Source organism: Lupinus angustifolius, chromosome LG01 (assembly GCF_001865875.1).
Source record: "Lupinus angustifolius cultivar Tanjil chromosome LG01, LupAngTanjil_v1.0, whole genome shotgun sequence".
Classification (NCBI taxonomy): Eukaryota; Viridiplantae; Streptophyta; class Magnoliopsida; order Fabales; family Fabaceae; genus Lupinus; species Lupinus angustifolius.
In genome coordinates, this window is record NC_032009.1 from 24,608,483 (window position 1) to 24,739,599 (window position 131,117).

Sequence of the window (131,117 nt, forward strand, 5' to 3'; positions counted from 1 at the left end):
AGAGATAAGATTCATAAGAGATCTTCATTTCTCCCACTCTACCGCTTTTATACGTTGCATTGTAAACCATAGGAGTGTTCACATTTTCATATCAAAATAAATGCAAAACAAACTCACAGGAATCTAAACGTGTTCATACTGTAACACCCTTGAGTTCTTGGTTCTATCACCAAATTCTCTTGTCATGTGAGTTTCTTAATATACAAATTATTAAATCGTTTATTTAGGAAAATAGTAAATGGTAACAACTTAATTCTCACAATTAATAATATACTATTAATTTAAAATTAAATATTTTTAATCTTCTATATTTATATCTATATTATACTATTAATAAGCCAAAGCAAATAGAAACAACTATCACATAATTTTTATATTCCAAATCTATCATTAATTACTTTATTAATAAAAAAAATATAATTGATATCATTCATCTAAAATTTGAAAAGTTGAAAATGGAAGAGAGAGAGAGAAAAAAATAACAGTACAAAATGTCCCCATAAAATTATATACAGTTCACAAAGCCACAGCAACAACATAAAGGACACTCTTTTCTCCTTTTTCCTTCACCTTTTTCTTCACATTCCTTCCATTTTTTCTTTGCTGATTCCCCGTGTCAAAAAAACAACAACCTTTTTCACTCTTTTCCGTGTGTTACTTTTCTTTTTCTATAAAACCCATTTTTCCATTACTAGGGTTTGAAATGTGGAGGGAGAATGGAACACTCTGAATCCGATTCTGCTCTTGTTTCCAATGGTTCTTCTGTCACTGACCCTCAATTTGATTCTCAATTAGCACCATCTTCCCTTCATTCCCATCACGATCGCGATCCTGAACCCTCAGATCTCAGTCATGTGACCCAGGTTGAAGAAGATGCACTTGGTGCAGAGCTTGAGACCAAGTTGGATTTGAAGGGTGAGGGTGAAGTGGGTGCTGAAACTGTGGATAAAGTTTCGAACTTTGGTGATGGGGAACATGTATGTGATGAGGGTGAGGGTGGTCGTGGTGATGATGATGGTGTTGTTGAAGTTGAAGAATCTGTTAAGGTTAATGTGAATGATGGGTTTGGTGGAAATATTAGGGGTTGGGATTGTAATAGTTGGGATGAGGATGTGAATGAGGGTGTGAATGTGAATGAGGGTTTTAATGAGTATGAGGTTGGTGGAGATGATTATGTTGTGAATGATGGTGATTGGGCACAGGTAGAAGAGAAAATCAGGGGTAGAACTCAACATTACCCTTTAAGACCTGATGCTGAGGATTGTGCATATTATATGAAGACCGGGAGTTGTAAATTTGGTTTCAATTGCAAGTTTAACCATCCGATCCGAACGAGAAACCAGGTATTTCTGTCTTTCTTCCTTTATGTGTTATTGAGATAGTAGTAGTACCGTAGTTACTCATATTCTGTGCCTAAATGAATGATATCGCGTATCAGGACATCAATAGTGGTGCATTCATTTAGATAGTACATTGTTGAGAGTTAAGCATGAAATACACTCTTGCGAAGGTTATCAATCTTTTGATCAAAGATTTGTTTTGTGTATGGTAACATTGTATTATCATTGGAAGGAATAAGAAAAATGACATTTTGCTGAAGATAGTACTTCTAATTGGTACTCGGGTGACTCATAAAAACTGTTCAAATCTTATTAGTGCATTGTAACTTTTGGAGGAATTACTACCTTGATCTTTCTTTATTTTGTAGCATTGCGTAATCACTTTTGCGAGCTAAAAGACTCTGGTCGTCTCCGATATGACATTTATGTAATAACTCCAATAGGGTAAAAATAAAATAAGAAGAAAAAGTAGCACTTTCAAAGGGATAAGATGCATATGTTGATTGAGCATCTATTACTTTCTTTTTTGGATTGTGTTAATAGAAGCATGTTATACATGTTCAGTTCTTAAAAGGTTTTTTTGTTTTGATGTTTTAACATTAAATGAAGTCTTTTAAGGATAAGGCCGCAGAAAGAGAAGACTCAACAGAAAGATCGGGCCAGACAGAGTGCAAGGTATGGCCTAAACAAATTTGTTCCAAGCTTTTGTTTTCATGTTGTGTTATTGCAACATATATCCTTTGCCTTTTATGTTGATGCTTATAGTACATATTCCGCTGGTTATTTGATTTGCCATGGAAGATTGTGTGTAATGTTAATTTGAAGGAAGTTCAACACTTCAACCTCACATTATTTTTACTTCCTTCCGTGACAGGGAGATAATTTATATTTTATGTGCTCAGTTGACCATAGTGTCATGACAATACTAATGACTTAAGCGCCACCAGGATTTAACTTCCTGATGCAGGACTGACAAAGTAATATAAATACAATGTATTATGTATTTGAATTCCTTGATCACTATATAGTTAGTAGTGCCTGAGAATTAAGAGATATCACTGTTGGTTATTCATGTATGGATTGTTGTTAGTATACTTGTGCATTAGCCATTGACAGGGAAAACAAAGAAGTAAATGTCATGGCGGGTTGGTTTTGACATAGCATAGTAGTTGGCAAAGTTCTTGGAAACAATATCTTCACTTGTGAGGGTAAAATTGCTTACATCTACCCTCCCAGTGCCAACTAGGTAGGAGTCTCGTACACTAGGCCACCCTTTTTATATTAGTTGGCAGAGTTCTTTCAGCCTTCTTGACGCTAGGATAATGATGACAATGATAATAATTTTCATATAAAGATATATGATAGCAATAGTAATATAGTATAGCAGTAAGTATATAAACATGGATGAAAAGTTTATAAATAAATGTTTTTTAAACTACATTACTGCCAAGTTGAAAAATGATTGGACCTCTGAAACAACTCATAACAAAAAGCATGATTGTCTATGACATTTGCATTTATTGTTTCCCTAAACTTTATCTTCAAAGTATGGAATTATTCGTGATATGTTGATAACAAATTTTTTCCTGATGTTTATTGCAGTATTATCTAAGGTCTGGAGGTTGTAAGTTTGGAAAGGCTTGTAAATATAACCACACAAGAGGAAAATATTCAGCAGCCCCAGTTTCAGAACTTAACTTTCTCGGCCTACCTATTCGTCTGGTATGTGACCTTATTGTCTCTTTCTACAGTTCTAAAATAGTTGTCTATGAAATTTAACAAGGTTATTTTTATGACAGGGAGAGAGAGAGTGCCCATATTACATGCGAACTGGCTCTTGTAAGTATGGAGCAACCTGCAAGTTTAATCATCCTGACCCTACAACTATCGGAGGACCAGATTCTCCTTCTGGGTATGGTAATGAAGGGTCTATTTCATTACAAGGTGTATCAAAACCATCTGTATCCTCTTGGTCTCCTCCAAGAACCTTAAATGAAACACCTTTTGTGCCAATGCTTTCACCTTCTCAAGGGGTTTCTCCCCGAAGTTCTGATTGGAATGGATATCAGGTAAATCCATAGATTCAATTATATTAACCATCTAGGAAGGGGTGTTTTATCATATAGTACTAGACAAAGCTTTGTCTACCAGTTTTCGGTGATTCAATGTTATGCTCTCTGCTGCTGCATATGATACTTTTGAAGTGCCCTGTCCATTTCTTTTTATGAGTGTACATTGCCATGCCATTTGTTCCCTGATTTCTTTTGCAATGATTTAGTCTGAGATATTTGACCTGTTTGTTGGTGCATGCATGTCAAGAATCCTGTGTTTTTTAATTTATTTCTTTGTATAGTGGATACTGAACAGTGATGTGAGTTTGAAGCTATTTGACATTTGAGCTTTGTATACTTAACATCGAATACTTGAAAGCTAGAAGTTAGAATTTTTTTTCTTTAGGCCCTATTTTGTAGGTCTGGTGTGTAATACATTGTTACATAGGCACACATATTGCAGATTAGGTATGGACCTTTGGCTTTGTTTGTTTTGATTCTTATGGTGCAATATTTGATTGGTATGCAGCACAGGAGAGGATATTCTTTTATTTATTTTGTATGCATTTGCCATCTGCCCATTGAATTCTAACAAGTTATAATTTTCTCATCAATTTGACCTGTTCGTTGTTTGTAAAGGCACCTATGTATCTATCTGATTGGAGTATGCATCCACCTTCTGCATATGTCATGAGCAATCCAGCAATTGAAACAAATGTTTATATGCAACATCAAAAGCAGATGCCGGTTGATGACTTCCCAGAGAGGCCTGGTGAACCTGAATGCAGCTACTTCTTAAAAACTGGGGATTGCAAGTTTAAATCTAATTGCAAATTTCACCATCCAAAGAATCGGACTGCAAGATTACCCCCATGCATCCTCAGTGACAAGGGTCTGCCTTTAAGGCCTGTAAGTTATTATAGGCTAGTTTTTTCTTCTTTCTTTCTTTCTGGTTTTATGGAAAGTTTAAAAGCTTGAAATTTTAATTCTCAAAAAAGATGTTGTGAAAATAATGTCATTAGTTTGATTTGTAATGTGAGACTAGATGCTAGATTGACTACTTTATCTGATTTTATGTATCATTTACCATGAAATCCAGGACCAGAATATCTGTTCACATTACAGTCGCTATGGAATTTGCAAATTTGGACCAGCTTGTAGGTTTGATCACCCGATAGACTTGCAGTCCACGGTGATTCCAGCATTTGATGAGCAGTCCTATACAAACTCACCTAATGTTGAGGTGGCTGGGATGGGTGGAAGTGCAGATGCAAGTGATGTGACAATTCAGCAATATGTGTAAAGTTCTTTGTCAAGGATCTTCTAGCTTTTTGAGGACTCATCACTCAGAATTTTAGTTTTCTTCTTAAACTTGATAAATCTATTTAACTTTCTCTAGCTCTGCCTTATGCAACTCAAGCTTTGCAGATAATAGCAATATATATGTCAAACAGAAGTTTTATGTATTTATTACAAGTAACAACAGCACCTGTAGGCTAATGTGTGTGAAGTGGATTTTCTTGATTCACTAGTGCCAATGGAGTTATGAACCTTGGCTATGTCTAAAGGGGTAGCTATTACAGGTGAGCAGAGGCCCAGCAAAACAAAGCGCCAATGAGTCACGGGTTGCTTGAATATTCTCTTGATTCTCCTCATTGTGATTGTTTTGCTTCTCTGACATGATTTTTGGTGTTACTTTCCCCCGATCTCGTTAAGTGAGAGTCTCGTGCACCAAGCTGCATTTTTTCCTTAATCTTGTATTGTAGTTGTGGCCTCTTAGATAAAAGACCATTGAGCTACAACACGAACAAAAGAGACTCCCTTAACAGCATGGAACAGAAGTCACCACGATGGTTGATGACCCTCTGGTGGGTTGTTCAATCTACTGATTGCACAAAGTTAGCCAGAAAATCTGACTAAGTTGCCCTCATTCATATCATGACTGATGTGAACTTGTGAAGCTACTAAGGTTGAGATTTAATCAGTAATGGCAATGATACAAGTGTATGGTTGGGTGTGAGATCACCCTTTCAACAGAAGGCCAACCACAACTGTAGAAACACTCTTAAGCCAAGGTGAGAGGCGTAGGAATCCCCCATGCTTAGTCATTAACACACTTTAGGAGCCAGAATTCTGAACAAACCTTGCTCCTTCACAAGTAGCCGAACCCATCATCATTCACTTTTACTCACTGGCCACTGGTCTGGCAAGCTGAACTTGTACCGAGGAACCATTGTCATCACCCTATTGCACCGGACTGTGCAATCACGGAGTGACATATGAACTGAGATAACATATTTGATCACTTTTCATGTTAGCACACTACAACTCCAGCAAGCACATGCTATTCATGATTGGCTCTGCATGTAACTCCATCCTCAAATTCTCATGGAGTCAATCACATGTTATAGCAGCAAAAAAACTCATCTCGTCTTCTAACCTCAACCCATGAACTCACAACGTTTTATATAGTATTGAAAAAGTTTATCTGATAATGTGTGTGGTTATGTATTACTTGGTACATTTTATTGGAACGGTACATGTGTTACATACACTTTAATAAGAGTGGTGCAATGCCTTTTGAGTACACAAGGTCCTTTAGAAAGAGTTACTATAGGTCAACATCTTACTTTCAATGTCAAGTATTAGTATTGTTATTATTACTATTTTAAATGTTTATTTGCTTGTTGGTAATAATAACAATTTTAATTCTTGATGTTGCAAGTAAGCGATTAGTTCCTTACTCATAAGGCTGAAGTCTGAAGGAATACATTTGGTAGTACTAAAAAAAAGTTAAAAAAATTTAGTTATGTACACTTGTATTATTTCAAGTACATATAATTTGTCCTCATACTGTCTGGTAGGTGATTAAATCTACTAGTTTCATCTTCATTCCAACACATGTATATCACTTTATAATCTAAGGTTAAGTTGTTGATATTCTAACATATCCCTATATAAGCTAGCAATCAAATATTTTTCTCCCTAATCAACGTTGTCAAATGGGAGAAGGAGCATTGGCCACAATCATCATCATTATCATGTATTTCAGTTAATCTTGAGTCCTTTCATTGATATTTATTACAGGCAACTATGTCCAAAGAACAAAACACGAAAGAAAAAGTCAATTAAACAGCACTTATACTCTCACATCACTGCATATACATTGACATAGAGTCAAAGTGTTGGTGGGTAGAAAATGATATAGACCCAACTGTAATTTAGTTGGTCAAATCTGTGCAAATGTTGGTAATATGTGTAATAGGTATAAACATTACAGAAAATGAAAAGAGAAAGATATAAGTATAGAATTACTAATCACATTAATAGGGGAATATTTTTTTGTACAATCTTTTCTCCAACACCACAGTTCACAGTACCTTTTTGCACAAGTAATTGATTCCTTACAGTAAAGAACTAAACCATTATAGATCAATCCATGCCCAATAAAATGGTACCCAATTTTCAATTATATCAGGTTGTTGTGACTTGTGATCACACTTTGTTTCAATATATAGTATTATAAATACATTATCACGCAAATGTAAAGAATGTAAAAAAGTGATAAAAATGTAGAAATGTAAACCATTCCCTGATCCACCAGAGTTGCAAGAACATGGTGCACATAACCATTGGGGATGTTTCTACAGGGTTTCCCTTATCTAAACCTTATGAGCACATTTCATGCCACTGCTTAAAGCACTCTAGATTCAACCGCAGCAGAACCACAAACTCTGCATTTAAATAGCATTTCAGAAATTAAGTAAAGTTCACCAAATGGATATTCAAAAGTTGAAGTACCTAGCCCAGTACCTAGACATTGAATAAGAACACTAGCATCAAGTATGTAAATTTATTACCTTTCTAGGATATTCGGGGTAATTCTCAGTATTAGGCTTGAACACAGGATCAGATCTTTGCGGGGTTGTTGTGCTCGCCTCCAAACTTGTAGTCTTCTTCTCATCTCTAGCCTTATTGAATATGACAGTAAACCCTTCAGCTGATGCAGGATTGTTCACATCCCACTCGCCGAATTTAGGCAATGGTCGCCCTTTATCCTGCTGCATATGAACAAAATGTTGAACTGTTAGTTAGTACAGGATGAGTGTAATGTCCTCAAAACATGTTCTTTTCAATTACTAGAAGTTCACATTAATGAAAATGATGTATATTCTCTAATCTTATGGTTGGCCCATTTATGCATAATGTTATTTTCATCAATGAAAAACAACATTTGGTTATAAGGATTGAAAGTCTAACCGTATCAATAAGATCTATTGTTGGATTGGACTAAAAATGAAACATTTTTTTACCCATTCTCCCAAAAGTAAAGAAAAATTACAACTAGCCAATGCATAAGGTAACAACAGAATGGTTTGAGTACTGGTTTTCACTGAAGCAAACCAGGTTAAACTAGCTAGCTTCAGTTTTCATTGTATGATGATAGCAAAATAACAGGGTAGAAACTTGAGATTCATATATGAATCTAGAGGTTTTTGTAAACAATGTGCATTTGATACAATTCAGAAGAGAGGTGTAAGAATTCAAGCAGGAATTCAATGAGTAAAAGGGGTAAACCAAATTTGAATAATTCTTCTGAAATTGTTGCTTATCAATCAAGAAACAGAATCTGTCTGGTATCACTGTATCAGTAATTCTTCCTTGCTAATTTTGCTAAATCATTCATCAATCATTACACAATCCATGATAAAGTGGAAAAAAATAGAGACATTGTTTCTCAAGAGTAGCCTTAGATACCAGTTATATTAATACAATCATCAGTTTTCCAATGATTAAGAAACACATGCAAAGAAATTAACATGAACTTGTTATGAATGAAATGCAACTCAACTAATGAATGATCCATTGGCAACATATATAGTATATATCAAACACAAAAGTTTCATAACAAATGATACATTATTCAATTTAATTTCTAGTGGTAGAAGAAAAATGAAGAATCATACAGAAGCCATGGATGAGAATCACTAGAGATTGCAATGTGATAAAGATATGGATCGGATATATAACTTAGATGGGTATATATTGAGAGATAAAAGACCAATATTGAGTTGAGGGACAACACGTTTATATAGAATAAGAGAATAAAATATTGTACAAGGAGACAAGTTATCTCTTTCGCCACTAAAATCATGACATATGTTTTATTTAATCATTTTTTATAAAAATATTTCTAAAATTAAATAAAATAGTACACATATCATACTTTTACTACCTGAAGAACATAATTTATATACTGATACGAGTAGATATTTTATTCTTATATAATAATAATTTTAAATATAAGAAGGGTGGTTTTATTTGTTATGTGTTGAGGAACACAACACTTTTAATAATAACGTTGATAGTTGAGGGACGCAACACTTTCATATAATATTACTACTAATAATAACGGAAATTGAAACGGCGTCAACATGCATGCGCCATGTCTCACCGCCGGCCGTAACCGTTTGTTGTTTCCCGTTAACTTAACGGCAAGACCAGAAATAAGCAATTGTGTCGTTAGTACGTGCGCACCTCATTCTCAATTTTAGCTTTTTTTCATTCCTCCCATACTCTTTTCTTTTACAGGAACTCATGGAAATTATACCATTATTTGGAAAATTAATTAATTAATTCATATAAATGAAGAATATCATATAAAATTAGTTGTTAATCTCAAATTTATTTAAAAATTGTCTCAACCTTTTAAAATTATTCAAATGTCAAATTTTATCAAACTCCATTTATTTTTTCCGATAATCTTAATTATAAGAAAAACAATAGCAACTATTTTTGTTTCAAATATAAACAAATTTGATTATTTTCACAGTTTTCAAGTATCATTTTAATTGGAATAATCTCTCATGTATAATGTATCACATACGGAATATTAATTGTAATTATCTATACTAGTGTGTACAAGCACTTCATGTCTGCCAGCGAATATTGTGTGATACTACATATTCAATTTTTATATATTTCATTTTTTGAATTAGAATGTATTTGTTGTGTTTGGTGTATTTTATATTATATTTTTTGTGTTTATAATAATATTTAATTTAATGTGAGATGTGTGGTTAATTAATGTATTGGTGGTAGTTACTTAGGATTATATAATTTTTTTGTAAAAATTAAATAATGTGAAGGGCAAAATTGGAAATGAAAATTACACCATGAGGAAAATTATTTCAAGTTTTGGTATAGATATTTTTTATTAAACCAAAATAATTAAGTAGTTAGAAAAAACGAATATCACTTATTTTATGAGCACAAAACAATTTATCAAGTGGAAATCTATATTATTAATAAAGGGAAAACATAAAATAACTATTCCTTGGTGTAATTTGTGTTTTCCTATTTTGCCTTCAATATCTTTTTATTTCTACCAAAAAAACCATATAATATTATTTTCTTATTTTATTCTTATTATCTTATTATTTTAAATGTGTATTTAAAAAATTGAATATTATACCAATTGAATAAATTCAACCGTAAATTTAGCGCAAAAAATTATATTTGAATTTATAAAATACAAACTATACATTACAAACGATAGAAAAGCGAGTTAAGAGACACGAGAGTGCATGTCAACACACTAATATGAATAATGTGAATAATATATCATTGGAATTAGAGAGATACATGCATCATTAAAAATTATATTTCTCTTTCTTTTGAGAGAGTTGACACTCTCCACAAAACCATATTAACAAGACTATCATGTTTTATTGCATCAGGATCCAGAAATTGTCTGGTGTGATTGATCTATAAATCTGTAGGTGAATTTGACCTTTATTATTTCAAAGACGTTCTGTACTTCTAAATCAATGAACATTCAAGCTTGCTGAATCCAAGTGTCTCAATCAGTTTTCTATTATTTTTTTGCCATGAATACATTTCTGTTTGAATGCTTCAATTTATCTACAGACACATCATCAGCGACAGTTTCAGTTTGACCAAGCAATTTCGTGTATTCTCTTCTTTCTTTTTATTATGGTTTTGGTACTTGAGAATTTAGCAATGCTCAAATATTTTGACAGTCTTGTTGTGAACGTCACAAATAGAAGGTCCAGAGGGTAAACCACCATGTTCTGATTAAATAATATAAGACACATAGTATATCATAAAATAATATTTTGTTTTGCTTATTAATAATTGATTTAAGATAATATTACTTATAGTAATATCTCAAGTTTATAGCAACATTTTGGCATCATCAATCTCGGTCCTTGTGGTTAGGAGTGTTCGCAGTTTATTTAGATCAGTTTTTAGGCAAAAAAATGGTCTGATCTAAATACTAATTAATATGTAGTTTGGTCTGGTCTGATCTATTTATATTAAGATGTCCAACTCAATCTGATCTAAATATTATATGCGGTTTTGGTTCGGTTTGAATCGGTTCTTTTATTTATAAAATAATGAAATTGTACCCATATTCAAAACTCATAAAAATGACTAAATATTAAGTATAAAACAACAATGAAAATAGTGTTCAACAACATTAAAACAACGTTAAAATGTGTACAATAATAATATAGGTAAACAACATCATAAAATAGTAATAAACTGTAAGACAATAATAATAAAAGCAAAAAATGGTAACAACAACAACAAGACATCAATAATAACAAGACAACAAAACAACAAGATATCAACAACAACAATATGAGCACCTACAACGTAATTTTAACAGTTAGAGTATTTCACCGATGGTTAACAACAATAATACTTTCACAACAATAAAATTGATGATAAAACACTTAATGAGAATCAACACTTGAATCATTTTCATTTGGTTGTGAGATTTGTTTAAGTTCTAAAAGAGTGTAATATATATATGTGTTATAGAATATAACAATTAAAATATAGGTACAATTTTAGAGTTGTGACTTAAGATTAAGCTTGAAATGCACTTAAAAGTATTACACACTTAAACTTTATATACTATTTTGGATCGGTCTGGGTTCAAGAGGTAAAACCAAAATCCAGACCTGATCAATCGGTCTTTAAAAGTAAATCCAATACGATCCAAACACATTCAATTTTTATGATTTCGGTATTTTTGGATCAGTTTTCAATTTTATTTTTTGACCAGTCTAAATTTGAATACCCGTACTTGTGGATTATGAGTCAGGATCTCCATCCCACGATAGCAGAATCTTCGGCTCCACGAGTTGTCCTTATCTTTGTGGTCCTTGAAAGAAAGGGACTGCATAGAAACCAATGAGCCTAAACTAATTTGGGCCGGTCATAGACGATGGTTTGCTACCTTATTTTTGGAGTCCATTTTTATAATAGATTGTTTTGCTTATTTTTTGTGTTTATAACTTTTTTCAGAAAATTATAAAATAATTTATAAACCGATAAAAAGTAATATTTTCACATCTTCAAAAGGTTGAGTTCATGTTTTATATAATCATAAATAAATATAAATATAATCATAAAATCACATTAAATACCAAACATGTGTACTATTACATTGAGGAAGTTGTTAATCTTTTTTATTTTATCGTGTCCATCTTAAATGAAATATTTTTTTAACACAAATAAATGTTACTTGAAAGAATAAAACAAAGAAATGAATAATTCAAGATAAAGAAGCAAATTTTACATCCTCAAAAAGTTAGGTTAGATTATAAGTTGAGCTCACAAGAAGTTATCTTTATTGAGGTTAGAAAGTTATCTATAATACATCTAAATTCAAGAAAATTAATTTCACCCAAATTTATTAACTATAACCAATGAATTTAAATGGAATATTGGAAAGAATAATTTTACTAATGAATAAATTTGAATTTATCCCTTATATTCCATATATATACCCATTTAGATGATATCCAATTCATCCAAAAAAATAAAATTCATAAACATTTTTCTTTGTTTTTAATTTCATTTATTAATTTAACTATCAACTTCTTGTAATACTTCTCACTAAAATAGATTCATGGATAGATTATCTCACTAAAGTGCAAATAGATTGGATATTCATCCGTCAAATCCATTAAAATTGATTCATAGATAGATTAAAATTCATTCATTAAGTTTGAATATAGATGAATTAGATACATTAAAATATAATTTAAATGAATTTATATGGTTTGATGAACTTTTCATCCATTCATTAGCATCCAAATCCATCTATTTATTACTCATGCTAAAAATGATCTAATTTGATTTTTTTGCTTATTCTGATTTACAGGGTTTTTATAAACTAAACTTCACTACATAAAACTTATAAATCAGAAAAAATAAGCAAATTTCAGGTCTTAAAAAAAAAATTGGGTTTGTTTTTTCTTCACTTTAGGCACTTCATGTCTGTCAGCGAATATTATGTGATACTACATATTCAATTTTTATATATTTCATTTTTTTGAATTAAAATGTATTTGCTGTGTTCGGTGTACTTTATATTATATATTTTTTGTTTATGATAATGTTTAATTTAAGGTGAGATATGTGGTTAATTAATGTATCGGTAGTTGCTTAGGATTATATAGTTTTTTTTGTAAAAATTAATTAATGTTAAGGGCAATATAGGAAATGGAAATTACACCATGAGAGAAGTTATTTCAAGTTTTAGCTTTATATATAGGATACGTAATCAAATATTAATACAATTGTCAGTTATAAACACAAAAATGTTAATATAAAGATTTATATAATGTGAATATATTATTTATTATTTATTTTTATTTTTTTAAAAGTCAATAATAATTAGTAGATAATTGATTAACAATAATAAAACTTTTACATTATCAAGTATCAACACATATTTTTTATTATTTAAACACAACTTTTAACATACATATCCTAATAAGCATTTTAGATTAGATTTAGGGAGTTGTTGGTCTTTTCTTTTTTTAGCCCATCTTAAATGAAATACTTTTTTTAGGAAAAATCTAAAAATGAAATATTCATTGAAACATTAAAGAAATGAATAATTTGGTAAGAACCATTTTGTGTGTAAGCCATGAATATCCATATAGCTTCTGAATCACAAAAGCAAGCCTTGCCGTTCCAACCAAAGAATATATCACGAGTTAAACGCACTCACTCTTACAACTTACTATACACCATACACTCTCATTTTTTAAGTACAATATTCTATTACTATATCATATTACAACATCCTCAGATACTAAACTAATAACCAATATTATTATTATTATCACCATGTTGCATTCTCTTCCTATTGTAGACATGAAGGGTATAAAAGACAAGTTCTCTTCTCAATTGCGTCCTTTGCAACGTTCTTTTCAGTTCTGGGTTCGTGCCGTTGATATCTACACTGGTTATAAGGTACTTTTATTCTCTCTCTCACTTCAATTATTATGCATTTTTAGTTTCAACTACCAAATTGTTATTTATTTATTTATTAATTCATTTATTCATAGGTGTTTCAAGTGAGAGTGAATTTCGAGAAAAATGTGCAGAAGAGGGAAGCAATGTGGGAAATGCAGCACGAACTTGCTGCTGATAAAATTTACTCTATGTGTTCTGACCTTGGAGGTTTCTTCCTCAAGGTGAAACATTCTTTGTTCATTTTCGTTTCTTAATTTCATTGTTTGTGTTTATTCTTCTATTTTATTCAACTTGTGTTATTTGGCTTAGGTTTCAATTCTAGGTTTTGGTGTTATTGACAAAATTACAGATTAGTACCAGCTTTGGAGGATTTTATTTACCACTACATTTTTGTTCCTCAGTGGTTGTCGTTGAGTGGGTGAGCTTGATGCAACGGTAAAGTTGTTACTTACTGACCATGAGGCCACGAGGCTTGAATCCCGAAAAAAGCCTCTTCCTCCCCTGCGGGGGTAAGGCTACGTACATTTAGCCTCCTCATACTCCACTAAGTAGGAACATCCGTCTAGTGAGCTGCTCTTTTAACTACATTTTTGTTCCCCTCATGTTGCTGTTCATTTTAGGTATGATTTTTTTTGTATAAATGTTTCTTTTTTATTCATTTTAATGGTAAAATAATTAAAAAAATAATTATGACAGTCCTAATTTATAACACAATTCTTAATTATTATTTTTTACTAATGAGTTGGGAAAGATGGCAGTATCCAATCCTCAATATACCTGGACTGAGGATGTTATTGATCTTTGAATTTCTGAGTCCATCTTAAAATTAAATATTTATTCAACATTAAAAAATGCAATAACAATAAATAAATGAAGAATGTTGAGGTAACGAAGCAAGAGATTGTTAGCTTGTCCAAAGAATGTTACTTCATTTTTGTTCCCTTGCTGCTCATTTTACTCATGATTTTTTTATTCTTGTATAACTGTTTTTTTTCCTTGGGAAATCTCTTATAACTTTTTCCTTCTTCTCATCTTATTTATTCCAATATCTTTGATGTGATATAAATTATGAAACAGATTGCTCAAATTATAGGGAAGCCCGACTTGGCCCCAGCTGCATGGGTGAGAAGGCTCGTTACGCTATGTGATCAGGCTCCTGCTACCCCATTTGAAACCGTGAAATTAGTGCTGGAGAATGAGTTAGGTCAGGGTATCGACGATGTGTTTGAGAGGTTCGATATGGAACCCCTCGGCTCTGCTTCAATTGCTCAGGTCAACATGATTTTTTTTACCACTAACCTGGATAACGGTCATTATTTAAATCACAGCAATATTCTTTTCTATCAAGAAGACACGTTTCTGCATGCTTGCACTGATATGTTAGGAGTTAGGATACTACCACTAGTTATAAAATTTTGGCTCATCAAATATTCATTGATGCAATGGGTTTTAGTTTGTTTTACTATATTTGTATTTAAGTGCATTAAAAGAAGTATATTTTAAAGTCATAATTCATAAATTCTTATGAAGATTTAGTACCATGTAACTGACACGTGTCTTGGGGTTGTATTAGGTCCATAAAGCAAGACTGAGAGGTGATAAAGGTGATGTTGTCGTCAAGGTATATTACCAACTTTGTTAAGACTTCTGAGCTTCTGATGCCAGTAAACATCTGATTCTGGTTTATTCTGCATGTAATAGGTTCAGCATCCTGGAGTTCAGGATCTGATGATGACAGATCTCCATAACCTGCAAGCTTTTGCTTTGTACATACAAAAGACAGATGTCAAATTTGATCTATATTCAGTGACAAAGGAAATGGAAAAACAGGTGAGCACATTGCTAATAATAGCATCCCAACTAAAGGACACACATCATTGATTGTTTTTTTCAGTTACCAATTAACAAGTTCTTATTAAGAACAAAGTGTAGCTTACCTTCATTGCACGTAAAATGTATCATTGCTGGGTTTGGGTTGAAATTCATACTAGAACCATGCTGTGAATTAAAATGAATAACATGCAATCAAGTGGTAAGGAATTTTAAAACCTATGTATAATGTGAACCTTACATCTGATTTAACTTAATGATAATATTTGTCATGTTTCCTTTCCTTTCCTAAATTGTGTTATAAGGTTCTTTGAGGGAAATCGATTTATTCTTTAGCAGGATTTCATGTCCTTGCTACATATTTTTTGAATAAAAACTACCCATTACTTCTCTAAACAAATCTGAGCTACCTTCTAATAATTCAGTATTTTTTTCATGCTTATAGACTATAGTTACACATTCATGTTAATATTGAGGTTCTTCCTGCAATCAGAACTAGTTCTAAACTTCTACATGATAATTTATGAAATTGTAGATTGGATATGAGTTTGATTTCATGAGGGAGGCTGGTGCAATGGAACGGATTAGAAAGTTCTTATATGAAAATAATAAAAGGGCTCCTGTTTTGGTCCCACGAGTAATACGGAATATGGTTGCTAGGTATGTCATGCAGCACAGTGCCTTTCATGATATGGATGCTAATTTATTAATGACGTAGAATGCTCAATGTTAACATTACATGTTATAGAAATTATGTTTTGTAAAACATTTTGGAGTGTGGCTCTTATAGAAATTATTAATGTTTTCTCCAGCATAATTTTTGTCTCCAAAATTACATGTGAAATGCTAGTTTGGTGCTATATCAAATTTCTCTATGTTATCACATGAGTTTTTTATGACAAACTAATTTTGCTGGTTAATTTAGGTAATATTACTCTTTTTCGGACAAAATAGTCACAGTAAAATAATTGTAAAGCTTTAATGACAGTGCACTGTTAAGTTTGTGCACATAATTGTTATCAGGACCTATATTTCTGTGTTGTGAATATCATGCATGTCATCACTGCCATTACTTTTTAGCTCGCGATATCAACCATAATATCATATTAAAGCTCCTTCATTGATAAAAACAAGGGTGACCTGAAAACAATGAAGTAAATAATCCGGCATGAGAAAAAAGTGATTTCTCTTTTCCACACTCGATCTTGGTTAAAATGGCCAAGAAAGATATTATATTTGTAGATATTCTCTTGCTCAAAGTTTTACTCTAGATATATTACTTCATAATGTATTTCATTTGTGATAAGTTGTTTTAGTAACCATGTGATTCTATGGTTGGACAGGAGGGTCCTAGTTATGGAATATATGGATGGGATTCCAATAATGAACCTTGGTAACGAAATAGCAAAGAGAGGGATAGATCCACATAGTAAGGTTGCAGCAGCAGCAAAGCAGTAAGCTCCTGATCTATCATGGAAAATTGGAAATAGTCCTCTACACCTTGATTTTAATAACTTACACCTAAGTTTTTATTTTCAACATTTACCTTCAGTTTTCTTGTCCATTTTGTTTCTTAACTATCTATCCGTAATTTGACTTCCACTGCCCAATTCCTATTATTCTCTTACTCGCTTGGCTATTTCTCATGACATCATATTTAACTTCCTTCCCTTATTTGTAAAAATTCTTTCATTGTGAGTTCCATTCCCCTTCTCCTCACTAGCAAGCTAGCCAGTTTTAATGATGTTATGGAGAATTTTGTACTAGTAAAGCACAATCCGCTACTGTGGCCTATGTAACCCCATTTTATCACAGGGTATGGAATCGTGAACATATATTGGGGAGATTGGAGGATGGGATGACTCTTTCACTTCTTTGGCAATTCTACCCCTCCTTTCTCTAAAACTTGATGATCTCTAATGGAAACTTTTGTGACTATGCTAGTTGATTACTCACAGTAGTTATAAGATGATGATACCATACAAAATGTTTGTTGATACCTAATACCAATCAAATTGGTGTACCCTTTTTATGTAGAAAAATAAATTTAATGATAAGGAAAGTACAACTAAGGGGTGCATAGCATATCCTCCAAAAGAGGACATGACAAACATTAAACAAGAATACAATCTTCAATACGGCCAAGCAGAAATCACACTGTCAGAAAGAGCCATTTTCTCAAACAACCCATGGGCTGAACATCATAGACAAGATATAATCCTATATCCCAGATAGACCAAAGAATTGTGTGAATTGTACATTGTCATAGTAATCTAGCTTCCTTGTTTTTGTTGAGGCCGACCCAGTGAATGAGAATCTCACCTAGTGGGGCTTGGGAAGGGTAAACATATGCAACCTTATCCCTGTAGTGGAGAAGGTTGTTTCTAGGAAACGAACTTGTGACCTCTAGGTCACAAAGCAACTTGTGCCAAGGGTCACCCTCTTTAGCAACATAACCTTAACAAATCAAGGAGTATTCATTTCTCCTATAATGACTCAATTAAGACATTTCAATATTCTGTCCATAATTATTTTTCAATTCTAACGACGAGAGAAGGGAGTATGATAGAATTTGGAACAGCAGCATTGATTTTTTCCCAAGATTAGTGGGATTGAAGAATAAAAAATCTGGTAAAGTTTTAGTTCTGCAGATGGACCTCAAACCAAAATATGTAGACCAAGAAAAAGAATCAATAAATCTTGGTGGTTGTTCAACTTTGCCTGTATAATGTGTATGTTAGAATTAGATTATATAGAGGGGACGATGAAGTTTTAATTCATTAATCTGAAAGATGCATCACATGGATGAGTCTTCATACTTAAGTATGTAGTTTTAAGCATATTACTACACTATTAACTTGTCTTATAAAAATTCAGGAAAATTCTTCAAAGCTTGACTCTAGCATATGGTCAAATGATTTTGAAAAGTGGATACTTCCATGCAGATCCTCATCCAGGAAATATCCTGATTTGTAAAGGATCAGAGGCAAGTCATCAGCTATATCTTATTCCCAATATCTCTTAAAATGGAATTTCATCTCTCTTCGACGTGTGTCTACTGTTATTATAAAAGTATTTTAATCAAGGTGAACTACATCTGGAAATGAGCTGCATGTAGAATATTGAAAATTAATTGTAGATCTTGATGCCTAATATATGGCTTTAACTATTAACCTCCCTAATGTTAGCATCGTCCCTGTATCCAGGTAGCCTTGCTTGATTATGGGCAGGTGAAGGATCTACCTGAACAGTTAAGACTTGGTTATGCTAATCTAGTTCTTGCAATTGCTGACGGTGACCCCGTAAGAGCTTCAAAGAGCTATAGGTACTGATGTTTGCCTTTAAGTGTCAACTATACAATGTTTTTTCTCATTTGTTGAAAATAAAAATAGAAAATAGTTAGCTTAGATAATTCTGAGATGCAAACTGCGCTAATAGCCTGTTGGGAAGAGATAATGAAAGCAAGGAATGATTGATGTTGCGGATAATGGGTTCTGTTTCCACAACTGTGAGAAATAAGGAGAGAGAGTTATACAATGCAAGAGGAGAGAAATAAAAGGGGAAGGTTGGACAAATATGAAAAATATAAATTACTTAATTCTTCATTAGTATAATCATGTTTGATGGCCCTGAACAATCCTTTTATTGATTCTGAATTACACTGATTATACCAAGATGGAGAAACCATGACTTGAATCTCACTTTAGATTCACTATAACTGAATGTACAAACCCTGGATTGATATGAAATCCTGATCGGGTCAAACTGTAGTAAATATTAATCACAAAATTTATATGCCCTAGTACACAAGCCTCCTTTCCTAAAGTTAGAATTTTCTTTTTAAGTGTTACCACTACCATAGATATTAGACTGTTTCACCAGAGTGGCTTTCTGTTAAAATCGATTAGATTATGTGAAATATATACTTTATTGGAGTGAAGTGGACTTGTTGAGCTTCATAATTTTGAATTGAAAACTATAGTCGATTGGTGGTTAATTGGTTACGTTCAGCTCCGACTATCTAACTAAATGTTTTACTCTTTTTTATAGGGAGCTTGGTATAGATACCTTGAGTAAATGTGAAAATGAGCAGCAAGAGATGCTTAAACTGGCACAAACAATGTTTGATACAAAATTGCCTCCTGGGGTGGTAATGCTGCAACCTTTCTCAGAGGAATCTTCAATAAAAAAAATTGCTGTTGAGGTATGTTCTAGAACCCAAGTTTACAGTACCTCATTGTTCGCAAAGATCATACATCCATGATGTGACATGGCTATTTATTGGTACAAATTTTACTAGTTCTATTGTTTTTGTGGTGAATAACTTGTCCTTGTTCAGATCGTGTTGTGTGTGCGTGCATCATAGGCCCTGCCTAAACAGGAACAAAGCTAGGGTGGATAACTCCTGTCATAACCCTGAAAAATATCACAATTAAAATATGATATTTTGATTTTTTTTAATTTTTATTTTGGTGACTACGTGTTCCTCTGTACTGATAATGTTTTGAATGTTAGACTAACTAAGATATGAAACATGGTAGCCTCTTATGTCCAAGGTTGTTTGAGACTTTTTTTAAGGTCTCGTTAGTAAATTTGGTGAAAATATGCTTGAAATGAATCAAATTATTAAATAATGGATTTACTATCAGTACATACGTGTCAGATATATTTATGATAATGGAACAAGTAATAACTTGTTAATATTTTGATATTGCTACTTTTTTCCTAATTTTTCTAGTTTTTCCTTGTGCCTGGTTATGGTAGGCTTTCCCAGAAGAACTGTTTTCTGTACTTCGGACAGTGCATCTACTGAGGGGACTTAGTGTTGGACTTGGAATCAATTATTCTTGTGCAGAACAGTGGAGACCCATCGCAGAAGAAGCTTTGATCCAAGCTGGAAAACATAAAGGTGACATTATAACTCTCATAGGTTCATTGCTTCCGGCCCAGAATACTATTAATCCTGCATAAGCCACATGAGCCCCTAGCAGTTTACTAGATAAATTGATAAGTCGGGCATTCCGGCCCACCAAGCGAAACTGGTAGTTTCTTGGTTACGACCAGTTAAAGCTAAAGTTCCATTAAAGAGCATTTCCACGTGCTAGAACCTCAAAGAATATAAGGTTTGATTAAGACATACATTTAGGAATAGAAGGAAACAAAGATAAAGCTTAATATTGATTTGGCTTTCGCTCATTTATATATTGGCATTCCTGAACAACATGCCAGACATGTTTACTAGTCTTTTCATTCGGCAATTTTTAGCGATCGCAGTAAATGTAACATAATCCCGACCTTAATTTATAACCATGGTCGGTTGTTCCTGATGTCGATGTTTCATATTATGATAACACCCCGTCCTACTAAACTGGCTGTACATAATTCTGAGCTCACTTAACTTTTTCACAGGTGAGGTTGTTAAACGTGGAGGGAGCAAACGCAGTTTAGTAAGAAGATTATTTAGGAGAGACTAAATAGATAGGTCTGGATCAATGTACTGGTTAATTCTTTGTGTGACATTGAAGAAATGTAAATTGGAATCCTTTCTTCAATATGGTATTTGAGTTGATATTGGTGCCTCAGCAGGTAGTTTTTGGAATTTTAGTATTGTTGTAGGGTTGTTGTGCTTGACAATGTTTTTTGGACAAGCTTAACTGTATTACCATTGTTTGTATTTTTGGGAAGAAAATGTCACATTAATTAATTTTTTTAGTTTAATATGTATCACTTTCGCCATAGTCAATATATTATTCATCATTCATTTGTATTACTTTTATTGAAGAGCCAAAGATAATTAACACATGAATGATGAATAGTGTGTTGAAAGTGTAAAAATATTTACAATGTCAATACATGCATTCATTATACATGTGTATTATTTTTGTTTTAAGAGTCAGTTATTAACATATGAATGATAAATATTATAGTAAAAGTGTAAATGTACATATAAAGTCCTAATTTTTTGTGTTAACAAGATCCAAGTGTATAACTTAACCTAATGATAAGAAATTAATTATTTTGGGTATAAAGTTGTACATTCTAATAAGTTTGGGTCTTAGTAATATAATATTTCTTTTGACCTTATATCCAATACATGGTGATCAAATAAGAATTTATGTCTTGCAACTAACTCATTATTGATATGCCATATTGATATTATATTGTGTATGTATTAATTTGCACATGACAAAAAATTGTCATTATTACAAGAGCGTAAAATATATATATTATTGATATAAAGATTTATACATAGATACTATATTATTTATCTTTCATTTGAATTATTTTTTTTAAAAGTCAACATTGATTAAATATCAACGATAGATAACAATTGAAAAAATATAAAACTTATATAATGTTAATGCATATTTTTTATCTATTATTAGAGTGTATTGAAGCATAATACTAATAGTACTATAATAGCAACAAGGAAGCTCTTTTTTATTTGTGTATGTATCTTTATTTATGTACGAAATAAAATGCCTTTCAACCATTTTTTCAAGGAAGAAGAAAGTAGTTTTTCATACATGATCAGGATCAAACCTTTAATATTATGCAGAAGTGGAATATCTAGGATATGATATTATTTATCTCTTTCTACAGTTTTTTTAAGATCACAAATTATTTTTTCATATACACTATAAGAACTAAAATCTGAGCTTTTTTGTGCATCACTAGATTTTTTGTGCATACTAGATTTTTTGTGCAAACCTTGTGAAGAATGTTTGAGTAGTATAGCACTATAAATCTGAGCTTGTGTTGGAGCATAACAAATATCAGAGTTAATTCGTAACTAATTTCAAGTTAATATGAAAAGCATAACTGGATTGGTATGTTGTTTAATCAATAAAATTATCATGAATTCCATCCATTTTGATGCAGAGACTACTCTCTTGAAACTAAAACTTGGTGCTCAACTTGATAAAAGTGCATCCTCCACAGAAATGAATGAAATTATAAATTATTCTTCAGTAAGGGTAGCACCAAGTTCTTCAACCAATAACCATTGAGGGGATAATGACCATGGACACAGATTGTACTGGAGAAGATCCCGGAGTTCCTGTAAGCATGGAAATGGGCAAATATGCCAGGTTATACCCTCCACAGCACCAATTAAAGTTCATGCAAACTATCATTTCTTGTATTGTATGATTGTATCTCATTCTTAGCTTACAGCATTAGTTAATGCTCATCAATTTCTTTTGTTGCTAGTTCCTGTTGCAGTGACACTTTGGTAAGTAATACATACATCATGCTTTGTTGGAATCTGATCAAATAGAGAGAATGGTATGGACTTGAAATTGAGTCAAAATTCAGAACAAAATTTATATAAAATTAATGAGGGAGGTAGAAGGGAAAACTTAAACCAAGTAACAAGGGCAAATTTTAACAAAAAAATCTCTTCCAGTAATTGCTTTATCTGTGATGTTAATGTGGTGCCACATTGACAACTAATGACAATTGTTCAGGTTGTTGAACTTAGAAAATGCAGATATCACTGTAATTTGTCATCAATGACCCACTATTTATTCTCTAAGCCATGCTGCTTGGGCAGGTGTCCATTGGACTATTTCGGCTTCGTTGAACCATAGACCTGCAACAGATTGAAATAACAAGTTAATCAACAATCATGTTATTATGGGTAACACTTGCAATGAAGCACAAATTATACTTCCAAATTTATGTCAAGTTCAATTGTATCCCATTTACTATCTTCCCACATGCCAAATTATTTGGTTTGCAAAACATTGACAAGATTAGGATTTAGGAATATAACTTTGTATGTGATTACAATACCAATAGCTTGTGCAAGTTGTCACCCTGGTTTTATGATGAGTCTACAAGATGGTAGTTCAAGGCGGCTATTTAGAATTGAAGGATAGCAGTTTTTATTGCAAATTTGATTATAGCAGTTCTGAACAAAATGGATCAGATTATTCTACAGATCTTGATGAAATAATGAAGTTAGTATTCAATATATATACAATGGCCTGTACTTAAGTTAAGCAAGGAATCATAGTGATGGATAATACCACAAGTGTTCCTACAATCCCAACTCTAAAAAGTTTTTTCCCACATGTGGTCCTTAATGTTAAATGGTGGTAACTTTATTGTTATACTTGGCTTCAAACACATTTACCTTTCTTTCCTATAATATTTTTTCTCTCCATTTTCAAACTGGTTTCATGATCACCTTGTTGCACCCTAGTTCCACTCTAGTGCTCAACCTTTTTGTGGACCTTTTATTCATGTAACTAAAATTTTCTGACATTCCATACTTGATGTTCATCAAACTCCATATGAAACTCTAGCATGAGATATCCATATACCCTCCCCACCCCCCAGCTCCTAAGATGGGTAACTATCTTGGAAGTTCAAACTTCATAAAAGCAAAATATGGACAGGCTAAAAACAACAGCATACAAAATTTAACATTGAAGCTTGTATTTTTTGTTCATAACACTTCTGAAACCTGCTAATGTCTAAAATAAAGGCAAGCCTTTCTATTCTCTTTTCACAATTCACGTGTTTTTTGTTGCATATTTATGGATTAAACTGCACGGCACAAGAGGCCTTACCTATCTCACGCTTGCCATTCTCAGGGCTGTCACTGCCATGAACAACATTCCTGCCAGAAATTCATCATAAGATCTTGTCATTCCTTAGACTCAGATAAAAAACTTTGATTCTATGCAGCCTATCTTGATGGAGTTCAGGAACACAAAAGACACAAGTCAGACACAATGCAGAAGCAAATGCAATACCTTCCGGTTTGAACAGCAAGATCTCCTCTTATTGTGCCCGGTTCAGCTTTAAGAGGATCTGTAGAGCCTATAAGCTTACGTGCTGATGCCACAACTCCAACACCCTCCCAAGCCTTGCAAATATAGAATCATATCAAAACGAGAAAACACACTCAGCAGGTTCATTGCATAAAAAATGTCGGAGAAAATGAAACACTAGGGAGAGAGTTATACCATACACACAACAGGACCTGAAGTAACATAGTCAATCAACTTAGGGAAGAATGACTTTCCTTTCAAGTCCTTGTAATGCTCCTGGAACCATAGACATTTACAATAAGCCTTATATAAATGCAAATAGCATAGTAAAAATTGAAGAAAAGACAAACATCATAAAATAGAATCAACAATAACAATAACACAAAGGTAAGTTTATATCATATGATTACACAATCAATCATGAACAGATGAACATGGTGAGATTTGTAATTGGATGGTTGGATTCAGTTACTGGAACACTCCATCTTCTTACATTCCACTCAACTACAGTAAAAAATTCAATTGTATATCTTAATTACAACTAGATAAAAAAAAGGCGGACTAGTTCACCAGACTCCCACTTAGTAGGGTCTAGGCCTCTGGGGATGGTAGATGTGCACAGCCTTACCCCTGCAAGTGGAAAGGTTGTTTCCACTTTCCAGGATTTAAACCTCGTCATCTCATGATTATTAAATAAAAACCTTACCATTGCGTCAAGCTCGTGCTCTAAATACAATTAGATAACAGTAAAAAAAATTATTTCTCATTGGGAAGATATACTCTAATATATCTTCTAGATGATATAACAAAAAAACATTTATATTTAAAACATGGTATAATACATAGAAACATTGAAGCAAGTATTGCAGTGAGAGTGAGTACAAACCTCAGCTAAATCTTTAGAACACTGAAAGAGCTTCAAGCCAGTTAACTTAAACCCCTTCTTCTCAAACCTAGTAATAATTTCTCCCACCTATACCAGTTTAAACACAATTCAAGGTTAAACTCAAAATTCCATTATTCGTCAAAAGCAGAATATATTAAAATATACTTACAAGGCCACGTTGCACACCATCAGGTTTCACCATTATATAAGTTTGGTCAACTTGTTCCTACACATAAAGAGAAACCAAAGATTCAGTGACAAAAACATAGTGAAAGTTTCAAATTTTGAAGTGAGAGGAAAAGAGAGAGAGATGAAACTAACCAGAGAAGCAATTACGTGGGGAAGGAAGGTGCCATTGGTGGATTGATTGGTGCATCGGGTTTTAGGGAATGGACGAGAGGTAGAAGAATAGAAAAGATGGGATTTTGAAGGGAACGCTGTTAAGGGTTGTTGGTGGTGGCGCGTGGCGCGTATGATGGTAGTTGTGGTCTTAGATGGTGGTGAACGAAGAAAAAGAGAAGATGAGACATTTCCACCTAACACTGCCACGCCTTCCATTTATCTCTTCCTCTTTCTGCTGCGCTGCTTCTTGGTAAGAAACAAAATTATTTATTAGTGTTAACTCCATATTTTTTTGTTGAGTGTCTATACATAGACGAAAAGATATGGATTTAATACGCACATCATCCACCATTAACACTACACTCCACTATGTGCATTGATTTATAGATGATATACTAACAGTGTAAAAAACATTTAACTATCAGCAGTACACAAATTTTAAATCAAAAGATATATACTCAATCAGTGCATTATCTAACCTCCAATATTTATTTATATTACTTTTATTTCAGAGTTAGTGATATTAAAATATGAATGTTGGATGATGTGATGATACTATGAAAATCTCTTAAATCGTAAGTGTATACATTTTTTTTATTTTGTTTGGTACAACTAACTTATGTTTTTACTCTCTCCTAACAAATATTATTCTCACCGATCAAACTCTTTATCTTTACCAACGGGTATTGTTTCAAGTGGTGGTGTAGTTTGACTACAATATCCCACGTTTTGGGTACGTTTTGAATTAATTACGAGTATGGTGTATTTTTGTGTGGATCTTGTGGATGGCATCCACGATTTCACCAAAGTCGTGGATGGGAAATACGATTTCCCATCAATGTTGTGGACCCCATCCACGATTTCCTTACACGGTGTCAGACTTCTATAAGTCGTGCAAAAGGGACACGAGTTTTATGGCAATCTCGTGGACCCCGTACACGAGTTCCATGCTATTCTCGTGGACCCGTACACGAGATCCAGTCGTGTCTTGGATCCACGACATCCAAACAATATATAAGCCCCCATCCCGACTCAAACCACACAGAAGGAAGAAAACATATGAGAAATATTTAGGGTAATTTGTAATCGAAGAACTGTGATTATTGAAGGTAACTAAAAATTCTTTATATTTTTTCAGTTCATTTACTTTTGTTAATTTTATTTAATGTTACTGTATGTTTAAATGTAAATATCGTATGTTTATATTTACTGTATGTTTATATGTAGATGGAAATTATTAGAGATATTGTTAGTAATTTTAGTGATGAGGAGAATATTGAGCTATGTGATGATGATGACGACGACGATGATGATGACAATGATGATGTTGATATTCAGATTACCACTAGTGAACCAGTTAACATAACATATGATACTCCTTCGTCTTTTTTTGTTAGCATTGATTATCAGTCTGGACAAGATTTTCTATATAGAAGTACTCACATAAGTACTGATGTGGATAATGATCTCTTTGTTGGTATGCAATTTGAATCAAATGAAACAACAATAAATGTTGTAAAACAATTTCATATTAGGAATTATGTTGATTACCATGTGGATGAGTCTAGGGCAGATAAATATGTTGCAAAATGTCAATATTATGGTGATGGGTGTGAATGGAGACTTCGGGCATCGAAAAGTGTGAAGCGTGATATTTGGGAGATTAGAAAAATTAGTGAAAGACACACTTATGTATCCACTAATATTTCTCAAGATCACACGAAAATGAACTCATCTTTCATCGCAAACTGCATTGTTCAACTAGTATCAGAAGATCCCGATATACCAATTAAAGCATTAGTTAAAGAAGTAGTCACTCGTTTTGGTTATATAGTGACATATAGGAAGGCTTGTACTGCTAAACAAATAGCAATGTCCCAAATTTATGGTGATTGGGAGGGATCGTACAAGGAGTTACCTCGTTGGTTGAATGCTGTCCAATATTACCTCGTTGGTTGGATGGCACATTTTTTTACTGGAAAATATACTGAAACATTGCTAATAGCTAGTTCACAAGATGGTAATAGACGTATATTTCCAGTAACATTTGTCATTGTGGAAGGAGAGACCAAAGAAGCATGAGAATGATTTTTCTACAATCTTCGGACATATGTTACCCCACAACCAAATATTTGTATAATATCAGATAGAGGTATAGGTTTGTTGGGTGCACTTTGTACTAAGCTCCCACAATGGTGTGATGCTCAATCTGTATATTGCATTTGTCATGCTGCTAGCAATTTCAACAAAGAGTTCCGAGATTGGAGGATGCTTGCATCTGCTACAGTCATGGGCATATGACCGCATCCCAATGCTAGCTCCAAGACTACACAATGGTGATATACAAATATTCTATTTAGTCCAACGGTAAATCTTTTTTCCAGTTTTTTTCCTAATTTGTTCAAATTATAATAGTTTATATTTCAAACTATTTATATAATACTAACTTCATATAACATTACATTTTAAGTGGTCGCAATATCTAATCACCACTAATATTCCTGGTCATGCAACCAACATAATACAGTCAATGTTATTAGGTAATTTCTGTAATTTGTTATTATTTCTAAATTTTTTATACAAATCTATTACTAATTTTTTATATATATTAGTTTGTGTGGACCCCATATAAGAACATTACCTATGTGAGCCTCATACCTGATGTAGCCCGAGCACGTGTACCACTCATCTACTTTGCACTTGTTGAGTGGCATGCTGTTGATCGGGTGATGAGGCAGTTTGGTCTACAACAATCTATCCCAGAAGATCCAATTAATCTGGAGAAACAACACAAGATGGATCTACGTGGGAAAAATGACTACAACTGGCCACAAAAACATAACCAGTAGATTCAAATTTGGAATAACTGGGAAAGCTATGTGGTAAATGATTTTCCCGATGACCACCCTTTGTATCAGTACTCTTAGTACTCTTAGTATATGTCGTGGTACTTACAAAGGATAAAGAAATACATGTCTCCAGATAGAGCATATTCGGCCGAATCGGTAATAATAACAAAATTTCTATTTATATTTTATTTTAAATTGTATTGACATATTCTAACATTCTAATTTTTTCCACTTTTTTCAGTACAATTTTATTAAAATGATTCGGGATAGGTGTGCTTCTACAAATGTGTTTCCAAATCCATTGCCGTCACTGAATGACGTCTACCTAAACTGCAATGAGATGATGGAAGCGTTTGCTCAACTACTTCCAACCGCCTTCTCTTCAAGTACTTCTCAAGCTCCTCATACACAACAGTTTCAAATGCCTATTGCACCTGACTTTCAGCAACATTATAAGAGTCAAACTCAGACGGATACTTATCTGCAGGCATACACTCAAAACTCCTCCTGCTCCTCAACAATAACAACAACAACCCTTTGGGTTTGAAGGTTTCGGAGCAATGGGTGACTACTCATTCTCTCACTTAAAAATCACTCCTGCTCCTCAACAATCACTTGGGTGCTAGTATTTTGAATAACATAAGATGCCGTGAAATTGAATAAGTTGGCACAATTAGTAAGAAACAATCACCCCTTTAATAATTTTAGCAGAATAAATAAAATAAAATAATTTTAGTATGAAAGATCCTATTCCACCATGTATAAAATAAAAATCAATAAATCATCAATAGTTAAATACTTATACGTTGTCTTTCTCTCCATCTTCCAAAATCTCCCGTTCTAGTACATGCTAATGGTTCTGTTTTCTTTAATGTAATCATTTTCTAATTCCTAAAACAATTATCAATATCATTTTTATGAAATTTTCTTATTATTTCAATTTATGCATTTAAAATAAGTGTTAAAAAATATCAAAAACATTAACCAAATTCCATAAAACTAACACTACTAAAATTATCATATTTAATTAAACTTTACAATTTTAATTTAAAGATATTATTTTTATACACTAAAAAATCATAAAACAAACTTCTAAAATAATAAATAACAATATCAATTTCGTGTAAAGGGGAATTTCAAAAATCACCATATCCCATCCAATCTCGTGTATGGGGTACATGACTATGAAAGTCATGCATGCCATACACGACTTCTCTTTAGGAGAGAGAGTCTGTAAGGAAATCGTGGATGGGGTCCATGGCATTGGTGGGAAATCGCATTTCCCATCCACAACTTTGGTGAAATCGTGGATGTCATCCACGAGATCCACAAAAATACCTCATTCCCGTAATTAATTCAAAAGGTATCCCAGAAGTGGGATAGTATAGTCAAATTACACTAGCCACGTAAATTTTTCGATTTAATAAGTATATACTTTTTACATTATCGACAAATCATCCACCATTAATTTATTAATCATCTTTGACTCTTAATTTATTAGTCATGGATGATATGCTGATAGTGTAAAAAACACTTCACTATCAGTGCACAGATTTTAAACTCAAAAGATATAACTCATTCAATGCATTATCCAACATCCAATATTTATTTATATTACTTTTATTTCATAGTTAGTGATATTAAAATATGAATGTTGGATGATGTGATGATACTGTGAAAATCTCTTAAATCGTAAGCCTATACATTTTTTCTTTATTTTGTTTGGTACAACTAACTTATGTTTTTACTCTCTCCTAACAAATATTATTCTCATTGATCAAACTCTTTATCTTTACCAACGAGTATTGTTTCAAGTGGTACATGTTTAATTCCCCTTAAGCAATGTCTTGAGTTTGAGTATTGTGAATGAAAAAATGTCTGCTGGAAGAGTTAGTTCTACATACCTATGATATTTCCAGCTCGGACAGAATTGTCTTTAATATATCTTACATTAATAACTTAATATCATATTATTTTAAGAGTTTAATATCTACATACTAGTTATTATTTATCATTAATGTGTTGTTAATATCCTTAAATAAAAATAATATGATTAAATATTAGATATATTGATATGTAAACATTCTTATATTAACTATGTATAATCATTAAAATATCGTTTTAAATCATAGGATCTAGTTAAAATTATGCTTATAATCAGATTTATTGGAACACTAGTAAATTGGACTCCATCTTCTTTCAACGGATCCAAAATATGATAAATCCGACTCTATACACCTAAATATGATATAAAAGGATGGAATACAACACCACCACTTTTATTTGTATTATCTACTATTAGGACAAACTATTTGTTTTTTAAATGGTGTAAATAAAAATAGATTGTAATATAAATATATTATTAGTGTAAAAGTTTATAAACATCCAATATATATCTATCATTTTTTGGTATTACTTTTTTCTGAAGAGTAATGATAATTAAATATAAATAGTGAATGATACAATGATAATGTATAAAACTTATATTGTTAGTGGATACATTTTTCTTATAAAAATATTAATTATTTTATTTATATTAAATTTTCAATATTAATTTATACATACATAATATTTAATCTCATCATTATACAATTTAATTAATAAATCACTAATAAAATTGTTGTATCAATATATCAATCCTCTCAATGATTTAGTGTATCATACTATAGTGTAAGACTTTACTTTTTTTATTCTATTTTCTTTTTAATGTACAGCACACAAGTTAATAAAGTTGGAATTGTTCTTCACAATTTGGAATGTGTATATAGTTATTTAAAAACATTCCACGGGTCAATCAGGCAAATAGGATTATTTATAGAGAATATTATTTAGAATAGTTAGGAATATCCTTATGAGTTAACTCATTATGAGTTTATGATTATCTCCTTACAATAATTATTGAGAATTAAACTTTTAACTTTTTAACCTATTACAATATTTCGTTTCCATGACTTTTTCTTTTAGTTTATTAATTATTTTATAATATTAGAAATTAGAAATAAAACAATTTTCTTTTATTTGAGGTCATGACCACATATCAAGCATAAGATCTAGCTCATGCAGTAGTTGATCACACTTAGAGATGGTCAACCTAACTAAATAAAGGATGACAGTGAGAAGATATAACTCAATCAACATCTACAGAACCACAAATCTCCGTTACAAGACTATCATGCTTCTAAACAACAAGACTATAATGTTGTCTGAATAATGCATATCTTTGCTATAAAGATGAACAACGCTTGACATGGATAAAACAACACATGTTTGTCTAGGAGAGATCCGACAGGACAAAACAACTTGTCATAATTACAACATCTACCAAAGAATATAGTATGTTTCAACCATCTATAAACAGAGGAAACCCTTCATAACAAAGTTATCTTTCAACAACTTTATATATTGATATAATATATTTAATTTTTAAAACTATATATGGATAGATGTTTTTGTATATCAAATTAAAATAGTTTACATATCGTACAACCCATAGAGAATCAACTTAGTAAAACAATATACATTGATCCGTTTTATTTAAAAATAGAACATGAAGAGTTTAATTTTATTTGCATTTTTGTGTTCGTTTATATATATGCATCTGATTGTTTTTCCTTTAAGAATACTAGTGTGTATAGGTACTTCGTGTCTGCCAATTAATATTGTATGATATTATGTATTTAATTTTATATATTTACTTTTTAGAATTAGAATGTATTAATTTGTTGTGTTCGGTGTACTTTATATTATAATTTTGTGTTTATTATAATGTTCAATTTAAGGTAAAAAAAAATGTGATTAATTAATATGTTGGAAGTGATTATTTAGAATTATATAGTTTTTTTGTAAAAATCAAATAATGTTAAGGATAAAATAGGAAGTGGAAATTAGACAATGATAAAAGTTACACCATATTTTTTATTTATACATAGTATATATAGTATAAATATATTCAAGTTTAATGTATATGTATTAGTAGTTTAAACTTTACATTGTCCATATCATCACATAAATGATGGATGTATACATAATATGAAAAGAAAAATTAATTGTCAATATGCACAAACTATTTTTCCTACAACAGTTCTATATAGAAAAATAATATATTTTCTTACAAAAATTCATACATCATAAAAAATAAAATAATATGTAAGAAAATAATATTTTGTTTAACAATAATTAATCCATTTTTTTAATTTGAGTTCCGTGCTGCTCGCCACTCCCTGAGGCCAAGGACGGGGTCGAACCGTCATTCCAGGATTTGCAGTCCGATACATTTCCATTATGTTACCCAGCCAAACAAATAACACCTCATGTGCCAAAGTCAAACAGTTGTTCTTCCTTCCACGCTCCCTCTTTTTCTACGTATGCGGTGACGGGCGAAGCACTCTATATGACCGGCGGCGGGTTACCAGAGAAGAGGGGATAACTTCTTTCTCCCTTGCCTTGCTCCATTTTCCTTTTCTGATTGAAAGTTGCAAGCCACTCCACTTCACTTTATTATGGTATAAGATGACTGATAGGATAACTTATAGAATGATATATCATTATTCTTCTATATAATGGTAATAAAGCTTCTCTTTTTTGTAATCTTTCATATATTAATTATTACAAAATATATAAATATATACTTAAACTTGAAAATTAGTTTAAAACCCGTAAATACCAGCTACTTGTATGAATACCCATGAATAGGTATGGGTATGAGAACGGGTAAAAGCCAGATTGTCATCGCTGAAGCAATATTTACACCATCCATCTTTTATGTAGTAAACCACACAGCCAGTTTAAATCAAATGAAATCTGGTGAAGAAACCAGCAAAGGTAAATGGATAGAATTCATGAAGAAGTAACACATAACAAAGTCCAAATTCATTTGACTTATTATTTCATCCAAATAACTCAATAAATCTGAGTTTCAGAACAGCCCGTATTTTCAGTGAAGTTCAGAGTCAGATTTCAATATTAGAAGTACAATTTATCAAACTAAGTTTTCAATTCTAAAAAAAATGGCAGTTCATGGCTTCCAGCACAAGTAACCAAAGGCAACCCTATGAAGACAGCACCTTCTCCACTTCAGCTGACACTTCTTTGGGAGGTTTCTCAGCATGAAGATTCGCAACAATGTTCTTCTTCGCATAGTAATTAATAACCTGCATGCCAATTGCACAGTTTTTAATTAAGCACCATCAAACAAAGTTCAAAAAAATTTACAAAACCAGATGAACAAGGAAGGTTGTCTTCAAATAACTAGAATAAACATTATTGACGATTCAATCAAGCATAACCAACAAAATTTGCATCACATTATGGACGTTTCGGAATTATACCGGTTCAGTTTGCTTGTGAAATGCCTCCAGTCTTGACTTAAGAACAGCTGCAGTGTCATCCTTGCGCTGGATAAGAGGTTCACCAGTAACCTGAGGTAAAGTAAAAGATTTTAATAAAAACCAGCAGTGCCCTCAAAACCAAAAAGTGTTCAGCTTTGTTATAAATAGGTTTCAAAAGACTCATAAATGATACAATCCCTCTAGGTATAAACCATGCTTAAGTTATTAACATATTGCAGGGTCAAACAGAAAAGAACTAATAAATAAAGATGAAAACTTACATCATCAGTCCCAGGAACCTTTGGGGGAGCAAATTTTGTATGGTAGCTTCTGCCACTGGATGGGTGCATCCAGCGACCAGTGATTCGCTCTTCAAGGATTGCATCATCAACTGCGAAATTGAGCACCTTATCAATTTTGACTCCCTGCTTTTGCAGCATCTCATCCAGCTGTAAAGAAAGAAAAGGTACTTCATTGTATGCAAAAGAACAGCAGATAAAAAAAATGCTGATTATCCAGTGATTCTGTTTTTACACACACAGTTCAATCTTTCAAACAAAAGAAACTCACTGAGTAGCTTATTTGTCAGATAACGTAATACCTTCTGTGCTTGGACCACAGTTCTGGGAAAACCATCAAGAATGAAACCTTTCTGACATGATGGTTTTTTCACAGCTTCATCTATAATGCCAACAACCAAGTCATCAGAAACAAGTTCTCCCTGAAAAATCATAATATAAGGTCAGGTTAGCAAACCCTAGGGAAGTAAACTAGAGTAAAACAGCAAAGCCAAGACTCTGTACAAAACTCTTACATTCTCCATAGCTTCTTTAGCCTTAATACCAAGAGGGGTTTTAGCAGCCACCGCTGCTCTTAACATATCGCCAGTAGCTAAGTGGCATAAGCAGTACTCATCCTTTATGAGTGGTGATTGGGTGCCTTTTCCAGATCCAGGTGGGCCTGCATTAACAAATTTTCAATTTAATACTCCACTTCGACATCTAAATCTATTTCAAATGACAAATATATAATATAAATTAGACATTGTTGCAAGATACTTAGTGCAATACAAAGGAATAACATAATACAAATCTAAGAGCTACTGACCATTTTAACAGGAGCTATCACAACACAAAATACAGGTTCAATTTGAAAGTTTTGGTGTTGTGCTTTGCTGATTCTATTTTGAAAACATAAAGCATCATAACTTGTGTGATGCTTTATGTTAGGAAAGAACCATACTGGAAGAGAGTTCTCATTTAAATTAGGAATACATGCATTAAATTTTCCACCCTAACTCGTGTGACATAAAGAGGATCAACTTGAAATTTAAATGAAGCAATTTAATTCGTGCTTACATTCTTGTCTTGCAAATGGAAAGGGTGGCACACAAAAAAGTGATTGTAGGATGCATTCAGTCACAAAGCATGTACTCTAACCTAGAGTATTCCAAGTGATAACCAAACAAATATAAAGTCATTGGGAAGTAATCAACAGCACTCAGTTGAAACCAAATATAAAAGAAATCACCCCAGACAGATGTATTTATATGGACTAATTTCATCATACCAAGTATCCTTCCAACACAGTTCACAGACAAATCTGCAAACTAGAATTGCTATAGGAAGTTGAAAACAGTTAACTAGTTTATCTGACCAAACAATAATAAATTATTCATGACCAATGCACAAAATTAGCCAATAATAATTTACCAGAAGAGTAAACTTAGACAAGTGAAGTCAGGTATGTTATATTTGCTATAAAAATATAAAGCCTATAATGTAAATAGTTACATATGAATAATGACAAGTAAAATATGAGAACGACACAAGAAAAAAAGGTGAAAATATTACATATTGTGCTACCTGTACCATGACAATTACTATATAAAAAGATAATAGCACGAACTACTTTGAACAGAGAATGAACCTCTAAGAAATGGATATGCACAGATTCACCATTATTCAAAACAGTTCAGAGGCAACACAAATGACAGCTTGATGAGAGGTCATGTGGGCTTCAAGTCAAGGAATGACTCTAAAGCATGAAACGAACAATTACAACAACCAAGAACACGCTTTTTCCCACCAGGTGGGGGTCATGAGGTCGACTATATAGATCAAATGACATCAGATTGTTCTATCGTAATCATGTCTATAGACAAACGATTGATCTGTTGCCATCTAAATCCATAAGACCAACAACTACATGCTCCTAATATCACTCATCTGAAAATCATTTCATCCATTAAAAAAATAAAAGAAATGTGAAAAAAGAAACATAACGAAATATTCATAAACCAGTGCCCGACTCTAAAGACTGGGTACCCTTTACCCGATCCACTGTCCTTAGTGTCACTCCTAGAGATCTTCGCATATGCCTCACAGACCTACAACAAAATACTACATTCTTTTCTAAAATGAGCGTAACACCAACTTTCTCTTTAATGCATTAATTTCTAATCTCATAATTTTCTAGTTTGTCTACTCATATTCATCCATTGAACACAAAACATAACAAACGATTCATAAAGCAGCAAAGGATAATGTAATTCATTTTCTTCTTCTTCTCCAGAACTGTATCTCCATCCTCAGTTATAGAACTAAAATTATTCAATTAAACATTTTTTTCACAATTGGACACATCGTGGAATCACAAAGGAAACCCTAATAACCTAAACAACATTGCAAAGCACAAAACATCATAAAAATGGTGTTAGAATTTACGGATCTGAAGTATGAGTGAGGATAAGAAAATGAAAAAGTGGATACCAATAAGAATGAGACGCTTGTCAGGTTTGGAGGAACACTTGAAACGACGAAGAAGCTCAGACAAGAGATCCAGAGAGGTAACATCTTCCAAGTTAGGTGATGTTGCAGCCATTGTTACTCTTCAAAGAGGGTTATGGTTTTTGTGGAAGAGAAAGAATGAGGTGTGAGAAAGAATGAATGAATAAATGGATGAATTTATTGGGACGGTAATGTGGTATTGGTCGCAATTGGTAATCTCGATTTTCCTTTTTGGGATCTGCAACGCTTCAAACTCAACTCAGTCGCCTCTCCGCACGTTCCTTTCACTTTCTTACCCTTCTAGATACCAAACCACCATCACTCCTTTTTTACTTTCGTTCTATACAACAAACAACTTCATAAAATATAGGAGAAAAACATGTATTCACATGTAGAATAAAGATTTTTTTATAGAGTAAATTACATTATACCATTGAGTTTTAGCAAAATTATACAAACTATCTCTCAATTAAAATACATCTCCTGAGTTTTAACGAAATGACGTAAAAGAAATACTAATAGATATTAATTTTTAAAATATATGTGCATATTATTAAAATAAAAAAATTAAGAAACTTAGACTTTATTATTCTTAGTCATTATAGCCATCAAAGAAAGGAAAATAAAGTGAGAGAGTGAAAAAACAAAAAATTGTATAAACTTCGTCACATCTCAAAAAGATATTTTAAACTAATTAAAATCTATTCACTTTAAGAATGGCAAAATAACATAAAATAATGTTTGTACCACATCTTATTTCAAATATTTTTTTTTCTAAAATAAAATTTTGGATTGAAATGGCATAAAAGAAATATTAAATTAATGTTTTTTAATTATATTTATTATTTTTAATTAAGTATGATTATCTTTTGTTATATTTTAAAACAAAAATATTAATTATTAAAATATATATGCATATACTTAAAATAAAAAAGTAATTAAGAAATTTGGCTTTATTATTCTTGGTCATCCTAGCCATTAAAGAAAGGAAGATAAAGTGAGAGAGTGAAAAAACAAAAAACTTGTCTAAATTTTATCACATCTCACAAAGATATTTTAAAATAATTAAAATTTATTCATTTTAAGAAGAATAAAATAATATAAACTAATGTTTATACCACATCCAATTTCAAATAATTTTTTCTAGAATAAAAATTGGATTGTAATGCCATAAAAGAAATATTAAACTAATAAACTTTTTAATTGTATTTATTCTTTTTAATAAAGTATGATTATCTTTTGTTATATTTTAAAACAAAGATATTAAATATTAAAATATATATGCATATATTTACAATAAAAAAGGAGTAAAACTTGACTTTATTGCTATTGGTCATCAAGGCCATCAAAGAAATGAAGATGAAGTGCCATAGTGAAAAAACATAAATTTGTCTAAACTTCGTCCCATCCAAAATGATATTTTAGAATAATTAAAATCTATTTACTTTAAGAAGGGTAAGCAACATAAACTAATGTTTACTATGTCCAATTTTAAATATATACTTTTTTTCTAAAATAAAAAATTGGATTGAAATGACATCAAATAAATATTAAATTAATAACAACATAAACTAATGTTTAGTATGTCCAATTTCAAATATATACTTTAATATGAAAGAGGAGAAAGATGTAGAATTGATATCAAGAATTTTATGTGATTTCTCATTAATTATTGATAGAAGCAATAAGCCCCTTTATAATAGCAATACACACGTGCCTTGTAAAGTAAGTAACAGAAAAGGCAGGCCCAACTACTTCTAACTGATCTAATTCAACATGTGCTTAATTAGTGAAAGAGCTTTGCTGCAAAACAGAATTAATCATTCTTGATGCAATGGACCATTTATCAGTTTGGCAATATGCATAAGTTGCAGAATCTTGAAGCTTTAACAGGACTGCTGAGTCTTGAAGCTTTAATAATATTTCAGCCTTAGCATTAGCTTAATACCTATCTGCAATAATAAACATTCAACTCTACATGAAATTCATTAGCCCCCCTTAAGCTGGAGAGTGAATATTTTTCACTCCCAGCTTGGGAAGAAGATAGTTAAAAACAGATGGATCTAGTGGTTTAGTCAATATATCAGTAGTTTGTTGTGTGGATGTGATAGGGAGTAAATGATAGAGCTTGCTTTGTAAACGTTCCCGTACCACATGCCAATCAATTTCTATGTGTTTGGTACGTTCATGGAACATGGGGTTAGCTGTTATATATCGAGCTGAGTTGTTATCACAGTAAAGTAAAGTTGGTTCTTTGTAAGGAACTTTGAAATCAATTAATAAGTATGTGAGCCATTGCACTTCACAAGATGCTATGGCTAAAGCACGGTATTCAACTTCAGAGGATGAGCGTGAAACTGTATTTTGTTTCTTGGATTTCCAAGATAGAAGAGAATTTCCCAGAAAGATACAAAAACCAGAGATGGATTTTCTGGTGTCAGGGTATGCTGTCCAATCCAAGTCAGTGAAACCCTTTAATTTTAAAATTGAATTGCAAGGATAGAACAAACCTTGGCCAGGAGTACCTTTAATGTATCGCAAGACTCTTGTCATGGCCTTGTAGTGATTCATGGTAGGATTAGCCATGAATTGGCTTAACTATTGGATGGAGAAGCTTAAATCAGGGCGAGTGTTGGTTAGGTACAAGAGTCTACCAACCAATTGCCTATATAAAGCAGGATCAGTGTAGGAGCTGCTGTCATTTTGAGAGAGGCGAGTAGACTTCACCATTAGTGTAGGCACTGGTTTTGAGTGAAGAAATCATGTATCTGAAAGTAAATCCAGTGCATACTTACTTTGGCACAAGGTGATGCCATCTGAATGTTGGTTGACTTTGAGACCAAGGAAGTATTTCAAGTTTCCAAGGTCTTTAATTTGGAAGTGTTGATGTAGGTGTGTTTTTACAAGGTTAATTTCATGAATATCATTGCCAACAAGTATTAAGTCATCCACATATATTAACAAAACAGTAAACAAGGTATCATGTGTCTTGGTAAAAAGTGAGTGATCATGATGAGATTGTGTGTAACCCACAGAAATCAAAGCATTAGATAGTTTGGCAAACTATTGTCTACTAGCTTGTTTTAAACCATATAGTGATTTGTTTAATTTGCAAATGAGATTAGGTGTAGAGCTTTGAATTCCTTGAGGTAATGTCATATAGACTTCCTCATCCAAATCACCATGTAAAAAGACATTGTTAATGTCAAGTTGGTGTAAGAACCATCCTTTACAAGCTGCAATTGCCAATAGCAGCCTTACTGTGGTTCATTTAATAACAGGAGCAAAAGTATCATAAAAATCTAGGCCCTCTGTTTGAGTATATCCCTTGGCCACAAGTCTGGCCTTGTACCTTTCGATGGTGCCATAAGAATTAAATTTTAGCTTATAGACCCACTTTGACCCAATGGCTTGCTTATTGGGTGGTAGAGGCATACGAGTCCAAGTTTAGTTCTGTTCTAGTGCTGCAAGTTCGACTTTCATGGCTTTAATCCAATTTTCAGATTGAATGGCCTATTTATAAGTCTTTGGTTCAATGTTGGTTGAGATGGATAAGGTATAATGGAGGTTAGTGGTGGATAGGGAATGGTAAGATAGAACCTTGTGCATGGGGTTTTTGATGGAAGAGTTAGTGGTGTGGTTGTGTTTAGTTAAGAGATTGCAGTCGTAATCTCTAAGGTAGGTAGGTGGTTGGGTGGATCTATGTGATCTTCTAGTAGGTTGAATGGGTGGATCTATGTGGTTCGATGAATCTATAGTGAAAGGGGATGTTGGTATTTCAGGTGTAGGGTTAGTAGAGGTAGTAGGCATTTCTGGTGAGGTATGTTGAGATGGAATGGTGGGCTGATGAATAGGATGATTAAGGATTGAAAAATGGTTTAAGCTTAGTTAATTATTCAGTATTTGAGGTTCATGATGTTGCATATAAGGGAACACATGCTCATAAAAAACAACATTCCTAGAGATGGAAATGTTTCTAGTGAGTAAGTCATAAATGATAAAGCCTTTTGTTCCTCGTTTGTAGCCAAGAAATATACATTTCTTGGCCCTAGGTTCCAGCTTGGTTCTATTGGAGGTTAAGGTAGAGGCAAAACATAGGCTGCTAAAGACCTTCAAGTGATTGATGTCTGGTTGTTTGTTAAAAAGTAATTGGAATGGTGATCTGAAGTTTAATGTTTGGCTAGGTAACCTATTAATAATGTGAACAACAAGCATTGCTGCATAACCCCAAAATAAATTAGGCAAATTAGATTGAAACAAGAGAGATCTAGTGGTATTTAAGATATGCATATGCTTTCTCTCAACAATGGCATTTTGTTGGGGTGTTTCCACACAAGTGGTTTGGTGAAGAATACCTAATTGAGCATAAAATTCAGGCATAGCAAATTCAAGCCCATTATCAGTCCTAATGATTTTAATTTTGCAATTGAATTGAACAAATATCATTTTTGTAAAATCCTTGACAAGCTGCTTAGTCTGACTTTTAGCTAACATAAGAAATATCCAAGTGTGTCTTGTGAAGCCAACTATTATGGTGAGAAAGTACTTATGACCATGAATGGTAGGGACACTAAGAGGTCCCCAAATATCCATATGGATTACCTCAAAGGGGTGAGTAGTGTGTGTAAGGCTGTGAGGGAAGGGGAGCTTGGTTTGTTTGGCCAAGTGACAGTATTCACAAACTTTATTTGAATCAAAATGCATATAAGGAAAAGATTTACACATGTTTTTGAGGACATTATGTGAGGGATGCCCCAACCTAAAATGCCAAAGATCAAAACAAGATATGTTATGTTTTTCTATAGAACTAATGGTGTGTGAGGTTCTGTCTGATTGTTGATCATGTTGTCTCAATATGTAGAGATTGTTGTGGACAAGTATGACCAATCATCCTCAAGGAAATTGTATCCTGGATAAGACAAGAAACCTTATCAAAGACTAACTTGCATTGAAGGGAACAAGCAAGTCTATGAATGGATATTAGATTGTATTTTAAACCAGGTATATACAAAACATTAAAAGGAGTAATGTTCTTGTTAAGTTTAATGGTTCCTGATTGTGTAACAATGATAGTTGTGTTATTAGGCAATTTCACATGTATTGATTTTATAGTCTTGTGTTCAGTGAAGTTATTAAAATTGTTTGTCACATGGTCGGTAGCCCCACTATCTAAAATCCAAGACTGTTTGTTAAGGGAATTACCTGAGATAACATCATCTTCTTGATCACTACAGTCATGGCTGAATTGATTTATCATGTGTTCAGGGTTGAAACTTAGCTGAGCTTGCTGAGATTGATCTCTCTCAATAGATTCCTTAGACTCCTTGTTGCTCTGCCCATTATCAACAATTTGGTTTGATTGAATGTTGCTAATCATGTCAGTCCCCTTTGACTTGAATTTGAAATTTGGGGGAAACTCATGCTTGAAATAACATGTCTCTATAGTGTGTCCTTCTTTACCATAGAAGGTGCAAATCTTGTTGTTTGATGATGCATACCCTTTTCCAAAATTGCTAGTTCCAGTTCCTTGAAACTTTCTTGGTCCTTTATTGTTGAAATTCATGTTTTTCTTTCCATTGGTTTTGTTGAATTGTGGCTTCCAAGGCTGATTTGAGTTGAAATTGTTAATTGCAACCTTGTTTTCTCCATAGCTTGTTCCCTCTGGTGGCCTTTCTTGCTGGATGACCAATGAGAATACCTTATTAATCGATGGTAGTGACTCCATTAAAAGAATATGTGCCTTAACATTATCATATTGATCATTAAGGCCCTTTAACAGGCATGTCAGATATTCTGACTCCATATAGTTCATGATTATCTTCAAGAACTTGCAACTACACTTAATGCTGCAAATGCAGGTGGGCATAGGTCTTAGGGATTCAAGTTCATCCCAAAGTGTTTTAAGATCAGTGAAGTAAGCAGATACACTCTTGTCCCCTTGTTTTATGGAGTGTATTTCTTGAAGGAGGTCAGAAAATCTAGAATGGTCACCCTTTGAGAACCTTTCTCTAAGTTCATGCCAAAGGTCTTTGGCACTATCTATGTTGATGGTGCTTTGAGCTATTTGTTGTGTCAAGTATCTTATGATCCATGATACAACCATATTGTTACAGCTTTCCCAAGCATCATATATTGGATCACTTTTTTGTGGTGTTGTAAGTGTGCTAGTCACGAACTTGAACTTATTTTTTGAGATTAGTGCCCTCCTCATGGCTTTGCTCAAAGAGTGGTAGTTATTTCCATCAAGGGGGTGAGAAACAAGAATGAAACCTGAATTTTCTCTAGGGTGAAGATAGTAGGGGCTGGATGGATTTTGTATGATGTCCATGTTGAGTTGTGATTGTTGACTCTCTCCTGATTCTGCATCCATTGTTTCTGATGTACAATGAAGTGGTTTTGATGCAGAATTTGTGAGATTTTGGAAGGTTGGTATACAAGAATGATTCTTGCAGTAGAGCTCTCAGATTGAGAGCTCTGATACCATAATATGAAAGAGGAGAAAGATGTAGAATTAATGTGAAGAATTTTATGTGATTTTTCATTAATTATTGATAGAAGTAATAAGCCCCTTTATAGTAGCAGTACACACGTGCCTTGTAAAGTAAGTAACAGAAAAGGCAGGCCCAACTACTTCTAACTGATCTAATTCAACATGTGCTTAATTGGTGAAAGAGTTTTGGTGCAAAACAAAATCAGATGCAATGGACCATTTACCAGTTTGTGCAATATGCATAAGTTGCGGAGTCTTGAAGCTTTAGCAGGACAATTGAGTCTTGAAGCTTTAATAATATTTCAGCCTTAACATTAGCTTAATACCTATCTGCAATAACGAACATTCAAATCTACATGAAATTCATTATACTTTTTTTCTAAAATAAAAAATTGGATTGAAATGACATCAAATAAATATTAAATTAATAAACTTTATAATTAATTGTACTCTTTTTAATTAAGTCTAATTATCTTTAATTATATTTTAAAGCTATATATATATATAAATTAAAGAAGGAGTTGTGGATGGAAAAAATGATACATGCTTGATTTCCCTTAAGCAAAGTCTCGGGTTCGAATCTTGTGGATGGAAAAAATATCAGCTGGGAGAGTTAGCTCTACATACCTATGGATGTTCACGGCTCAGATAGAATTGCCTCTAGTACGAGGATACCTGTAGTAAACCAAAAAAAAAATTAAAGAAGGAGTTAAGAAACTATCAATCACCCTATTATTCTTAGTCATCACACTCATCAAAGAAAGGAAGATGAAGTGAGAGAGTGAAATATCAAAAACTCCTAAATTCACATTGTGTGAGCTCCTTCTTTTTTCTCGTGTCTTTGACTTCTATATTTTTCTTAGTGTCCTTTTTCAATGAGTTAAAAATAAAGTTTGGACCTAAAAATATTAATGGCAACTCTATGAAATACTAAAAATATTCATGTCAACACTAGGAAATCACAAAAATTATTTATGGTCACTCTACGAAATGATTTTTTATTTAAAATCAAATAAAAATCACACATATTTTTTTAAAATGAAATATCTTTGTTATTAGATTAATAAATATCATTAAGTTACTTAAAAGAATTATTGAGTCAATTAAGTACAATTTTTATTTTTAAAGGAAAATGAAAATTATGAAGATAATTGAATTTGAGGTGATATGTGACCATTATTAAAATGTTCATTAAGTCATTTAAAATCTTTTTAATATGAGTGAGAAGTCCGAAATTATTTTTTACTCAAATGGTTAGGGGTGTCAGGAGTTGTGGTTTAAGGAATCATTTATGTTCAGTTCGGTTTGTGGTTTAAATTTTTTGGAATCGTTGGAACTGAACCAAATTGCATATTAAAAAAGAAGAATAAAATATCTCATAGTATAATGAGATAAGTTGTCTCTTCTAGCCACTAAATCATGAGATGTTTCATATTTAATTATTTTCTATCAAAATATTTTTAAAACTAAACGAAATAGTACATATGCAACACACCCGTGATTTTCTATACACGATTTACTAAATATTTAATTGACTAGCGATTAATTTTAGAAATTAATCGGTATTGATTTAGGCTAAACCTATGAAGCATGGATTCGTCAAACACCCTCACGTGTCAGTGTTCGACACGTATCCGACACGGATACACTCGGATTCGTGAAAGATACGTATCCATAGAGTATCCAAAAATTAAAAAAATAAAATTAAACAAATAAATATTAAGACACGTATCCGATTCGTTTACAATAAAACATATGATATATGGATTCGTTTTTAGTAAAGTATAGGATATATAGATTCGTTTCCAATAAAACAGGATAAGATAGATTTGTTTCTAATAAAACATGATAACATAGATTCGTTTTCATTAAAATATGATAAAATATAATTGTTATGGAGGGCAATGATTTGAGGATAGATTCATTTTTATTAAAATAGAATAAGATAGATTTGTTATGGAGGGCAGTGATTTTAAATTTCCATTATATTTTTTACTTTGGATATTTTGATTTAAACTTATAATTTTATCATATTTTATGTGTTTTTATTATTTTATACGCGTATCCCTGAACGTATCGTATCCTGTATTTTGGAAAAAATACGTGTCGACGTATCGGATACATATCGTACCCGATACACGTATCAATATCTGTGCTTCATAGGGCTAAACCTCAGTTGAGTTTTAGCCTTGTATTTGTTTTACTAATTTATGGTAAATGTTCATAATTTTATGAGGCGGAAAGTCTTCAAGTCTCTTCCGGCCCAAATTCACCCTAAATTCGGCCCAAAATGTGATTTTTGAGTTCCGTAACTCGGAATCGAAGTCTGGTTTCGCCATTGGCTTCAAAATATTATTTCGAGTCAAAATAGACACCAAGTTTGTCCACAACTTATCTCTAGATATTGTTTACTCCGAAATCCAAGTTTCGACGTTCTAAACGTAACCCTAAATCGGGAGATTTTTAATCTTCGGCCAAGTTTTAGCCGACAATACTCGAGCAAGATTTTAATCACAATGTTTTCATCACATAAGTCACATCACCATTCATGAGTTAAGTTTGCTTGTTAAGTAAGCAAAAGTACAATCTTTTGCACAATCCCCAAAATCACTCATCAACTCCTTACATCATCATGATTTTGGGAATCTACCTTGATCTTTACCCCCAAAATTTGATTTCTCCCTCTATAAAAGCAACCCCTTGACCTTGAGGGAGAATATTTTCTCTCCTCACTTTCTCACTTTATATTCTAAGCATTTCTAAGAGATTTTAAGGTATTTCTCTTCTTGTTTTCTCAATCTCTCCAACATACATCACTAGATAGTTATCATCTTTTGTTATATTTTTCATGGGGCTGTTTTGTTTAATGTTTTGGATCTAAGTATTTTGTTGATTTTAGTTAAAGGGGATGATTATGTAATCAAATGAACCTTTAAGGAGTTTTTAAACCATGTAAAACTTGAATTTTTTCCACTTGTTTTTTGCTTGAAAAACAGTAGCCTTGGACAAGTTTATAATAGTTTAGTTTCTGTTTTTAATGCTAGAAAATTTAATGTTGGTGTTTGAATGTGTTTAAAGGTGATGATTTGTACATCAAAGGAACCTTTAATGTGTTTAATGACAAGTTGAAAAGCCAAAACTTTTTCCTTGCCATTTGGCCTAAAAATTGTGGCCCATATGTATCTACGAAAAGTTTATTTTCTATTTTTGAAATCCAAATTTTTTATGAGTTTAAGTGTATTTTAAAGTGTAAAAGTAGTGTTGTTAGTGTGTTTAATGGATGTGTTGTCAACACTAAAAAGTCATGTGGTTACTTAGAATGAAATGTTGTTGGATGACACCCCTTGAGAACATTAGTGAAGTTGTGAACCATATTAAGGAAAATTGTGATTTTTTGTTGAAAAAGTGTTGTTTTAAAGTATTATGTGTTAAGGGTTTAATTAGTAAAGGTTATCCTTTCATTTCCAAATCCAAGTAATGATTTGGGGATAAAAAATGACTTAGTAAAATCTTGACTTTATAAATTTAAAGTGTTTTGAAGTCTTGGATAGTAAATTAGTTAAAGTGTGAATGTTGTTAAGATAAACTTACTTTAAAGTAGTGAGTTTCATTTAAGAAACCTCGATTTAAAATTTTAACTTTTTATATGTCGTTCTTGGTTATGTGATCAACACTATCAATCCTTGTGGTTACTATAGAATGAAATGTATTGAGATGACCATAGAGTTTTATTGAATCTACTTTAGTTAGCTTACTTTAAAGTGGTGAGTTTAACTTAAGAAATCTTGATTTAAAATGTTAACTTTTGATATGTTGTTCTTGGTTATGTGATCAACACTATCCACCCTTGTGGTTACTATAGAATGAAATGTGTTGAGATAACCATATAGTTTTATTGAATCTACTTTAGTTCGCTTACTTTAAAGTGGTGAGTTTAACTTAAGAAATCTTGATTTAAAATGTTAACTTTTGATATGTTGTTCTTGGTTATGTGATCAACACTATCCACCCTTGTGGTTACTATAGAATGAAATGTGTTGAGATAACCATATAGTTTTATTGAATCTACTTTAGTTCGCTTACTTTAAAGTGGTGAGTTTAACTTAAGAAATCTTGATTTAAAATGTTAACTTTTGATATGTTGTTCTTGGTTATGTGATCAACACTATCAACCCTTGTGGTTACTATAGAATGAAATGTGTTGAGATGACCATAAATTTTTATTGAATCTACTTTAGTTAGCTTACTTTATAGTGGTGAGTTTAACTTAAGAAATCTTGATTTAAAATATTAACTTTTGATATGTTGTTTTTGGTTATGTAATCAACCCTTATGGTTACTATAGAATGAAATGTGTTGCGATGACCATAGAGTTTTATTGAATTCCCTTGAGTTAGCTTACTTTAAAGTGGTAAGTTTAACTTAAGAGATCTTGATTTAAAGTGTTGATTTTGGTTAAGATACTTACCCTAAAGTGTTGAATATGCTTTTAAAAAGTCTTCATGAAAGTATTAATTTGTGTTAAAGTTAAAAGTACAAATTTTATTAAAATCTTAGTTTAAAAAGAATTATTTTCTTAAACAAGACTTTCGATGATAGGGATGGTTCAAGGATATGTAATCTTGAACCAGATGGATGAAAGTGATTGAGTATATGATATATTAAAATATGTCTTTACCTTAGGGTTAGCATGCAAGAATTTTAACTCGCAAACCTACTGATTTGTTCTTGTGTTTATTTTTGAAGCTTCTAAGGTTGGACAACATACCTGTTTCACACTTAACACCAAGAGAACCATTCACTCGATAATCTAAGGTGAGGGAGAATACATCATTACATAGTGATGTCAAAATATGACATCCAGACCTCCTAAACTACCTCAAAAGTTTGGAGTTGTCTCGTGTATTAAGAAATCATGTACTTAATCAATTGGTTGTTTGTCTGGATTAAGTATGTATAGTTTATTAAGCCTTATCGTTTAAGTTATGTCTATGTGTAGAGTAATGTTGTGGTCATCCATGGATGCACATTACTCATATAACTTTAACTAGAGATAATCGATTAACATTCGGTATAATCGATTATCAGAGCCCTCGCTTGAGCACCAGTTCTTGCTTGGGCGAGAGGTCTCTAAAAAGTTTGGTGTGCTTGTGTCGCTTGAGCGACAGGTCTCACTTGAGCGACAGGTCTTCAGTAATTTTTGCTTGTTTCTGTCGCTTGGGCGCATCCTCACTTGGGCGAGAGGTCTCTAGTAAATTTGGTTTGCTTTTGTCGCTTTAGCGCCAACTCTCGCTTGGACAAGAGTTCTCTAGTAATTTTGGCTTGTCTTTATCGCTTGAGCGTCAGCTCTTGCTTGGGAGAGAGTCCAATGATAACCTTTCTATCAAGGTTTCATTTTTCTTCAATTTCCAGTTTTCTCAACCCCATTCTTCTTTAATGAAACCTATAAAACTCCTTATTTGGGGATAATGTACCTCAAATATGTAAACTTCGTAAGAAAGAACAATTACATTGGATTCTTTGGAGTGTGTACAAGAAATTTATCATAACCAAAGTAATAAGTGCTAAAAATTACATTATTAAGGGCGAGGCCTAAAATGTTATGTTATTCCCACGCAGCGAGATCGTCTGACTGTAAGAGACTTGGCCATTGGGCCGTCCAGGATGATTCAGCGATAGTTCGTAGTGGAGATAAGGTTTTCCTCTATTGATGTTAAGATCGTGTCCCATTAGAAGCATTGTCGATGAGAGATGTCTTAGGATGAGCCGGTTGTTATAAAAGAATGATTAAAAGATTTAATATGTTAACCTCGGTTGGTGTGCATATTCATTATGAATAATGACGTAGTGGAGAGGAAAATTACGGGAGACGAACGAGCTACGAGATGTTGAGAGGGTCAGTGATGACAGTTATGTGTCATCAAAGCCTTGATGGAGAGTCTAGGTGAGACGAGTCCCTTGTATTCCTGGATGAGGTATTCTATTAGATCGAACAGTTCTCACATTGCAAACTAGACAATCTCTGACAACCCTTTTCTGCAATCCGGATCGATGAGAGGGATGCCCAAAAAGTGTTTGATATGACACCATCCTGAAATGGACAGTTCCATTGGAACAGATGGATCATATATCCTTGCGAGGAATAAGTTCATGCGTTCAAATCGGCTTGTTATGAGTTTTGTACTCTCGGTTATTTTCGAATAATTTATTGGGAGGATATTGGTGTAAGGATGAATGAACTAAACATAACATTCACAAATTGAACTCGTGGATATTGATCCTCATAGTCTGAGTTACAAACATCATTCGTCATTTGTATTTATGTATGTGATAACATAGTATGTATATTATGTGTGTTATGTCTGAAAGTGATATTCTGTATAATTCCATGTTGTCGTTGACAAATATTCATTAATGTCTTACTCCCTTTCTTTCTTCTTTGTATATTGGTATGTGTCCTTGATCATGGGACAAATCAGCGCGGATTCAGAGCTATCGATTCCCGATGTCCTGGGAGGGGCATGGAAAATTGAAGGGGACCGCTATACCTGCACAGGCCCTTATGGCTTGGAGCTGGAGATGGTGTGCGATGATATCACTATGTGCTTTCCATCTCACCATGCAGTCATAGAGACTTCTTTCTCTCTACCAGACTGGAGGTCAGTACCTACTATGTCATCCATCCAGTCTTCAACAACTTGTGGACCAGCTGCTGCATGACCGTCAATGAGGCGAATGAGTTGGAATGATGTGATCTGTTCTACAAGAAGAGTCGTTCGGCGTATAATGCTAGAACCACATGCGGATGCTAGAACAGGGATTAAGTCGCATGGTTTTGCCTATGATACCATGGAGGAGATGGGACATGAAGATGACGAATGCGTGAAGTTGGTCTGCATAGAGGACTCTATCGAGATGATAGATTCCTCTTCGGACTCCGATATGGAGGAGGACCCGAGTAAGGGTTCTAGTGCCTCTGTTAGTGTTGAAGCTAGCCGTTAGGAGCTACTTCCTTTTCCGTTTTGATTTTTGGAGTTAGGGTATCTGTGTAGGGTACTTTTGTAGTGTTGAATAACTCAGCCTATTTTATATAGTTTTAGTTGGGCGATGAGTAGATTATGCCTTGTATTTTGTACTAGCGTTTTACTTGACCAAGCAACACCTTGTTATACGTGTTATAGTGTCAAGTCTAATTATTAACGAAGAAGTATTCAGAAAATTGTTGTGTCATTTTCAATTACCATTAGATATCAGTTATTTACTTTCCACAGTTTATAAAAATGTGACGTATTGAAAAAAGAATGGATATAAGGAAAACAATTTGTGATTTATATATTACATAAAAGAAGAAAAAAAATTATCTAACTTTTCTGAGAGATTAATTATACTATTTATGAAGTGATTTTCAGGGCGTTACGACGTATGTCATACTTTTACTAGCTAGAGGAGATGAATTATCTATTGATATGAGGAGATACTTTATTCTCTTAAAAAATAAATACTATGGAGTTATGTTGTTTGAATTCTTCAACCAATATGGTGGCTTAAATTATCAATTTTGTGTAAATTGTAGTATCATATATGTTACTAAATTGTTATATGTTAGTGTTATTACTGCTTACTAGATTGTTATATATGTGTTACTTTCTCAATGTCTTGATAATTTGGAACATATCTTCTTACTTTCATGGTACTAGGTATATTACTAATTGTAATGTTATACTATATATGTTACTAATTGTAAATTGTAATATTACATAAGTTACTATTATGTACGTACTAATTGATTTACGTTACTAAATTATTACACATATTATTAATTGTGATTTGTTACTAAATTGGTATTCAATTATGAGTTTCAATTTTTTTAATCGTCTATTTATGATTTATATTTTCTGATAATAATAAGAGTGTTTTCCATTTTATGGATAAACAATGTATCTTGTAATATATTTTAAACTTCCAATTGATTGCAAGAATTTTTTTATTTATTAAAAAAAACCATGGAATGAAACCGAACTGAATCATTCATGAGTGATTTGGTTCGGCTCGTATAATAAAGTTTGCAGCTATTTGAGGTGAACTAAACCTTTATGTTCGGCTCGGACACTGAATGCAGCAAAAACCGAAATAAACTAAACTTTTACACCCCTACAAATGGGGAACATGAGAATCAAACTTACAATCGGACACTTAGAAGCATTGTTGTTTACGAAGCAATCTTCAAGGCAATTTGGTTTATTTCATTTACATAAGTCTCTGACTTCTTTACATGTTATAGAAGTCGTGAAATTGCTAAATGACTTCTGCATATAAGTAGTAAAACTACTATTCGATTTCTTTATGTGTTTTTTAAAATTTCATTTTTTTTTTATATTTACATATGGAAGTCATACACTACCAATGTGACTTCTCTACACACAATTGATTCCCATCAAAATTGGTAACTGATTAAAAATAGAAGAATAAAAATTTATCATTTCTAATCTAACGACCATACTGGCCATACAAATAAACCTTAAAAAAGAGAGGAGGTGAAAATATAAACTATTCCCATACAAGATGAAATTAGTTAATAACCAAAGTGGATGAAGAAAAAATAATAATTCCTAAATATAGTAAAAAATTAACATTTTTCTTCTAACTAATTGATTAAAATTAAGTGTTCAATTGAGACGTTTAAATGTATAAATTAATAATAAGATACAACACAATACTAAGATTTTTAAGTAACAAGATTTCAATATCTATTATTTGTATAAGAAAGACTTTGCTGATAAATGAAATATGTTAGTAAAAGATTATTGAAAAACATTTGATGATGGGAAAATTGTAGGCTTTATGAATAGAGAAGAAAAAAGAGTTTATCATTTTTTTGTTGTATGTTTTTTCTTATGTTATACTTTATATTGGATCCCTAAGGATGGTTTCAGACCAAACTTGCCTAAACTTTTATTCATAAAAACTGGAGAAATGATTACGGGTGGCAATACGGGTTAGCTAGGCTCAACCTGCCAAAATATGAGCTAGGTCGGGCTGACACTTATTGCTAAAAAGGCTCAAAATGTCAATCCAACTAATATTTGACAGGACTGAAAGGTCGGCGAATTGACCCATTTTTCTCTTCAAAACACACTTTTATAATCAATTCAATCACAACGTCAAAAATAAATAATCATTATGCCTCATAAATATCTTTTAAAACAAAAAATCACAAATCAAAGTCCAGAATCTCAAAATAACATAAAATCTTGTTTTAAAACTTGTAAGTTCTAAATAACAAGTTAATCTAGTCTTAAACTTTTAGACTCATAGTTCATAATAAAACATCTAATTCCTAAGTTTTAAACATTAGATGATCTGTTGGAAGAAGATGCATCATCTTTTCTATTACTACCACCATCAACGTCTTCCAAATCTTCTTCTTCTTCATCATTTATATTATCGTTAGAACAAATAAATAATAATTACATTTTTGATCATGGGTTGATGAAATTTTCATACACATATTCTTGTTGATGAAATAATGTATTTAAATGATAATTACATTATTGATCATTGGTTTCATAATAAAATGAAAATCATTAGAACAAATAATTTGATCTTGGGATGCCATGAAGAGGTACCACTAGGGGTGGCAATATGGGTCAGCCCAGCCCGACCCGCCTTTGGCCCGCCAAAATATGAGTTGGCATGGCCTGACTCTTATTGCTAAAAGGGTTCAATCCCCAACCCGACCTGCTAAAAATGGCAGGCTAAATAAGCTGGCCCGTCGGGCTAAGCCCATATTGTCATCCAATGACCTTTGCACAAAGAATGAGAGTAGAAGTGATACTTGGCACACAAAAAAGGAGAAGTGATACTTGGCATATGGAATTTGCACAAAATATGAGAGATGTATTGTTTTTTCAACACATTCTTTTCAGCTTTGAGTTAAGTGGGTACTTTATCTAATGGTTGATTGTTTTGGCACTTTAATTTCTCTAAATTATGACAAAGAATCAGAGATTTGGCTTCATGCTTCTTTAAGATGCATGGATGCACTTTAGAAGATACCGTGCAAATGTAATTATTGATTAAAAAATAATAGTTAATATCGCAACAAGATACATTTTCATCGTGCATAACAAACTATAAACTATAAACCGTGTTTGGAATAAAATTTAATAGTCTCAATATCCAACTATATGTTTAAAAGGTTATTGTATAATCAACTATGATAATACTTTTTGTTTGGGTATATCATAAGAATCTAGGTTATTCACTTCCTCCTGGTCTATCTTTAAAAATAACAAACAACAATCTTTTGTCATGTCCACTTTTTTTTAGAGTATAATATCTATACAGTAGTAGTATAAAAATTTATACGCAGTGAGTGTATCGTTCATCCATCACTCATTTATATTATTGTTGTTACCGATGCTTGCAACTATCCTAAATGGCACGAAATAATATTTATTGGCTGAGTCATGATCAGATCGTTCTCTTTAAGACGTTTTGTGGCACTGCCCAAAATGTGCAAGCAGACTATCAATCACGCTGTCCCTATGTCAAACAGCTCAGATCTCTGTTATCGAATTCTAACTACCCTATAAGAACCGATCTCGAATACACTCACCACAATATGGTTATCACTGTCAATTCTCGAAACTCTCACAATATAGCTACTGGTGTCAATTCTCGATATTCTTACAATATGGCTATCCATGCCAATTCTTTTCCTATTGACTAACAGTGTCAGTTCTCGAAATGCCCACAATTTGGCTACCTATGCCATTTCTTTTCCCTCAATACTGACTATTACTGTGAGTTCTCGAAATTCCTGCGATTTGGCTACATGTGCCAATTCTTAGTACGACGGAAAGAAAGGGAGAGAAGTTTGCCGGAAATGTATCGACAGAAAATATGAGGGAGAAAGAAAAAAACTGAATGAAAGCGCATTCAACTTGGGGTAAGAAAATATGAAGATAAGAGACTTCTATTTATAACATGTGATTTTTTCCATGTTCCTCATCTCTCCAATGTGGGACTTGAGAGTTGCTTTCATACAAAACTCTTCTATGTGGGACTTTGGAGTTTTTTAGATTTCACATCCACAACCATGTTCCAACAATCCCTCGCTTGAAATTAAAAAGTGATTTTCGAGAATATTTATGGTCTCAATAAGAATGTGCATAAACAAAGGTGTCATACGACTTGAACCATTGCATAGTGAATAAAATCTAGATTTTACTAGAGTGACTCGTAGTCTTGAACTCCATCTCCAGCATCAAACCACAAACAACCTTTTCAAAGGTATATTATGTAAAGTCAGTGCGTTAAAGACCATGCACGTCTATCCCAGTATAGTGAACGCTCTAGAAATTTATGCCCCAAAATTTCATAGGAAACATCCCCCACTTCCACATTCACATAGGTGAGTCTATCAATAGTACTCTTGTAGCCTAGGTACTCCACTCCAATTGGAGTATAGATCTCATTAAGAGTTTAACTCATCCTTACATATGCTACACGAATCATGCTTCTAATAATATTATAACATGTTCATTCTCATATCACTTCAGAACTTGTTATTACCCATTGAACCTATTTCTTGATATTTCCAGTCAGTTAGGTCGAGTTACCATCATGAGTGATCCTCGTTCTAAGGGCAATAGTCTCATACTCTTAGAATTATTATGGACTTTCTCTCTAGCTAGTCCTTTCGTTAAATGATCTTCTAATGTATTATCAGTGCGTACATGATCCACTTTAATAGCTCCTGTAGATAGTAACTCTCTAATGATGTTGTATTTATGACGTATTTGTCGTTTCTTACCGTTGTAAAATCGGTTCTCAATTTTTACAATAGTCGTGGTACTATCACAATGGATCAACACAACTGGTATATGTTTTTCCCATATGGGAATCTCTGCAAGTAAAATTATCAGCTAACTTACTTCTTCATTAGTTGTTGTTAATGCTATCATCTCAACTTCCATGGTGGATTGAACTAACATAGTATGTTTCTTGTTAGACTCTAGATAGTCTATCTCATCATTTATGGCTTCTTGCCACAAATCAACTTCCAAAGAAGTCAAAAATTCTTGGAGAATTGATGGATTATCCTCCAATACCATATAATCAGGTCTATACTCTCTAACAATTATTGGTCTCTTACTTCTTCTAGGTTTTATTTCAAACCTTTCATTTTTTTATCATTATCTTTAATCACAAGTATGTGACTAGTTGATGTGCCCCTACTATTCCTCAATTTAAAAAGGAATTTCTCTTCATTGAAGTCAACATCGTTAGACTTAATGATCACTTTTGTGTTAAGGTCATAAAACTTGTACGCTTGTTGTTTAAAGCATATCCAACGAATACACATTCATAGGTTCTACGAGTTTAACTCTCTAAGGGCATATCATCATAAATGATTTCATGAGCAATTCTATGTATCTTATAGGACTGGGGCTCTACTAATTTATTATCAGTCATTTGATACTTGGGGTAATGGTAACATCATATATATTTTTTTTATCTTAACTTCCTTAGTATCATATTTCTTTATTTCTCAAGTGCATACCAAATTAATTTGGCAGACATATATGAGTTGTAGTAATTATAGAGATTATCTGACAACTAATCCAGACTGAACTTCATAAAAGTAATTATTTTCATTCCAGAGAGCTATTTCAATAGCCAAATTATTTCTTTCCTTTTTCAGCTTTTGGGCAACTTTTGTCATAGTGATAAAAAAATTTATCTTATATTGCCACCATTCGAAATTTGTCTTATCAAACTAAAATGGTTTGTTCAGGTCATAGATGTTTGGTCTAGTAATATTATCTACGAATGTCATTGCAGTAGAAATTGTCTTAAAATTATTGTTAGTGTTGCTTGCAACAATTCTAAAAAACACGAAATAATATTTATTGTCTGAGTCACGACCAGGTCGCTCTCTTTAAGACGTTTTGTGGTACTTCCCAAAATGTGCAAGCAGACTATCAATCACGTCGTCCCCAAGATAAAACAGTTTGAATCTCTATTATCGAATTCTAACTGTATTGTAAGAACCAATCTCGAATACACCCACCATAATATGACTATCATTGCAAATTCTCAAAACTCTCGCAATATGGCTACCAATGTCAATTCTCACAATATGACTAGTTGTGTCAATTATTTTCCTACTATACTAACTACGAGTATTAATTCTCGAAATGCCCACAATTTGGCTACATGTGCCAATTCTTTTCCCTCAATACTGACTACTGGTGTCAGTTCTCGAAATTCCTACAATTTGGCTACATGTGCCAATTCTTAGTACCACAGAAAGAAATGGGGAGAAGTTTGCCAGAAATGCATTGACAGAAAATATGAGAGAGAAAGCAAAAGTTAAATGAAAGTGCATTCAACTTGGGGCAAGAAAATATGAAGATAAGTGAATTCTATTTATAACATGAGATTTTTTCCATGTTCCTCATCTATCCAATGTGGGACTTGAGAGTTGTTTTCTTACAAAACTCTTTTATTTGGGACTTTGGAGTTTTTTAGATTCCACACCCACAACCATGTTCCAACAATTACTTTATTCAAGAGTCAATGATCATTAAACATAAATGATAGATGATACAATGACAGTGTAAAAAACTCTTAAAATGCATACATATTTTTTTCTCTTTTTTAATAGGATCACATTAATAACATGTTTGGTTACACATGAATAAGTGTTAGGGTGCCAGTGTTTGGGTGGGTGCTATTGTGACACAAAATATGTCTACAATAGCATCTGTATGTGTAAGTCTTTTGAGTTGGTGGAAGGTGGATAATGTGGTGAAGTTGAGTGTTGCCTAGTTAGAGTGATGAGATTGTCGTATGCGAATGTCATATAGGGAATGACAAAATCTGAAGTGACTAGTTCTAGGGTACTTAACCTCCAATCCTTAATACCACATGAGCTCCTTGTATTGGCAAAAGATAAAATGGAATGTGAAATAATTGTTGTTACAAGTTAATAGGAGTTTCTTTATATAATCCAACACAATAAATATGCTCATCAATACCTACCATGACTGGAAACTTTGGGGTTGGGCAAATAGGTAGCTGTAAAAATTGTGCAACTTGGATTGCATAACATTGTGTGAATTACTCGTATCCACTAATACAGTCACTGTAGTATGCTCATCAATACCTACCATGACTGGAAACTTTGGGGTTGGGCAAATAGGTAGCTGTAAAAATTGTGCAACTTGGATTGCATAACATTGTGTGAATTACTCGTATCCACTAATACAGTCACTGTAGGGGTGAGCATGGGCCATATTGGGATGGGTTAAGGCTTGTATTTACTGACCCTAAATATTTGTCGAGTCACTTTTTTGAACTTGGACCTGAAGCTAACCCGACTCTAAATAGAGATCGGGTCAGCTTTTAAACCAGATCCGACCCTAGACCCGATTAAATATAATGCATACTCATTTTAGATAAAGACTTCTCAACATTATTTATTATTATGAATATGTAATTTGATATATAAAATGATATATGTATATATATTATTAATCATGTATATATTATGGAAAAATTAAAGAATAAATGATACTTTTGACCAAAAGAGTATCATTATTCTATACACATTTGAGTAGAAACACATACAAACATGATGAACGAGTGACCCTGGGACGGGATGGGTCGGATCATGCTTGGTCTCTACCTGACCCTAAATATTGATTGGGTCTATTTTTTTAACCTGAACTTGACCCTAAACCCGATCAGACCCGATCATATTCGGACTCGATCATGATCGGGTCGTGTCGGGTGAGCGGATAGGGTCGGATCTTGCTCACCCCTAAGTCACTGTATGTCCAAAAATATGGCCTTCAGATTTAAGAGTCTTTGGAGATGGGTTACATTGTAGAGCAGATCGGATAAGTGGAAGTGAATAATTTTTTATTGGTCTATGTCATGTGATATGCATTCCACACCCAACATTGGTAAATTATGGTCATTAGCAATTAGACCCTCACTACCTTCCTCACTCAGCATCAAGAGGAATTGCTTTGGTTGGCAACAGTTTCCTGAAACGAACTTTCTATCGCAATTATAACATAGTCTTTATGTGCGTTGTTCCTGCATTTGAGTTGCAGTGGGTCTTTTTATGGGCAGAGTGTGAGATGTAGTTTGACTAACACCATTAAGTCCAATCGTCTTGGGACTGGTTATTGTAGTTGTTTGGGAGCGTCATGGATGATTTGATGTGGCCTTTGCCGCAACGATTTTACTTTCCACAATCTTGCCAACCCAATTGCATTAATCACTGAAAAGGCTTGCTGAATTTCTAGTTCACGCCCAATCTCTGGATGAAGTCCATATAAGAAATAGTTGAGCGATATTTCAGGAGTCATTCCCACTACTTGATTTGAGAGACGTTCAAATCTGGTTTGGTAACTGTGACAGTAGCAGTTTGTTTTAATTTAAATAGTTCAGCTTGAGGATTCGCAAATGTGGATGGTCCAAAATGTACCACTAGAGTTGTTGTGAAGTCTTCCCAACTTGTTAATTGATTGGTCTGAAACATCCACTTATACCAACTTAACGTGTTTCCTTTCATTGAAAATGCTACGACTTCAAGGCGTTGAAAGGGAGCGACTTGATATAAGTTGAAATATTGTTATGCTTGGAACAACCAATCTTGTGGTTATGTACCATCAAATGGTTGTAGTTGTAATTTTAGAGGTTTTATATTTCCTAGTGCCGAAAACAGTCCACAACCATATGGAGTTGCTAGTGGTCTTGGTTGGGAGCCATATGGTGGCGGTGGTGTTGGTTGAAAGCCATATGGTGGTGGTGGTGGTGGTGTTTGTGTTGTGTTTGTTGTTAACCTTGCGATCTTTTCCACTAACCCATTAAGGGTGCTTTCCATGCGGGCTTCCGTGGACGCCTGGAATAGATCCTGTCGTTCATTCATGTTCTGCTGCATGACAACTAATTTTTTCAGAGCAATCACATTGGAAGCGTCCTCCTTGGTAGAGTGTGTGGGTGAAGAAGATGAAGTAAGTTTATGAGGTATGAGAACAACAATGACAGTACCAATGTTAAAGTGATATCCTAGTAGTGAAGAATTCTAATATACTAAAGGAAAACTAAGAATCATAAAAAAGATGTAATTTTTATTGATGCTCTTTGAATGAGGGTTAGTATTAACTAAATAATACTGAAACTTAACCTATGGATTGATAAAATATAATCTCAATCCAATTATATGGAAATTAAATCTAAAAATAACAAAATGTAATCTTATCATAATCTTCTCCTAATTACATAAGATAATCTTTAAATTTAGGAGGTAGTTTTATATCTCTTTTGGGCTTCCTGTGATATTGGACTCAGAGTGTGATCTAGATAGTTCAATAGTAAAGGTGGTAAATAAATGAATTTGTATGAATTTAGATTTGGATATTAATGGATAGATACAAAGCCACTCATTAATCCATATAAATTCATTTAAAGTTTTAAACTATATCTTAAGTTATTCAATTCTTCCATATCTAAACTTAATAAATTCATATACATTCAATTCATCAAGGACTTCATTTTCATGGATTTGCATGGATATCCAATCTATTTGATTTTTTTATTAGAACACTATTGAAGAAAATCATTATTTTAAAAATTGCTATCTCACTAAATCATTTTTTAAATCACTTTTAAAAATGATTTTTTTTAAAAAAAAGTAATTTAAAAACACTTTTAAAAAATGATTTTTTGAACTTTTAAAAAGAATATTTATTTACAATATTCTACGTGACGTAGGTTCTATGTGTAAAGTTTTTTTATAGACTACAATATATATGTATAGTGTAAATATTTATACATAATCATCATATCGTTCACCATTCATTTAAATTATATTTTTAAAAAGTCAATGATGATTAAATATAAATGATAAACGATACAATGACAATATATAAAGTTTATACACATGTGAGTTATATATATATATATATATATATATTATACTTAACAATGAACTTTTACTATTAACTACATAATATTTCCTTTAATTCATATCAATTTAATAAAAAAATATTAAAAGCAAGTGAAAATCATGAAAGAATTTGTTTGAATTTAATTTTCTTAGATACAAAATTAAAAAATAAATAACGTTTTTAATTTTTTGTTTGTTAGATGGATTGAGTATCCACCCAAATAGATATATCAACAGGTATCTATTAGATATAATGAATAAATTTGAATTCATCTATTGTCAATATTATTCATTAGATATATTCATTTAAATCTATTAAGTAAAATTATAGATAATTTTATCACCTCTACACATTGGCATACCCATCAAACGTGGTTCTAACTAAAAGCTACAACTAGTAGTGTTGACATATAACCATGGTAGTTAAACTCGTGAGTTAACTCGTAGGATCGGTAGATCTTACGAGTTTTCAAGAGTTAGCGAGTCACGTGCCCACTTTGAATGCGATGTCACCATTGCTGGTGAGATCGTCGGGAAAGACCGTAGGATCGTGAAATCGGAAAGATCTTACGAGTTACTGTTTTTTTTATTTTTACAAAAGCCGCAAATTGTAAAATCCTAATCTTCTAAACCCGAATAGAAGGAAAACCCATGACCCAAAATCATTTGACCCACCCAAAATTATTTTAAACCCTAAAGCAACATAAAAAATATACCATACCAGAAATTAATTTCCATGTGAAAGAAGTCCAAAAGTTTCTCTCATGTAAGTTTTTCTTCTCCATCTTCAACATACTTACTGTGTTCTTTGTGAAAATAATATAATTTATCTCTATTATTTGAACAAAAACCATTAATGAAGATGAAGAAGTCAATGAAGATGATTATCTTGATATGCCCTTACGTGATTTGATTTATTGATTTAGATCACACTTTAGTTGATTGTGTTGACATGTTAGTTTTGCAATTATATGAGACATAATACTTTAATATGAATATATTTTGATGTTGAAGTTTAAGTTTTATCAAGTGCTACTTGTTAATTTTGTTATTTATCGCAATAGAGAAAGCTGAAGTTTTTATTATCTTGTGTATATGTATATATAAAAAAAATCAATATTTGGTAAGATCTTACGATCCATGTTACAATCACACATTTTACGTTTTCATCTACCCTTTCCGATTTTACGTAAGATCTCGATCTTGTCAACTATGCATATACCCCTCAGACTCAGATAATTATAACCAAAAGTTACAACTAGTAGCATTAAGCCATCAGGCCAAATGTGATTCTGTAGCTCCCTAACAAGAAAGTGAAGAAACCAAACATGCTTTGAAAGACAGTAGATTTTTTTGTAAAAAATTGCACTTTTCAAATACTGTGTAATGATACCAAAACTTGTCAGGACAAATTGTCATAAAAAAAGTCAACACAAGTCTAGGCATGTGCAACAACTACAGAAGTTCAAAGCATATGAGTTAAATATCTAAATCAACACATGACAGATTCGTTTTCCACACTTAAAAAACAGCATTCCAAAGTCTACTCGTCATCCTTGGTTTTTGATTTCTTTTTCTTCTTCTTAGTCTCAACAGCAGCTTCCAGTACTTCGGCATTATCAACCTTTTTATCCTTCTTTTTCTTCTTCTTCTTGGCATCATCATCTACAACTTGATCATCAAGCTCCACCTCCTGGTCCAGTTTCCTCTTCTCTTTCTTTTTCTTCTTCTTCTCTGATTTATGATCCTCAGATGCATCACCATTTGTATTTTCTGTGGGCTTCTCAACAGCTATGTCATCACCACCCTTTTGCTTCTTCTTGGTTTTCTTGCTTGAAGGTTCAACAGGAACTTCTTCTGTTTCCATCTCTGTATCTGCATCAATTACTTTATAAATCAGTACAATCCCACAATTACCCGATGCATATGTACATCAGGGAACCAAACATATATTCTTCTCAAGTTAAAACAAAATCGAACTTTCACCCTATAACCTCAACCAATAAAGGGAAAAACAAGGATATTTCCACAATATAAGTCAGAAGTAAAGAGATATAAATCAATATCAAATCATTGGTTCCCTACCCTTGTTATCAGCACTTTCTATAGCAGACCTCATGACATCTATGTTCTTACGAGGGGCAACTCCCTTATCATAAAAGTCAAGTCGCTCCTCAACTTGCTCACGCAGTTTCTCCCCAAATGCAGTACTACCCGTTTCCCTTTCTGCATTACAGTACAGAATAAAATCATTAGACATGCAAAGAGGTGCTAAGGGCTAAGTAACACATAAGAGATGACAAAAATTAATGTCAGAAACAAACCAGAAAAGCAGTCAATCCGTGATGCAATTGAACATTTGTTAGCAAGATAGCGAGCCATGCGACCCTTATTTTTGGCAGATGCTCGCCCAATGAAAGAAGAGTGGAATATGAGACCATATTTGGGAGTGTTTCCTTTTGTTTTTAATGCCCTGAATAGAAAATGGGGAAAGTTAACGATATATTTGAAATTAAAGCACACCAGAAAAGTAGCATTAACATCAGAGACAAAAGTTAGCTGTTGTCATGACAAAACACATAACCTATCAATCTATCATAATGGAAACAACAAATTCTCACAGTTCAATATATAAGCCTTGTCATGTTAGTCTCTATAAACAAATAAGCAGTACAAACTTTTAAAAAATCCAAACAGGTGTTGGAGTTAAAAACCTAAACAAAGCCTTCTCTGCACCAAGGATTTGAAGAGTCGAGGAGGGGCACTTGGCTAAATTTGTGAGGCTACCAGCATGAGAAATTAAACGAGCACCAACAACTTCACCAATTAAGGAGGCCAAATTAGGTGCAATGTCACTCATTTTAGTAACAAGGTAATCATACAGCTTACGCCTATACTCAGATAGGTCCATCACTCGCTGTGCAAATTGCTGGACATTAATCAAGTCCACTGGTGATAAATCCTGTCCTGAAGAAAACCAAGAGAAAGAAGATTTAGATAGAGAATGATACAAAGTTGACTGCAATTTATACAAGTACAAAAACGAGAATTCTACCCATGGAGGATTTGGCAGCATCCACAATCTCCTTTGCTTTATCTTCATCTCCAACTATGTCAGTTAAGTCTGAAATATTGTCTCCAGTCAACTTCGACTTGTCCTCAATAAACTTTGTAAGTTTGGCATACAGATAATTATCATTTACAATCTTCACCAGCTCAGGAAAATGCCATGAATACCATTCTCTGCACACAGTTCATGAATCAGCAGCAAATTTAACTCTACAAGTTTATTAATTCTTTCAAAGGAAGTATACTATTTTGAACAGCAGAGTACTGATTCTAGATTTAACTATTCAATATCAAACATATACTACCTGACTCTCATGGAGAACGAATTGATATCTTTATCGAGTGTATCAAGGAGGAAGATTGCTTGAATAACCATATTGTCGACTCGGTTAACATTAAATTTGACCTTTGCTCTGCTGTAACTATGCCCCAGACCAAGTTGAGCCTTTTCCAAATCTCCAGTCTAGGGAATCCAAATACGAGAGAAAATTTAATAACATAATAAGAGAGCTATTTCTATTGGATAAACACAAAAAAGAAATAGCTATGAGTATAAAAGCTAGCTAACCTTGAGATCACCGACAAACTTATCAAAATGGAGGCGCACACCGCGAATCAACTCTAGTACAAATTCATTGCTTTGGCAAGGGATTTTGGTGAGCTCCGATATCTGGTTACCGATCTTAGGATCCACTACACCTAAACTGAACTTAGACTTTTTACCTTCTTTCACTTTAGGCAAATTAGTCTCCAAAACAGTCCTAAGCTCATCAGTTAACAAACCTGAACTCAACATCAAATAAAATAACCACAACTCAAATCAATTCAACATTCAACCAAACACGCAATCAACTAAATTCAACATTTTGATATCGAGATTGGTTAAGCTACCTTCAGAGATGGCATTGCACTGTGTAAGAGCATCAAGAGCGGAGGTAAAAGGATTGAAAGAGCGAAGCTTAACAACCTTACCGAACCGATTCAAATCAGAAACAGAGTTGCGAACAGCTTCGGTGTTTTGCCCGATTTCGTCAAGACCGTGAGCCTCAAACAGAGCATAACCAGAAGCGGATTCGTGAAGCAGGAATAGCGCCATTTAATACTCAAAACCCTACAACAAAACTAAGTAAGTAAGCGAAAAAGAACAAAACAAAGATAAATAAGGTGATATGTTCTAATATATAGGTAGATAAGATGCGTATATAAAAACTGAGATGATTCAATTAGAAAACAAAAATTAGTTTGAGCGTGAAGTGATAGCGAGTGAAGTTATATGAAAAAACAAAGAAGGGAGTTGAGCTAAAAGGGAGTTAGTGGCGAGAGTGGAAGAGAAAGGAAGAGACTTACGAACGGCTGCTACCTGCGTCGTGTGAGTGTTTGTTAAAACCACTGCCGCTTCAAAAGGGCATTTAAAGGGTTTAGGGTTTTCAACGCAGAACCAAGTGTCCATTATCGTGCGGTAAATATGACTCGAAATTGAACCGGACGAATTAAAATTTGTGGTTTAGTTCTATGGTTTGGTTGATTTTTTTATATAAAACCGGTTATACTTGGTTTTTTTTGTAGCCACTAAGGTTATTAGTTACCTTTTCGGTAATGAGCTAATTATTTTTTGGTGTGTGACTCTCTATCTAAATAAGTATTTCAATCCTTCATAGGCTTAAAATAGTGAAAACCAAATCACATATTATATAAAAGTAAATATCAAATGCTAAAGTATAATTATATAAAAGTAACAATATTGATAAGATTTACCAATAATGTAAAGATTTATAAACGGTTAATATATTATTTATCATTTATTTGTATTAGTTTTACTTAAGAATTAATGATGATTGGAAATGAATGTTAGATAATTTAGTAACAGTGTATAAAACTCTTACATCATTAATGCAAATACTCTTTTTAATGTAAAACTCAATTTGAACTATTCCATTCTTTAGAAACCAATCTTTACTAATAAAAGACATTGGTATTTATTTGTTTGGGAATCTTATTTTGGTTCATTAAAATAATTTAATAGCCTAACTCTAAGTTTAAATTTATCAGTTTTTTGAATTAAATCAAATGAACATATTGAGTGTTGTACTGTTTAAATAATTCATGAATAGCTTAACTTATTATTGATTTCACAATAGTAGGTGATGATGTTTTCCAAAGTTATACCAAAAAAGAAATACTATCCTTGTTCGGCCCAACAGCTTCTGCTATTGGCCCAAACTGTGTTGATTAGCAATATCAATTAGCAGCTGTAGGTACAATTTTGGACAATTTTCCATACATATGGATATATAACCCTGCCTGCCTCAGGAGTAGAGACTAATGCTATACGCCTACACACAGGGCTGATTCGGTATTCATTATTTAGTTCGATAAATTTGGTTCATGAACTAAATGAGATGAACTTGAGCTAAAAATTAAGCTCCTTAAATAAACGAGTCAAACTTTAATTGGATATAGTTCGACTTGTTAGATTCATGAGCTGACTCAATAAATTTTTATATATATTTACTTATTTATATATATAAAAACTAATTTTTATGTTCATTTTATTATGAAATATACATTATTTTTTATATTTATTGATATTATATATAAAAAATAGATTAGATTTATAATATAAAACATTTTCAAGTATTTTTTAAAATTTAATTAGTTATTTGAGTTGTCCAAATAAACCGTTCGAACTGAATTGAACAGTTCGTGAACTTTAACCGAGCCAAATTCAAGCTAAAAAAATAAGTCGTATCGAACCCAAGTCGAGTTTCGAGCTGAGCTAATCCTTATCGAGCTAAATCAAACTGAGTTCTGATTCGACTAGTTTCCAGCCCTACCTACACCTTAAGGTTTAAAGAAGATAGAGTGAAATGTAATGAAATAAAAATAATAATAAAAGTGTAGAAAGTGAAGCATCTTCTCATTGTTTGGAACCAACAAAATGCTAGTCCAATAGTGTAGGTTTCACTAGATCCCCTGGATGACCAAAAGGTCAATAGTATAATTCCTGAAAACGACATTTATTGAGAAGAACATACACATAACCTAAAAGTGATTAGTTCCTTCCTCAAAAGGGTGAGGAGACACCCTGGTAATACGAAGAGAAATCTTCCCATTATCTGGAGGAGAATGATATGAAATAAAATGTAAAAAAGACTTACAAATTCCACTCCTATCTTTTCATTATAAAAAAACTAGGGAGCAATAGAACCTTTCATCCCGTTCCATTCCCAATCCCATGTTGCTTTATTTATTATGATTCATCTAGCACTTTGTAAGGTCTTAGATAGAAATTCCAAGAAATGTGTGCAATTCTCGATAGTGGAAAATTTTTTATATAGTCAGCGTATTATCATCCATCATTTATTAATATAATTGACCCATTAAATAAAAATAATATTCATGAATAATGAATAATGCAACCAGAATGTAAAAACTTTACACTTACGGTGGACATGTATTAAACTCATGACAAATGTCGTTTGGTATCAGCACTAATAATCTGATATACATCAAAATCAAAGCAATGTCAATATTCGAATCCAAAACAATAACAATTTCATAGCCAGTTGAATCTAAGGAAGCAAAGTAATAGAAACTTAAGAAGACATCCATGACTAAATTTCATCAAACTCCGGGAGCCTCGGTCATTTCTTGTTCCACAGTGCTTGGGATAACTGGGTAGTAATGGTAATGGAGTTCCCCAACATCATCACCAGACAATTTCTTCCAACCATTTGGTCCAACATAGTACACTACAATGATGTAGATCCACAGATTAGTGAGACAATAGCTTCATGTGTTACAAATAAATGGCTATAACTATGTGTCTAAAATAGCGGGTGGAAAATGCTGACCTAGTCAGTAGTAACTAAAATGATGCACCTGTACAAACTGATGCATAATTGCTAAACATGTTTTCAACCATTTCATCCTACCCAGTTAGAAAGTATAGACTATATTTTAAATTGTCCGGAAACAGATAGAAAGACGCCTCGGGCAAGCATGTGGATAATTGTGCTCAAATAAAAATGCATGTGACCCACACAAGACATGATGAATAAGCTATAGCATTTTTTTCTGTTGGTGGGAGGGGGAGAAATGAAATGTCAGACTCAGAAGCACAGATATAATGTCAATATGAAGATGCAGCTTGCAAGTGGTCTATATGGAAGAAAGAAAAGGTACCACTAGCAACTCCACCACTAGCTCCATCACGAAAGGTTGCATGATAAATTGCTCGTCGAGCCAGTTCAGAAGCTTCCTCAATTGACATGTCATACTTGTATCTAGAAGTACAAAAAATGTGGATGAAAATTGATGAGGAGCTCTATGTGATATATAGAAAACAAAACAGTTTAACTAACCCGCTGTCCAATACACCATAAGCATATGGTGAACCAGATCCAACAGAGAATCGAGTGCCTTTCAGTCTTCCTCCTTCACTATCAACATAATACAGACCAGGACCCTGAAAAGTGATCCATTATGGGGTACTGTAGGAGTATAGGACCAGCAGAGTAAAAGCCATTTAGTAATTGGAATATGTAGATTACCGTCTCATCCCATCCAGCAATCATGGTACCAACAGATAATCCCATTCCACGATAAGAGTATAAAATATTTGCAAGTAGCTTTGAGGCTCCTGTTACTGAAATTCTTCGTTTGTTTGCTAACTCATGCAACCGACACTAAAGAGAGTATAACTGAATCAGATAAACAATCGTATTGGAAAGCAAAAGATTAAATGATAAAAATTTGTACAGCTTGTAAAGTATAGTCCTTTTAGTTCAAGTGAATTAAGACATTTAGTTCTACTAACTGGAAAAATGAAGGGTCTGAAAACCATAGGAATTTAGGCATATAGAAACGTTTAGTAAATCAGAAAATTGATCAAGAGTTCCGCATATATAAATGTTGATACGAAACATGCATCAAGCCATCAACATAAGTATTACGAATCCAAAATGTAAATGGAAGACAATGAACAAAAGGTGATGTACGTGAACTATGAAGGTAAAAACGGCGTAAAGGGCCCATGAAGTAACACAATGAAACAATGATGATTTTCTGTTGGCAAAAGTACAAGCCTACTACAGTTTTAACAACCATCCAAGACCATTAGCATGTCCCCATTAGGCCCACAACCGCAAACAATAATATTTAAAGGGTTTGTCTGACTGTGTCCAAGGGCACATTTTAACAAGCCAAAATGGATAAGTTTACATTAGGAATCGATGAACAAACAATTATTGATGCACATGGATTTCATAAATGCACCGATTCCCAATGCAAACGTAGCTATTTTGGGTGAGTTAAAACGGGTCCTTCACACATTAAAAAAATCGTTCTGTAAACCTTCTGGGGTTTCAAGTGAAGTAGATTTTATAGAGAAGATAACCCCATCAGGTTTGAAGGCACAGAATCAATAAGATGGTTTATCTGAATTGAGTTATAGTAATGATATATCCTCCTCCTAAATCCTCTCACCCACAAGAAAGTGACATATGTCACTCGTAAACTAATCATTAACAAAGAAAGTATCACTTTGTGATATATCACTTTCTTGTGGGTAGGAGGATTTAGTAAGAGGATATATCATTTTCCATTGAGTTATTATACGTAGTTTGATGCAAAACCATTACTGCTATACAGTACCATTCTCGGCATTAGAGTATCTACTGGTCTAGATGTTTTCTAAGGAAAAGCATCTACACTAATGTGCATACAATAATATAAGAGTAAAATACACCAAGCAAAAGAGAATAAGGCAGACAAAAAAAGTGATATTATGCAATTTCAAAAAATAGCATGCATCACCTTAATCCCAAGATTCCTGTGCCAAAATTGGCAATCAGCGGCTCCTCCAGCCATCGTCCCAAGCATATATGGATTGATTTCAATAATTTTCTTCACGGACTGAGATGCTACAGATAATCAAGCACAAAGGTTAACATTAAACAAATAAACACATTGTCTAACTAGCATCAATATAAACAATTAACAAAAAAATCATCTTTCCACAATGGGTTTGATATCAAAACATATGAAAAGATGAAACAAGAGTTGAAGACTCACATATATATCCACCCATACTAGCGCGAGAATCAGCAGCTACCATAACACCATCTTTAAATATAAAAGCCAGAGTTGTAGTACCCTTTGCAGGCTTCACCATTTGAATAGCTTCTTTCACAAACCCATCAAACTAAAAAACAAACACATAAAACTTCATAAGACCACTAACCCAGAAGATAAATTTCAACACTTTTAACCTATTAGTAATTCAATTGAAACCCTATTAACAATATATAAAAATCGTAATTTTAAAAATTTGCAAGGTGAACAAAAAGTTACTCACATCGTTTGAATTTGGAAGATCGAATGATGTTGAAGACGAAATTTCTCCAATGATATTGCTTTGAATTCCAAGTTGTGTGGAGAATGATTCAAGACCACTGGTATCAAGCTTCATGATTGTAAACCTAACCAGAAAAAAATCATTTTTTTATAAAAATAATAATATTATTTCCGTAAATAACAAAATATTATATTGGGAGAAAGATAAGCTGAAATACCGATTGTGAGAGAAATGTTGCAGTGTGAGATCTGTGTTGTGCAATCTTGAAGAGAAAGAAAACTGTTGCTGATTTGGGGAAAAGGAAAGAGGCTCTATGGGCTGATAACTACACTATTGGTGTGGACCAGCCCAACCCAAATATATTTAAGTAACCATTTATTTTTCACTAGAAAAATGTATGCACCAAATGTCATACATCATTGTTGCATCATTCATATTTTATCTTATCAACATTGGTACTATATAATTTAAATAAATGATAAATGATATAATGACTGTGACAATACATAGATATTATATTCTTTATTTTTTTAGAAGATTAGACACTAAGAAGAAATCTCCATGCAACTATTTGTTTATCCTTCAAACAAAGAGTTGCATGGATATTATAAATAAAAAAAATCTTAAATTGAGTCCATGGTTTTTGTTCTCTTTTGCTCGGTGAATCTTTAAACTTGATACATAAGGCTTTAACCTATTCTGCATCTCTCTAACAACTATTGGGGCAATGATTCTATAAGGGATGATATGTATGGTGAGTTTTTTTAATTGTATATCGTCCTACACGAATAAGGTATCATATATCGTCCTACATGAATAATGTATCATATATCATCCTACATGAATAATGTATCACTTGAGACTGAAATAGTAAGAGAGAGTATGAATCATAATACAACATTCAAATGCTTTACCATGGCTTATGTTAGGGTTAAACATAAAAAAGGCAAATCTTTAGTTTGGATTAGGATTAAGTGTTACTTATGGTATGGTAGCTCCAAGAACTACATTATGGAAAAGTAAATTACACTGACACCTTTAGTAAAATTACACAAATTATCATTCACTTTTTTACACATATACAAACCACCCATCACTTTTCTACTTTCGTTACACTGACCACCCATGCATGAGAAATAAGTGTAATTTTTTGAACAAAAAATGTGATAAATGCAATTAAGTTAGACAAAACATGATATATTGTGGAGACAAGTCCAAATAATATATGAGTCGGTACCTCTTTATTATTTTTGGTTGATTCGTTACGATATAATATAAGAACAATTTAAACAATATCTCTTTAGAATTGTTGATGAATTTTGTAACAAAAAATAATAAAGATACATTGATTTGTATATTATTTAGATTTTTCCTCACAATATACCATGTTTTGTTTAACTTAATGAATTTATCACATTTTTTGTTTAAAAGATTACAGTTATTTCTCATGCATGGGTAGTGTAATGAAAGTATAAAAACTATAAGAGGTTTATGTATGTGTAAAAAAGTGAGGGGTAATTTGTATAATTTCACTAAAATCCAGAGGTATAATTGTAATTAACTCTTATGAAAATTACATGGTTTTCCTGACAGGATATACTGAACTGATTTATGATTACAACAATATCATATTGACATTAAATTGCAACAACTTTTAGACACATTTTTTTTTGGATATATTTCTTGGAATATATAAAAGATAAAGTGAGAGATAAAAATTGTGTTTGATAAGTCATATAAGGAAATTATAAGTCAAGACTTATTCCACATAAAACAAGAACTTGACCCCTTTGAGAGAGTTTTTTTATAAACCCTAGTATTATACGTTAATAATTTACGCTGCTTTCTGAACTCCTGATAAGTTCTATGATTTATTATTTTATTTTTTTTCAGTCAATTTTATCACCTTATTGGCGATCGTCCCTGACTTTTTTTAGCCTCCAACCACATAATTACCACTACAGAATTCTAGTTGCAGTTGAAATAAACAAGTATTATTGAAGCAACACCAATATATCAAGTTACTTTGATAAGGTATCCCTAGATTTTTAGAAAGACTAAAGTATCAAATGCTCAATTTTTATAAGCAATATTTGTTGTTACGAGGACAATCACCTACTTTTACAAAAATTAGTTTTTTAATTATAGGAAAGTATAAGGTGAGAAGGTAATAGTAAAAGAAATTCTTAGAAGCTATGAATACAAGTTCACGGGCCGTTGACCGTTAATGTGGGTTGTTCTAGGCCGTTTGAAACTTTGAGAAATAGTCCTAGGCCTACGCTAAGGACACTTTCTTTGTCTTGGTCTAATTGAACCCGTGTTACAGACACCAACATAAGATATATGCATACGTAATAATGACCAAGCTCTTCCTCTATCGAACACTACCAGCACCTTCCCACCGTCGCAATCTTATGGACAGTTATTACTTAACGCGCCAATTATACAATAATTTCATACAAAACTCACCCCACAATTTCATGCATATAAATACAAGTCCCATTTGTTATTTGTAGTTCAAAGCAAAACATATATAGTTTCCCTTTCAGTTCTTCTTTTAGCTTTGCATCTTATTGTTTTTATTTTGATATACAAATATTTCTTCTTTCTTTTCAAGGGGAGTGAAAGAAGCCCATTTATAATAGTTTGAAATCAGATATTCACACTTCATATATTATATCTCGCAATTTTACCAACTGAGCTGACTCTGGGATAATCGAGTATCGTTCTTCTGATATGAAGAGAGATCCTGAGTTTGAGCGTGTTCTAAGCTACTTTGATGAAGATGGGGATGGTAAGATTTCACCATATGAGCTAAGGAACATGCTTTGTAAGATGGGTGGGGAGCTTCTATTGAAAGAAGCTGAAATGGTTATTGAGGCAATGGATTCGGATGGCGATGGATTACTTTGTTTGGAGGATTTTGCGAAGTTGATGGAAGCAGGGGGAGAGGAAGAGAAGTTGATGGATTTGAGAGAAGCTTTTGAGATTTATGATAAGGAAAAGTGTGGGTTCATAACACCAAAGAGCTTGAAGAGGATGTTGAAAAAGTTGGGGGAATCTAAGTCTGTTGATGATTGCAAATTGATGATTAGTAGGTTTGATTTGAATGGGGATGGCATGCTTAGCTTTGAAGAATTCAGAATTATGATGCAGTGATTCATTGATTCATTGTGGCTCATGTATAACTTATTTGTTTATTGGTTATGAAGGGGTGGCTAGTTTTTATAGATTTGTTTGTACATTAAGTATTCCTAATTCTGTTATGATTTCTAGCTAGTAGACACAAATCACTGATTTATAAATTTGTTTTTCTTTCTTCCATTTTTGAAAGGCATATAACTATAAATTGTTTTTTCTAGCTGCATTTCAATAATAAGGATATATGGAATAGTAACTTGGCTAAAAGAAATGCATCAATTTTTAGCATATCTTCTGTATTGAGGACCACAATTGGATAATCACTTCACCTATAAAAGTTAGAATCACATCATCCTCATAGACATCAGTTGTGAGGATAACTTAATTTCATTCACGCCTCTCATGTCAAGATAGCTGAAAAACCAAGTAAAATATATAAGTCATGGCTGAGATACCATTCTAAATGTCCAATAATGTTTTCTTTAATGGATTTAAAAACTGATAGGAGAGGAAAAGATGTTAACTTTTGTTACCAAATAAATATAGTTCTGAGATACTGTCAAATTCGCCTATAATAATGAAAAACTTCAGTTTTGTTGACTTGATTAGGCTCGTGCATACTCTTCACTTCGGATTTTTCACTTAACTTTGTTTATATTTTCCTCTGTTTCCCCCACAGCAGAAAAATATTGTTAGTAAAAGTAAACTTAGCTTAGCATGTGAATATAAAAATGATAGAGAATACTAGGAAGTTAAATCCATTCCCTAATTTTGCAGTTATCTAAGATCTGAATTAATCTTAACCATACACAAGGTGATAAACTGATAATTCAAATGCATTCAACTTTTTAATAAAAAAACTAGTTTTAATCATTGATGCCATGGAAGGTTTCTTTGACCATATCCCCAGAGTAACAACAGATACTCCAATTACAAGCCACCTGGTTGGAATGCTCCTCCGGTCACCACATTGAAAATTTGCTCATACCCTCTTGGAGATTATCCTCACCTTGATTTGTGAAATGAAAAGTACCCTTTTTTTATTCTTTCTCTAATATGTTTGAGGAAATCAATTTTCATATGTGGAACTAAAGTTTCATTTTGGGTGTTTGTACTTCAATCAAGTTTTTTATATCTTTATCAAAAATAGTGTAACTAGACAAGCTTACAGTTGATGGCAGTGTCTTCTTGTTAACAGTTACATGTTGGGCAAAACTCAATAGCCAACAGCGAAGGGGTTTGATATTTGAGCTTATAGAAAGGCATAAGATAGATGTTTATAGTCGAATCCTAATAATACAAATACTACATTTCTAGTCACAAAAGTATAAGATAGAAATGTGATCAGGAGAGAGGTGAAGTGCAGTCTGTTATCAAGTACCACATCGTCCAGAAAATAAGCAAGCACCCAAGACTATATTATAAAATCAGCCTCGTGGAAATGTAAAACTCATACCTTTCTCGGCCTTTTGGCTAAGATCAAGTGTAGTATCTGTTCTTATCAGTTTAATATCTGATATGTGAGTTATTGGCTCACATGATATTAAATTAATTTTTTAAGGGGGAGAGGTCACCTCAATAGCTTGCTATTGGATTTCTCTTGTGTCGCCTGTGTCTTGCACTATAGCACTGGCCTGGCATGCCCCAACCAAATCAGTGAAATTTTTTGTTCAATTAAAATTGGGCTTCTAAACACGATTGGCCCAATTGGAAAATGAGTTATAATTTTATATTTATTCTATTTTGATTTTATTTTTCGTATGTTCATGGTTTGGCAAAATTATTAAATCCTAATAATAATACAAAATTATTAAATCATTTTGCCAAGTATAATTTTTTTTTGAAAAACACATGTTTCACTTTTTGTATTTCATGTAAATTCTCTAAAAAAATATTAATTTAAAATTGAATTTTTGAATATTTTTCTGCGTATCTCATTGAGCTGATTTGTCTTTGTCTGCACAATAAACTATGATTGTCCAAAGTTCACTTATAGCTATAGGGTTAATATGTTCCAAGGTTAAGGTCATGGTTAGAATTATCATGTTGATGGGACGAGAGGGGAATCGGAATTTTCATAATTTAATATCATGAGAAACCCATTATCTAGTTTTTGGAAGTTCTCTATCTAAATTTCTCTAGGGGTAATAGGTGAAGCAAATAAATTTGTGACAAGTCAAATAAAAGTAACACATTATCCTCATACATTTGATGTTTGAAACCTATTCTTATCACCAATTTTCTATTTTCGTCCTTCTCCTTTTGAGGGTCTTCATATTAATGGGTGTTTTCTTTTATACTATTTTGAAGAAGAAATACAAAAAAGGCTCATCATATCTATAATTTTGAAGAATTATGTTTGATTTTGAAATGAAGGTGAATATGAAGAATTCTGAAGAAAAGTTCCCAATCTCCGAATTTGGATGAGTATGGTGATTCACACTAGATGTATAAATATATAGTTTCAATTTCAAGTTGAGGAAAAGTGGTTCTAAACTTCTAATAAAAGAAAACGTAAGAGGAATAATAACAAAGAAAAAAGTATATGACTAAAGAGTGACATTGATGTCTTTTCCATGTTGGGATTCGAAGAGTGGTCCATGTTGCGATTAGACGGGTGTCCCACTTTTGTATACATCGTGACATGTGTCTTATACAATTTTAACTATACAAATTATTAAACAACATTTTTATATTCCCAAGACATTGATCTAATAGTATAATTAAATTCTCAAATAGATCAAAAGATAAAAAATTCAATTCCTAGAATCAATATTTATTAGGAGAGGCAACTGTACCCAAAAAGAATTAATTCCTTACAAATAGGGTAACATATATCATTGATTATACCAAAAAATATATTCTAGTATTGTAATCCATTACCAGAGAAGATTCATCCCCTTTAGTTTTATGTATAAAATTTATCTCCTTTTTTTAGGAGCCTTTCAATATGTGTTTGGCCTAACTTCTATCGAAGAGAAGAGAAACTAAAAATAAGCCAGGCAAAAGTGTCTCGAATTAAAGTCTGCAACTCTAAATCAGGTTGAAGATGAAGAGTACAGGTGTCTCCAAACAGATACAAACAGGGATGTAATGCAAAATGACATAGTTTTTGGCAAACTAAAAAAACACGATTTACCATAGGGATCACCTAGCTCTATGAGACAACGATGTTTACCAGAGGGACCAGCATGAAAACATTTTATAGTTCGTACACAACATACTCAAGTATTAATTGTGACCATCCATTAGCTTTTCATTGTTCACCTTAATTCTCAACCATCAGTTCTGGTATGCACATCTATGAGCACCAATTCATTGTCTTCAACGGCTCCTTATATTTAAATATTTAATACACTTTTACCCTCCTTTTGGTTGGAGAGAAGAAATTAAGAGTGGAACCAGAGATGAGAAATATCATGAATTTTTGTATTGTTTGGTTGTTTAAAAAAGGAAGAGAAAAAAATGTTTTTTTCACCCTCTCAGTTAGTCTTCCTCTATCATTTTCTCATCACATGAGTGGAGAAAGAAATTTGCTTGATCTAACTGTATTTTTACTCTTTCTTCTCAAACTCTCCCCTATAACAAAGGAAAAAAAATGATTTTTCTTATCAACTTCTCTCTTCTCTACCGTTTCACCTCTCTTTACTGACCTTTTTGAACAAATATAGATACAAAGCTAAATAATGTAGGATATACTGACAAGAAAGGTTACCATAAAAACCCTCTACATTGCAAGGTTAACAAGAGATGGGATGGACAAAGATGAGATGCACTAGCGAAGGTGAATTCCATTGCACACCCCCATCCCATGTACCAGTGAATTGACAAAAAAAGTTGACAACCAATTTTCAAAGAGTAAGTTATAACGTTTTAATGAAGGTGATTTAAAAAAACAGAAAAGGAATGCAACTTGACAGCCACCAAGGGTGTGAAAACTAATTGTGCATTTTTTGGTCAAAGACTAAATATAATATGCTGATATGCATGCCAAACAAAACATTATGCTCCTGAAATATTCAAATATGGCAGCAGTAATATATTAGGTTTCAGATTCTATGTTACATAAAAGTAAACTAACTATACTCTTACATCACATGTTTAATGAACAGACTATTCCTCCTTTCATGCTATGCTCAACTATTTGCTTCTTTAAGACGTGAAATAAGCTCATCCTGCAGATATTATTCACTAGTTAGTAAAAACAAAACACCAGAATAATATAAATAAAAAATACAAATGCAAGTACCCTAACAATAATCCTTCATGGATTATAACCAATTAACCATTGTATACCGGTTAACGTTCATGTCAACTTTTAGGGGGAAAATTATAAAACCATGAGACTTGCCTTCCTTCCCTTGGTCGGAAGACCTTGAGCTTTCAAAAGTGCACGGAGCCTCTCTACAGTCAAGTTCTGGAAGTCCCTATGAGATGTTTGACTGCTTGATCCGTCTGAATGTTTAAAAGCCATACATAACAAGACAGAGTAAAATAAGTCATACTGAGATATGGTAGAATGCTTGAGGCGAAATAAGACATTTTACAAAGGTTGTAGGTACCCCCTAAGAGTCAGCTCAGTCGGTAGAGCCGTGAGACGTTAAGCATGAACACCTGGGTTCAAACCCAGATAGTTGTGCTCTGTCCCATCCCCTTATAAAGAAAAAAAGAAGAAAAAAAACATCGCCTATTAAAGTAGAAAGGCTGTAGATAAATTAGGCCTTGTTACCACAACTTGATCACATAAGCTCAACTTAAATCCTTACCTATCACAAACACCTGGGTTAAGCTCAAGTGACAGCTTAACTTACTTTATTTACATTATTCCTCAGTCTACTTATAAAGTCATTTTTTTATGTTGTATAGTGCATATGGAACAATGAACAAAAAACTTATGTAGCATCAATTACACGAATCATGTATCAAATCAACAAGGATAAATGTGACATTTATCATACTTTATATAAACAAGGCTGTGGAATCTGAGGTCTTCCCTATTAAATTGAATGTAAAGAAGATATACAAGACCAACTTGAATTTACAAGCAGATATACAAGACCAATCAGGCTTACTCAATGCAATAGACTAGAAAGACCATATGAACCCACCCTGTAGAGAGTTTATTTGACTATTTGCTCTCTTTGCTGGAGTTTTGCTTTCCATAACCTTTTCAGCAGGCCTGATAAATTGTTCATGAGACAGGATTTAATAACACTAAGACAACATAAAAATATAGGCATCAAACAATGGGAGACAATGCCATAAACTAATCCACTAAAGAAGCTGGCGAGTGGCAAGAGAAACATGTCTCATAAGTTTTTAACCAAAAGAGAGAACATGGCAGCAAATTTGTTGGGAATTTTGTATAAATATAATATCGCACACTAGAAATGTTACTAATCTATAAAAGGTATGAATAATACCTTTTTCTCGAACTTTCAGATGCATCCTTCTGTTTCTTCAGAGTAAGTGATCTGATTAGTATGTTCTGTTGGTTTGTCTTGATAAGTTGGCCCTCTGGATAAAAAAGAGAGTCGGAATCTCCACTGAACAACAATTCTCTACTTAAAAACAACTAAAGAGAAATGACTGTTGCAATTAGCATGTTTAACATGATTCATGTGTAGCTAGGTGGCTCAAAGTCGGAGACCGGATTAGTATACATTGTCAAGAGGGTGGCAGGAGCTTTTAACCTTATCATATGATCCCAAAGTTTCCACAAAGTACATAACAACAAAAAATCAATAATGTGATCCATTTAGAAAATGAATCTTCACTTTAGGAAAACAAGATAATAAAGGTCTGAGCATGCTTGACAAAGTTGGTGGAAAATACAGTTAAAAAAAAAAATGGTGGTCCAGTGCACAATGCTCTCACTTAGTGGAATCTGGGGAGGGTAGATGTATGCAACCTTACTCCCGCAAGCAGATAGACTATTTCCAAGATTTGAACTCATGAACTCATGGTCACTAAGGGTTTATTTGGGAGTTGGATTTTGGAGGGAAAGGGAAGGCTTGGGAGTCATCTCACAAAGTGTATTTGATGACTCCCAAGCCTTCCCTTTCCCTTCCTTCCCCTCCAAAATCCAACTTCCAAACTAACCCTAAGTTGGGAGGGTATATTACAGCAATCGTATCACAGTAACCACAATTGTGGCCACAGTTTAAAACACACTGTTTCTTATCAATGATAAGAAATGTTCTTCTAACTCTGGTGAAGTGAATGAAACTTATTGCCAAGGAGTATATCATATTAATAACTAATTGCCATAGCTTAACACAAATTTCTATAGAAGAGACTTTCTATCCCGATAAAAAATGAAAATATATAATATAACAATATTGAAGCTGTTACACTATACATTATGAATTGCAATTAAGATAAAGAATGAGAAGACCTGGAGGTGAGGTATCACCAACGGATATATAGACCCGCATTCCACCCTGCAAAATCAGAAGATCAAATTCAAAAATAACATCTATGGAATAAAATCATAAAAAATATAAAAAGATAATAAATCAAGTTTACAGCATAAGGTCCTCAAGGAGTTCAGCGTAATTAAGTTAAAAATCAGGGAATTAAGTATAATTTCCGCAAATTGTATTAATATTAACAAACTTAGGTTAAAATTCTGAAATTCAACATTACAAAAATTATATATGGAATGTTACTCCTACACTTCTAGTTGAAAAGATCGAAAACTTCAGATTTGAATCCACCGTTTTTGACGGCGGTATGCGAAATTTAACGGTGCAGTAATTAGTGAAAAAGTAGAGAGGGAATGATACCGAATTGGAAGAGACGGCGGTGGAAGGGAGAACGCCACGATTAGGAAGATTAGCCAGGAATGGAGAAGCGCTTTTCGCTGAATCCATTGAAGAAAATCAACACTCGCAATCGCACGATAGTGTTTTGGAGCCAACACTAACTTTCTCAATTCGCGCTCTATATATATGTTGAATGAACCTAAGGAATATTTGTGGACTCTTTCATTGACTATTGACTATGGATCATGAATTGGATCGTCATGTCATGTAAATTGTAAATTGTCATTTTTTCTTAGGGATAAAGATTGGGATTTAATTTGTAATTCTTTCTCAATGCATTGTAACATGATTAAAAAATATCTATAAGTTTTAACGTGAGATAAATCAGTTTATATTATAAACTCAATTTTTATTGTGTATACATAAAAAAATGTTAATGACAAATAAAATCATTTTGATAATATATAAAAATTTAACTCAAATAAAAAATTCTTCAATTGTATAATGTGATAATGGTAATAAAAATATTTAAGAATAACCCTTTTATATTATATTTTGGTATATTATAATGTAAAGCTCATATATATATATATATCGGTTTAATTGATAATGAATTAATTCTTATCTTATAAGGTTGTTAGTTCAATATTCACTCCCAACTTAAGAACGTTGTGTTGTGATATTCTATAAATATCTAAATAGGCATTTATAGAGATATGGTGAAATTTTGATTGGGTGAGTGAATGATATATAAAATGTTTAGATAAGGGGTGATATAATTAACATTCTCAAACATTTACTCACATCTTTTATAGGTTAGAGATAATTTTATAAATAATGTTATTTGTATACCTTTATTCAATATCAAAATACATACTCCTTTTGGATTATACAGAAAAAGGACAAAAGTGAGAAATAAGATGACAAAAAAAGTAAAAGAGGAAGAAAGAGTACAGAAATTACATAAGCTTGGGATAACATGTATTTGCTCCCCATTTTGGTAATAGGAAGTATTGAGATTTGCTTGAAATATATTATTATGATATTGCTTAACATTGGAATTAATGAGATATAAATATTATATATTGGACTTGCACATAGAAGTGTGTTTGAACTTGAACTTGTTATCCTAATATCTCATATTACTTATATTATATCTCATTGATTACCAACAGAAAAATGATATATTTAAAGTAGACCGTTGCTCACCAAACAACAGTAGTACCATCCCCATTGTTCTGGATTTTATTATACTACATGTGTAATCCAAAATTCCAAATTATTATCACTCCACAGAGAGAGAGAGAGAGGGAGCAAGCAAAACAGTAAGAGGACATAATCATATCACACTATTTGACTTACTTAGGATTGAGCCGCAATTTTGGCCGGTCAAGCTAAACCAAAATGCTCTGAAACATGACAACTTGCAAGTATGTAGTATTTAATTATACAGATGACAATTTCTTTACTGGCCATTCACAAAAAATATAACTGCATAGATACAATGAATGGAAGAATCTCTAGTGAGTAAAACTGATGGCAAGCAAGACAAGACTATCGATGAGTCAAAACCCACAGGCTTACAAAACATGAGAGTGAACTTCACATGGCAGTAGACTTGAATTTCAAACCACTATTGTCATATGAATAATAATGAAGAATTTTGTTCATAATGAAGAATTGTATAAACAATAACAAAGAACAACATTTGCAACTATAATAAAAAAGATGACCATCCAGTTACTGTTTGAGCAAAGTGTCAGATGTAATATCCTTACGGGTCCGTTTGCGAGTTGGTTTTTGGAGGGCAACAGAGGGGAGGGAAAGGCTTGAGAGCCTTGGAATACACTTATGAGGTACCTCTCAAGCCTTTCCTTTCCCTCCAAAATGAAACCCGCAAACAGACCCTAAGTTTCAATACAAGCAAATGACCGAACAAAGAGTATGTTTTATGATTACCAAAAAAATGAGTATGCTTTATTTGAGACTTCAGTTCAGAAAGAAAATGCATATCCCCAGATGAGTTTAGATATTCTTGCTGAAAGTAAAACTTTGAGGCAAAGGGGCATATCCAAATAGCCAGAGCTACTAGTAGAGATTTTATAATGAAGTCAGTCAAAACTGACAGAAAAAGGTGCACGAATGTAGCATCTAACAGTGCTCATGATGTGTGTCAAAAAAAGGCAAGACCAAGACCAACATACATAAATGAAGTAATTTCATTGCAAACTACTCCTACTGTATAACTCCCAAGGACAACCACGATCATTCAGTTCTCACATCATTGACTCAGACCACATAGCATAACAACTAATATCTATTTCATCCAAATCTTATTTGGTTATTGACAACATTGTAATAATCATGTAAGCCTTTTTATGAACAAAACTTGAGTAGGGTTCCTTCAGTCAGATTACGTCCAGTTTCTGCTAGACCTATGGCTTATTTACTCACTTTGATCATTATCAGCTACACAATCACAAACGATGCACAAACTAATATATAGTACTTCCCAGGTAAGGAAGCCCTTGTCTCACAACATATGAAAACCGGCAATTATGAAAATTGCAGATATGTAAATACACCACATTAGGATTTAAGTTAGCTATGAGTTAGAAAGTACTATTTTTAAAAATATACTGTGTGAGACACAGGATGAATAGTTTTGGTTGTAATCACAGAGGGCAATAAACTTTCCTTTTTCAGCATTGAGGAGGGGAATTGGGGATTGGGAGGAGAGTCTAATTACACAAATTCCCATTCATTTAACATTAAGACCTGTAAAGTAACACCTATTCAAGTACAATATAAACATAACATATGAAACTTCTCTCAACGGATCCTCGCAAAGTGAGTTCACCTGTTATAAGCAATCCATATCCTATGTACCTTTTCTCCTTGTCTGATTCAATACATCAGGGGTTCCTTCGAATAAGTTTGATAAATAGGTTTCTAAATCATCTGGTGTATACTTTATGTATCTCCCCACATGCCTCCCATCTAGTTGGCTACTAAACCTCCCATAAAACGAGCGGTATGCAGGAATCACCTTCTCTGATATAGATATCCGTAGCTCTTCCCGAAGCTGCTCATCTGGTACCTTCCAAGCTGTCTGAATCCTATATATTTCTTCAAAACATGCGTTGAAATTCTTGAACTTCTCCTTCAAGGCCATCTTTGATGCACTACTAGAGTGCCCTCCAGTCCCGTCATCCTTCAAACAAGACAAGGCCTTGCTCCAAGAGGCTCTGAGATAGCCTGTAGCATACTGGCGTATCTGACCACCCCGCTTGCGCATCCAATCATCTCCCAATATCTTTCCAAGATCTGAGTCTTTCACTTTTCGCACAAGGTAATGGAGATTGTTCATCAAAAACACATGCTGCATTGCGTTGTCTTCATAGAGTCTTGATTTTTCACCAAGATTAGATTCAAGCTGTGACATCAGTAACAGCACCCGACGTCCTAAGGGAGACATGGACTCAAACTGAGAACCATCACCGCCAAAATCATTCTGAAAACGATAAAGATCCTCATCTCTAATTTCTAAGAGCAAGTCCAAATGTTCCCCATAATCAACAAGCAACTTCAGGTAATTCATCACATAACGAGATAACGGATGAACATCCCCAGTTATGACTGGCCTTTTGGAAGTCTCGTTTCTAATACAATTCTCAAACTCAGCAAACGTCCCTTTTGCAGCCTCACCAAGTCCACGCAGCACTCCTCTAACCTCTCCAATCACAAACTCATCCGAAACCAAAGCCTCCAAATCAGGCAAGGCATCCCTCAAAACCTCATACATGTCCAATATCCTAAACAACTTCTCCGGCGACCTTTTACAAATCGAAACAGCTTCAGCGAAATTCAACAACTGCAGCACACAGCCTTTAGAAGTCTCATTAAAACAAATCTCTTTCATCTCATAATTCTCATCCAATTCACCAAACACACTATCACACAATCTCCTCTCACCACACAACAACACCCCAACAGCAACCTTAACAGCTTGAACCCAATTCTTCATCTTCTCGTCCAAACTTTTCCACTCAATTCTCTGAACCTCTTCAATACTCAATCTCTCAACACCAAGAATTACCAAACACTCATCCAATGCGTCGCGACGAACACTACTATAAACCTGAAGGCACTCTCTTTCATAGCCAGACCTAACCATTCGATCCACAATCTCTCTCAGCTCAAAAACCGCATCAGGATTCACCAAATCGACAGCCACATCATCGCCAAAACTGGTTCCACGCGAGTGAAACCGATCATAGCCGCGATCACTGCCAGTATCGCCGAAGCTATCCAAATTCTCGTCGATGTGCGAAGCAAAAGAGAGTGAAATCCTCTTCGCCGAACTGTGGATACTTTCAGAGTTGAGAGGAACAGTGTTCTGAATCAAAGCGTGACGCAACTCATCCTCAAGCCTCGACATCGCGATCTGGATCGCGTTCTCAGCACGCTCCACCATGACATGGACACTTCTGCCGTCATCGAACGATGGCGGATCGATCGAGAAATGCTCCATGAAGTTGATGATTTCATCGACGGCGGAGAAGTAATCAACGGCGACGTTTTGCGAATCGAGAGATGCGAAGTGGCGAGAAGGTTCAGATGAGAGAGAAGCGTCCAAGCTGAGAATAACTTTCTCGGCGGCTTGGAATCGTTGAAGTTCATCTTCGTCGTTGTTATTGGAATCTTCGCCTCTGATTAGGTCGGAGATTCCAGAGAGACGGTTATCGAAGGATTTGAAGATTAAGAGCATGTCATCACGAACCTCTTTTGGAGTGTTGAGACTTTGCACGATTTGCTGAGCTGTCGCAAGGACACGGTCCTCTGCTCCTCCTCCTCCGCCGCCGCCGCCGGTGAGACTAGTGGTGGTGGTCATAACTTACTCCACTGAGTTTGATTAAGGTTTCTGATCGGGTGGAGAGAGTAAAGGGTAGGGTTTGGGTTTAAGGAGTAAGGAGTAGGAAAATGGGTGGCTTGGCTAAAGAAGGGAAAGGGAATGGGAAAGGAAGATATTACGGGAAGCGTTATTCTCGGAGATATGTCATTTTGTTGGGTTTTTTATTTTGTTTTTTTTTTAAGTGTTTCTTTTCTGTTATTATTATTCTGTTCATATAATATCTATACTATATATAAAGGCAAAACTTGAAATAACTTCTTTCATGGTGTAATTTTCATTTTCTATATTGTCCTTAATATTATTTAATTTTTACAAAAAAACTATAAAATCCTAAGCAACTACCACCAATACATTAATCAACCACATATCTCACATTGAATTAAACATTATCATAAACACACAAAAAGTATAACATATATAAATTGAATATGTAGTATCACACAATATTCGCCGGCAGGCACTTCGTGCTTGTACACACTAGTATTTAATAAATAAAATAGCAAAAATAAGAGTGAATGTTCTATAAAAAAAATATAACATTGTATTATTTTTTATTAATAAAAAGTATAAAGGGTAAATTTGATTGTAAAAGGTTGAATGAATCCTTAAAACCCAATTCATCTAAACTTATTTTCATAACAATGGAAATAAAGAATGAATTATTATTTACTTATCAACCATACATTAAAATATTAAAATTTTAAATTACAAATTTTTTTAAGAATTTAATATATATTATATATATATATATATATATATATATATATATATAATAAATTGTTTCTATCAGGTTATTAAGACAAGACCGAATAGTCTGATCATAACTCAATGTAAGAAGCAACTTAGTCTCACCCAGTTAGTCGGATATTTCATTTGTTTGAGTCTCAGTTTAAATAGAAAATAATATAGGATTAAAAATAAAAATCATAAAACTATCAATTAATATTTTCATATTATTTATTAGAATTTAATTGGTTAGGAATATGAAGAGCGTATTTCTTTTGTTTTTTTTGGACATGAGATATTTGTTGGAGTGATTTGGGCTTGGTGAGGAACGTGGGTGTTCCGTTTTTTTGTTTTTGTTTTCTTCCACTTGAGACAGGGAGACCCTCCTAATCACGCCGTGGACTTTCAACCTTGTCGTCTGGTTTTTATTTAAAAAGTACCTCTAAAACAATTATCTTATTCAAAACTGATTCAGATTACTTCCAGAAATATAACTACATGAAGAAAATGATTCTATTTTAGTTACACCACCTGAACTATGACAACTAGCTATCATCCAGCAGAAGAAACATGATCAAACCCACACCATTGTCAATTAAAACAATAATTAATATAATATAAATTGAACTTACTTTATTTTCTTATTTAATATCCTTAAAACTTGTTTACATTTTTAAAAAAGAAAACATACCACTTTTTTATTTGAGAAAGAGTTTGAATTAAAGCATGCCATTAGCTCGTTGAATCATTCCAAATTTAGAAACTTCTATATCATATGTGAAGACTGAAGTTTGAAATTACAATGATTTGACCACCTGCATAATTTTAATGTATTCTTAGAAGCTTCTATTGCTTATGCACCATTAAAATAAGTGAAAATCCGTTAAATCTTCCCCAAAAAAAATTAAGATAGATAATATCATAATGATGAAAAGGAAGGTTATTCGATATATGTTAATAATAGAGAACAAATTCACTTATTCAAAGAATAAAAATTTTAAACTTATTTTTCATCTTAACTATTAATTCGAGGGAAATCCAATGATTTCAATTAGTGAGTAAATTTAAACCATTAGATGTTCATATAATTGATGGTTAGGATGTGAAGTACTCTTGGAGTAAGTGTATCATCACTCTTAATAATATAGAATAAGAATCATATAATAAATATCGTTAGTTGGGGGAAGAATCATCACTCTCATGACAGATTCTTTCTTAGCTTCTCTAGATGTATTGGTATAGCAGACAACTTGAAGGCAGAACTCACTCTCTTCGTTAGTTGGGGGAAGAATCTGCACGAATCGGATTTTTTGAGGAAACTATCGAGAGCGAATTGGATTTGGTTAGACAATGTGTGGTTGGTAAACAAGGATCGGTTTTTAGCAAGGTACGGAATGTATCATCAAATATTCAATATGATTCTACGAGATCTAGTTTCATTCAAGTAACGTGGTTTACATATGTCATGGAGTAAAATGCTATAAAAATATTATTTGCATGACTGACATCAACGAGTCTTTATGTCTAATCCTTCATAATTTCCCGACTACCCATGCCTATTCATCCATAATATGTCATATCTGTGACCTATTGTTAATGTTGTAAAACTCGAGCCAAATGTCAAACCAGAAGAGGTCCCGTATTAAGTTTAACCAATTTAAGCGGTTAAACTGTCCGATCGGACCAAATGATTTCATATGAAATTTATCTTTTTATTTATTTATAACTATATATAAATACAAAATTTTATATAATTAACGATTAAGTATAATTATATTGAAATAACATTTTTCATTTTTTTATACCATATTAAAACAAAACAGTAAAATTATGTTTATATTTTTATATTTTAAATGAACCGTCCGGTTCATTTCCTGGTTATTCCGGTTCAACGGGGTTTAACACAGTTGGACTAAAATTTCTCTGGCAATCCAACTCCGGATAAGACTATAAATAAGAGTCATTTTCAAGTCCAGTTAGCGGTCGAACCAGTCAGATCGTTCGGTCCGATTATCACAACACTGTCTTCTACGACAAGACTAACACATAAAGCTTCAACATATTCTTCGAGAAGATAATTCTTGTGCTGACTTTTTAGCAAAGCATAGGATCTCAAATGATCATAATATCTTGATTTTTGATTCTTTCATGGAAGAACTCACAAACGCTATGAAAGTTTCATTTTCCGGATGTTAGCGCCTATTTTTTTTTCTTTTCCTCATTCTACCAAAAGAATATTAAGCATACGCGGATTTCTCATATTTTGCGAAAAATTATCATATGCATGAATGAATTCAAAGATGTAGTCCTGGTTCATTAATTCTATTTTTTTTCTTCATTTCAGTTTTTTAACACTGTTGGAACATGTGACTTATTTGATATGACATGGTTTGAAAAAGATATATGAAAAAAATAAAAATAAACGGGGAACTAATATAATAACGAAAATAGATATGTATTGAAATGGAAAAGAAAGAAGGATAAAAATAAGGAAAATCATAAACTAAGAGATTTGATAGATGGTTGGAATGGTATTGATATCTTTTCATTTATTATTAATCAATCAACTTGTTGGTCCTGCGTCTATCTGAATCTTATTCTTGGTATAGATTGATTGAACTTTCTCATTTTTAAATCAATATATCTCTATCAAATATGTTGTGCTCAATTTATAAGTTTTAAATTTTAATGAAGTCAAGGGCATGCTGATGCCATCGCTGACGCACAGACCAATAAACTCTACCTAAAATGGTGTCTACTCAATTAACTAACACTAGGGTTGTTAGCATGATAATCTGTTATCCCAAACCTGTCATCAATCCAATTCCTAATCAACCATAGTATTTAATTTTTTTTCATAATATGATTGATTTGTGATAGACTTTGGGACAATAAATCTTTGTCCGGGTTATTAGCATATGAAGATCACATGTACTCATTCATGTCCTAATTGATATCTCAAGCTAATGAGAAGCCTTCATTCATTTATAAAAGAAAATTATAAAAACAAAAATTAATATTTTTATATTATTTTATAAAATTTGATTCATTCAGGACATATTGACAAGAAAATTATTGAACAGATGATCCTCCATTCCAAGCTCTACACAGGAGACTAGAGATAGATAATCAATAAAAAACAATATGAAAAAATAAAATAAAATAATACTTTTATTATTTAAATATAATGAGAACACTTTTATTTTTAATATAAATGTAAAAAGAATAACTTTCTCTCCCATATGTGAGAGAACTCTTTCCGGGTCCCGCTCCTCCCAAAAAATGTAAATTTCCAAATTTCCAAATGAACTAAGTGAATAAGTGTGACTGTAAACAAATGAACTAAGTGAATACCAAATTTCCAAATGGTATGTTCCAAAATCAGATAGACCAAACTTTAATTTTGTATTATAGAAACATTGCAAAAATGGCAAAAAGTTGCTCATAATAATAATTTTTTTTAATCAATTACAATGAACATAGTGTAAACTCGCCCAAAACATAAACTACAAGCACAATATATGGCAAAAATTGCACCATAATTTTAGGTACATAAATATGGAATCAGATAAGTACTTTCAAACAAAACATTCTATTAACAGCAACCACGTGAAAATACCTCTCGGAGATTGTGCAAATGCATTTCTTTAAAGTTTGCATAATTGTTAAGAATTATTGTCTAGTACTCTCAAGTCTCATCTACCAACACTTGACCTTTCAGGAATAATGTGATAATGTAATGTGTCAAGAGCAAATAAATTTATACAAAGCATTTATTCAATTTTACTATGATCACTTCTTTATAATAAAAAACATTTTTTTATTTATTCACTAAAGAAAAGGGTTGTATCAATTCTTTTATTGGCCTAGCCTTACCCTTACTTTTTGTGTAATATATTCTTAGCTTCTTGGCTATATATTGTTTATATAATTTGTGGGAAAAGTGTGTTTTAAACTTAGAATATTTTGTATTTGTATTGGTGTGCTGTGAAGTTTAAGTCTCACAATATTGCTTAGAGAAGATTCTTGGCAAGTATGCAAGGTACTTTCAGGGTCAGGTCATGATACACCTTTAAGGATGGTACTCACATAATTTGAAGTATATTACTTCCCAAACTGTCTACAAAAACTGTTGGAAAATAAAAATCTTGAAGGAAGGGAAAGTGAATAATATATATACCCCGTTTTAAGATTTTAGATGTTGAAGTTACTTAGTGTTTTACTCAACTTGTGCATTTTGTTTTTGTACAACTAATTTGACCTTTTTTAATAAAGAATGAGAAAAAAACAATACAGAAAAGGGGTTAATGCTCTATAATTTTCCCAAAATTGTATAATTAGCAAATGGCATTATTGCTTACTCTTCATGGTAAAAAGAAGTAATATTATTATGGATTTTTCTAATGTATCATATGCATATTCTAAATTATTCAAGAAGGACAGGTTGATATTGGATTAATTTTATAAATGGGCCAATTACTAAAATATCAACATACTATTTAAGGCGAATTAAAATTTGTCATTGGCCAAACCTTATTATCATAATTGGTTCTCTTTGATACTTGTTACTTCTCTATGTGCATTTGTAATTTTCTTCATCATTGTGTTTGTGTCTTTGTGGTATGCTTATTTATCTTGCTGCTATTTGCAGCTAAAAGTAGTATTTAAGGGCTGTGTTACCCTGAACTCATGACTCTATCATCTATTTGTGATATCCAGAGTAATTAACCAAAAAGCATAAGCTCTCAAGTAAAACACATAATGTGCTTTGCATCTTTAAAAGATTAGAGGTGTGTAATCCATCAAGCCCCAGTTTATTTATTACTTCATACTATACTTTTTTTCCAGAAAATGTTAGTATTTATTGTGAGCGAGATTTGAACCTCTATTCTTTAGACCTTCCACTTTAGTCATTTGACCACCTTATAACTCCCGCTTCATATTATACTTAAATTTGGATTTTTATTATTATTTCAGATATGAAACATGTAGAATGTAAAATGTACAAGCCAAGCTTCTCCCATAAGGTGTAACCAATAACAATTATTTGATAGTATTTATTAGAATATGTAAAGTTGAAGCCACACAAACATGTTAAGCCTAGACTAAAAGAAAAAAAATAAAAAGCCATAAGAATGTGCATGTCTATAAAGACCATGTTCAATGTGCTAAAGTGGTTGCTTCACAACCATCATGCACACAAGCCAAGACATCTTTGTAATCCCTTGAAATGGTGAAAGAATCATAAACATTTCCATCCCTGCTTTTCTTGTACTCAAATAGTAGAGATGAATGATCAAATGCTGTCAATTTAACAAAGCCCCAGTCATAGTCTCTATAAATACTCCAAAATGGTGTTATGTCACTGAATTTTGATAAGTGGCTTCCTCCCCCTCCAACAACAACATGAATTGTTCCTTCCACAGTGCCAGAATAATGAGATTTTTCTGAATTCACACATTGATTCTGCATATATATTGGTTTATCAGAAAATTAACATTAGCATATAATATAAGTCATAGCAAGCTAGTCAGTGTAGCATAGGAATAAGTAAGAACAGAGATACGTTGCCTCAGATTCTGTCTCATAGGCTGTCCCGTGTCCATAATGATAAAGCAAAAACAATAGTAATGATGAAATTTTATAATTTTTAATTGACATGTTATGTTTTCATTGGCGGCGCGGAACAACGTATAATGAATGAGCAACCATCTATAGATCATCTCAATAATTTTGAAAAGGAAGAAAACCAAGCTGAGTAATGCATACAATGAATGAAGTAAATGATGGCATATTTGGCTATTGTATATACCTGATAAATGGGGCATGACCTTTCATAGTTATGGACATGGCCATAAAATGCAAGGTCTACTTTATATTTCTGCCAAAGTTTCTGCAAACTTTCTCTTCCCATGGGCTCTTCAAATGAACCCTCCATTCCATAAAAATAATCAGACGAATATCCAAGCACGCGATGAGCAGCAAAGATCAACCAAGGTTGTTTTTGTCTGTCTACTGTTGCGAGGCAATGCTCAATGAATTTGTACTGTTCAGATCCTTCTCTCAAGTCATGTTCAGAGTCAGCTATACAAAAGCGAAACATGCCGTAATCTGATGTATACCTGCATATTCATATTGAATCTCAATTATTTTACTTTACTGTACCATATATATATATATATATGTTATTAGAATTACAAACTTACATTTTTTGTTTGCAACTTAGAATCATGCATGTTAGGAACTTAGGATACTACAACATATTTATGTCATGAGTCAATCTACAAAAGCTCTCACTTATTTGATGTTAAATGTCACCATGTACAGCTTCATATGTTATAACCAATTGTAAAGTTCAAATATAGATAATGAATAGGATTAATTGTTTCATGAATGTCAATTTACCAAAAGTTGGCTCTGTTCTCAGCAGGAACATAAAACATGGTCTGAGCCAAAACTCCACATTCGCCACCCGAATCCATAGTATCATAAAAGGATCCTGTGTTGGGCCAGTCGCGTTCGTGATTACCACTGCAGAATGGGTACACAATTATTCTTCAATCTTCAATATATCAGTAATACATTATAAATCTAATTTACATATCAAGAGAAGAATATATTGATAGTATGACAAACCTGGCAGTCATATATGGCACTCTTGATGCAATTGGTTCCACTTGAGCTGTGAATTGGTCCCACTGGGATATGTATCCATTTGCATATGTAGTATCTCCTATGTGGTAAACAATGTCAATGTTTTCTATATCCTTGATGAGCTGGTCAGTGGTGTTAAGTGAACCAGGTTGATAGTTGCTATACTCATTTGAACCATCGCGCTCGCCCTGAAATTTTTTCGAAGAAAAGTAAAATATTTTCCTCATCATGAATCATGCTCAATAGTTAATCAAATAAATGAAGTTTCATAGCTAGAATTTCAATGAAATGATGACATTTTCTGAAGTAGCTTTGAAACAAAGCCTAAATTGGTAAATTCCTTGATATCTAATTGAAGGGTAAAGAAAACATTAAACACTTAAATCAGATTCTTACTTTGTTCTTACATATAATGTTCTCCATCCTAAAGAAAGGTTCACAAAATCTTCTTTATCTTATATAAATTTTACTTTGAATTAACAAATATTACCTTTCCCATGTCACCAAATACAATAACACGTTGCAATGAGTCTTGACCAGGATAAGGTGATGATTTGAATGAATATTGCTTGCTCCAAATATATGTATCATCAAGTAACAGATGCCCTAGTCTGTATGTATACCTGAAAAATATATTTGAAGTAAAGGCTTAGAACAAAGTTCATTTGATTGTAAACATAAATAGGTATTTAAATGCATACTCCATATTTGGCCAGAGATTTTTAAGGAAACTTGTGTGTATGAAACCCGGGTCACGCCAACCAACAGTTGAAGCCGGAGAACCTGTGTAGCAAAAGAATCATATTATGCATCATAGCCATGGAAGAGACTACTATCAATTTGTCTTGAAAATAGTTAGCTTTCAAATGAATACAAAAAAATGACAATCTTTTATGCGGCAGATTCTAAGTTTTCGACATATCGCATAATTCAGGGGCACGAGGAAGTAGTGGCTTGCCATGAAATGTTATAAATTGTATACAAAACATTGGAAACAATATTAGATGGAAATTTCAATCAGGTAATGCATTACTAGCAATGGATTAATATACTTCTGCTAACTAAAAACCTCCTTTAAGGTTAGATTTTCAGTTGTCTTTCTTATGATTAAAGGAGTATTTAGATGATGCATTATATGGACAATTTTAGAAGGGACTTGGAAGAGTAAGGTAGGTGCATATAAATCATGTGATTTTAGTTTACTCAGTTGTAAGGTAATTAAGTGCTCTTAGCCAGGGTTCAATTACAGAATTCCAATAAAAAATACTAACTGGATCAGAATATGTATGCAATAAAAAGTCAACATGGTGCCATAGTAAGCAGATTAAATAGACCATACCACACAGGCTGTTACGGCTAATTGTCAGTGTCCCAGCAGGAGATAGAGCAGGACTTTTTCCCGTAAGACTCCACTCGACGAATGGTGTTGATTCATTTATGTTATATCCGCTTGTCCATGTAATTGTCATCTGCACAAACAAACCCAACAACACTGAAATCAGTGTATAGTTCTAAAAGTGATTCCACAATAATTGAAAAACAGATTGTGTCTAATGATATCTTTTCGTAATATTATTATCATTGGTGAGAGGGGATTCAAGTTTATTAACTCTATAGATCATGTGTGTCTTAGGATACTTGTTCATTTTAAGTTGATGCTTCATATAAAAAAACTGCATCACTGAATTAAAGTCATAATAGGACAAATAAAAGTAATGGATACTATTACATGGGAGAGCATAGCATCAATGAACTAAAAGCTTGAATATAAACTTACTTCATCCCAAGACTTTCCTAGAGCAAGGCGAGGATACAGAGGCGCATTAGGATTCGCAAATGATATGGAATTTGAAATTGCCACAAGTTTAGGCTGCAATGTTCAATCATATGGTTACTAGTCAGCATAGAATACAATGAATGAAGATAGACTGAAAGATAAAAAAAAATCAGCTACTCACGTTGTAAATTCCGCCTGAAAATAGTGCAAAGGAGAAATCTGCGCGTTGATTGATCAATTGGAAGCTCAAAGAAGTCTTTCCCGTCGTTGAATTTACAAACTTGTACTGGTACAAGCAATCAAATAAATCATATGAGTAATGCTGCACTTTGAAGTAGTTAATCCTATACAAAAGAAAAGACCATAACTTATCTCAATCATATAGATATTCACTACACTAACCTTTATTGGGGCTGAGCATATGAAAGGACCCTGTTCTTTTCGGTCACTTCCTGGCCAACAGGTTGATGAACTGCCATTGAAAAAGAATACTTTCATTTATTAACACTAATTTGATGTGCATGATTTAGAAGAAAAAATTAGACTTGAAAATATCAGTCATTAGATAATTGACTAGTAAACTTAGGTGTATTTACGAGTTGAGTTTTGGAGGGAAATGATGAAAAAGAAAGGCTTCAAAGCTATTTCACAAGTATATTTCATGGCTACCAAGTCTTCTCTTTCCCTTCCCTCTCCTCAGAAATTCAACACACTAACATACACTTAGTGTATTGAGTTTTATGCAATATTCATTAGAAAGAGATGTACATACTCAAATTTCGCTGGAGAGAAAACCCCTACAAAATCACCTCCAGAAGGAGATGGATAATCAAGATCTACAGTAACCCATTCAGTATCTTCACCCTGAAATCATGTATATAAATAAAACATTAAAAACTGCACATAGCAATTAACTAAAATACCACATAGATTAAACTATAAGAACTTTTGTTTTTGTAGTCTAAAACACTCAGAAGTCACATTGTACTCATTAATCTGAGTCTAGCCGAGAAGACCCATTAAGGAATAAAGATTTCCAGACACAATATCGAAGTATTATACAAACTATCTTTTTAATTTCTGAACATGCAATGTAACACTTTTTCTTCTATCAAATAAATGTTATAGCTTAAATGGGGTTAGTTGAAGGGAAGAGTAGTTATTGAATGATGTTACCATAGCACCGAGAACAGAAGGGGATGCAGTAATGGAAGCATTGCTCTGAAGAGAAAAGACAGCTTTGTGAATAGCAATCTTAGACAATGGTTGTTCTCCATGACCAAAAACTACGTTTGAGTTGATGAAGCATGCTATTACTATAACAATTATGTTGCATAAAATGTATCTAATAATAGAACCTACTATCTCCATTGTTGTTTTGTTCAGAATGTTCTATGTAGTTTTGTTAGCAAGAGTTCACTATAAATAGGTTTCTTATGGATATGATATGCTATTTGGAATCCATAACTATTCTACGAGTTTATCACTTAATTTCCCTCTCTTATCACTAATTTTACTCTATCTTATCATTTATCACTAAATTTCCCTCTCTTAAATACTAAGATATGCTTACTTAATCTTCACACGTATGAGCATTTTATATTTCAAAATGCAAACTATTAATTATCTACATATTTTAGGGAAATAACAACTTCAATTTTAGGGGGAAAATGTATGTATTGATATGATATGAATTTTATATATTATCGTTGTAGCATCTACTATTTATATTTAATTATTATGAGTATCATTAACATTTAAATATAAATAATATAAATTAATGATAAATAATCTAATAAATATCTATAAATACATTCTATAAATATTAAGTCCCAATTTTATATGTAAGGGCTAGTGATTGACATATGCCATTAGAAAAATTCCAAGCACTTCGGTGATTGGTTTTTGTTGGAAGACCAAATTCAAGTGAAACGTTTTATTAACTACTAATTTTTTTAAAGACCTAGGGTGGAAATTTTCAAGTTGGTCTTTTACCGTCAACTTAATTCTACTCCTACTATATAAGTTTACGAATGGACCTATAATAAACACAGCTCATGCAAAGGTCTATTTGCAACTTTCTTATTTTAAAAAATTTGTATTAATAATAGAGAAAAATATATATTTCACCTAAACTATAACAATTTTTTTATAACTCATCTTCAATCATTATATATTAATTATTATTGATTTTTCGAAAAAGTAATATAGATAAATAATCTATTAGTAGTGTACATAAATAATATTTAGGAGTGAGTATGAGCTAGGTTGGACTGGTAAGGTTTGTCTTTTACTCCGTCCTAAATATTGATGTAGTTATTTTTTAACCCGATCTCGACCCTAGACTCGAAGCTAATCCGACCCTAATTATCGATCAGGTTAGTTTTTGAACTCAAAACTGATCCGATTAAATATAAGACATACATCTCTTAGATAAAACATTCTCAATATTTTACTTATTATTATGGATATATAAATTAACATATGAAATGATGTATATATATTTTGTTAATCTTGTGTATATAATGAAAAAATTAGAGAATCAATGATATTTTTGACAAAATGTTATTACTTTGCATACAATTTAATAGAGATATATAGAAACATGAGGAGTGAGTAATCATGAGACGTATCAGATTAAATCATGTTTGTCCTCAGCCTGACCCTAAAAATTGTTCGGGTCTAATTTTTGAACATGAACCCAGCACTAGACCTATGAGATTGACTCTATTAGGCTCGATCATGATCGGACCAAACTATGTGAGTGGATAGGGTCGAGTCCTACTCACCTTAATAATAACATTGATGGTACTACATGCAACTAAAGGTGTGCAAATGGACACCTTAATTTGTTTAAACTAAATATGTATGCTACCTACAACTCTACAAGTAAAATTTTTTTGCAAACGACATGACATGTTTCGTAAAACATAGTCATTCTCAAACAAAGAATTTTGATATAAATTTTAAGAGAGACAACTATATTTAATTATAATTTATAACTAAAATTAATTGAGTAACAAAAATATAAAGAAGCATGTATGATTAGATCAGATGAAACATTTATCTATTTCTTTTTCAATATAAATAACTACAATATCTACTAGAAATTCGTATTCTATCTTATTACTTAATTTTGTTTGGTTATCTTCGTTGCTAAAAATGTTATTTATGTAGTAATTAAACCACAATAGCTAAAATAAAATGAATAATTAGATAAAACAATATATAATTAACGACATATGGTTGAAAATTTTATAAACTTGAATGACTAATGACACTAAGAACAAAATTTTAAAATTGACATCCCAAACTAATCTTTTCTTGTTCATTGAAATTCATAGGATAAAATTTTTAGACAAAAAATACATGTATTATCAATATTAATTGACTTATAAGGATCCTTAGAGTATATATTATCAATATATACATAATATTTTTCATCAAATGTAAAATCCTTCCAAATTCAAATGAAATCATATTATTATAAGCAATATCAACATCCCCGGGAGCGCTGAGCAGCTACCAATATATTATTAGAGAATAAGATTACAAACCCTAGCACACCCATGAGCTCACCTGCCCATGAGGTGTTTCCATTTGATGCTTATATCTGGTGCACATTACAACAAGGGACATGAGTCCAATATATAACATTGATACTTTACTCTATTCTAATACTAGGCAATGTGAGACTTTATATAATAATATATTTCAAACAATCCCAACAATCTCCACCTTGATTGAAATAGACAAATATCTCGCTCATTAGGAAATGTACACAAGAATCTCCATCTTAGCGAATATATGACTTCACCTTGTTTAATGTCTAATTCTCTTTAACTACTCCCCTACAGCATAGATCTTATGAGTATCTTTAACGATGTTACCAAGAGCCTAGCTCTCCAAGCTTGTAGTGCAGCTTCCCGTACCGCCATCAAATGGAACGCGCCGCCTAGCAACCTATTGCTAAGAAGTCTTTCGATATATTGGAACCTCTATACAAAAGTTCACCAACAATCATTCTCTTCAATACTCAATCAAATTGAACCTTGAAGCTTCCATGGAAAGCCTCAACCGCTACCACCATTGTCTACTTCGACAATCCTAGTTCAAAAGAACTATCATACTCCACCATAAGGAGTATACCCACAACACACACTATGCGTCAATGCTAACTAATGCCTGTGTCACATCCTTGCATCCAAGCTAATGCCCATGTCACACCTTTGCATCTTTACCACTGCTCGTGTTACAACTTGCATCAAAGCCAATGCCCATGTCACACTCTACATCAGTCAACCATCGCCCTTGTGCTTTTGTGGATCTGCTAACAATTAATATCTTTCACTATGACGTCTCACACACGCCATTACAATATTCTCTTTATCATCTCCAATGAGAACATTCTCTCAACATCTAGAGAGATATTGTCAACATCTCTCTCTAGTTCAAACTCAACACTATGAGTCCCTATCTCCACCTTGATCCTAACCCAATACACGAACTTGTGGGGTTTTGGATCAACACATACATCGCCCACACCACAATTCCGCCATGTTTCCTCCTCCTTCTACTCATCTACTCTATCTTTGCCATTACTGTTGACGCACCATGTCTAGCCATCACGCCTTCACCCTCTTTAGCCATTATCTGACGTCTTCACCCTCTTTAGCCATTATCTGACGTCTGGGTTAAGAGCCATCTATCAATTGGCTCTGATACCAATTGGTGGTGCAGCCGAAGTAATCGTTACGCAGCGTTGGCCACAAGCAATCAAATAATGTGCATAGAATAAATAGAAGAGAAGAAACAAGAGAATATGTTAACGGGGTTCGGCAAATTGTGCCTACGTCTACGGGAGCGCTGAGCGGCTACCAAGATATTATTAGAGAATAAGGATTACAAACCCTAGCACACTCATTGACCCACCTGCCCATAGAGTGTTTCTATTTGATGCTTATATCTGGTGCACATTACACCAAGGGACCTGAGTCCAATATATAATATTGATATTCTACTCTATTTTGATAGTAGACAATGTGGGTCTAATACATATGTATTTCAAGCATTCCCAACAAGCATCGCACAAGTTACAATATATTTATTTATTAAGATACAAATTACAGAAATATGTGAGCTTCAATAAAGTATCACCATATAAGGACATCATTTGAGTGTAGGTAAAGAAAGTACATCTCTTATTCCAAAAAAGTGAGTCGATCTATATATCAATTTTTATAATTTAAAAGTTCAATAATTAGATAATCAACTGACATATTTTTTGGACAATAAATATACTATAATAGTTAAAAAGGTAAAAGAAAATGTATTTTAATAAAATTTGTAAAAATTCCGGGGGCTGTTGCCCCCACCTGTCCCACTAAAGCTTCGCCACGGCTCTTGTTGAACAATTTTATATTATTTTGGATATGCAATTTAAGTAATTTCATGATCATTTCTCCGAAATAAAAACTCAGTTGCTTCTTTATAAATTTTATTCGAGTCTAATCAATTTGTTATCTAGTTTTGATATGACAAAACTGACAAAGTTTTACTCACATGATATTTGTTCAATTAATTTAGCAATGTTTGATAATCAATTTGAGACTTACATCACTAAAATGTGTGTTAGTATTGAATTTATTTCTTTAAAAGGAATCAATAATTTTTTAAATAAGTTGTTTCAAAATCAAAGACATATTATTTACTCATTAACTTATCTTATTTTGAAATTAACAATGATTTTATCTATTATGACAATAACTGTTGAAATAGTCTTTTTAACTATGAAAATTGTGAAATATATAACTTATTTGATTATATATATTTAGTTTTTTTTATTTTAATATTAATGTTTTCATCACTTTATATATAATAATATTTATTATTTTAATTTTTAACACACATTTTGCTTTCTAATCTTAGATCGGTCACTCAGAACTCTTAATAATAATATTCAGTTGTTTTTTTAGGATGACTATGTAGTTATTCAAAATTTTACAATTTCTCTCTATTAAAAGAACATATTAAAACATATCTTTTTTTACGAAACTGTTTTCGTTATTTATGAAACATATTCTTCAAGGTCAGTTTACCTTTTCTATGTAGTAGGTTTATCTATGGGCTCATAAAACGCAAAAAGAGTGAACTAATTGCACCGTTATCTTGAATTTATATGCCAGTTTATGAGTTTAATTTAATTTAGTAACATTTAGAGTCACTATATATATAATATATATGCATATATTTATTGCCCACAGTATCCTGATTTCTTACTTCTCTAAAAACCTTGTCATAACTCATACAATATCTTTATTTAACCCAAGTTCTTTTTCCATGAAAATCTTGATTAGTTGATTCCATAATGAATCGTGGTTGTTAATTAGAGGACATAGATTGATTTGGTTTCAAAGCAATCACACATTAGGGTTATAAAGCAAAGTCAAGCACATACCATTTTCAAAACCTATCTGAAATTTACTTTATAAACAAACTATCCCCATTCAAAAAACAATGTCATCATCCATTTATCATGTTCTATTATCACTTCTTTGCTTTATGCTACAACAATCTTCCCTTGCAATCAAACAGGCAAGTTCTATAATAACAAGCTTCCTCTATTGTAATTTATATCATATATATTATGGTTGCTATTGTTGTTGAATGTTTAAACATGGCTTAATAATCACCAATGTTTTGTTTTGTTAGTCATATGTTGTATACCTAGGATCACATTCTTTTGGTCAAAATGCTGAGTCTGTTGCAAACTCTCATTATGATTTACTTGGACCATACGTTGGAGGGTATATATTTTAACCTAAAGTCTAAGAAAATTTATGCTGATAAAATCATTATGAACTAATGCAATGTATTTTCTTATAAAGCATTGAGAAAGCCAAAGAAGCAATCTTTTACTCTTATAATAGACATGTCAATGGCTTTGCTGCAATACTAGATGAAGATGAAGCAGCAAAGATTGCAGGTATGTATAATTCAAATTCATGCATCTGTCTAAAATTCATGCAACATTTATGGATATTTTATTAAGAGAAAAACACAGTGTAAAAGTTTTTTATATTATCACTCTATTATCCATCATTCATTTTTTAATATCGTTGACTTTTAAATAAAAGTAATGCAAATAAATGATACATAATATATGATATACTGATTGTGTATAAATCTTTATACTGTTACTGTTATTGCATAGATATTAACTCTTTTATTAGATTTGGTCATTCACTTGTATTTTGGTACTGATGTTTCTTTGTTAGTGCAGAACATTCGAGTGTAGTATCAATTTTTGTAAACAAAAAACGAGAATTGCACACAACCCACTCATGGCAATTTCTTGAATTAGAGAGAAATGGTGCAATTCCAAGTAGCTCAATATGGAGGAAGACAATGGGTGAAAATATCATTGTTGGAAATATAGACAGTGGTAATGAAGGAGGAAGAATTTATTTTTTCCCTTCTTCTTTTCAAGATATTGTTTTAACTATTTAATATGTTATTTTGCTAATATTTTTTATTATTTAGTAATTCATATCTTTAGGGTGATTATATATAGGTATTTTATTCTATGTCTAGCTGAAACCAACACATAAAATATGAGTGGGGTGGGTGGATTTGTGGGTTTAACTTGAAATAATATGACCTTAATCCTTTTAGGTATTAGCTTTTGACCTCTTCAAAAAAATTCAGATTACCGATTAATGAAAGGAATCACTGCAATAACAGTAATTTATACTAAAAATTACATATTTTCAAGTAAGTGTATGCTTGCAAATTGATTATCGGAAGGGAATAAAAATTACATGAAATATATTTGTGATATGATTCTCATGGATGGATATTTGCTATCCTAAAATAGTGTACTATTCCAAGTGCAAAATAATTAATTATTAAAATTTTAACTTAAATATATTTTTTTCATCCAATTACAAATAGTGGCACATGGAGTAGTAAGATAGCAAATCTGCTCCCCATTTTCAGACTTTTCATTTTTTTTACTTCTTATCTAAAACCAACTGCACTTTAAGAACAAAACTTTGGAAACTAGTTTTTTAAGAGTAAAGTTTTTCTTATCATTTAATGAAACTGTATTCGTATAAAATGGCACATTAAATATTTGATTAAGTTATAATATCCCAATATCAGTTGAGCTATACCATCAATGGTTAAAACAATTAATATTAAAAAAAATTAGGGCAAGATTTTAAAATAAGTACACAAGAAAGTAGCTAGCAACTCAATAAACTTATATAAAACCAGCAAGTAGCCAATAATGTAGTTTTGAATTAAGGTAGTGAAGCTATCAACTTATTCATTTATTTTCCATTATGTATAATTTATTTCCTCGCTCTAATAACTTGCTTTTGTCTTCTGATTAATCTCCCCATATCTAATAGTCACACTATTAAACTCCCACCTTTTTGTTGCTTTTGTTAATATTTGATATATACATGATGCTTTTAAAGTTTTGAATGCTCTTCAATGATTGTTATTTATAATTTCATTTCTAGTATCCACCTTTTTTTATTTATTTATTGATGCTTAGACTTGTAACAGGTGTTTGGCCTGAGTCAAAGAGTTTTAGTGATGAAGGGATAGGACCAGTTCCAACAAAGTGGCATGGAACCTGTCAAACTGATACTAAGAATCTAGATAAATTTCAATGCAACAGGTTTAATCTCTACCCTCCTGCTAATTCCTCCAAACCATACCTTAAGAAACATATTAAAAATATTTTACTTTTCCAGTACAACCTTCTATATTTTTGGTAAATGATCATTTTAAGTAAACATTTATCTATATTAATATTATTTTTTGTATAAATAAAGTATCTTTTCACTTAAAGTGTATATGTCCTCTAACAAGTGAATACATCTGGCTCCAAGAAAACAAAATTCTAACTTTTTGGCATATTTAGGAATCTAATATATTCTTATATAATTAGACCAACAACAAATTATTTCTATATTCATTTTTACATTTATTTAACAACTATCTATCATATAGTTATTATTATAAAGTTGTTGTAAAAAGATATGTGAAGAAAATAAAAATAGTATGAGAAGATCATTAGTAAATATCCCTATATCTCTACTCATACTTTTTTTCCTGTATAAATATTCTCTAATTAATTCCTTGATACTCCTATTTAGCAAATTTTCACAACATGTAGGAAGCTTATTGGGGCAAGATATTTTTCTCAAGGATATGAAGCAAGTGATGAATATAAAGAAGTAAATAACACAACAGATTTGCATTTGAATACAGCACGTGACTATGAAAGTCATGGTACACATACTCTATCAACTGCTGGTGGTAATTTTGTTCCTGGTGCAAGTGTATTTGGCAATGGAAATGGAACTGCAAGTGGTGGTGCACCAAAATCACATGTTGCAACATATAAGGTTTGTTGGGGACCTGATACATCATGTTATGATGCAGACATTTTAGCTGCTTTTGATGCTGCCATAGGTGATGGTGTTGATGTTCTTTCTATATCATTGGGTGGTGGAGATGGAGACCCAGACTATTTTCAAAGTGGTATTTCCATAGGGTCATTCCATGCAGTTTCAAAAGGTATAATTGTAGTGGCTGCTGCTGGAAATTATGGGCCAGATCTTAAAACTGTTAGAAATGTGGAACCATGGACACTCACAGTTGGTGCTACCACAATTGATAGAGAGTTCAATAATTATATTACCCTTGGTGATGGTCAAGTCTTCAAGGTATATTAATCGTTTATCTTACTTTATCACAATTGAAGTCCTTAAATTTACCATTTTATCAGAACTTGTGTTAGGGTTATAATATACTAGCGCGTCGACATACATTCTTGTATTCGTTAACTCACATTCGTGTTGTTTGAGATTGGGTGTAAATTTTTTACATATACCAATGAAAAACATGTGCCTAACATAATGTCAATTTCAAATTGTATATGAATGAAACGTAATATCCCTATTGATATAAAAGAAACTTTTATGGGCAAATTCGTAGCATAGAAATTATACATGAATGATCTTTAGTCATGTTTTGCTTTTATATAATAGTATATTGGCAAATTCTAAATATAGAAATTATACTCGTTCAATTATCTAAACACCTTTTATTTTGTTTATTTCCAGGGACCAAGTCTTTCTGAATCTGGCTTACCATCTAATGAGTTATACCCTTTGATAAATTCCTTAGATGCTATAGCTAAAAATGCAACAGCTCAAGATGCGTAAGTATAACTATAACAAGATTTTCTAGACTAACTTAAAAGTTTCTCTTATGGTTATTCTCTTAACATCTTCTAAATTATTGCAGAATTCAATGCCAATATGGATCTCTTGATCCTAAGAAAGCCCATGGAAAAATATTGTTCTGTATTGCTAATCATGGTGAATATACAATTGACCAAGGTGTAGAAGCTGTTCGTGTAGGAGCTGCTGGAATAATTTTGGCTGACTATGACTTTTCATGGACTTCAATTTTACTTGAACCTCATGTGCTTCCTGCTTCACATGTTAACTATACAGATGGAAATAACATTTTAACTTATATCAAACACACCAAGTAATTTTCTCTTCCCCATGTTTAAGTAATTTCCTATTCCCCATTTTGGCCTATTTATAAGATTTTAAAATCGTGATGTTAAAGTACAATAAGTCACGGTTGCAAAGCCATATTAAATGATCAAAGGCAACAATTTTCAACTTTTCATATGGGCAACAGTTAGTTTTAAACTATTGGTGTTAATGATAAAGGAAAATCATTGCCTATTTTATTTAGCAGACAATGGTTTTAAAAAAGTGTTGTGGAAAGCCAAAAAACCGTGACCTAAAAAACAGTCAACGCCTCAAACTAACACAGTTGCAAAACCGTTGCCTATGACAAAGAGAACGGTTTTTCTAAATTTGACAGCAGTTTCCGACAGTTGATGTAAATAAAAAATGTTGTAGTGTAGTTTGAAGCCAAAATTGGGCTTAATCATAAAATGATAGCATTCTATATTTCGCATATTTGATGCAGGTCTCCTGTTGCAACAATTTCAAGAGTGAAAACAGAATTGGGTATAAAGCCAAGTCCATTAATAGCTACATTTTCATCAAGGGGTCCTAATTACATGGAGCCAGCAATCCTCAAGGTTTATTATTTGTTATGAAGATTACCCTTTGTTTGATATCAAATATAAGTGATGGAGTAATAGTAATTTTTGTTCTGCATTTCAGCCTGATATCACTGCACCAGGAAATGATATCATTGCTGCTTATTCTGAAGCCGCACCTCCGTTAAGTGGAACACTTGATCAACGTCGAACGCCTTTCATGATTCTTTCCGGTACTTCAATGGCATGTCCTCATGTTTCTGGCATTGCTGCGTTACTCAAAGTAGTCCATCCTGATTGGAGTCCAGCCGCTATTAAATCTGCAATCATGACCACAGGTATTAAGGAGTTTTGAATGAAAAAAAGTGGCTGAAATGATGAGTGAGTTAGGCCAAAAAGTTCAATAACAAAACAAAGTTCAATAGAAGAATTTTCTTGAACTAAAGATGAAATGCACTTCTAATATTATGCCATTCAATTTCTTACATCATCATAATACAAAACTTCCATTCCTTTTGCAGCCATAGTAGAAGATAACACCGGAGGGCCAATTCTGGATTCATCACTAAAAAAGGCAACTCCATTTGACTACGGTGCAGGGCAGATTAGACCTAACAATGCAGTGAATCCTGGACTTGTATATGACTTAGACACTACTGATTATTTGAACTTCTTATGCGGTCGCGGTTACAATAGTTCCACCATTAAGTTGTTCTACAAGGAGCCTTATACTTGTCCCGAGTCATTCAATTTAGCAGATTTCAATTACCCATCAATCACAATCATTAACTTAGACTCAGAACATCCTCGAAGTGTTACTCGTACCCTTACCAATGTTGGACCTCCAAGCACATATAAAGTACTCATCAATGAACATCGACAAGTTGAAACTTTGGTTGAGCCTAACATTTTGATCTTTAAGGAAAAGGGTGAAAAAAAGAAATTTAAAGTTACATTTAAATTGAGGCCACCACTTAAAGAGGACCAAAGTCATTATTTCTTTGGGAGGTTGGATTGGACTAATGGAAAACACCATGTTAGAAGTCCTTTTGTAGTTCAGAATCCAAATGCATGAAGTTTAAGTTGATGGTGCTTTTACCTACCAATAATTTAAAGGCTTCTTTTTACATATTCTGAAAATAGAGAAGGTATTACAATGCAGGAATTCATAGTTCATCACTTTACAGTTATTCATTAAAATAAAGTCTGAATTTAGAGTTTCTGGGAGATTCGATTCCATATAATATATCTATTGAAACCCAAAGAAATATGATTGACTCTTATATAAAAGTAATATATATGAAATATGAGTGTAAAAAAATCAACCTAACATCATAACAGCATATACATGTTAAATCAGCCATGTCCATATCTAATCTTCATTTTATGGCATCTTTAAACAGTATAATTCCCTCTCTCTTAATAAAGATTGATAGATATTGAAGTGTATGGTTTTTTCTGTTATTTCATTTAGAAAGATTGTGATTGGTTTGTTAATTCTGTACTAAGAAACACTTCTGTGAAAGTTTGTATCCCATACTAAAAGACCCTGCCAATAACATATTACTTTGTCAGAACAAAATAGTCTTCTCTGTGGATTGTGCTTTCAACATTTAGCTTAAGAGACATGGATTATTTTAAGAAATTTACTATCCATTTTCCAATTATGGTAGTTTTGGTTTTCGTTTGGTGTAGAAACTAAAATTAGATGTATAAGATCATAGTTCCTATAATCTATTTATCAATGACACCAATACAAGAGTTTTGCTATACTCTACTACAAACTCTTCCTAGTAATAAAGAAGAATGTATTAAATAAAAATGTAAGTAGAGGGTTTATCAATTTCTCCTATAAGAATGCCATACTTTAATATGATCCCTCTAACAAGTATGCAGCTAGAGTAGCATCTTTTCAATGGTTTTAAGTAGATGGAGAATGAACGGTAGATGATACAATGACAGTGTAAAAAACTCTTACACGGACATTGTAAAAGTTTTTTACACTGTCATTGCATTATCTACCGTTCATTCTCTATCTTCATTGACTCTTCATAAAAAAGTAATCAAAATGAAGGGGGCGATGCACTGATTGTGTATACATCTTTGCACTGTCAGTGCATAAATATTACACTCTTTAACTAATTATGCATGCAGTTTTACCATGCCAATTTACTATCCTAATCAATTTTCTGTTCAGGTTTTTTGCTGTGATTACATTGAATGTCTTGCAACTGCTAAAAATTATTAATTTTTTTTCTTCAAGTGGCTAACCAACTTCTGCAGCAATAATTAAAGAAAATTGAATTAGTAACTCTGATATAATGCTTAGAAAAAAGATTGAGTCACATAGTTTCCTTTAAATCATTCATGAGGCCATGCCTTTATTGACATTCTACCAAGGTTGTCAAATGGTCATTTTCCATCCACAATATAAAATTCCCAGAGTGATGTTGCCATTACCAATTAACAAATATGGTGATGATGATGCCATTGGAATGCTTCACCTCAAAAGTCTCATTTTCTAACTTGTTCTTTACCTCAATTCAAAGAGTTGAGAATCAAAGTTAGGTTCAAATGTTGATCAAGGTTTAGTCTGAAAACCAGTAGTTAGAAAAATATAACTCCAGAGATATATGTTTAAAGTGCAAACTATAGTTACCTAAGCGGTATTAGTACATGATTTACTTAGGTGTAGAGTTTGTCACTTTTGACATTAATTTTATGACGAATCTGGTACGTAGTACGGAGAGTAAATGATATAATTGTGTATATATGGTGCAAACCATGGTTAAAGCATGAGAAAGATAGCATATCACCATTTCATCAAATACTATTCAAGAGCATTGATGTTGTCACTGTTGGTTTAATCATCTAATTTATTTTTATTTCTTTAAATTTCTTTAGTACTTAACCATTAGATTCACAGCTTCACTAAGAGATGTCATCTCAATGAGTTTGGCTAGACTAAGTCTTCATTTCACAACATATCTTTGCTTTTCTTCATCTTTTTCCCTCATTATTCTTTTTCTGGTGGCTTCTTTTTGTCACATTAATTAGTGCTTAATAGAATTCACCAAGATTTCAATTAGATTGGCTTCATTTTTCTAGCCACCTCTTCTCCTTTTGTTTGTGGCCATTTTTTTAGTCCAATTCTATGATCTTTGCATGATCACCTTATCTTTCAGAACCCATTTCTGAGAAGTCTTTTGTACATATAAATCTGTGTTTTCTTTGCCATTGTTGTACCTAAGATTTTCCAGGTATTGTGCACTGAAAAAACAAATATTTTATGTTTTGGTAAGTGGTGTGAACTAATATTACCATGAGAACAAACAGAAAGGAGCATATAGGGTCTGAGATAGTGGTCAAAATTCAAGGGTTATAGAGGTGAGGGTAGTAGGGGTTGGGATGGGTTAAACATGGGTTCGCCCATCCCTAAATATTGATCGGGTCAATTTTTGAACCCGAACCCTTCCTTAATTCCCTAATTAGGATGAGACGTGTGAAGGACGGTTCCAAAATAAGACGGGTCAAGATAGTAACGGGTCCGGGTTCGAAAAGACAAAATGAAAAACATATTTTTATTCTCAAATCTTTAAGGACGCACAATCAAAATTATCACAATATGTATATAAACTCGATTAAAACTTGCATCCCACATACATTAGTATATAAACTATAAACCGTAAATTGTATCCTTCAAACTAAAAACTATCACAATCAAATGACTAAAAATGATAGAAGATATTGAAAATTTCAGAATAATTTAAACTGTCAAGTGTCAACATAAGTTGAAGTGGTCTTGTAAATGATAAAAAACACATGAAAACTGATATGACAATAACATACCAATAGTAAAAAATTCACACAAAAATGAATAAATAACTAGTTATTAACTGAAAAATGAAATTTAAATTAGAATTCACACAAAGTACATAAAAACTAAAATTTAACTGGTTTTCTATCGATTAAGATTCATGATTGTATGCTCATCTTTAACTCCTTGTGACTTGGAAATCTACGTCGCCACCTCTATAAGAAAAATAGTAAAAATTATATAATGTATATTTTTAATTGAATTAATCAAATAGTAAACAATGAAAAAAGAGTAAGAAATAAGGATGACATGATAATTGGTGTAGACTTATAGATATTTGAGTTATATGGGCTGAACATAATGAGTATTCATATGTACTTATTCAAATATTATGAATATATAACTATAAGGCGAGTCGGGTGATCCGGACATAGACCTGAACTCATCTTTTTTTACCACGAGTCCGTTCCTTTTAATCGTTCCCTTCCGTTTTTTTTTGTTCTTGTTTGTTACTTGTAATACAAGTGCTAAAACTTGATTAATTCTAAACCCTATGTTTGGTAACATATCAGGAAATGGTAGAAAATGAAGCCAGACTCACAGAATGTTCCTGTGGACCTATACACAGATTAGTAACAGAGAATCCTAAATCAAACTGATACGAAATATATGTAGTAGGGAGTTATCTCATGTAATAGGGAGTATAATAGCTTAAGTTTTCTTTTTTGGTAGTTGACAGTTATGACAGTTAAAACTGTTAGTTATAAATAGCAAGTTTTAATTGTTTTGGAATTAACCAATTTTCAATAACAAAAACTGAATTCTTCATGTATCTTCTTCTTCATCTTGAATAAAATTCTCTCGGGATCATTCATTCAACAAGAATCCCCTGTGTTCTTCCCTAATTTCTTCGAATTAACCCTAATTTCCTAGAAATTCTACTTCTTCTCTATCAATTGGTATCAGATTAGGTCTTTCCTCGGCAACACGCAATTATGGCAGATTCAACAAGAAGTCAAGCATCATTCAGAGAGGTTGAGGAACGGTTAGAATCCAGAATGTCAGCAAAAATTGAATCAAAAATGATGGAACTAGCGAATTCGATTTAGAAATCTTTGAATGACTCCTTGAAGGTGACGATGGAAGAATTAATGAAAAACTCATTGGATGGAACGGATGATTCAGTTCGTTCCAGAGTTGGACCTTCGGGTGAGAGACGACCTCCTTCGCATTATGCTTGTGGCACACGCTTATCCCGAATTGATTTTCCCCGTTTTAATGGAGATAACGTCAAACAATGGGTGTATCAATGCGAAACGTATTTCTTGATTGATGGTACCCCTGAGGAAGTCAAGGTCAAATTGGCAGTAGTACACTTTGAAGGAAGAGCCTTGCAATGGCATCATGCCTTTGTCAAGTCTCTGTGGACGAGTTCTTGGCCATTGTGGGGAGAGTATGTGAAATTGTTGATTGATAGGTTTGGGGAGGTGTGTGATGATCCTATGGCCGAGCTTATGAACTTAAGACAAAAAGGATCAGTGGCTGAGTTTTATGAGGCATTTGATGCGATTATCACCAGGTTGGAACTATCCGAGGAGTACACACTCAGTTGTTTTTTAGGGGGATTGAAGTAGGAGGTCCAAATGATGGTGCATATGCTTCAGCCTCAGTCAGTTAGGAAAGCATTTTCATTAGCAAAATTGTATGAGGCATCCCAGAGTCATAGCCCCTGGCTGCAATTCCCAAGCAGGAGCAATAAAGCCACGGGTTTTCCCAAACAGAGTGCTCAGGTCAAACCTACACTACCAGCTGAGGCAACAATGGAGTTAGTGCCATAAAAGCCCAGAGTTAACAGAAGTTTGACTCCTGCATTTATGAACGAGAGAAGGGCAAAAGGGTTGTGCTATTTTTGTGATACCCCATACACGCCGGAGCATAACTTGTCCCATAAGAAACTACAGATTCATGTGATGGAAGTTGAGCATAGTGATACTGATGACAGTGAGGTTGCCAACAGAGAGACAAGGGATGAGGTTAGAAATTTGGGTGATCCACTTATCTCGGTGAATGCTCTGACTGGCATGGCTAGTTTTAGAACAATGCGGGTCACAGGGCACTACAATAAGAAACCTCTGCATATTCTTATTGATAGTGGTAGTACTCACAATTTCCTTGATATTCAGAAGGCTAGATCTTTGGGGTGTGCTATTGATCAATTGGAACCTCTAATGGTAACTGTGGCTGATGGCACTAAATTGCAAATTTCAGCAGTGGTTAAGGACTTTTCTTAGAGAATTCAACATACCAATTTCACCTCAGATGTGATGTTGATCCCATTGGGATGTTGTGATGTTGTGTTGGGGATAGAATGGCTGGTTACTCTGGGAGACATCACCTGGAATTTCGATAGACTGACTATGGATTTTGTGATTCAAGGCAGAAGACATGTGCTAAAAGGTTTTTCTAATGGTGGTATCAAAACTATAAGGAAGCAACAATTGCATAAGGTCTTGACAGAAGGACAGGTTCCCTATCCCTTTGGTGGAGGATCTTATGGATGAACTTCATGGCTCAACCGTTTTTTTCAAGCTTGATCTTCGAGCTGGCTATCATCAGGTTCGAATGCACCCTGCAGATATTCAGAAAACTGCCTTCAGGACACATGCAGGCCATTATGAATACTTAGTCATGCCCTTTGGCTTGACAAATGCCCCTACAACATTCCAAGGTCTCATGAATGCCATTTTTAATCAATTACTTAGGAACTTCTTGCTAGTTTTTTTTTGATGATATCCTCATCTATAGCAAATCCTTGAAGGAACACCTTGATCATCTCAGACGAGTATTGTTGCTTATGAAGGAAAACAGTCTGTTTGCAAAAAAATCCAAATGCTTTTTTGGAGTTTCAAGGGTGGAGTATTTAGGCCATTTTATTTCAGAGGAAGGGGTTGCTACAGATCCTGCAAAGCTGATTGCAGTCAAAGATTGGCCTCTACCTCAGTCACTAAAACAGTTGAGGGGTTTCTTGGGGTTAGCTGGTTATTACAGAAGATTTGTCAAGGGGTATGGGGGAGTAGCCAAACCTCTGACTGACATGCTCAAGAAAGACAACTTCTGCTGGTCAACAGAAGCAAAAACTGCCTTCCTTCATCTCAAACAACTCCTTATATCAGCACCTGTCCTTGCTATGCCAGATTTTTCTAAGGTATTTGTGGTTGAGGTAGATGCTTCAGGAACAGGGTTGGGTGTTGTGTTGATGCAGGATCATCACCCCATAGCCTATATCAGTAGAGCATTGAGTCTACAACAACAATCTTTGTCTACTTATGAAAAAGAATTGATGGCAGTGGTCTTTGCTGTGCAGAAATGGAGGCATTACTTGCTCAATAGGCATTTTATAATCAAGACTGATCATAGCAGTCTCAAATACATGCTTGATCAGAGGTTAACAACTACTTTCCAACAGAAATGGTTAGTCAAGCTTATGGAGTTTGATTTCACGATTGAGTATAGGCAAGACAAGGATAATGTAGCAGCTGATGCACTTTCAAGGGTGGACACTTGCAATGCTCTTGTGGTGCACAAAGTGGACTCGGGTTTGGTAGATAGGATTAAACTATCTTGGGAGCAAGATGCTAGTTTGATGACTTTGAAGGAGCAACTTTTGCATAATCCTTCCTCTCACAAGCATTACACTTGGATGCATAGTGAGCTACGCAGGAAGGGTAAATTGGTTGTTGGCAATGATGCTCAATTAAAGGAAGATATCTTGACTTGGTTACATACCACTGTTGTGGGTGGCCACTCTGGCAGGCATGCTACAACTCAAAGAATCAAGGCTGTGGTATTCTGGAAAGGGTTGAATAGAGATGTCAAGGTCTTCATCATTCGATGTCCTACTTGTCAGCAATGTAAATATGAGACAACTGCTTCACCAGAGTTGCTTCAACCACTACCTATTCCAGGTCATGTATGGCAACACATAACTATGAATTTCATTGAAGGTTTGCCTTTATCAGCAGGAAAGCAGGTTATCTTTGTAGTGGTTGATAGGTTAAGCAAGGCTGCTCATTTCATGGCCTTAGCTCACCCTTACACTGCTGCTAATGTGGCTCAATCCTTCTTGGATAATGTCTTCAAGCTACATGGGTTTCCTGACTCAATTACAAGTGATAGGGATCCTGTTTTCATCAGCAACTTTTGGCAGGATTTGTTTACATTACAAGAAGTCCAATTACAACTATCTTCATCTTACCATCCTCAAACTGATGGCCAAACTGAGGTGGTGAATAGGTGCTTAGAAACATATCTGCGGTGTATGTGTTCTGATACTCCTCAACAGTGGATGCATTGGCTATCTTTGGCTGAATGGTGGTACAATACCACATTTCACACTTCAATCCAAGCCACTCCTTATGAGGTCGTGTATGGACAACCACCACCAATTTGTCTTCCTTATTTGCCTGGTGGTTCTACTGTTGAATTGGTGGACAGAAGTTTAAATAAAAGGGAGGAGATGCTGCGAGTATTGAAGTTTCATTTAAGAAGGGCACAAGATCGCATGAAACAAATTGCTGATAAACATAGGTCTGATAGGGAATTTGTAGTAGATGATTTAGTTTATGTTAAACTACATCCCTATAGGCAAAACTCAGTTCAATCTCGAATGAATGCAAAGTTGGCCTCTAAATTCTTTGGTCCCTATCGTGTTGCTAGTAGGGTGGGCAAGGTGCCTTATGTTTTGGCTCTTCCTCCTCAATCCAAGATTCACCTCGTTTTTCATGTTTCACAGCTTAAAAAGCATGTGGGTGCTGTTGTTACTTCTACTACTCTTCCAACTACGGTTTCTAGTCATTCTACACACAAGGAACCAAAGGCAATTCTAGATAGGATGACAGTAAAGAGAAAGGGACAGGCAGTGACGAAGGTGTTGGTGAAGTGGAAGCATCAGTTGGTTGAAGATGCTACTTGGGAATTTTTCTTTGAATTGCAGAGACAAATTCCTTCCTTTCATCCATGAGGACATGTCTTTTTTGGTAGTTGACAGTTATGACAGTTAAAACTGTTAGCTATAAATAGCAAGTTTCAACTGTTTTGGAATTAACCAATTTTCAATAACAAAAACTGAATGAATTCTTCATGTATCTTCTTCTTCATCTTGAATAAAATTCTCTCAGGATCATTCATTCAACAAGAATCCCCTGTGTTCTTCCCTAATTTCTTCGAATTAACCCTAATTTCCTAGAAATTCTACTTCTTCTCTATCACAAACGGCATGGTTATGAAGGTAATGAAAATGTTCATCTCACTCTAAGTTACCTTCTTTTTCCCTTTGTAGATGTCTTAATAAATGGACTTATTTATGGTACCAAAACAGAAAAGACATGCAGTGATTCCTCATAAAATCATAGCAGAAATGGAGTATGTTGAACAATATGTCCTAGCAAAGTATCCATAATATGCAGGGTTGATTCAAGGAGATGGGAATGGAATAGACTTGACTAGCTTCATCATCGATGAGGAGCCTTCAGAAACAACGTCAGATAATGATAGGAGGAAGTCACCAAGAGAGTCTTCAGAATGAATACATTGTTCTCTTCACTACAAGTTACAAAGATGCTATGATGTTGGTGGGGGAGAGATACCCTTTTGTTAAGGGAAACTACTACATGACAATTCTTGTGAACAAGAAGAATATATCAAAGAGTTTGCTTCTTTTAAGGAGTCTAAGGTGATACATGCACCCAATAACTTGGCTGGATTTGAGGATTAGAGGGTCTCAGCTAAGCCGAAACTTTCGGAGGAAGTGTAAGATCAGCCGAAAAGGCTTATTTGCCTGTGCTGCTGATGTGAATGGAATAATGCATTGGGTCTCTGAGGCTCATAGGAACTGCTGGCATGTTTTGCTTGATGCATCTTCCTTGATTATGGGAAAGGACAATCTAAGGCTTGCACTTAACAGGCCTGATTTTGTAGTCACTAGTGTTGATAGCACTAACTCCAATGCTTCAACAATCACTTGCCTCTTGGTCAGAAAGAAATCATTTTACATTTTCACTGCTTCTCTGGCTAATGAATGAATCAGAATGTGTGTGCTTGTTTCATATTTTTAGACCAAAATTTGGATCGAGTAGTATTTAGCAGTGTTTTAATTTAGTATCACCATGTATTATGAGAAAACTATTAATAGTCCTAGCCTACTTTGTAGATTGAGTAGTATTTAACACATGCATAGAGAAAACCACTTATTACTGGTTGGGGTGCATATTTATTCGATTCCTAATCTTTTGGGTGGTTTTTTATTTACTAGTTACTGGTTATTGTGGTCTTAGTTTGATTTTTGCTGCCAAACCCATTTCTCCTTAACAATTAATCTTTCTTGAAGAATTTGTATGTCTTACTATTTAACTCAATATGACTTCAGTTATGTACTAAATGCATATGTATCTCCCTAATACTTCAGCCAAAAACAAAGACAGATTTAATAATCAGTTACGACCAAGAAAAACATTTTTTTTGTTTTGTTGATACATTGAATTCGAGATACAAGCTTGGCATGCATTATCAATAATATCATGTTTTGGTGTGCTCTGTTGTGCTTAGCCACCAAACTCTCAAGATTCCAAAAACTTTAAGTTGTCACATTTGCAAAGGTTATTCATAATTTATGAACCAGGTTACAAAATACAAATTCAAGTGGCCATCAAGTGCATCCAATGTTCTTCACCTCAGATAAGACAAAGACATGTTATCCATTAAGTTGTGTGAATGTCAAAGAAGGGTTTACTTGTCCTTCTGTAATGAAAATTCTTATGTTCCCACTTTCATATAATATATGGTTCCATGTTTTAACTTCTGAAAATTGTCACTAGTTTTCTCTCCTTTCTATTTTTACGGTTGATATAAGATGGTAAAATCCGAGTTTGCAGTATCTCATTTCCACCATAACAAGGCTGAATCGGAACAGTGTTCTAATGAGTTAGAACTAACATTGCTGCTGCTGGCATCATGAAATTCGTGTCGTTCCAAAGTTGAAGAGAAATCAAAACTGTATATTATTTGAAGAAGATGAAGTCATTGAATCTTTTGCCCCTTGGACGTGTAATAAAAGACTTAAGATTGAGTTCCAGTTCACCAGTATAGTTATTTGTTATAATTCACCATGGAATGTAGGATTGCTTAAGGGAGGTTAATGTGATAGTAACTAATCAACTCTCCCACTTACAATTGAGAAAGTACATCAACAATCAAGCCTTTGTTCCATTAGGTGAGGTCGACTACATAGATCAAACGATGTCATAATGTTTTATCATAAATCATGTTCATTAATAATAGAGAAAATATATGGGAAAGTAATGTATTGGCCACTCACAAGATATAAAAATATCTAATACAAATATATGATTAGGAATGCCCAAAAATATCTAATACAAATAGGGACACCATCAACATTATCAAGTGTCTATGCTTTCTAACTTACAATATTCAATGAGTTTTGTTATCCTCAACCCCTTAAGTTGAATTTAAGGAATTAAAAAAGGATATGCTACATTGAGAACTAAGTAGATAAATCTTTTACTTAAATGCACCACCTCAAAGCTCCTTAACCTATAACAAAAACAATATTTAGTTGACAAAGTGCAAAACATATATTATCTTATGGAGTAGAGAATCATTTTTCCTTATGAACTGGATCCCCATCGAATTATTTATTAATAACTCAATGCCAGGGGAAAAATGGACACTTCTACATATGGTTTATGTTGTTTACTCTGTGTTGATGAAGCTGCAAAACCTTGAATTTCAACTATACAAGCAGTAAGGGATGTGATATATCCAAATTTATAGACAGAGCAATGACCATCGTGAAAAAATGCTACAACTTTTTTATCTAGTATGAATGAATACAAGTAATTGTACAAAATGTCAGAACTTACAGATTGGCAAGCGCAAAAAGTGTGCCCCTCCAAAGTTCGAACTTACTTTAACTCTGGCCTCCACCCCAACCTAAAGCTCTCTTCTTCCTCTTATAATCTCATTTTCTTCTTTTGATGAATGCTAATAGGCCTAAGCCAGCAACAACTGCAGCTCCAGCGGCAACAGCACTATATGCTGCGGCCCATATTTCTGAATCAAAATGTTCCAAACTTCCCGAACTACAATCTCTTGCGTAATCACGTGTTCCTGAGTAGTCTAAATGCAATCTCAGTCCCTACAAAAATCATAATTACAGGGTCAATTTTTTGAGACAGGCGGATACATACATAGAGAAGCTTTCACTGACAGTTTAAGATGGTTGATCGTTGACACTTAGGATAAACATTTTATGAGTTGTTTGGTTTGTTCTTTGGTTTGATTTTTACTTGATATGTTTTTACCAGTAACTGTATAAATAATAGATTGTTTTCATTTTATTGTCCATCTTCACACATTTGTCTAAGAAACATTAAAGACAATATGAGTACAAACATGAACCAAGGATGAAAACAAACCAAACACTTGGTAATTTGTTTTGATTTTTGTGATCCATATCAACATTATCATTGTTATTAGTAAGGTAAATCACATTCAGGACACCATACCTTCAAATTAGCCTTCTTTGCATGGTCTACAGCTGCGGCAAGATCACTATCTGAAGCCAGTACAACTTTATCATGTTCTTCGTCTTCATACTACAAACACAGTGACCACCTTCCTTTATGAGAAGGAGAAACCACTCATTGACTTAAACTAAATGACACAATTTTGGAACATACCATAATCTGGGGAAGGTTCTTGGGGTTAATATCATCACCAACCCTCTGAATGATGGAAGTTATAACCTCTGTCAAGCTCTGAGTTTCTGAACTTGCATGCAACAACACAAACATGTCATGCAAAATACAAAAATACTAGAAATGAAAAATAAAGCATAATAGAATTGCCAAAGAGCTGATAAAAAATAACATAATCGTAATGTTCATGTGAATAATTTTTCTTAACACGTTATAATTGACATACCACATGTGAATCTATGCAATCTGCCCTTCTTATCCTCTATTTTGAAAGAAAATGCACTCGATATTCCTGACGAAATACAGGAGGTGCATCTCCCTGTTTCTCCTCCCTCAGAAGCCATTTTCGTGGACGTGTCACTGCCATTCCATCAATAATTTGTAAGAAAATTTAAAAAAAAAATGTAATCCTAATAACATCTATGCACATAGATAACCTTTGTCCATCATCTTCATCTTCATTTGGAGTCAAGGACATCGCCGAATCCCAAAATTTTTGAATCATGGAGTTGGCAGCTTCATTGTTCAAACTGGTAGTATTTCCAGCCTAATTTATGTTGAAAAATAATACTGTCATTACAGATGTTCACCAAAAAAATTCATAGAAAGCCGGAAAGAGTAAAGGAATGTTGGTATCATAGTGTTTGCCTATTCAATGTTAACATGAGCAATACTTCAAACCTAGTTAGTAAAAGAAACAATTGTAGAATAATAGAATAATATCCTTATCCAAAAAAACATGTGAATCTTCTCTTGTCTTAGGGACCTTCACATTCCAAGCAGGGGAGGGGAGATCTAAATGAACAACAGCAAAACGACAAGTTTTTATTACGTATGCACTGACAAAAATCTAAACATGTAATCAGACTTTAAGAAGGGGCACCTATATAAGTTTCAATATTTCCATTATGTCCAACTCATGGTGAATGTAATAAGTATGGTGAAATGATTTGTCCAAGCATTCATAACATGAAAGAGACAAAAGCATAAGAGTGCATGTATCTCAACATCGGTCAAGAATTGATATGACAAAATCATCCTAATTTAAGGCATGGAAGAGAGTGGCAATTTTGTGCCAGGTTTAAGACCAAAATGCTGACTGATAAGAACCTCGTCATTAATAGGTAAACAGATTAACATTCAATACTTATTAGTTCACAGAAAGTATAGTACTTCAAAACCTACATTTAACATCAAAAGAACCAAATTAAGGACATAAATACAAGTTGTGCGGACAACAATTTGCTAACAAGTTATGCATAAAACAGAGCTATATCCCATTTCAATAACAAGTATTCAACAGAAGTTTCATGTAATCAAAAGTTGAGGGTGTATAACAGTCCAAGAAAACACACCTGACTTGCTGTCGCCACAGCAGCATGTGTGATATGAATCACATCAAGTGTAGCAACAACAACGCCATCTGTTTTCATTTTTTAACCAGCCAAATCAGGAAACAATTGATGTAAGAACCTCTTCCTATCCCATATAATATTACATTACCTCTATCAACCACAGGAAGATGCAAAAACTTTCCATCATGCATTTTGTGAAGTGCATCGACAATTGGTGTATCAATTTTTGCACATTCTGGATTTGGAGTCATAGCCTGTAGATTATGTTGAATATACATCAAATAACAAGAAGAAGATGAATGCTCATAAAGACTTTTAATTTTAACACATGTTTGGAAAAGCATGGCCCTAAACATTACAAGATTAGACGTACCTTCTCAACAAGAGTTGACGATGGAGGGAGATTTTGTGCTATTACCCGCATCAATATATCCTTCGAACTGAAATTTTTAAGTAGGTTACAGGCCAATAAGATTATTCTAAGACACATCATGACAATAAAAAATCATGTTGATAGATGCCAATGACCATGGCTACACACTTACGTAAGGATACCACAAGGATTGTCATCAACTGTCACAATAGCAGAACTGGCAGGAAGTTCAACCATCTTCTTTGCTGCTGTCAAAACTGAGTCTGTAGGTGAAACTATCACAACCCTGAAAAGTGTCACCTCTGCTTAATTAACTTGGATGATAACTCCAAACATTAAAACTGAGGAAATATTTCTTCAGCTCAAACAAAAGAAGGTATTACCTACTTTGAATTATCAGGAATGATTGTAGACAATGATGGCTTGAATATCTGCTCCCGAAGAATCTCAATGAATGATGAATTGGATCCTGCGCAAAGACCAAATAGCATGTAATAAAACTTGGCCACTTGAAAAGTGAAACCTACACTGTCCAATAATGCTCTAACTAAAATAAAAAAGAGAAGGATGAGAAGATAATCTACAAACCAGAAGGAGAAGCAGATGTTGTCCATTGTTTTTCAATACCTTCGACAGCTGCTGCAATTGCCTTTCCTTTCTCAGCTGCCCTTTCCATACGGGCAATGGCATCATACAAACACTTAGCTATGTCAAGAATGGCCACCACTTCTCCATTCTCCACTACAGGTAAATGTCTGAATCTCCCTGTCAAAAATATCACTCTTGTATTAAAAAATAAGAAGGCGACATAGAAAGGAAATAGCAACTATCAGGAAAAGGTTTAAGTCATGTTATCTGAACATCATGCTTGACATTATATACACTTATCTTTATCTCATTTACTTTTTATCTTCTTCTATACAATTGAAATAGTTGCTGTATGAAGTCACAATATATTTTGATATTCAAGAAACAACTTCATATACTATATGCTGCAAACCTTCCACCATCTTTTGGAGGGCTTCCACAGCAAGAGTGTCAGAAAGGACAAATACTGGGTTCCTTGTCATAACCTTGGAAACAGGTGTTTCTTCAATATCAACCTCACTAGCAATAACTCTTGTTATATCCTTCAACGACAAAATAGGATAGCAATATATGCATGTTAAGAAACTCATTAATACACAATTCAAGCAAATCTTTCTTTCTTGTCAATGGATCAGAAACAAATTAAGAAGTGAGAATGATACCTTGTCTGTGAGGATTCCACAAAGCAAAGCACTGGAATCAGTTAATAATAGAGCGTCTACTCTACGGGCAGCCATACGACGGCAGGCTTCATGGACAGTTGTTGATTCAGGTATTGTCAAGGCCCTCGAAAGTCGCAATGATTTCACTGTTCGGTCTCCCCTGATTCAAAACCAAGTATAAACCAAGCCATCATGATCACATTATTTAAATTGATAAATAAAAACTTTCAATAACTCATCTTAGATACTTATTAGGGATGAAGCTATCATGGAATTTTGAAGTTAAACCCCAATATCCAGAAATCACTTTGGACTCTGATTAATCCAAGTTAGGTCGGAAAGACTTACTTAAGACATAAATATGTCAAGTCTTATTTCTCTACTCATATACTCAAACTAGTGTTGGTGATCTATGATTTGCTTAAAATGAATGTGATTGAGTGCATTCACAAAATGTGAATCTTTATGTTCTATTGACAAAACTCGAACTCGAGACCTAAGGGAAATCAAGTTACATCCCACTCGGATTGACGTGTTGGTACTATCACATATTTGCTTAAAATGAATGTAATTGAGTGCATTCAACAAATCATGAATGTTGATGTGAGGCCACAATTATTTGATATTAAGAGAATGAGGATAGCTAGTTACCTACTAATAATATATTTCAAATTGTTAATGATTATTCAGGAATTAAATCAAATTAAATATTCAATTCAACGTTAAACACTTCTGCAAGGAATCACAAAGCATAAATTACAATACAACAAAACAAATATAAATATAATAAATAAAGGGTGACACAATGCATAAAGTTAGACTTCCACCTAGTAACGTCTGATGATATATTAGATGTAGTATTAAACTCGCAAACATAGAGACTGTTTACGGAATTTGAAGCTATGACCTCCAGGTCATAAGACAAGAACCTTATGATCACGCGAGGCTCAATCTCTAAAGAAAATATGAATATGAGTAATCCGTAAAGAGGAGAATTGTGAAATTGTACGTAGTGCGAGGAAATGGTCTTCTAGCAGTATACTCAGATCTTTTCTTCTTTCCCTTAGGGCTATTTGGCAAAGCACTGTTCGGAGAAGAACCACCTAGACTTGTCATCTTCTCTTTTTAATTTATTAGTATATTATCAACACAATCTGCCACAATATATCAAACTCAAATTATTAATCAAAATCGAAATCTAAGAAACGTTAATTATAATGTGAAACACTCACTTATTATCAGATTAAACAAACAAAAGAGTTTGAAAATAAATCAGATGAATCTCAACCAGGATTGGAATGGTTGGGGGGAGGGACGGCCGGGAAACTGATCGGAAAAGAAATTCCGAGGAGGGCCCGCCGGTGAGAAGAGAAAGCAAGATAGAGAGGGAAACTTGCGCGCCAAGGTGGAAAAAATAATAAACAATGAAAGAAAGCGAGGTGGTGGGAAAAGATAGGAGAAGAGAAGTTGAAGCCTATTCGTATGGGGCCAATAGGAGTCTGGCACGTCAGCTATTGTTTTAATTAATTGTTTGTATTTATTGATCCGAATTAGTATTTATTACTCAAAATCATATCACTGGACAGGAAGTGATTGCGGTGAATTTGACACGTGTGATTGTGAAATGTGAGGCATTCAATTTCTGAATTTTATTTCTTTGGTGATATTAGATAACTGTTGAAATTTTAAGTAGTAGGAGTAAGTATGGGTCGTGTTACGATGAATTAAGGCTTGTTCCTTATTCGATTATGAATATTGATCGGGTTATTTTTTGAACTTGGACCTGATCCTAAATTTGAAATTAGCTTGATCCTAAATATTAATTGAGTCAGCTTTTAAACTCGATCATATACTCGATTAAACATAATACATACTCATTTGAGATAAAGTATGCTCAATATTACTTATTATTATTATAATATGTAATTCGACATTTAAAAATGATATATGTATATAAATTATTAATCGTGTATATATGATAAAACAATTAGAGAATTAGTTATATTTTTGAACAAAAAATGTGTCATTACTTTTTACATAATTGAATAGATATACATAAAAACATGATAAGTGATTGATCATGAGACATGTCGGGCTAGATCATTATTGGTCTTTACCCGACCCTAAATATTAACTGAATCTAATTTTTGAACTTGAGTTCGGTCCAAGACCCAATGACATCGAATGGGTTGGACAAAAGGGTAAGGTCAGATCCTACTTATTCCTACTAAATAGTGTAAGTTGGTTAAAGGTTTATAACTCGGTAATCATTTTTTATCATTTTTTATTTATTTTCCTCATTTAATGATAATTTGTTATTTAAATTTGGTTGAATTTAATATTTTATTGTATAAAGTGATTTAAGAGTTGATATTTTACCTATCTCCTACACACACATTGATAACATTTGAACTATTGTGAATCATCTACACACAATATAAATTTGATAAAATATATAAATCAGTGAAAGATAAAAGACTATTTATTGAAATTTGAGTTCGAACTAACAATACACTAATTTAGTTGTGCAATGATCCACTAAACTTTTACATAGATTAAAAGGTTAAATATTCAACTTTTGTTAGCGACATTTGTTGATAGGGCAGTCACACACCCTAAAATAAATTAGTTATTTATTTATAGAGTGAGTGAATATCATATCTACTAATGTTGACAAGGCTGATTCAAGGTCCAAATGTTGACAAATAACCATTGACATCATATCTACTATCTTTGTAAGAATGCAATGGGCCGGTGTATTTACCATTCTAAACATTCTAAAACTTTGACACTTAGATTTGTAGAGGTTAAAATTGTAATAGCAAAATTTTTTTTTAATAAAAAAAAGAAATAACGAAACATTTTGGTGGATTACCATGTTGAACTCTTTAATTAAATTGCCCCACATCTGATTTTTTCACTCATTACTAATAAATCAGATTTTTCACTCTTCAACTCTTCATTTCTTCTTCAGAGACCCATCTCCTCTCTTCCTTTCTTCTTCACAGTCCCATTTCATCTCTTCATTTCTTCTTCACAGTCCCATTTAAAGTAACACAACACATCATGTATTTTCTCCTTAAAAAACCGATTTTTAGTGTATAAATGTTTTAGATCCTATTTTTATCGTTAAAAATCGGATCTTTACTATACATTAGTTGGATTTTTGCTTAAAAATTCAATCTTTACCATAGAAATGTTCTAGATCTATTTATATGGTTAAAAATCATATATTTATTCTACATTTCTTTTCTTTTTTTGCTTAAAAATATGATCTTTACCATAAAAATATTCAGGATTCTATCTTTATGTTTAAAAATTGGATCTTTATTATACATTATTTGGATTTTTTACTTAAAAATTCAATCTTTACGATAGAAATGTTCTAGATCTATTTATATGGTTAAAAATCATATATTTATTCTACATTTCTTACTTTTTTTGCTTAAAAATATGATCTTTACCTTAAAATGCACTCTAATAAATCAGAAGATTGTTGATAGACATTTTACCAAAGAGAATGTACTGTTGTGATATTTCTTTAACTATGTATTGTGAATGCTGGTTTTTAGACGTAAAGATTGCTGATAGACATAGGCTAAATCAGATTTTTCACACATTACTAATGACTTAATTCTAATGTGCATTCTTTAATAAATCAGAAGTTGTTTGTTGTGAAGGCTGATTTCATATAAATGTCACATTTCAAGTATCGCAGTGTGTTGTGAATGCTGATTGTTTATAATGATATTTTTCAATTAGTAACGCTGATTAAACTGTGTGTTGGTAAGATTATTTTTTTTATTGATATTTTCTGTCCAGAAGTTGTATCTAATAGTGTCTGAAATTTGTGATATTTCTTTATGTACATTTCTTTATGGACTGCAAGGTAATATGTTATAAAAAGATGTCATTTTTTTAAGCAGGTAACTAATCTCTAATTCTTTTAATTAGGGAGACAAGATCCAAGTCTCTGTCAAAAAGGATGAGTTCAATCAATGGAGAAAACATTTGGTTGAAAATAACACATATGTCATGCATAATTTTAATGTGTTCCACAATGATCTTCAATTTAAGGATTGCAATCATGCCTATAGAATGCAATTTACTGCTGGTACAACTCTAAGAGATAAAGAGTTTCCCGAAATTCCACAATTTGAATTTGTTTTTAAAAAGTTTGCTGACATACTTGCTGGCAACTTTGAAAGTGATTTGTTAGTAGGTAATTTTTTATTTATATAAGATATATATTTTCATATTTATCTAATTTTACTTTATTTCTATTATATTAACACTTTATTATGATTAATTTGTAGACATTATTGGCGCTATTGATAAGATGGTTTTCTCTCAGACACAAGCTTCTTTAAAGAAAGTTATTTTCACTCTCAGATATTCAAGGTAATTGTAAGGAGACTTTATTTGTTATTCTCAACAATTAACTCATTTTATCAAACATGTTTTTCACTATATTTTTTAATCAGTGGTGATCTTATAACATGTACTTTATGGGAATCGCATGCCATGAAGTTTTTTAACTGTTACAATAACTTTATCCTTGTTGAGCCCATGATTGTTCTGCTGACACATGCCAGAGTGAAGGAAGGACAAGGTATTTCTTATCCGTCTACAAGTATATTGAAGGTATTATTGAATTATGATTTTGACATGAAAGATGATTGTTTTGTAGGTAAGTATCCACCCACTGTGAGCAATTCTTGGTGCGGATCAAAAATATTGATTGATGATGAAATTCCTGATTATCTGAAATACAAAGATAGGTACAAACATTAAAAATTTCATATAAATTTCACATTCTATTCATATTAATTTGTTTTGATGTCTTCTCTATTAGTTTATCACGTATTTTTTATTTTATTATATTAATAATTCTGTTTTTTCTATTGCTTTTTGTAGTTTTGCAACTTTTAGTCTGTCATGTGACTCATTGAGCTAAGGTAACACCCAATTGTCATAATATTCTAATTTATCCGATGATGATCGTTTCATGTATAAGGCCGGGGTGAAGACTCTTTCTCAAATTGTTGCCTTAACATCACCTAAGGTATATTTATGTTGTGTTTGCCTTTTTCTATTAGTTATATCCTGACCCAATTTTCTTAATGTTTAGGAAATAACTTGTATTACTATTGGAACAACTGCAATGTTTATTATTGGAAAACAAGGGTGGTACTATGATGGTTGTTTGAAGTGCACTAAGAAGGTTGATGTTAAGGACGAACCTTTCACTTGCAAGTGTGGAACTTATAACTTGAGTTCTACCCCAAGGTAAAACTATATCATTATATAGTTTACATTTAAAAAATTATCATGTTCAATTTCATTGCTTATTTTTAATTTGGATTTTTTTCAAGGTACAAATTGGACATTAAGGTTATTCATGAGAATGGAAGTGGAAGGTTTGTCTTTTGGGGTTGTCAATGTGCTGATATCATTGGAGTATCTGCTTGCGAGCTTAGAAATCAGATGGTTGCAGTAAGTGTTTTTACATACGTTCATTTTTATAAATTGATAATACATTAAGGCACAATATTCACAATATTAAAGTTTTATGTTTCTATATGTAGGAAGGTGAGGATGATCCAAAGGCATTCCCTCTAATACTTGATATGTTGCTTGCAAGGACAATGGCATTTAGAGTCAAAGTTCAGCCATCTTACCACCAATCTTCTATGATAAGGCTATCTGAAAGTCCAATTTTGATAAAGGCCATTGTTGATCAGTTTGGAGCATTGGAGATACATATTATGAGTTATTGAATTTTGTTTTTTATCTATTTTTTATTGTAGTTTTATTTTTAAAATAATGTTAATTAATTTTTACCAGTTTTTAATAAGGTTTCACCCTCTGGGGAACTTAATGGAAAGTTTCATGTGAATGACATCTCTCAACATGAGTCAGTGAGTGTCATCCATAATTTATTCAATGTTTCACAATGAAAATGTAATTTCTATAATAACTGTGATTTATTGACATCTTTTTCAACTTGCATGGTTAGTCTGTATCTATCACTGCTGATCATGACCCAGACAACCTTCAAGTTGTAACTCCAGCCAAGAGAATGTCAGCTATCGGCTGACTTTGATTTGAAGCTACCACAAAGCCCCCACTTTAAATCCACTCAATTGTCATCTTCCAAGATGGCCAAGCATATCAAGAAAGAATGATTAACACAAACATGATAAATTATGTATAACCTTTTTGAGAACTAAATTTTAATACATCATAGTTTGATGTATATTTTGTAGCCTCATGCTTAACTCCGCGTAGACTGAGACTGACTAACTTTGAAACATTACTCTCATATATATTATGTTACTGTATTATCATATTTTCTTTTAATGTTAAGTACAGAATAGAAGAAGGAAACATGACTCACGACTTACATAGTAAACTAACATAATTGACATTTGAACTTAAGTTAAGGTAATTCTATCATAGTTGAATAACTTCAATAAGCACAATAACCATAATATATGAAAGTAAATATATTCATTTGTTCAATTATAGATATATAATTGTGTATATAATATACTTTTTTAAAGTGACAATTGTGTGTCTTGGTTTAAATCACTAATTTCTATTACAAACATAGAATATGCAATGAAAACTTTTTTTTGCCATGTCCAGTTTATATCACTAATTTTGATGGTTAATAAAATTTAATCATTTTACAATTTCAGATGATGGCATGAACTCTGTAATAACAAAATTTTTTTCCATATGATTTCATTATAATTTAATATTAAACAGAGATAACATCATTATATGCAACATGTTTTTAGACAATAACACCACTTGTGTTTATTAACCTTTAACATTAACATTGTAGGTTATAGATTGAAATCATATTTCACTATCTTAGGTTACTAATATGACATAAATTGATTGATATAAAACAATTAATTGAGATTTTCTAAATCATGTATTTTATTTTTTCACATAAAAAATACAACCTATTTTTTTGTTGTAGATCAATCACCATCCTATTCAATGTCATTTTATCTTTCCAGCACTAATTTTTGGTGTATTAAGTTTTGATTTCAAATCTTATTTATCATATCATAAGATTTGTTTTGATTTTTTTTTTTTTACTTTCATAATTGCAGGTGAGTTGACATACCATTCTCAACATAACATTAGAAAACACAACAAAATCATCAAGCAAAAAGGAGGTGAGATGACATATTATTGTCATCATAACATTGGAAAACACCAAAAAATCTCCTTCATTCAGAAAGCATGTAAAGTATTTTTTTCTTTAGCCAAAAAGTCATATTCTTAGACTTACATGACAAGTTTATACTTTAAAAATGTTTATTAGCTAAATCTTCACTCAACCAAACTTTCATCCTCTTTCCTGAACATCTCTCCTCCTTTCTTAAAAACTGAAACCCTTCTCTAAAGAACCCTTTAACCTATGTTTTCTTCTCCATTCTTGAAAGAACCCTTATGAAAAAAATACATTCTCCGATCATGTTCTTTCTTCTCCATTCTTCTTAAAGTACTCAGGTAGCAATCCAATGTTCATTTCAGTCATTGTCTTCTACATTCCTTCTTTCTCCATTTGTTCCTTCTTTGTTTTCTTACTAAAACACTTCTTTTTATTTAGATTTAAACATAAGAAGGTGGCTGTCAAAAGACGTGCATAGTTGTGTATACAATATTCTATCTATAAGGCAATGTTACTATTTCTTTATATAATGTATCTCCCAATGTATTTGGTAATATTACTGTTTCTATATATCTATTGATGTTTTGAATGAACTAACATGCATTTTCAATTGAAGTTTAGTTATTGTTTCTGTATATCTGTTGATGTTTTGAATGAACTAATTTTCATTTTCAATTGAAGTTTACATGGGTTATAAATAGAATAATATTAGTTATATATGTTGTCTTTTTCTATTAAAGTTTTTTAATGCCTTCTCACTATGTGAAAAAGTTATTTGAAGGTGTAGTATATGAAAGTTGTCTTCAATATACACTTTGACTTAATCTATGAGGACTCATGTGTTCATTAAGTCAATTCTTGAATAGCAGTATCATGGTGTTATAGTTATACCATTTCCTCATTTAACAACCTTAAATTTGATAATGCAAATTGTTGTTTATCATTTTCATATTATGGAATGAATTTCTTGTTCCCTATTTATTTTTCACATTACAACTGTATTTAGTTAAAGATTAGTTAGAGATGAGTTAGATGATTGACATATACACTAATATGTGGTTGATTCTGTTTAATATTATTTTTGTTACAATGTTATCAAAGCAGGGATGTTATGGACATCCCCACTATGATCTCTTCATTTGTCTGCTATGTTCTTATTGTAACTAATTTATATTTTGCTATAACATGTTAGGGACTGTTATGTGGACAATTTTAAAAAGATTTAAATATGTATAATTATAATTTTATGGATATAATGAACTTGATTATACAACAAAGGTTTTTTTAATCAATGCTTTGTATGATGTATTTATTAAACATTGATTTTATGTCACTGTAATTTTATTGCATTGTAATCATTTATATATAAAACTAATAGTTCTGTAATCATACATACACCATCAATTGATTGTGTATTACATCCAATTTTTTATATTTTAATAGTTTGTATTTAGTACTAAAGAAATATGTTTGGTGAAATTGATGGTTCTTATTAAGTTTGTATTCAATTTTTATTTAGGATTCAAGAATTATGCTTTTAAAGTCCACTAAAAAACATGCTAGGATTAAGCATTGTCCCTTACAAGGGAATGTATTTAACCGAAAAGAACCTTAAGATATTTCGTTGCCACCTGTTTTATTGTTTAATTATTTAAATTATAAACTAATCTTAGACTTGCATGTATATATTATGCATAAAACAAGACTTGATTTGTTGAATGTATATCTATTTCTGTTGATATCAAATGGATACAAATAAATCCAAACAACGATCCTTCAATAGCAAGAAAAAAAAGAAAGACTATCTTGAAGGATAAGGGTTTAAATTATTCAAGATCAAAACAACTACCACTTTCATCGGTGCAATCCCAACATCAAAAATCTACACCTATGCAAATGAGTAGAACCCCTCTTTCACATATAGATTTAAATTGTGAAAATCTGAAACAGACTTATGGTTTCTTGAATACCAATGGTTGTTCAAGTTCGACATCTCATACCCAACCATCTGAGATCCATGAGCAAACTAGGAAAAAGAGATTTGCAAACCAAGGGTCTTTAGGCATAAATCTTATGAATATATATGGGAGCATGTTAGATTTTGAAAACTTGAACAACATGGGACCAAGAAAAGAAAATAAGTCTCATTTCTCATCAACCAAAAGTTATAGTCAAGAATTCAATCATCATACTAACGAAGATGATGACGATTCTGAAATTGACATACAAGGTACACATTTACTAATAATATTTTACTTTATTATTAGTCATTTACAACAATCAATTTCATGGATCTCTTTAACACTAATATACTTTATTCTTTAGATTTAGACGATGTTAACATTGAATACTCTTCAGATGATGAAGATCAATTCGATAATTCCCATACAACCTCAATGCTTCAAAAACATCAAGGTTATTTACTATACATTTTAAATTTTAATTAATAGTACACCAATATAGGCACTAACTTTAAAATTGTTTGTTTAGGTTATTCTGACATTGGTTATCATGTTATTGAATGTGATGATTGTGGAGCATGCATTTGGTATGAAGAGTGAAAGCGTAAACATAGAAACACCACAACACCTAAATATGAACTTTGTTGTGGTGATGGTAAAGTACAAATACCCTTATTGGAAACACCTCCTCCAATCCTTCAACATCTCCTTTTTGATATGCACTCTCGTGATAGTCTAAATTATCAAAACAATATTTGTCTGTACAACATGATGTTTGCCTTCACATCTGCGGGGTACAAAATTTGATAGATCTATCAATAATAGTAGAGGTCCTCCAACTATTAGGATACGAGGACAACCATGTCATCATATTGGTAGCATGTTGCCGATGCCTGGACAAGGTCCAAAGTTTGCCCAACTTTACATTTATGATACAGAAAATGAAATTCAAAACAAAATGGAAGGAATAAGGTAGATAATAATATTACCTGGATAATAATATCATATTTTTTCTATTGTTAACAATCTAATTGATTTTTTGTTCAATTGATTAATATAGGAACAACAAGGTTGATTCCCAAGTAGTTTGCCAATTATCACAAATGTTGGATGAAAATAATGTCCATGCAAAGTCCTTCTGAATGGCAAGGGAAAGATTAAAAGATGGTGTAATTCCTAATTTGAAATTGAAGCTAATTTCTGAAAGGAGTTCTGATGGTAGAGTAAATAACTTACCAACAGTTTCTGAAGTTGCTGCTTTAATAGTTGGAGATATTGATTCAACATCACAAAGAGATATAATTATGGAGACACAAACTGGTCATTTAAAGAGAATTGATGAATTACGTTCAATCTATTTAGCTTTTCAATATCCATTGTTGTTTCCATTTGGGGAGGATGGTTAGAAACATGATGTTTGTCATAGAGCTAGAGCTGATTCTCAAAATAGAAAAAGAAATCGTCTAATAGTGAGAGAATGGATACCATTTAGATTGCAAACAAGGAAGAATGAGGCTCAAACTTTGTTGAGGTCAAGAAGAATTTTTCATCAGTTTTTAGTTGATGCTTATACTATGGTGGAGTCTGAACGATTATCCTTTATCAAAAGAAATCAGTCAAAGTTAAGGGTTGATAAATACATAAATTTCAATCGGTCTCAAACAAATGACCAAAGTGAAGGATCAAATATTGGAAAAAGAATCATATTACCTTCAACATTTGTTGGTAGTCGTAGGTACATGGATCAATTATACTTTGATGAGATAGATATTTGTAGTTCATTGGGATTTCCTGATTTGTTTCTAACAATGACATGCAATCCTAATTGGCCTGAAATTCTAAGATTTGTTAATCCTTTGAGTTTGAAGCTGCATGATAGACCAGACATAATCTCAAGAGTGTTCAAAATGAAGT

At 32.8% G+C, this 131,117-nt stretch overlaps 14 protein-coding genes, 1 long non-coding RNA gene and 1 pseudogene across 25 annotated transcripts; 6 read left to right on the forward strand and 10 right to left on the reverse strand.

The window, feature by feature from the left end:
• Window positions 522-4,950, forward strand: LOC109357889 (zinc finger CCCH domain-containing protein 43-like). 2 transcript variants are annotated; one of them, XM_019601953.1, is made up of 6 exons: window positions 522-1,343; window positions 1,959-2,015; window positions 2,943-3,062; window positions 3,140-3,409; window positions 4,031-4,300; window positions 4,491-4,950. In XM_019601953.1, exons 1-6 carry the CDS (start codon window positions 717-719, stop codon window positions 4,692-4,694), a joined length of 1,548 nt encoding a protein of 515 aa, XP_019457498.1. In that variant the 5' UTR covers window positions 522-716; the 3' UTR covers window positions 4,695-4,950. The 2 variants fall into 2 exon arrangements, with proteins under 2 accessions (XP_019457498.1, XP_019457493.1); XM_019601948.1 differs by having other exon boundaries at window positions 523-1,343; window positions 1,950-2,015.
• On the reverse strand, window positions 6,850-8,472 carry LOC109357904 (RPM1-interacting protein 4-like). Of its 2 annotated transcripts, none has more exons than XM_019601960.1 (3): window positions 8,359-8,472; window positions 7,252-7,452; window positions 6,850-7,125 (listed from the first exon to the last, which is right to left on the reverse strand). In XM_019601960.1, exons 1-3 carry the CDS (start codon window positions 8,365-8,367, stop codon window positions 7,102-7,104), a joined length of 234 nt encoding a protein of 77 aa, XP_019457505.1. In that variant the 5' UTR covers window positions 8,368-8,472; the 3' UTR covers window positions 6,850-7,101. The 2 variants fall into 2 exon arrangements, with proteins under 2 accessions (XP_019457505.1, XP_019457512.1); XM_019601967.1 differs by lacking the exon at window positions 8,359-8,472 and adding an exon at window positions 7,536-7,620 and having other exon boundaries at window positions 7,252-7,490.
• Window positions 13,528-21,217, forward strand: LOC109357918 (uncharacterized aarF domain-containing protein kinase 1-like). 2 transcript variants are annotated; one of them, XM_019601974.1, is made up of 12 exons: window positions 13,528-13,693; window positions 13,789-13,917; window positions 14,774-14,968; window positions 15,270-15,317; window positions 15,398-15,526; window positions 16,062-16,186; window positions 16,870-16,980; window positions 18,404-18,516; window positions 18,737-18,851; window positions 19,577-19,730; window positions 20,291-20,435; window positions 20,936-21,217. In XM_019601974.1, the coding sequence occupies exons 1-12, from the start codon at window positions 13,568-13,570 to the stop codon at window positions 20,998-21,000; spliced, it is 1,455 nt and encodes a 484-aa protein (XP_019457519.1). In that variant the 5' UTR covers window positions 13,528-13,567; the 3' UTR covers window positions 21,001-21,217. The 2 variants fall into 2 exon arrangements, with proteins under 2 accessions (XP_019457519.1, XP_019457527.1); XM_019601982.1 differs by having other exon boundaries at window positions 18,404-18,512; window positions 18,733-18,851.
• Window positions 22,640-25,796, reverse strand: LOC109357931 (nucleoside diphosphate kinase 2, chloroplastic-like). Its single transcript, XM_019601989.1, has 7 exons — window positions 25,517-25,796; window positions 25,365-25,421; window positions 25,196-25,282; window positions 24,505-24,585; window positions 24,292-24,404; window positions 24,106-24,155; window positions 22,640-23,120 (listed from the first exon to the last, which is right to left on the reverse strand). The coding sequence occupies exons 1-7, from the start codon at window positions 25,751-25,753 to the stop codon at window positions 23,053-23,055; spliced, it is 693 nt and encodes a 230-aa protein (XP_019457534.1). The 5' UTR covers window positions 25,754-25,796; the 3' UTR covers window positions 22,640-23,052.
• On the reverse strand, window positions 33,241-36,678 carry LOC109357937 (adenylate kinase 4-like). Its single transcript, XM_019601994.1, has 6 exons — window positions 36,485-36,678; window positions 34,528-34,673; window positions 34,315-34,434; window positions 33,995-34,162; window positions 33,714-33,803; window positions 33,241-33,536 (listed from the first exon to the last, which is right to left on the reverse strand). The coding sequence occupies exons 1-6, from the start codon at window positions 36,594-36,596 to the stop codon at window positions 33,435-33,437; spliced, it is 738 nt and encodes a 245-aa protein (XP_019457539.1). The 5' UTR covers window positions 36,597-36,678; the 3' UTR covers window positions 33,241-33,434.
• On the reverse strand, window positions 41,343-42,872 carry LOC109325298. The gene has a single exon (XM_019557616.1). It carries the CDS (start codon window positions 42,870-42,872, stop codon window positions 41,343-41,345), a length of 1,530 nt encoding a protein of 509 aa, XP_019413161.1.
• LOC109357943 (nucleolar protein 56-like) lies at window positions 61,334-64,482 on the reverse strand. 5 transcript variants are annotated; one of them, XM_019601999.1, is made up of 9 exons: window positions 64,377-64,482; window positions 63,925-64,144; window positions 63,602-63,816; window positions 63,339-63,496; window positions 63,020-63,207; window positions 62,679-62,931; window positions 62,289-62,437; window positions 62,050-62,190; window positions 61,334-61,839 (listed from the first exon to the last, which is right to left on the reverse strand). In XM_019601999.1, the coding sequence occupies exons 2-9, from the start codon at window positions 64,127-64,129 to the stop codon at window positions 61,508-61,510; spliced, it is 1,641 nt and encodes a 546-aa protein (XP_019457544.1). In that variant the 5' UTR covers window positions 64,130-64,144; window positions 64,377-64,482; the 3' UTR covers window positions 61,334-61,507. The 5 variants fall into 5 exon arrangements, with proteins under 5 accessions (XP_019457544.1, XP_019457546.1, XP_019457560.1 ...); XM_019602001.1 differs by having other exon boundaries at window positions 64,381-64,476; XM_019602015.1 differs by having other exon boundaries at window positions 64,385-64,470.
• LOC109357964 (proteasome subunit beta type-5-like) lies at window positions 66,468-69,727 on the reverse strand. Its single transcript, XM_019602024.1, has 8 exons — window positions 69,609-69,727; window positions 69,392-69,515; window positions 69,109-69,238; window positions 68,851-68,957; window positions 67,587-67,721; window positions 67,398-67,501; window positions 67,219-67,319; window positions 66,468-66,785 (listed from the first exon to the last, which is right to left on the reverse strand). The coding sequence occupies exons 2-8, from the start codon at window positions 69,503-69,505 to the stop codon at window positions 66,658-66,660; spliced, it is 819 nt and encodes a 272-aa protein (XP_019457569.1). The 5' UTR covers window positions 69,506-69,515; window positions 69,609-69,727; the 3' UTR covers window positions 66,468-66,657.
• LOC109357970 (calcium-binding protein CML38-like) lies at window positions 71,767-72,678 on the forward strand. Its single transcript, XM_019602038.1, has one exon. The coding sequence runs from the start codon at window positions 72,128-72,130 to the stop codon at window positions 72,548-72,550; it is 423 nt and encodes a 140-aa protein (XP_019457583.1). The 5' UTR covers window positions 71,767-72,127; the 3' UTR covers window positions 72,551-72,678.
• LOC109357976 lies at window positions 76,522-79,511 on the reverse strand. Its single transcript, XM_019602050.1, has 6 exons — window positions 79,321-79,511; window positions 78,930-78,975; window positions 77,956-78,049; window positions 77,641-77,711; window positions 76,884-76,987; window positions 76,522-76,707 (listed from the first exon to the last, which is right to left on the reverse strand). Exons 1-6 carry the CDS (start codon window positions 79,405-79,407, stop codon window positions 76,669-76,671), a joined length of 441 nt encoding a protein of 146 aa, XP_019457595.1. The 5' UTR covers window positions 79,408-79,511; the 3' UTR covers window positions 76,522-76,668.
• On the reverse strand, window positions 81,983-84,344 carry LOC109357984 (exocyst complex component EXO70B1-like). The gene has a single exon (XM_019602054.1). It carries the CDS (start codon window positions 84,191-84,193, stop codon window positions 82,181-82,183), a length of 2,013 nt encoding a protein of 670 aa, XP_019457599.1. The 5' UTR covers window positions 84,194-84,344; the 3' UTR covers window positions 81,983-82,180.
• LOC109342803 (probable inactive purple acid phosphatase 27) lies at window positions 89,977-94,744 on the reverse strand. Its single transcript, XM_019580811.1, has 12 exons — window positions 94,548-94,744; window positions 94,144-94,235; window positions 93,774-93,843; window positions 93,553-93,657; window positions 93,372-93,464; window positions 92,934-93,063; window positions 92,296-92,377; window positions 92,085-92,217; window positions 91,577-91,782; window positions 91,346-91,471; window positions 90,753-91,062; window positions 89,977-90,406 (listed from the first exon to the last, which is right to left on the reverse strand). Exons 1-12 carry the CDS (start codon window positions 94,740-94,742, stop codon window positions 90,101-90,103), a joined length of 1,848 nt encoding a protein of 615 aa, XP_019436356.1. The 5' UTR covers window positions 94,743-94,744; the 3' UTR covers window positions 89,977-90,100.
• Window positions 99,888-105,608, forward strand: LOC109325370 (subtilisin-like protease SBT5.4). The gene is made up of 11 exons (XM_019557733.1): window positions 99,888-99,965; window positions 100,083-100,177; window positions 100,259-100,356; window positions 100,654-100,815; window positions 101,946-102,060; window positions 102,562-103,114; window positions 103,514-103,611; window positions 103,692-103,946; window positions 104,403-104,517; window positions 104,603-104,816; window positions 105,000-105,608. Exons 1-11 carry the CDS (start codon window positions 99,888-99,890, stop codon window positions 105,551-105,553), a joined length of 2,337 nt encoding a protein of 778 aa, XP_019413278.1. The 3' UTR covers window positions 105,554-105,608.
• Window positions 113,712-114,375, forward strand: LOC109325513 (annotated as a pseudogene).
• LOC109357987 (CBS domain-containing protein CBSCBSPB1-like) lies at window positions 115,639-121,474 on the reverse strand. 4 transcript variants are annotated; one of them, XM_019602069.1, is made up of 16 exons: window positions 121,336-121,474; window positions 121,057-121,201; window positions 120,048-120,207; window positions 119,798-119,927; window positions 119,425-119,562; window positions 119,185-119,266; window positions 118,970-119,083; window positions 118,798-118,864; window positions 118,573-118,678; window positions 118,425-118,492; window positions 117,507-117,616; window positions 117,296-117,429; window positions 117,052-117,137; window positions 116,878-116,967; window positions 116,233-116,507; window positions 115,639-115,903 (listed from the first exon to the last, which is right to left on the reverse strand). In XM_019602069.1, the coding sequence occupies exons 2-15, from the start codon at window positions 121,161-121,163 to the stop codon at window positions 116,331-116,333; spliced, it is 1,569 nt and encodes a 522-aa protein (XP_019457614.1). In that variant the 5' UTR covers window positions 121,164-121,201; window positions 121,336-121,474; the 3' UTR covers window positions 115,639-115,903; window positions 116,233-116,330. The 4 variants fall into 4 exon arrangements, with proteins under 4 accessions (XP_019457614.1, XP_019457603.1, XP_019457610.1 ...); XM_019602058.1 differs by having other exon boundaries at window positions 119,386-119,562; XM_019602065.1 differs by having other exon boundaries at window positions 119,386-119,562; window positions 121,280-121,474.
• Window positions 125,425-130,655, forward strand: LOC109358002. Its single transcript, XR_002108907.1, has 3 exons — window positions 125,425-125,543; window positions 125,636-125,713; window positions 130,264-130,655. It is a non-coding gene; the product is annotated as an uncharacterized LOC109358002 (long non-coding RNA).

Bases quoted from the DNA above. Each gene is read 5' to 3' on its own strand.
- LOC109357931 (XM_019601989.1), bottom strand. From the start codon at position 25,753: ATGGAAGGCGTGGCAGTGTTAGGTGGAAATGTCTCATCTTCTCTTTTT. The intron at 25,422-25,516 runs GTTAGTTTCATC...CTTTATGTGTAG, and splicing joins CCCACGTAATTGCTTCTCTG to GAACAAGTTGACCAAACTTA. The intron at 24,405-24,504 runs GTATAACTCTCT...TATATTTGCAAG, and splicing joins CAGGTCCTGTTGTGTGTATG to GCTTGGGAGGGTGTTGGAGT.
- LOC109357976 (XM_019602050.1), bottom strand. From the start codon at position 79,407: ATGGATTCAGCGAAAAGCGCTTCTCCATTCCTGGCTAATCTTCCTAAT. The intron at 77,712-77,955 runs GTATTATTCATA...ACAATTTATCAG, and splicing joins TCTGAAAGTTCGAGAAAAAG to GCCTGCTGAAAAGGTTATGG. The intron at 76,988-77,640 runs GTGGGTTCATAT...TTAAACATTCAG, and splicing joins TCAAATAAACTCTCTACAGG to ACGGATCAAGCAGTCAAACA.
- LOC109357937 (XM_019601994.1), bottom strand. From the start codon at position 36,596: ATGGCTGCAACATCACCTAACTTGGAAGATGTTACCTCTCTGGATCTC. The intron at 33,804-33,994 runs GTAAGTTTTCAT...ACTTTACCTCAG, and splicing joins AGGTTCCTGGGACTGATGAT to GTTACTGGTGAACCTCTTAT. The intron at 33,537-33,713 runs GTATAATTCCGA...ATTGGCATGCAG, and splicing joins TTCACAAGCAAACTGAACCG to GTTATTAATTACTATGCGAA.
- LOC109325298 (XM_019557616.1), bottom strand. From the start codon at position 42,872: ATGGATGCAGAATCAGGAGAGAGTCAACAATCACAACTCAACATGGAC.
- LOC109357889 (XM_019601948.1), top strand. From the start codon at position 717: ATGGAACACTCTGAATCCGATTCTGCTCTTGTTTCCAATGGTTCTTCT. The intron at 1,344-1,949 runs GTATTTCTGTCT...CATTAAATGAAG, and splicing joins CGATCCGAACGAGAAACCAG to TCTTTTAAGGATAAGGCCGC. The intron at 2,016-2,942 runs GTATGGCCTAAA...TGTTTATTGCAG, and splicing joins CGGGCCAGACAGAGTGCAAG to TATTATCTAAGGTCTGGAGG.
- LOC109357964 (XM_019602024.1), bottom strand. From the start codon at position 69,505: ATGAAGCTTGATACCAGTGGTCTTGAATCATTCTCCACACAACTTGGA. The intron at 69,239-69,391 runs GTGAGTAACTTT...TTTGTTTTTTAG, and splicing joins ATCTTCCAAATTCAAACGAT to TTTGATGGGTTTGTGAAAGA. The intron at 66,786-67,218 runs GTACCTTTTCTT...ACATCATTGTAG, and splicing joins TAGTGGTGGAGTTGCTAGTG to TGTACTATGTTGGACCAAAT.
- LOC109357987 (XM_019602058.1), bottom strand. From the start codon at position 121,163: ATGACAAGTCTAGGTGGTTCTTCTCCGAACAGTGCTTTGCCAAATAGC. The intron at 118,679-118,797 runs GTACGTCTAATC...CATAATCTACAG, and splicing joins CGTCAACTCTTGTTGAGAAG to GCTATGACTCCAAATCCAGA. The intron at 116,508-116,877 runs GTATGGTGTCCT...TGATTTTTGTAG, and splicing joins CAAAGAAGGCTAATTTGAAG to GGACTGAGATTGCATTTAGA.
- LOC109357943 (XM_019601999.1), bottom strand. From the start codon at position 64,129: ATGGCGCTATTCCTGCTTCACGAATCCGCTTCTGGTTATGCTCTGTTT. The intron at 62,191-62,288 runs GTTTGTTTCTGA...ACTGTAATGCAG, and splicing joins ACGGATTGACTGCTTTTCTG to AAAGGGAAACGGGTAGTACT. The intron at 61,840-62,049 runs GTAGGGAACCAA...TAATTGATGCAG, and splicing joins AGAAAGTGCTGATAACAAGG to ATACAGAGATGGAAACAGAA.
- LOC109342803 (XM_019580811.1), bottom strand. From the start codon at position 94,742: ATGGAGATAGTAGGTTCTATTATTAGATACATTTTATGCAACATAATT. The intron at 93,658-93,773 runs GTTAGTGTAGTG...TGCTTGTACCAG, and splicing joins TATGCTCAGCCCCAATAAAG to TACAAGTTTGTAAATTCAAC. The intron at 93,064-93,371 runs GTAAGTTTATAT...TTGTTTGTGCAG, and splicing joins TAGGAAAGTCTTGGGATGAA to ATGACAATTACATGGACAAG.
- LOC109357904 (XM_019601960.1), bottom strand. The intron at 7,126-7,251 runs GTAATAAATTTA...ATTTAAATGCAG, and splicing joins ACCCCGAATATCCTAGAAAG to AGTTTGTGGTTCTGCTGCGG.
- LOC109357984 (XM_019602054.1), bottom strand. From the start codon at position 84,193: ATGACCACCACCACTAGTCTCACCGGCGGCGGCGGCGGAGGAGGAGGA.
- LOC109357970 (XM_019602038.1), top strand. From the start codon at position 72,128: ATGAAGAGAGATCCTGAGTTTGAGCGTGTTCTAAGCTACTTTGATGAA.
- LOC109357918 (XM_019601974.1), top strand. From the start codon at position 13,568: ATGTTGCATTCTCTTCCTATTGTAGACATGAAGGGTATAAAAGACAAG. The intron at 13,918-14,773 runs GTGAAACATTCT...ATTATGAAACAG, and splicing joins TTGGAGGTTTCTTCCTCAAG to ATTGCTCAAATTATAGGGAA. The intron at 16,187-16,869 runs GTATGTCATGCA...ATGGTTGGACAG, and splicing joins ATACGGAATATGGTTGCTAG to GAGGGTCCTAGTTATGGAAT.
- LOC109325370 (XM_019557733.1), top strand. From the start codon at position 99,888: ATGTCATCATCCATTTATCATGTTCTATTATCACTTCTTTGCTTTATG. The intron at 100,816-101,945 runs GTAATGAAGGAG...GACTTGTAACAG, and splicing joins TGTTGGAAATATAGACAGTG to GTGTTTGGCCTGAGTCAAAG. The intron at 104,518-104,602 runs GTTTATTATTTG...TCTGCATTTCAG, and splicing joins TGGAGCCAGCAATCCTCAAG to CCTGATATCACTGCACCAGG.